At 36.9% G+C, this 130,978-nt stretch overlaps 3 protein-coding genes across 3 annotated transcripts; 1 reads left to right on the top strand and 2 right to left on the bottom strand.

The window, feature by feature from the left end:
• Positions 1-22,590: 22,590 nt before the first annotated feature.
• On the bottom strand, positions 22,591-42,125 carry LOC140156758 (vitamin D3 receptor B-like). Its single transcript, XM_072179719.1, has 11 exons — positions 41,973-42,125; positions 36,273-36,458; positions 34,866-35,024; positions 33,121-33,249; positions 31,806-32,110; positions 29,734-29,945; positions 28,965-29,161; positions 27,350-27,555; positions 26,487-26,714; positions 25,022-25,143; positions 22,591-23,832 (listed from the first exon to the last, which is right to left on the bottom strand). Exons 2-11 carry the CDS (start codon positions 36,419-36,421, stop codon positions 23,713-23,715), a joined length of 1,827 nt encoding a protein of 608 aa, XP_072035820.1. The 5' UTR covers positions 36,422-36,458; positions 41,973-42,125; the 3' UTR covers positions 22,591-23,712.
• Positions 42,126-45,278: 3,153 nt separating this feature from the next.
• On the top strand, positions 45,279-78,084 carry LOC140156757 (vitamin D3 receptor B-like). The gene is made up of 9 exons (XM_072179718.1): positions 45,279-45,464; positions 54,814-54,969; positions 56,166-56,321; positions 58,823-59,088; positions 61,405-61,640; positions 63,913-64,291; positions 67,163-67,393; positions 69,905-70,026; positions 71,371-78,084. Exons 2-9 carry the CDS (start codon positions 54,824-54,826, stop codon positions 71,488-71,490), a joined length of 1,656 nt encoding a protein of 551 aa, XP_072035819.1. The 5' UTR covers positions 45,279-45,464; positions 54,814-54,823; the 3' UTR covers positions 71,491-78,084.
• Positions 78,085-91,890: 13,806 nt separating this feature from the next.
• On the bottom strand, positions 91,891-129,466 carry LOC140157650 (putative cytosolic acyl coenzyme A thioester hydrolase-like). The gene is made up of 9 exons (XM_072180891.1): positions 129,289-129,466; positions 123,152-123,183; positions 105,873-105,954; positions 99,168-99,288; positions 97,925-98,099; positions 94,690-94,920; positions 93,019-93,228; positions 92,618-92,805; positions 91,891-91,992 (listed from the first exon to the last, which is right to left on the bottom strand). The coding sequence occupies exons 1-9, from the start codon at positions 129,378-129,380 to the stop codon at positions 91,891-91,893; spliced, it is 1,233 nt and encodes a 410-aa protein (XP_072036992.1). The 5' UTR covers positions 129,381-129,466.
• Between the last annotated feature and the right edge of the window lie 1,512 nt (positions 129,467-130,978).

Genomic DNA, 130,978 nt, shown 5'->3' with positions numbered 1-130,978 from the left:
AATAGTAATAGTAAATGAAATGGGACTAGGCAGCTCCATTTGACTTTCATAACCATCTGAGAAAGATTCAACCTGAATCTTACACAGAGGGAGTGTGAATTTAATAGAGCTGCTTAATGTGCTAATTCCATTTGAAGTTCAAACATTCTATGTGGAAGATATTTTCCAAATTTTCCACAGAGAAAATGTGGACTTTAAATGAAATAGAATAGCCCATTTAAACAATTATTGACAAATTATACCAATTTTCACTAAGAACATAAAAAGAGCGAAAAGATTCTTATACCCAAATGATATTAAAACGATATGGGCTTACAATCAATCAAGAATGTTTAAAAGTTGTAACCATTTTGAATGTTATACAGGGTGTAACAATAAAATTTGTACAATTTTGAAAATAGAATGACACAAGTATGCCGCCTATTTGTTGGTTTGATATTTATATATCTATCAAGATAATTTCTTTAGCCACCAGATAAGTTTTGTTTCAATAAAATCGTAGGTATACAAGTGAAGATATAGCCAATTATGTAACCTAGTCTTAAAACCGCTTGGGCCACTTTTGTCCAAGTGTTAGAAAAGTGACTGAATAGAGTTGAACCATGGCCCAGTTGGACGGTGCTCTATGGGTGCAAAACTGTTCTCAGTTTTACCAATGATATCTCAGGGATATGGTACGTGGCTCACACATCGCACAACGAACACATAATAACCTTAAAATGAGCAAGAAAATATTGGTTCTAAACGGATAAATGTACCGATACAGTCGATAGCACCTTGCTTGGATGTCTCCATAGTTTTAGATAGATATTCATTTTTGTGTATCTTTTATTAGGCTGTTACATTTGAAAACCACACTACCCCTGTGGAAGATGTTGGGGATATCTTCCACAGGGGTATGAATTTCGAATGGAATGAACATACTAGGCAGCTCCATTTTAATTTCATAATACTCTAAGAAAGATTCAACCTGAATCTTACACAGAGGGAGTGTGAGTTTAATAGAGCTACTTAATGTGCTAATTCCATTTGAAGTTCAAACTTTCTATGTGGAAGATGTTTTCCAAATTTTTCGCAGAGAGAGTGTGGACTTTAAATGGAATAGAATAGCCCATTTAAACAATTATTGACAAATGCCAATTTTCACTAAGAACATAAAAAGAGCGAAAAGAACTTCTTATACCCAAATGATATTAAAACGATATGGGCTTACAATCAATCAAGAATGTTTAAAAGTTGTAACCATTTTGAATGTTATACATGTACATGTTTAATTAAGATGTGAGCTATATATGTCATTGCCTGCAACAATTAATCAATGCCTATTGGTAGTGTGGTTCGACTCAGAAACGGAAATGTAAAATAATTGTTACTGCGAGCATACTCGTGTCTGTTTCTAATGTAGTTCTTCCTGACACCGAGAGCTTCTAGAATGACGACTCGCTTAAGGGCTATAGCCAGAGAGACAACTGTCTCGCTACAATTACAGTGTAATGGTTTCTAATATTACTTGTACGGTATAGAGTGTCATATATTATGATGAGTGTATGGCTTTAATAGTAATAGTAAATGAAATGGAACTAGGCAGCTCCATTTGACTTTCATAACCATCTGAGAAAGATTCAACCTGAATCTTACACAGAGGGAGTGTGAATTTAATAGAGCTGCTTAATGTGCTAATTCCATTTGAAGTTCAAACTTTCTACGTGGAAGATATTTTCCAAATTTTCCACAGAGAGAGCGTGGACATGGAATAGAATAGCCCATTTAAACAATTATTGACAAAAATTATACCAATTTTCACTAAGAACATAAAAAGAGCGAAAAAAAAAACTTCTTATACCCAAATGATATTAAAAAGATATGGGCTTACAATCAATCAAGAATGTTTAAAAGTTGTAACTGTTTTGAATGTTATACATGTTTAATTAAGATGTGAACTATATATGTCATAGCCTGCAACAATTAATCAATGCCTATTCAACAACTCTTCCTATACCTTTGTACAGGCGCCAACCGTTGTTAAACCGTGATGAACCCACACTTTTACTGTAGCGTATACGCGAACGCGAGCGAGACTACGCGTTACGCGAGAGCGCGTAAAATTCGTCATGCCTGGAACCTTTGTGCGTATGCCAGCTTACAAGTTGAATTCAGTATTTTTCAGGTAGCGGCTAAACATTGCCGTTTTATTCTGTAGTTTTATTGCTGATATCAAAAGAGAAATCATGAAAGTTTTTGTAAGGCTGAGTGGCAATGATTAACTGACATTCCTCGTAAAATAATCGTGAATTATACGGTACGGTACCGGTATTTAGCTTCTTTTCGTTGTTGAAAGGGATTCAATCATGTTTCACCGTTGTTCATCACCGTTTAACAACTCGCGTCCGGCGCGTCTGCGTGGTTTACTTTCGCTCGGGCAGCTAAAGCTGCCCTCGCGAAGTAAACCACGCAGACGACGCGGCCGCATCGTTGTTAAACGGTGATGAACAACGGTGAAACATGATTGAATCCCTAATTGGCAGGCATACATACTGTGGCTCGACTCAGAAACGGAAATGCTATATAATTGTTACTGCAAGCATACTCGTGTCCGTTTCTAATGTAGTTCTTCCTGACACCGAGAGCTTCTAGAATAACGACTCGCTCAAGGGATATAGCCATAGAGACAACTGTCTCGCTACAATTACGGTGTAATGGTTTCTAATTGCTCGTACGGTATAGAGTGTCATATATTATGATGAGTGTACCTGAATCTTACACAGAGGGAGGGTGAGTTTAATAGAGCTGCTTAATGTGCTAATTCCATTTGAAATTCAAGCTTACTATGTGGAAGATATTTCCCAAGTCTTGCACAGAGGGAGTGTGGACTTTAAATGAAATAGAATAACTCATTAAACAATTGACAAATTATACCAATTTTTACTAAGAACATAAAAAGAGCGAAAAGAACTTCTGATACACAAATGATATTATAACGATATGGTCTAACAATCGGATTACTGGTTGTCCAATTCAAATTTTCTGAGTACGTATTACTTTTAAGAGCCATTTTTTTTTCAAAAGCTTCTCCCACATTCACAATTGGTACAATACAATTGCATTTCAGTTCTGATCAACACTTATTGGTATTTAGGTCCAGTACATATCACCTCAAACTTCAATAAATTTGATAATATCAGAACAATGTTCAGAAGTTCAGAAATTTTTACTACCTGCAACAATTAATCAATGCCGGTTGGCAGGCATACGTACTGTGGCTCGACTCAGAAACGGAAATGTAAAATAATTGTTACTGCAAGCATACTCGTGTCCGTTTCTAATGTAGTTCTTCCTGACACCGAGAGCTTCTAGAATGACGACTCGCTTAAGGGCTATAGCCATAGAGACAACTGTCTCGCTACAATTACGGTGTAATGGTTTCTAATTGCTCGTATGGTATAGAGTGTCATACATTATGATGAGTGGATGGCTTAGGCTATTATAGTACGTGGTTCACATATCGCGTAAGTCCGTAACGGATACATAATAACTTTAAAATGAGCAAGAAAGTATTGGTTCTTGGAAACGAATAAATGTACTGATATAGTCGATAACACCTTGCTTGGATGTCTCCATAGATTTTTATAGATATTCATCTTTGTGTATCTTTTATTAGGCTGTTACATTTGAAAACGACACCACCCCTGTGGAAGATGTTGGGAATATCTTCCACATGAAGTATGAATGGCGAATGGAATGAACACACTAGGCAGCTCCATTTGAATTTCATAAGCCTCTAAGAAAGATTCAACCTGAATCTTACACAGAAGGAGGATGGGTTTTTAGAGTTGCTTTAATGTGCTAATTCCATTTGAAGTTCAATCTTTCTATGTGGAAGATATTTCCCAAATCTTCCACAGAGGAATTGTGTACTTTAAATAGAATAGAATAGCTTATTTAAACAATTGACAAACTATACCAATTTTCACTAAGAGCATAAAAAGAGCAAATGATATTAAAACGATATGGGCTTACAATCAATCACGAATGTTTAAAAGTTAGAACCGTTTTGAAGGTTATATATGTTTAATTAAGGTGTGAGCTATACCATTGCCTGCAACAATTAATAAATGCCGATTGGCAGGTATACACACTGTGGCTCGACTCAGAAACGGAAATGCTATATAATTGTTACTGCAGGCATACTCGTGTCCGTTTCTAATGTAGTTCTTCCTGACACCGAGAGCTTCTAGAATGACGACTCGCTCAAGGGATATAGCCAGAGAGACAACTGTCTCGCTACAACTACGGTGTAATGGTTTCTAATTGCTCGTATGGTATAGAGTCAAGAGTGTCATACATTATGATGAGTGGATTGCTTAGGCTATATAGTACGTGGTTCACATATCGCGTAAGTCCGTAACGGATACATAATAACTTTAAAATGAGCAAGAAAATATTGCTTCTTGGAAAGGAATAAATGTACTGATATAGTCAATAATACCTTGCGTGGATGTCTCCATAGCTTTAGATAGATATTCATCATTGTGTATCTTTTATTAGGCTGTTACATTTGAAAACCACACCACCCCTGTGAAAGATGTTGGGAATATCTTCCACATGAGTATGAATTTCGAATGGAATGAACATACTAGGCAGCTCCATTTGAATTTCATAATACTCTAAGAAAGATTCAACCTGAATCTTACACAGAGTGAGTAGCTGTGAGTGTGAGTTTAATAGAGCTGCTTAATATGCTAATTCCATTTGGCGTTTAATGCGCTAATTCCATTTGAAGTTCAAACTTTCTATGTGGAAGATATTGTTTAATTAAGATGTGAGCTATCATTGCCTGCAACTTCAATGCCAATTGGAAGGCGTACACATTGTGGCTCAACTCAGAAACGGAAATGCTATATAATTGTTACTGCAAGCATACTCGTGTCCGTTTCTGATGTTGTTCTTCCTGACACCGAGAGCGTCCAGAATGACGACTCGCTCAAGGGCTATAGATAGCCATGGAGACAACTGTCTCGCTACAATTACGGTGTAATGGTTTCTAATTGAATATATGAATACAAAAGCCACCTAAGTCCATACTTTGGCCAAATTGAGTTAAGCATGGGAAATTGTTGCTATACATAGGCCTGTCATATGCATGAAAGAACAACTCAAATTCATTCTCTGTGTCTATTGGGCATGTGAAAAATAGCATGTATGAAAGAATCACCCAATTCCATGATTTGAGTCTTGTAACACATTGATTGAAATCCAGTATGTATAAAAGTCCACTTGTAACACATTCATTGCAAGAGAATGACTTTTGAACAAAAAATGGGTTTAATAAAGGAAAGTGTGTGGTTTATATTACATGGCAGAATGCTTATCAACATTATACATACCTGTGTGCTTTATTTTGTATTATCTTACTAGTGGTAATCTCATTCTAACATTGTTGTCTTTGTATATGATTCAAACAAACACCTAAGTCCAAAATTTAAAATGAACCCCACGAAGTCCCTGAAATGCTAATCGTCATACCTAATACAGGTTAATCCACTCATTTGCACGTAAAACTTACCATATTGACCAGGTAAATCTAACTGAAGGAATTAAAATGATACACGGGTTTTTTCTCTCAAAATAACTTCGCATGGACTTAGGTGGCTTTTGTATTCATGTATTCAATTGCTCGTACGGTATAGAGTGTCATATATATATTATGATGAGGGGATAGCTCGCATATCGCGCAACGAACACGTAATAACCTTTAAGAGTAAAAATATCCATGGACTTCATCATCAAATACATACGTACGCTGGTCCTACCATCGGGTAAGGTGGTAGCTAAATAAATATAGTTAAAATGGGCGCAAGGGATGGTCTTTAATTTGGCCGAGTCATTTGGGCGTTTTGATATTGATTTGTTAGGGGGTTTCACTATCCCTTAAAAAAGGGAACAAGAAAATATTGGTTCTTGGAAATGAATAAATGCACTGATATAGTCGATAACATCTTGCTTGGGTGTCTCCACATCAACTTTAGATAGATATTCATCTTTGTGTATCTTTTATTAGGCTGCTACATTTGAAAACCACACTACCCCTGTCATTTTTATTTATTTTTTTTTATTTATAACATTCGGCCGAAGCCAGGCTAAACCCAATAGTGCTCAGAGGCTACTAAATTCAAGGGATGCCTCCAGATATGACGGGACAGGGATATGGGAAGAGGTCCGATTTTAGAAGCTGTTGGGATGTTGGGAATATCTTCCACAAGGGGTATACATTTCGGATGGAATGAACACATTAGGCAGCTCCATTTGAATTTCATACACCCTCTGAGAAAGGTTCAACTTGAATCTTACACGAACGGACGAGGGCGAGTTTTAAATATTGAAATTCTTAGTCCTCCTTAATGTTAATTCAATGCATTGAAATCGAATTGAATTGAAATGAATTTTGGGCGATTTTCATTTCAATGCATCGGAATTGAATTGGAATCGAAATGAGTGGGCTTGGGCATGAATTGAATTGGATTGGAATTGAAATAATCATGAGCAATGAAGAATTGAATTGGATTGGAATTGAAATCATGTTGAGTGATGAAGAATGAAGTGGAATTGAAATGAAATTCAGCTTTGATTTCAATTCAGCATTTCAATTCACAAGCAGATGTCTGTGATTCCAGATCATTCCACCTGTAAAAAGTGCCCTTCCCCTGTTCTGAATTCTGATACACTTCCAGGTCTAATCACACAAGAGACACATATTAAAAACTTTTGGCACTAATCACAAAGCCCCTATTTTTCTCAAACTTCTAATTTTTATGCTCAAAAGTCATTGTACATTTGAACAAATTGTGAGAAAACCATAAAAGAAAATGCTTATATCTTTGACAGCTTTTTTCACACTTTTTCAAAAGTACAAGGATTTTAGGTGAAAATCTTAGGAGGAGCAGGAGACAAGTAGGGACTATCTAATAGTATCAAAACCTTGATTTTTGACATCTTTGAGGTCAGTGTGGGGACAGGGTCCCATTATCGATCGTACCACACACCTTAAAAGGGCGTGATCCACAGCCTCATCCCCCACTTTACACCAAAAAAAAGTTGAGATTTTTATACCACTGGAAACCTCTGGCTACATAATGTTTATGTACCAAAAATTCTTGCAGATTAATTTCTTTAGCAAATAATCATCAAATTTGAATATAGTTCTTGTACAGGCTGTATCAAAATAATGGGTACCCATTTGTTTTGATGGTAATTGAAAAGCCTGTTTGTGCCAAATACAACATTGTGTTCTCTTGAAATGATAACCTCCCACAACATTTATCAACAAATTAGGTAGATATTATGTTGCATTCTGGCATCGCAGCCTTGTCCATAATAATAGGAAACTAGGAGTACCAATCATTTTGATACAACCTGTATACCAGAACGAAATTACAACAGTGGGCTATGGAGCAGTGTAATACACGTAAACATGCAAAACTCGCAAACGCAAAATCAAATTTTGGGAATGAGCTTTTTTCGTGGATAGCCACTGAAAAATGTCATAAAAAGAGGATGCTAAGATCACAAAATCCTCCTTTAAGTTTAGAAAATAATGTGCATGGTGGACAAGAAGTTAGACAAATATTAGGAAGTCAGTCACCTAAGAATTAAGAAGTTCCAAAGTTTCATAAAATAGGACCCAGAGGTCAAGGATCACTTGCATTGTTTGAATGTGAAAAGTGAGTTAACATAACAGTAAAGTATCTTCTGTTGAAATACTTTTGTGACAAGTAGTGTACTTGATTTTGACTTTGTTTTGAGCTATTATAAAATGATAAAATTGGTAGTAAAATTTAAAACATGCACTGCAAAAACAGTGTCTAGATATTAAACACCATTCTAGACACCATCTTGTCCTCAATTTGTAAACATGTCTAAATGCTAAACATGTTTAGTAATTTGATGCCTTGTGTTTAGATATTAAACACTTGATGTTTTGAAGTTTGACATTTGTGTTTAAATTTTACATGCGTTTACAAATCGAGGACAAAAATTGTTCAATCTCTAGACACAGTTGTTGCAGTGTGCCTTTGGTCAATTAACACACAAACTGCAACTGTATTGGAATTGGAATTGAATTGGAATTGAAATGAATGCTCAGAATTGAATTGAAATTGATTAGTAGTTAATTCCACTGCATTGGATTGGAATTGAAATGAAATGATTTTGAAATTGAAAAATTGAATTGGAATCGAATTGAATTAATTCTAGAGCAAGGTGGATTGAATTGGAATTGAATAGCAAGACTCCAGGTGTAGAAAGAATTGAATTGGAATAGAATTGAAATCAATTTTCTGGAGTGAAATAACAATAGTCCTCCTGTGGAAGATATTCCAAAATCTTTCACAGCGGGAGTGGGGACTTTAGATAGAATATAACATTCAACTCTTGACAAATTATACAAAGAATTCAAACGATATGGTCTAACAATCAATCAAGAATATTAATAACTTGAAACCGTTTTGAAGGTTATACATCTTTAAGGTGTGAGCTGTTATTGCCTGTAACAATTAATGAATGCCTATTGGCAGGCATACGCACCGTGGCTCGACTCAGAAACGGAAATGCTATTATAATTGTTACTGCAAGCATACTCGTATCCGTTTCTAATATGGTTTTTCCTGACATGAGATCTTCTTGATTGACGACTCGCTAAAAGCTATTCGCCGTGAAAGTAGTGATGTAACAGGATTAATTACCATAGCAATAGGTGAAAACAATTTTTGAATGTATTGCCCTACACTATAAGTAGGCTGCAGCCGCTGCACTCATCACCTGTCATGTATGTGTATGTGTGCAATCATAGATTGAATACAATCGGTCATTTCAAATATTGAGTTTTAGTTTTGGTTTTGGTCACGTGGTTACCTATTATCTTGCCTAAGCCCTTGACTGACATCATTATCGATATCTTTGTTTCTACCCTTTGTTACAAACTTTGTAGAAAACGTTTTTGGTTCTCATTTCAGTTTGTTACATAATCGAAAACCACAGACTATCAGGTCTGAAGATACCTTGCTGAAACTGAAAGTATACAAAAGAAGTTTTTAAATTTCGCAGTGCAATATTCACGTAATAAAGTAATAGTAACGTTTTGTTCCAGACTCAGAAGCTGCTTGAATGATGATTCGCTCAAGGCTATGTAGAATAACATGACAGGTTTTATTGACTTTTTATTCTTTAAGGGATGATATCAAAACTCGACCGCCGTTTGACCAGCGGTTGAAACGCGTTCCATTGTTTAGAACAATAGAAACCGGCTCCAACCGGACAGAACCGCCCGGAACCGCCGTGGCGGTCGACCGCCGGTCGACTCATCCCTAAGAACAAATAAATTGTGCTACAAAATGTCCATGGATATTTTGCCAGGAAGGTGCGCGAATGTAAGCTGTTTGCAAGGAAAATAATTTTGTGTACGATTTTTTTTAGTGGTGGTAAACGTTTTTACCAAAAGCATTATCAATAATATGGTAGCAGCCCTATATCATACACGTCAATTCACATGAAAGCCATTTTCAAAAACGTGCCTCTCAGACAGCTTTGGAATTCAACTCTACATTTACACAGTTGCCAATAGTAATTATGTTGCTCATAAAAAAAGAATAGCTTCTAGTCTGTGACTAAATGATCAAATTGAGCAAGTATGCATTCGGTTAATTTCATGTACGACCTACATTTTGTCTCTAAAACAAATATTAGCGTGTAATGGGCTCCTCACTTCTCATAAAAACAGCAAATGCCTAAGTACAATAAATTGTTTGATATCGATGTCGTCGAGAATTCATAACCAAGTAATCAAGTACATCGGAAACGTCAACCTTCCTTTTCATCATAATACAGAGTGTATCAAAATGATTGGTATCCATCATCAGTATCCAGTGAGCATGGCAAAGACTGCCACATCAAAATGCACATTAACATTCATCTTACTTGTAGATTTAAGTAATAAATGTCATAAGACTATAAATTAGTCATTTCAAGAGAATATTCAATTTGGACGAAGCCCGGGTACGAAGCAGGGGTTTTATTATACAACACAGCTGAAGGGTACTAATAATTTTAATACACATATTGAAGTTAAGATGTGCCCTGAGTAATTTAATTTGATTATTTGTATTTGCTTACAACTTAAAGCTATGTCATGAGAAATAATAGAAAGGGGGGACCAAAGGTTTGTGTGTTATGACATGTTTTAGCGTCCTTGTATTAGAACATAGGCAAACAGACTAAAAAATGACAAGTGAATTTTCAACAACAAAAATTTCATCGTGATATGTAAGGTATAACTCATATTATTTGGCTAATTTAAATTTGAAATCTTTAAATAGCGCCCTCAATTTTCACACAAATGTTCAGTTTACAGAATTTTAAAAAATTGAAAAGACATAAAAAGATGAATAACGTCACTATGACGTCACAATGTTACTCTTTTGCCCATAACTCCATAACCGTACATCGTACATGGGTCAAAGTACTTTTTCTGAATCCTTATTACCAGAGAATCACGATGATGGTGTGAGTTTTGAACAGGTCTGTGCAAAGTTCAACTACCTTTTTCTACTAAAATGAGGGTACTGTTAAAATGTCTCCCTAACCTAAATTAATTAGCACTATAAATACTACCCATCTGCCAAATATGACAACTTCAACATGATTTTCATGATCTATTGCACCAATTCCCCTAAACCACCAGGACAAACATTTCATATTAGGCTATTCCGGTTGAAATCCACACCCCAATAGACATGGCCTTAATCTTCCACACAGTGAGTGTGAATTTCAAATTGGGTTACCTGAATGGATAACTGGAATGGATTTCATTTGAAATCTAACCTTCAACTTCACCCTAAACCCTATAACAAGTCCTAATCCTAACCCTTAATATACCCCGGAACCTAGCCCTAGCATAACCATATTTCTAACACTAACCCAGTTGTAAACCCTAAACCTAAAAACCATAAAACCCTTTTGTACTAATAATGACCCTTCGGACTAATATGCTGCCCTCGAAATAGTTCCAACAAGCTTGTTGTCTTTCTTTTCTTTATCTCAATAAGTTTGTATGTAAGTCATAATAATACTGAGCTCAAGTCTGGGGCTCGGGTATTTGAATCTTTTGCAATCTGTACAATACACCTTTCGTGTTACTTTTCAAATTTGGGACTGCTTCTGTGACTTTTTATAATCAACTTTATGACTATCTCAGTGTCAAAGGCATTCTTTCCCCAAGTCAATCTGGTTTTCGTCAGATCATTCTTGTGCCACTACTTTACTTGATGTTCAAGATTATATTTTGAAAAATATGAACAATCGTCGTGCCATAGGTGCTATTTTTCTTGACTTGAAGAAAGCCTTTGACACTGTAAATTAAAGTCATATATGGTGTTAACGGGTACGAACTTGAATGGTTCAAATCGTATCTGAGTAATAGAAATCAGTGTGTAAATATTAACTCTGTTCTTTCTGACTTTAAACCTGTTAACATAGGTATACCTCAATGGTCTTGCTTAGGACCACTTCTCTTCATAATTTTTGTAAATACTTTACCACAAAGTGTATCATGTAAATCTGTCATGTATGCTGATGATACCACCCTTCTTTGTTCTTCAGAAACTGCATCCCAACTTCAAACTGATCTTGAAAATAATTTGAATAATATTGCTGATTGGTTTTTAAAAAAACCACTTAACTTTGAATATCAAAAAGACTAAATTTATGATATTTGGTACATGGCATGTTCTTTCTAAATTTGATGATATTAAGTTATTGTGATCAAACCATTGAAAAAGTTGATCAATTCAAATAACTTGGTGTTATATTTGATTCAAACTTAACATGGTCTAACCATATCAACTATGTTTCTAAAAATATTTCTAAAAGATGTGGTGCCATAAATCGTATTAAGTATTATCTTCCACAGTCAACTCTGACCATGCTGGCAAATGCTCTCGCATTACCCCATTTTGATTATATTGCAGCCCTGTATGGTCAAATTGTTCAAAAAGTTTTAGGTGGCTCTGAAAAGAGCCATTCACTGAAGACCGCCCCTTGTCAACAGAGAAAACTAAGCGGTGGCTCTGAAAAGAGCTGTTCACTGAAGATTGCCCAATGTCAACAGATAACAAGCAGACCTCGCCTATCTGCCGATGCAACTGTTTGCAAGAAAGTAGGTTGCCCTGTACCTCTTTGTGTGATTATTAAATAAATAGGCTGTCCCTTGCCTATGAGGTCAGTGTGATCATACAGACTGACATCAGATGATCATTTCGCAACGAGTGGATGCACGATGAGTTTATATCACTTCATTGCGGACGTTGTAGAGATTAGCGGCGTTGTGATCGGTTGTTTGGAAATAGAGACTTAACATCTTTAAGGGAGTACATTCCACCTGCAGTCTTATCAATGGGAGGAGATTCGCACACCTAGTATGTGGATTGATGCACATCAATGTGAATTTCTCTTGTGCACATAGATGGCACCGTGACATGAGTGCCCTACATACACACGCAATGTAACACAGTATGTGATGGATCTGAGTGCCGTGTAGACAGCTATTATTAATGCAGACTCTGGAGCACATATTGATGCTGATTGATAAGGATCTGGCTTCAGTGTGGTGTCACCCTATCCTAACACAAATGCAAGGTTTGTGATTCTATTTACCGTAGAAGTGACAGAATTAATCAGATTAACTACCATAGCAATAGAGGAATACAATTTGAATATATCACCCTGCACTACAACGTTCACACGGTACCTATGCATTGCACCGTACATGTCAAAGAAAGGCTGATCACTCGCACCTGTAAGATAAGTAACTTTAAAAAGAGCGGTATTGCATTCTATGTTTGCTGACATTACACAGGTGATTAGTGCAATCTGCTTGTAGTGCAGGGTGATCTACTCTAAAATTGTATTCATCTATTGCTATGGTAGTTAATCCGATTATTACGTCACTTCTATGGTGAATGCACACTATCAACTGAAAACCATGCAGTCACAGTGGATTTAAAGGGGATGTCATTTTGTCAGCAAAATAGATTTCAGTTTTGACCAAATAAATGAAAACCAAACCTGAAGATCTTGTTTTTCACACCAAAAGTTTTATTTCACAAATTTAATTCAAGGAGGTGAACAACATGAAAATTTGCCCATGTATATAAATACACCAGTATATTAATGCACAAGGTGTTTTTACCACAGTGATTCTAGGTATTCTCATTATATTACAACATAGACCACAGAATGATTTATGAGAAAGGCACAATCTATCATCTTCATATAATTAATATGTATATACATTGTACAGACCACAAAAGAATGAAGGTACCAGTGATGTTCATCCCTGTATATCTTAAATAAAGACAAATATGTTAAAATTAAAACCAGCAGCCAATAAGTAAGCAAGGCCAAAAAAAAGAAAGTGTTTGTTTGCCCAGACATGGGGTAGAAAGGAGTGGGTCGGTAGGTCGATTTCTTTTTTTTTTTCTTTCTTTTTTTTTTAGATCTGTACACGTGTTGCAGCAAGTGGGACAAGAGAAAATATATATGACGTTCATCTGCCTTACATTTTGTACTTGTGTCAACCTGACCATATAAAGTTTAAACTCTTTGGCAACAAAATCTTGATAAAAATTCAGTATAAATACATATGCTTGTTGCAAGGGTGATGGGCTGGAAGCCTGTAGTACAAAATTGAAGTTTAAGTCCACTTTGAAGTACAAAGCAAATTACGCAGTAAATTGCGCAGTAATGTCAAAAAGTGTGAGCTTTGAGACAAACCTTTTTTGTCCTAATCAATGGAAAGAACAGCGCTACATGTAGTTCTCTTATTCAAGAACACTTCCTGTACAAATCAATAGAGCAACCAATGGAACAAACTTTTGAATTTGCCTCTTCCATGGGATTTTGGATCATTGTGTCTCATTTCTTGACGATTTCAACAGACAAGGTATTATATCTGAGCTAAAAGATGCAGCTATTGGATGCTGGTTCTAATTATGACTTGTGTAGGATACACCGGGATGAAAATAACTGGTACCTTCATTCTTTTACGGTCTGTTTATCTACATATATCGCCACATACCATAAAATTTTATTTACAAACATAATACCTCTAAATGAGGGTTTTTTGACGAAAGAGACGAAAAGCAGACACCCTCCACAAAAACAAAAAAATTCAACTATATTACTGATACAGACAGCTGTACAAACATTGACAGTTTTTAACTTATATCTGTAATAAAATCACCCAACTATAATTTTTAGAAATGTTATAAGGCAACAATCCTATAAGGCAACAATTCTAATTATTGTTATGAGTGCTAAATGTGACATGAAGGGGAATGAGTCACATGTCAGCAATTTTCAATTAGAAGTTTTTTACATAATTTTCTGGCAGTTTACAAATGCTACATTTTAATGCAAACCCCATCAAAAACTCACATTTGGTTACCGAGTTATGAGCAATTTATCAATGGCTGAAAACAATATAAAACAAAAGAATTTGAACACTGTTTTTGCCAATATCTCAAAAACAATATTAGCGACATCCGACTCATTCCCCTTGATCATGTCACAAATAGTGATCTATCTGTTTATTAAAATCATATTACACATGAATAAGACAACAGTCAACTAAACCTGGATATGCCACCCACTTTATAGCTGACTTACTATATGTACGCTGAATAAATACATTTCACATCCACACAGAGGGCTTTTGCTTAATCAACATGGTTCTCGAACACAAACTTGGTGAAACCGCCGTTTGAACTGTCTCAAGGATTCCACTTCCTAAGTTTTCCCCCAAATTTATCCCCAAGAAATTTAGTTTGAACTTTCTATATTAGGGCTTTACCCCTCTGTCATGCTATCATTGCTCCGCTCATCCCTCGGAATGGATTAAGAGGGTCTTTGTCAAGGACTAGGCCAACTCACACTTCATGTTCATACATTGTAGGGCAATGCTATGTGAGGTAGAAATTTGAAACTTATGAGGTAGCTATGTGAAATTTATCCCCATGAAATTTAGGGGGATTCCACACGATGGGTCATTCCGATTGTAAATCAAGAGCTAACGTCATCGCACTGCAAAACTTGAGGATTCCCCGCTTCAATTGAGTCGATGTGGACACACACTTGGGATTGACTTAGGAATAGTAATTCTTGAGCATGCCGATCCCCAAGAATTCTATGGATGTCTGAATACAACTAATCTCTAATTCAAGAGAGTTCTTGTGTAAAATGATTTTAACAAACAAACGAATAGCTATGCAGCATCCTGACAAAATCATAACAATATGCACTGCTGAAGCCTTGCAGGATAATTGGCAAGACTTATCTGCCCATCATTTCCATTGGCAATTTGTGCTATAAGGCGACGAAAAAAAACCAACCTGTTTTATGGGCGGATGGACCTTTCAGTTGGGATTTTTTTTCTGGAGGATAAAATGACCCTAAAATCTCACCACAAACTTGACAAATCTGGCAAAATTTTGATGATTTTTTGCAAACATATTTTGAAAAATGTTCTCATTTTTTCTTCAAAATCAGTAAATTTATGCCAAAAATCTGCAGATTTTACATGATTTTAACAAAAAGTTAAAAAAATTCTCCCAAATGCAAAATCTGGGTCGTTCGGCCTGTAAAACAGGTTTTTTTCCATCGCCTAAAGCTGAATTTATAGCTTTTGCAGAGATGACTTAATTCAAAGCAATAAGGGACCGATCGTTATTTACGGCAGGGGGATGGGCGTTTTGGAAAAAATATCGACAAAAAATTTCGCGTTCCCCCTCGTATCCGCTCAATTTTCTCCATTTAAAACTTAACAATCCCCCCTCCTGGTTCAACTAAAAATTTCAGGTTCCCCCTCAAGACCCCCAAAATAATTTGTGTTCCCCCCTAAATTTTCCCATTCCCCCTGCCATAAATAACGATCGCTCCCTAATTATTGACAGCAATGGGTGTTCTACAAAATATATTTTGTGGCCTTTTGAATATTTTAATTGTCGCCTGCAATTGCGATCGTCGTGATAGTATAAATGCAAAAGCAACAATCGTTGCATCACAAAATTCGGCGATTGCCCATCGCTTTTCAAAAGCAGTGCATCGCAATTGCTCAGCGATCGAGTATAAATTCATCTTAAGAGGGCCACTGTTAAATAATTGCTGATCCCAGTTCTCTTATTCAAAAGAATTCATGCATAACATGATTTTAACAGACAAATATACTTAATTATTCAGCATATATGTGGTGTGACCAAGCAAAATCAGTCTGAAGTCAGGCATATTCAATTTTCAGTTTTCTACATGATTGTATAAGGCATTTGTAAAGCTACATTTTGCAGAAAACCCCATTGAAATTGAACATTTAGTTCTAAAAATATGAACAGTTGAAGTGTATCCAAAACAATGCTAGCAAGAGAAATGATTTCCTTTGTTTGGCTTTATCTGAAAATTAATATTTCCGACTTCTGACTAATTTTGCTTGATCACATCACATATGCCAAATCACACCTGAAAACAGAAAATGCACACCGCATGGTATGCAGTCTGTTGTATGATGAGACTCAGTATAGGGAAATCTATTCTTGTTTCTTCGTTGGTGGTGTGATTGTAACTTCCTGTTCAACAAGTACCTGTAGCGTAACTCATTTGTATTTGATCAGGTGACTTAATGAATTACAGCTACAAGATTCATCAAAAATGTGATGCTTGCAAGATGCATTGTAAGAAAACACAACAACTTCTTCATACATGTACTTCATGACACTTGAAAAGGATGCCGATCTGATCAAAACAAAGGTATGTATATTTTTGATGCATTCAGTTTCTAAGCCATCTTGTGTGCAGCATATGAATTGCTGTCAGATGTACAACCATTATGTATTTCAGCATACGTATGTCTGAGAATGGCAAGGTTGTTTTGCCAGGGATCATTGAAGGTTTCAAAAAATTGTATCCATGCTATTAGGCATGGGGGAGCAAAGTGAATTTCAGGGGGGAAAAATCAACAAATTTTGGACAAAATTGCTGCAAAAAGTGTAAATTTTTGTAATTTTGAGTTTCTACTGGGGGGCAACAGTTCTGACTGGGGGAATTTTCCCCAATGCCCCCCCCCCCAGCACTGCCACTGCTATTACAGGGCTGAACCAAACTATCCATTCCAATCCAATATTTTATTGCGCGAAAAAGTCATGAAAAACAGGACTAGTCAGAAACGGATTACCAATGTTATATGGAATCGACTGTGTATTATGGGTAGATGGTTCAACTATATTTAACCTCATAATTTTCTAACAAACTTTTGCATCGAAATGCACATAAAAATAGCTTTTCACATATCAGTAAGTATTATTGGTAAGCATTAACTAATTTTGCCAATCCAATATTTTATCGATGATGCATATATCAGGCCGATCTAATATTCCTTCCGATTATCTGTGCAGCATTACTTATTTATCACTTCAGCTGCATATTGCATTCATAAAGGAAGGTTAAAGGAAGGTTTTATTTCAAACTCTAATGGTGACCCGCAGGTCAAATTGCTAGAATTAAACATTAAATACACCTAAACAGACACAATGCAATTTGCAGGCAGCAGCTTAATCAGCGCCAATATTGCAACATTGAAACAAACAACTATACCGTCCAATCCAACCCAACCACATCCCCCAGTAGGCAATGAGGATAAGTGCCTTGCCTAAGGACACAACACGTTGGCACAAGCGGGGCTCGAACTCACAACCTATGTATTATGAGTCGGGCACCTTATCCACTCAGCCACACGTGCTCCCACATACTTGTGTACATCCGTCCGTAGTACTTATTATTATTGGTAAGCATTAACTAATTTTGCCAATCTGATATTTTACCAATGATGCATATTACCATTTATCACATCAGCTGCATATTGCATTCATACATGTGTACATCCTTCCGTAGTACTTATATTTATATTTATGTATAGATATAAAGATTATTGCTCTTTCATCTTCCCATTCAAATCTTGTCAAGAGCCGAAAGTTAAATTTTGACTGAGTTGTCACATTAAATTCAACTTCAAATTCATTTATACACGGAAAGGCTCAGAGCCGCCCTTGACCTTCCTGGGGCTGTGTTTACAACAAATAATTCATACATGTGACTAAACCAAAGATACAATTTCAAATTAAAAACATCTATATATAAGCAGCAGGAAATATATATATATATTTAAATCATAATCACCGAGTCTTTTGAAGGAAGCAGGACTGTGCAGGAGATGACCAATTATTCCACACTTATCGTTATTTGAACAAAAATGAATATTTACATTTCTTGGATTGTGCCCGAGGCCGTATTTATATTTCTTTTCCATAAATCCCCGAGTTTACAAATATTACATATATTTTTTGTGACTTTATAAATAAATTCAGGAAGAAGCCTTTGAAATGGGCAAGAATTATTAATGACAGGATTACAACTGAATATGTGACAAAAGATTCATTTTGCACTGCCTGTAACCGCCCCAAAAAAAAAAAAAAAAAAAACAAACAAACTGAATTAGACAAAAGTTATTGCGGTAGTAACACAGTGGAGGTAGAACATAAACATATCAAAAGAAATAAGTCCCCCTCTGAACATGTCAACATAACATTGTAAGGTTTCGTTTTGTACCAATAAAACTAACTTTGAAATAATTATATGACTGTTTACTAAGTGCTGTGTGAAAATGAGAGATTTCCATGACTTCATGGCTGAATGAGCCTAAATTGAGGGCAAAACTGCCCTTTTCAAAAGTCACAAAGTAGGCCTATGCTTGTCACAAAAGTTGATTCATGGCTTGTTACTAATGGAAAACCCCATGTGTTTGAGAGCAGTTTAAAATCCTCACCAAGTGAACATTTACTGTAATGTGTATCGATTCTTGATCATTCAGCCATGCAAATCCCCTTGGTGCAGAGTTCAGCACAGTGAGTTGTAAGATGGCCAGTTCCACTCCTTGTCCCAATACGCCTTGCAGTTAACAAGCATAGGCCTACTTTGTGACTTTTGGAAAGGGCAGTTTTTGTGTTCAATTTGGGTTCATTCAGCCATGAAGACATGGACATCTTTATTTTTCACAAAACACTTAGTAAACAATCATATAATTTATATATTTCTAAGTAAGTTTTATTGGTACAAAGTTTTACTTTTACGATGTTATGACGAAATTTTCAGAGGGGGACTTATTTCTTTTGATGTGTTTACTAAATGACTGTCAAAGTTTTTTTTTATAAGTAAGGAACAAACCAAAAGTTTAATGATGTCCTATAGTCAAAAGTCTGATTACATTTGAAAAGAAACTAGTTAAAAGGGCATTTTGTGATCCACAGCATTATCCCCCACTTTTCTCAACAAAAAAAGGAGATTTTTATAAAACTGGAAACCTCTGGCTACATAATGTTTATGTAAAAAGCAATTTCTTGCAGATTAATTCATTTAGCAAAAATATCGTGAAATTTGAATTACGTTTTGGTACACTTGAATGAAATTACAACACATTGTCTACAGAGCAGTGTAATACACTTAATCATGCATAATTCACAAATCCAAAATTGGAATCAACTGAAATTTTGGGAATAAGCTTTTTTTGTGGATGTGTACTGAAAAATGTCATAACAATCATGAAATACTCCTTTAAAATATCAAAGTTGATCTTGATCTTTTGAGGTTGGAATTTTTAATAAGTTACAGGGAGGGAGGAGGTCGGACTCATGACGAAAGCACTTTCATTTTAAGACATCATCAAACTTTTGGGTTGTTCCTTAAATAAAGCAGCTTAAGTATCTTCTTCTATCTGTATATATACTCCTGGTCAAAAAAAATACCCTCGTAACACTGCATGCATAGTGATCCCAGTACAAATGTGCATTAAAGATGATTTAAATTTGTCTCCTGAAGATGATGACGATGTTAATGATATTTGGTGGTTGCAATGTTAATAAGAACACCATCTTTTTCGGGTGCAAACTGCAGCACAATTTGCTTGCGCAATCTAGAGATAAACTGGATTACATAGCACCATGTAATTTCCATTTTCATGAAAAATTGGACATGTAGTAATTGCAAATTTTCTCCAAAGCTCGACTACCAACATGTATGAAATTTAAAATGTCCTCTTTCTTTGATGCAAGTCACACAAAAATATTATCAGTGCGAACTGAAGATAACCATGGTTACGTAACACCAATATTTTCTACTCATTTGGGCGGGGCAGAGGCAGTCACCAGAAGTACATATATACAAGAAAAAGTCTTGGTCCACAGAAACAAATACCATATTGTCTTGAATAGTCGCCCCTTCAAACAAATGCTACCACCAAGATGTTTCAAGAATGCTGATATTTCCAAGTTATCTTGTGTAGTAAGCTTAGCAAGGTGCACACATGGTGTCAGTAGTAAGTTGGCAAAAATCTTATCGTAAACACGAAAGTGAACTGGAAGTCATTGTTCCTAATTCATAGTTCATCATTTCAGCGTGAGTTTTAAGCTTATATATATATATACCTCATGATTTTAATGTGAATTACCGTTCTAACCAAGACCTTTAATAAACACCCCCTTTTGGAAAATGCAACGCCACTGAAGCCTTGAAGGTGACTATTCTAAGAAATACGGTAGTTGGTAATGTCCCTTAAACATGTGAATATTTAAAATTAAAATGTTCATAATTATTTTTTACTTTGATTGCAATTTTATATTACTTCAGTACTGGTTACATACATATTATATGTACATTATGTGCTTGGAAATATTTGTGCAAAAATACTTATTTATAAACATATCATATATTGTAGTTATAAATTCTAAACAATTTACATTAATTGTACAAAGAACAAAACATAATTTCACAAATTAATTACCATATTCAGTATAATAATAATAACATAATAATATAATAATAATAAATTTAGGGATTTATAGTGCACAATGCCAACCCACAGGCCTCTGCACACTTTACAGATTTTCGCTGATCACTACGGCCCAAGACACACCTTATAAACTATTGTACAACATTCAGGGATGCAGCTCAATTAAAGCGCTACGGCTCACATATAACCATCAAAACCAGGACCAGCTTCCCGAGTATTATACGGTGCTAGAAATAAGCACATGAAAATAATCAGTGGCCCGCTGATTCTGTGAGCCCCGAGGGCCCCATGAAATCTTTTAACCAAATTGGCAAGACAGACTCAACATCAATCCTTCCTTCTTATTTAGAAAATGGAATATTCCAGTTGAAATCCATACACCCCCTGTGGACGACACACAGGGAGTGTAGATTTCAAATGGAGCCACACACATTAGGTAATCTCCCACACAGGGAGTGTAGATTTCAAGTGGAGCCACACACATTCAGGTAATCCATTTAAAATTCAGTCGTATCTTCAGAGCGTGTGTTGGGATTTCAACTGGAATAGCCCATATCTTGTTCCATTTCTTGATACAAGAAATAAACCCTGTGATGTACAATTACACTGTGAAAATGTTACTGTATGGGTCACAATTTTGATAAATATATACAACAGTAAAAATAAAACATTCCTTACAAGTTCTATACCAGATTAAGACACACAGGCAGTGTGTCAAGTTAGCCCTAATTTAGCTTTGCCCATCATTTGAATCAAACTGTCCATCCAGATATAAAGAGCTTGTTTCCAAACCATGGTAGGTCCACAACCACATATTTCTCATTTACTTGTGTGATACAATCACAATTACAAGTTTGACATTAGCAACAATGAGTTGTACCATCAACAAGCCATTATTTACCACAAGAATGCTGCTTAACAATATGCAGACTATTGTTCTCATTTGGGAACCAAAGGCCTCACACAGTATTGTTACTGTGAATCCATCCACTTTTTGCTTTGTAATGGTGCATCCAATTGAAATTACTATACCTATAGCATCACAACCCATTGCAATATCCCACAGGTAAATCAGAATCATGTGTTTGTGGACTTAACATAGTTTGGAAACAAGCTCTTCATATGACTTTGAAAACATCCTGGTTGACGCAATCTGTGTATCTGCAGATAAGGTATGATTGTAGTAGAAATTTGAAAATGCTCCCTTCTGCATCTCATTTTGCAAAGTTTTCAGGTGAAAAACTCATCCCTTTTTATACTGATTTTGCAATCCAATAATACCCCTTTTTTTTGCTAAAACACAAACAAAATTTCGCTACCCTTTTTGACAGATATCGAATCCCCAAACCTGGTTTGGCATTTTTGTTTCCGAAGATAATTCAGAACAAATACCTATTTATCATTTCTTTACTTGCTTCACTGATAAAGAACACCCTTATTTTACAAATATGTTTTAAGAAACAAACCTTTTTTTGTGTAATATTTCTTATTGTGTGTGACAAACCCTGAAATATTATTACTCACGGCTAGAGCTTTCGCCATCGAGGCTGATGGCTTGATCACAAGTGACTGTTGTGATCTTTTTTTGTGTACTTCGCGAAATTGCATTTCTTCATCACAAATCATGCCCCATTTCGCGCAAGCAAGAAGATACACATAGTGCAGGGACCAGAGGAATGCATTAACCAGGTTTCAGCTACCTGTACTGCAGGTTCATCTGTGTTGCTTTGGCATTCAAGTAAGAATCTGATCTACCGTATTCTTTCCATTAAGCGCCCATGTCCCATAGGTATACCCACACTCAATTTTTCAACTTATAAATATGCAATCACCCATGCAAAAGTTTAGTTAAAGAGGAAGCCCGCCAGAGCAGAGAAGTTCTGGGGTGGACCAAACCTGCCTGGTTATCAAATTAATCAGTGACAAGGTTATCTCTGTATTTGACAGGTGCTAATTGATGCAATAACATTAAAAAATCAATTAGCACCTGTCAAATTCTGAGATAACCTTGTCACTGATTAATTTGATAACCAATCAGGTGTGGTTCACCCCAGAAGAACTGCTCTGGCGGGGCTTCCTCTTTAAGCTTACCTATAGTTAAACATAGTACATGCCAGGATGCTTTTTCCCTGAAAAAGGTGTCTATTACAATTATCTATATATTTTCATCTCCAAATAATCTAAAAAGACAACTGCTGACTATGTCAATTGCGTATCCTGGTGTGTATACCGGAGTTGCATGGGCCATTTTGAAGTCAACAATATAAGTGAGCACTGCTCTAAAATCGATGACTATTATTTGTAATTATGGAAACAATGTACAAAATTAACTGCCCATGTAAAATGACTTACTTAAGTGCACTGGGCACTTAATGGAATGAATACAGCACTTCAAAGCTGTTATAACTACTGTAAATATAAAAATATAATTTGGCATCTCTCAATGGCATTCATTTGCCTGTCTCATTTTCAAATTTTGAGTCCGTTTGAAGGGTGGACAGGTAGCCAATTAAAATAATACTTCCGTTGGGTCAATTTGAGGCAACCCTATCCAACTAGTCTCTATCCTATATACATGTAGGCAGTGTATTTAAGGCTATACATTTATCGAAGGCAAATTGTTGATCAGTTTAATCAGTTCTCAAAACGATCTGTATTGACATTTTGGTCCTTTCCTTCCTTGAATATTTTATTTCAGACAGTCAATTTATATTTCATATTATAAAATTATACTTCCACTCCCGAGGATACATGAGAAAGCAATGTGAAAAGTGCCCTCACATCTCAAATATTTCACCTAGGATTGGTTGCATGGATTGTCCTTCCAGTTTGAGTCGTCGCAGTTCACTCATGAAACTCTCAGTACAATCTCGAAGTTGAGTTAAGAGACCCACCACCTGTAATTTGAAAATTAAAAAAAAAATTGTTAGAAATTTATCTTGACCATCAACTTTCTTGTTCGGCAAGAGCCCAAAATTGAACAAAAAATTGCGTCTTTAAGCTTGAGCGTTACAAAGGTGTAACACACAAGAACGCAAACAACAACATTCATTGAATCAAAGTTTGTCAAGTGCATACCAAAAATAACCTGGAGGTGCACAATATTTGCCCTACATGAGCCATTTACACACAATCATAGAGGCCTTTTTAATAAAGACCTTTTCACCCAATCATGGGCCAAAATAGTGTAAAATACAAATTTTGTGCACGTTACACATGCACATTGTACTAATAAAGCCTTTTTTGGAAACTCAAAAGACTTTACATGTACAAAAACCGATGTATGTATTTATGTATCCCACCGACAATACCTGGTCAAAATGATGCAACCGGCAAACAATGAACACCTTGATGTATACATGTACACCACACACTAAATATTCACACACATACAAATAGAGACTAGCAAAAATGAAGAAAGCCACACACAATTGGAATTTTTGTCTTTGTGGTGTAATAATCGGATTAACTACCACAGTAATAGGTGAAAATCAATTTTGAATATACCACACTGCACTGGTATGTTCACATGGTACCTCTTCATTGAACCATAGTATGCTGATCACTCGCACCTGTAAGATTAGTATCTTTGAAAAGACCAGTATTGTACTCAATCGATGATTGCAGACATACACAGGTGATGAGTGCAACCTGCTTGTATTGCAGCGTGTGCACCTGTAAAGTGTGCTGAGGCTTGTGGATCAACGTCTATAGGCATTGTGCCTGTGCGTAGCGCACTATAAATTTTTTTTTTAATATATTCAAAAATTGTTTTCACTTATTGCTATGGTAGTTAATCCGAATATATTACATCACTTCGCCAGTACGTGTATGCCCCTGCTCTTTGGTTCTACCTCAAATGCCCTTTGATATTTCGTACCTTTGGAAAGAACTGTGGCTGATCAGAGTGATGAACATGACCACAGGCACACAGTAATTCAATAAGCCTCTCATGGTGAGGACTAATTGATAACTTGGCTTACCTTGGGAAAGAACTGTGGCTGATCAGAGTGATGAACATGACCACAGGCACACAGTAATTCAATAAGCCTCTCATGGTGAGGACTAATTGATAACTTGGCTTACCTTGGGAAAGAACTGTGGCTGATCAGAGTGATGGACATGACCGCAGGCACACAGTAATTCAATGAGTCTCTCATGGTGTGGACTAATTGATAACTTGGCTTCATCAGATAACACATGACGATCTGAAATTTACACAAATAAAGTTTTATTTTTTATTAATGACTTTCATGGGTAATCCTGTTTTAACAACATTTTGTTTGGAACTGTAATCTTATTTTTAAGATGCAAAAAATTTGTGCAAATATTGCTAAATCGAATAAATTCAATCAATCAATCAATCAATCAATCAATCCATCAATCAATTCATCAAATAAAAACCTATGAGGTTGGTTTATGATGATTATATTGCAGGGCTTGAAATAACAATGAACCCCTTGATTTTAAGTATACCGTATTCATTCCAACAAGCGCCCAGAGCGCTTTACAAAGTTATTTTGGGTGGGTGCTTATTTTTTACCTGGTTTACCTAATTTCTTCATAAGGGCCGTTTTTTAGAGACAAATTTACCTACGTTATAATAGGGTCCCGAAACGTTCTAGTAGCTTTTCTGATGCAGTATATGTATTACAAGTTTACAGAAGACTTCAAATCCTCAAGCTATTTTATTGTATCAACATCTATCAGTCACTTCAACATTAATGGTAACCTTTGGCAAATTAAAATTACCCTGGGTGGTACAAGTATGCCACACACTAATTATCTACACACATACAGGTAGACACTAGCAAAATGAAGAAAGCCTCACACACGTGGAGTTTTAATCAAGCTTAGGCAAACATCAGAGCAAGAGCAGAATTTTCAGACAAATAGCTGAGTTAGGCATAAATTCTGGTGTTAAATGCATAACTCACCATTTTTCACCTGTAAAAATTGCCTAACTCACCCTAAAATCTCCTTTATGATTGGTCAATATCATTGGCATTATTCGGGGCATTATTACAGCCAGTGCACATGCTAATAGAGACATAATTTAGGCAAACAGCTCAATTTGGCTGAAAACTGAGTTAGGCAATTATCGTAGCAGGGTGGCGATATGCACCCCACATGTACACCCCCACCCAACTTGGAATGAATACATGTACATGTAGGCAAACAAATGTATGTACAATATCCTCTTATTTAGTCAAATTCAACTTGACCATCCTCTCAACAAAAGGCAACAGTGACACACTACACCCCACATACATTGCATCAACTGAAAAAAAGCCAAGTTGGGTGTGGGTGGGGTGTGCATGTACGATGCAAGTCCATAGGGATTACTTTTGAGGACACCGTTAAGGTTCTTGGACATATAGTAAAACCAACCAAGGGCTGATCCAGATTGGGGCTGGGGCCCTGGTCCCCTCAAAAAAGAGGAATTTTTAGAAGATTAAAAAAAATCTACTCCGAAGGTGGATTACCCCCTCAGATCCCCCTTTCAAAAATCTAGATCTTGAAATCAACACACACAAACATATACACAAACCTGGAGTAAGAATGCAAATGGCACAAAGTAAACGATGCTCCTCTCGAGAAAATCTCAATTTGGCTATCTTCTCAGCAAAAGGCAACAGAGACTTCAAAAATTCTGTGAATCCTGCCATTTTCATATCAGACACTAGATATCTTTCACCACAAATTGCAGTGCAGAATGCTTTCTGCTCCACTTCGTAAAATGTTGCCGTTTTGAGGACCATGAACTCGGCAAATGTTTCTGTTGAGAAAATGTAAGAAAAAATATATATAAAAGTACTTTACATTTGTGGAGAACTATAAGAAGACAAAGAATCCATACAGAAGATCAGGAGGGTAAGAGTTCAAGGGCAATGTTGGGACCAGGGTTGCCAACAAATTTCAGCCCGAATTGTGGTCAAACAATCAGAAAGTCACCCAATTTTTCTCTTAACAATTAATTTCTATGGGACAGTAAACTACTGGATGTCGCAGGAGTCAATGTTGAAAAGTCGCCCAATTTGTTTAAACCATCGGTTCCTATGGGACAGGAAATTTTCAGAAGTTAATAATAATAATAATAATAATGAATATTATTTTCTAATGCGCACAAATCCCCAAATAAGCACTCATGGCGCAAAAGTTGCGGGGCAAATCTTTAAAGGTGCTTTGGTCGGTAAAATAGGTCACAAAAAATGGAGAAGGTATGATTTACGAAAGTGTCATCTGTAAATCTGAATAGGAAACAAAAGAGTTGATCAAGTTTTAGGTATGCTGATAAGCACTTTGATTGGAATTAAATGCTCAAACCAGCCCAGAACTAACCTTTGGCCCAGTACTGACTTCTGGGCCAGTACTAACCTTGGGCCCAGAATTAACCTTTGGCCCAATACTAACCTTTACATAAGGCAGCTTGATCCTCACAAGACAGGTCATTAAACCCAGGCAAAGCTTTTAGAAATGCAATCAATTCCTTGAGTCCTATCACAATGATTTCCATAAAATGCTTGAACATGTCTGGATCAAACGCAATCTCATCTTCAACTTCGTCAGTCTGCCTGCTATCCTGAGCCGAGATATCTTCAGCAAATAGTCCACTGGCCCTGAAAAGACACACAGAAACGACTGTCACCTACCCTGTCTAACAGTGGCGTAGAATTTGTTTTTTACATTGGGGGGGGATGAGGTTGGAAAAAATCTCTTGAAGTATAGTGAATCCAGCCTCTTTTGGCGACAAAATAAGTTAATGGTACAACTGTGCGCAGAGGGCACGACAAAAATTGCCATAATGTAGCTTAACTGATGAAATATGGTGCAAAAGTGGAATAAATATGTGTGACGCGTGCAAAAATTTGCACTTTGGGGGCTAAAATGGCCAAATATGAGGTTGATTTGGTCAGAAACCCACATACAGGCGCCAACATTGGGGGATGATTGTATGGACCATCCCCTGGCAAAATATTGGGTGGATTTAGTCGGAACCCTTGTATTGATTGAATTATGAATTTACAGCAGAATTTAAAATGTTACTTATTTTCAATTCAATTGTGATTTTGTTTCACAGAAAAATGAACTAACACATAAAACAAATAATATTAGCGTTTCAAAATCTCGCAAAATTTCAAATTAAGACAATACATAAGAGGTGCTCTGTTGACCAACCTGAGAGAGGATAGAGTGCTCTATGAATTTAGTGACCATTGCACCACATCTTTAAGTTTGATACCAGCTAGAAGTGGCAAACATTTCCACTATAACATTACTATGACATCAGGCATATAACAAGCTTGGCAATTCTGAGCAAGTAAAAGCCTTAATTACTTCTTCCCAAATGTGTCCTGGTTGGAAGAGATACAATATGAGTCCAAAAGCAAAATCAAATTAGAATCAAATTTCCAGCACCTATTTAGTACCAATTGATCTTGGCATCAGGAAGCATATATCATAGAATATATACAATATCTTTGAGAGCATGGTGGACTAATTATTCAACTCACGATCACAAAGTTGTGGGTTTGAGCTAAGTCAGGGCCAATGTGTTGTGTCTTTGGCCAAGACACTTTATCTCCCTTGTCCCACTTCACCCAGGTGTACATCAGAGGGGAGCTGTTAGAGTATTCCCACACAATCTGATAAATCCTAGTGGCAGCGGAATAAATGTAAATAAAGCACTTCAAACAAACTGAGAAGGCCCTATAAATGCCAACATTTATTATTCATTTTGTTATCACTAATGTAGGGCATCAACTGTTGAAACCAAAATTAAAATGTCAAATAATGGGGCCAGGAGGCATTTTTGAATATTTTATATAAATATTATTTACCTTATACAAACATTATGCTACCATTATAGAGAAAATACCAAAGGTCTATCATACTTTGTTCTAAAGTTATGTGATGTGTATTTTCTTATGTAGTCTTATGTTTTTACTCCATATTTTTTACTTTATCTCAATTTCAAAGTTGCCGCCTTTAGCCCCCATGCACCAGATCGTGTCACATATCCACTTACCATTCAGCTCCATTTGATGGTGACATACTTTGTGTAAAGTAACTTGGCACATAAGTTACGGGACCCAATGATGAGTGCTCACTCGTCAGGCTACCCATGGTTCCAAATAAGGCCGTAGCAATCTCACTCTCATGCATTCCTTTGACGTGGAATATTTGACTGCTGTTCTTTCTGATATCTGTAAGTGTCGCACTTGTCTGTCACAAACAAGAAAAGAAACATATCATCAATGTTTATACTTTATTCAGCATATAATTGGTGAAAATTATTTAGTTTTTTGTCAATAAAGTTCCAACTTATGCTTGTGTATATTTACATTAGGCGTGCACTAGTGACACTTACGCAAAGCGTAACTGGCGTAAGACAAATAAAATGATTGGTTGCTTGTCCTCCACAGAGTTTGGTCGATAGGTCGGGAAACTTTTTTTTTCTGATTGCACTCCCAAGTTCCTACCCCATGACCCTCTCTATCATCGATCTCATTTCCTACACTTGTCTTACTTTCTTGCATGAGAAATACAACTGGTTGGCTTTTTTTTTTAAATAAATTCTTTTGCGTATATTGGAACTTTTTTTATTTATTTTTTTTTATTTCAGTTTCTTTACATTTTTTTGCAAAAATATATATATAAAAAGTCTTGGGTCGGGCCTATTTTTATGGTCGTCGGGTTACGCCAATCAAACAATTCTTTTTTAGGCCTTAACGACACACAAACATGGTGGGGATGGTACACCGCTTTAGCAAATCAAGTGAAACAAACAAACCTACCCCATTTGGTAACTGCCTGATTTTCATTGCGTTGACAAATGCCTCATCTACTAATGTCATCAATTGCTTTTGTTCCTCAGTAAGGTCAGGCTTGCTGCTGCTGGTAGGTGATGAAGCGGCAGAATCATCATCTTCACTTGTTACTTCTGTTGGTGTAATTACAGGCTTCTTAATCTGCTTTCTTGTTTTACATCTTTCTTTGTCCCACACACCTGCCAAAAAGCATGATCATCTTTATTAGTCCATGTTATCACATCATCATTATGATAATTATCATCATCATTGTCGCTGCTCCCACCATCACCATCATCATTCTTATTAGTCATTGTTATTACCAATGGCATCAATCGCATCATCAGCATCATTATTATGATCATCGACATTGTCAACCACCACCATTATCATTCTTATTATAGTCATTTTTTACAACCAATGGCCTCATCATTATTATAATCATCATCATCATCATTGCCGTGCTTGCAACCACCACCATTATCATTCCCATTAGTCATTGTTATTACCAATGGCATCATCATCGTTGTCATCATCAATGTCGTTGTTGCACTGCCACCACCATGCATCCCCATCATCAAAATCATCATCTTCAATGACATTATCCTCATTATTTTCATCATTCATCATCATCTCATCATCGCCACTGTCGCCACACCCGCAACCACCACCATCATCATTCTCATTGTTATTACCAATGGCATCATCATCATTGTCATCATCGTTGTCTTTGCTACCGCTGCCACCACCATTATCATCAAAATCATCATCTTCAATAAAATGACATTATCCTCATTATTATTTTCATCATTCATCATCATCGTCATCTCATTATCGTCCAATTGTTGTCATCATCTGATCATCATCATCATCATCATCATCATCATCATCATCATCATCATCATCATCATCATCATCATCATCATCATCATCATCATCATCACCATCACCAAAATCATCATCATCACCAAAATCGGTATCCACATTGCACATGGGTAATTTATTCCATGAAAAACCATGATCCGCATTAAAACGCATTTCCTGGGATGTGTTTTAATGTGACCCTCTCTTGTTCGAGCACATGGCATTGTTTCATGTACCCATACATAAATACAGCATCATGCCATGAGTGCCATGTAGACACTTTCTATTATCAAGTTGCATCCCAGGAGATTGCATTGAGGGTACAGAACACAAAATAGCTTTCCATAAACTTAGGGGTACTACATAAATTTGTGTCTATTTTTGCATTTTTCTCAAAAACTAATAACACAGCGGTAACAAAAGTTACCTATATTATAGGGGCAAGGAATCCAATTACTACACTGGAATTTCAGTGACCCATGACAAGCGGTTTGTTATTTATGATAAGAAAAGAGGTACCGCTAGGATGTACCTCATTTCCAATCATATTTACTGAACCGCTTGCCTTGAGTCACTGAAATTTCAGTATAGTAATTGGATTCCTTGCCCCAATAATATACATAACTGTTGTTACCAGTGTGTTATTATATTTTGAGAAAAATGCAAAAATAGTCACAAATTTACCACAGCGGTGTAGTACCCCCTTAACTTGACCCCTTAAGAGTCACGTTTTAGGCCATAAATCAAGTTACCCCCAACTTTGAAATATATATTTGATATCATCTTAATCAGAACAGAATTCTGCATACCATATCTGAAAATGACTCCACATTTTTCATCTACTTTTTGAGAAAATTAGTGCTATATAAAAAGGCCAGATTTTCCTGTGTTTACTTCTAACTGCAAACCGCGTTTTGACCTTGTGTGTTCATGTGCACATAATCATGAACATCTCTCAAATTTTCCTGTTTTCTTTTCAAATTTGTAGAGATCACATTCACAAGTTCTAGCAAAACACAATTTTCAACACTAAAATTGTTAATATTGCACCAATTTTGCACAATGTTTATGCAAAGTTGCCGGAAACCGTTTCACAGGCGGATTTAGTGGTATGAACCTTAAAGCATTTTAATGCAAATCCTACTCTTGATTGGATTCACCTCATGTTGCTACAAACATGTAGCTTTGATACTCACGTCCTAACTCCATGCCGACTTCCAAACATTTCCTCATCCTGCAATAAGCACAGTGCCTTCTCGTGTACAAGTCCATTTCACATTGCCCCTTTATGCCGGTATCCGAGTGACATTTCAAGGAGTCTTGCTTCTTTGAGTTGCGTCTAAAAAACACTTTGCATCCTTCACAGGTTAAAGCTTTGAAATGCATACCATTGGCTTTTTCTCCGCAAACAACACAAATCATATTTGATTTATTGATAGGAAGCTTTGTGCTCTTGCCAAGGCTTTTGCCAGGACTTTTGCGTGAACCATTTGTTCTAAACCTACAAGCAAAGAAGAAAGATGATTGAATGTTATAAATGTCATATGTGACACGATCTGCTCCATGTGGGGGCCAAAGGAGGCATTTTTGAAAATTGAGTAACTATAATTATTACCTGATACAAACAATAGGTTATCAGAAACTGAAAGCACCAATGATCTAGCATACTTGATTCTGAAGTTCTGAAGCTTTGTGATGTGTATTTTCTTATGTATTTTATTGTTTTTTACACCATATTTTTGCCTTTATCTCAATTTCAAATTTGCCTCCTTTGGCCCCATGGACCAGATCATGTCACACATATGATTTGTCCACATTGCAAAGTTTGATAGTAAGGCCAAAAAAAACCATGTTTGTTTCCTGTACCAGGTCAAAAAGTCAAATGCTTAAATGCGTTTTTGTTTTTTTTTTGTTTTTAGATCCATGTCTTCAAATGACAAAAAATACCTTTTTTGCTGCAAATTGGAATGGGAATTTACAGTGGGTCTCTCTGACACACAAAAAAAATCATATTTCTGCATATTTAAGAATATCTATGATCCCCTTTCAACCTGCAGATTAAAAAATGTGTGATATTTTCTCCAGTAGTTTTTCACTTTGCTCGTTTGTTGTGTAATGTGTAAATGTTTACTCCAGTAGTGTTTTTTATTTTTTTTCTTCTGATTTTTCTGGTTATTTTTGTTTTTTTCTTTTAAAAGTGAAAAAAAAATTCTAATGCACAAAATAAGCCGTCAAAAACGTAATGCGCAGTTGCGCACGCTACAGGAAACAAACTTTAATGCCAACATTAACATCCAGAAAATAGGGAGGATTCAAACAAAGAATAGTGAGCTTTTCAAAATTACATGCAACTTCAAATGGCACATAACTTGTCAGAAATAGGGAGGTTGCCAAATTTGGGTGTCAAAATGGACAAAAATGTTTCCAAAAATAGGGAGCCTCCCTATAAAATAGGGAGGGTTGGCATCTCTGGTATTTAAATATATGCACTATTATGCAGTAAACACTTACCTGACGTCCGAGGTTTTAGGTGGCACAAGTTTTTCTTTCTTCGTTGACACCACCTGTTCATCATCATTGCCTTGAGTAGAATGTACTGCTATGTCTGGAACACGGTGTTCTTGGCCTAAATGAGTTTTCCTAGATGGGTAAATATCATACAAAAAAAGGCTTTCACTTGAGATGCCTTTGCAGAAAGACCTATCAATGCTTTTGCTACCTCCTGCTCAGTGTTTACTCAGAGGCCGTATGTCTCAATTTTGGCCCAGTGAAAATTATTTTTGTCTCACAAAAATTTGTAATGCTGTATTACAATTAGTCAATTTGGGGAATTACTGGGCCAAAATTGGGACAATTTGGGAAGAAAATGTTTCATTTGGCGCACCCAATTTCCAGAGAGAGTAAACACTGCTCCTGCTATAGACGAATCCAACGAGCCAAGTCATGGTCAGGATTTGGTCGGCCATTACTGGGTCCCCAGCACCAAACTGGTGTTGTGACTGCCCAATTGGGTGGATTAAACCGCTTAAAATTGATGATAGATTCTATTGTGCTGTAAACTGTCATCATTCTTTTGTCTATGTGTAACACAGGTGATAGAATGCAGTTTAAAACCCCCTCCAAGGTCGCATCATTTCACATTTTAGGTGAGAGGGAGCCGACGGGGACCCATCTATGGCTGCCATTGAGGTGTAGGAATGCGTGAAATTGGATTCATCTATTTTGCTATTTTGAACCATAACTTTAAACTGATTGACCAGATATCCAAAGATCTGGAAAGCCACAATCCCAGGTCACAATCCGTCACTGACCAGTAACACAGTCTAGTCACAGACTGTGTAAGCATGTGTTTACTGTGCTAGTGAAAATATCTATCCGGTGTACTTAAACAAATACAACATGTTTATTTTTGGAAAGTGCGCATTAAAAGGGCCCCACTTTCCTCAAAAAAGTTGAGATTTTTATACCACTGGAAACCTCTGGCTACATATAATGTTTATGTACAAAAAATTTCTTGCAGATTAATTTGTTTAGCAAAGATATCGTGATACCAGAACGAAATTACAACACATTGTCTATGGAGAAGTGTAATACACATAATCATGCATAACTCGCAAGCGCAAAATAGGAATCAACTGAGTAGACTGGTGGATTGGTAATGTCAGAGGGGGCCTGTCACAGTCCCCTCCACACTGAACAAGTGCTAGTTCTCCTAGTAAATTGGGTCAAAAAAAAAATCAAAATAAAAAAAAATCTGGGCATCAAATTTCATTGACTGCCAACATTTATCCTACAGTTTCTAGGCCCAGTCAGCAATTTACTGAACCAGGACCCCTTTAGGGTTCATATTGAAATACCCTACCACGTTTTCACACAGAAAGGAGGCAGGATTCCCCTCGCTAAGCGCGCGCCTCAGAAAAGCTCGGTCATAAAACGGATGGATTATATGCATCAGTGATACACCCTGCCCAGGATTTTAACAAAAGAAGGCTAGCACAGGAAAGCTGCAGGATGGCGCACACCTTCCTGTGTAAGGGAATTTCAATATGAGCCCTTAAAATTCTTTCCAATTCCAAATGGTATGGCCTTAGCAGTCACTGAATGGGCTGGCCTTTAATATTACATTATTTTGCATGGAAAATGTCAAGTTTGATTTTCATAAAGCAGTAAACAAAAGCGCCCCCTCAAAATGACTTAAGCGCCCTGGTGCTAATTAAGATGAATGTAAGTTAAATTTACAAATATTATATCCCCACCTTTTGAATTGTTCCTGTATCTTTTGATACTCGTATTCTTGTTGCTCCTTGTCCAACTTCAATTGTTTGCGCTCATCTTCCAGCCGTTGCTTCTCATTATCTAGTTGCAGGCGAAGACTTTCGACTTCATTCTTCTCCCTCTCTTCCATTTCTTGTTTCCTGAATAAATACATAAAATATAGAGTTAAGCAGTGGTGTACGTACCGACACGAGGGGGGCAAGTTCTTCACTCAAAATACTGGGATATAAGTTGCCAAAAGTTATGATTTGCATAGTCCTCTAACCTTGTTTGAGACCAAACTATACCTTAGACTACCGCCCTCATTCATCAACTTTTTGGGTAGATGACTGAGAAAGTTTAAATGTGCTAAAAAAGTGTCAGACTTTTCCGCAGAATCTGAGGAATGGAGACTGTGCAGTTGTGTCCAAATTGATCTTTTGACCGCATTTGTTTTTGAACACGTACATATATTTTCAGAATGGGATCCTGTCACAATGACATGGTAAGGCACTGGCGCTGATAGGCAGTCTCTCGATGGCACACAGCCTAAGTCCCGTGAGAATAATTTCATGAGTCCGACACAATACAGCCAGATTTTCAGTCGTTGCTTCAAGCATGACACAAAATACAAGCACAAAGCTAGCGTAGATGACAAAGAATTTTGTCTAAAATAAACCTCATTTGGGGTCATTTTAGCAGTTTCATGCATATTTCACTCATTAGTCAATTAATGTAGCGACTCAATGGGAAGATTAGATTTTGAAATGCTACCCTCTATTTTGACATTTTGTCTGGGGCGGTGTATAGAATGTGAGAAAAAAATAAAAGAATAGGATGTTGAAGGCGGAGGGGGTCTCTTGTACAGGTGCCTGGAATACCAAGCGAGTTCCAGGGGCTCCAAGAGTGACCCCATATGAGACCAGAAATGTGTAAAATATGATACCCTATCAAGACCACTTCTGTTTAAAAAAAGATACCCCATGCGAGACCTTGCATTCCATTTTAGGGCACACCCAGTCAGTTTCATTCATTCATTTCATTCATTTATTTTTTCACTCATCAAATAGCAAAAAACATAGGATACATACAAAATCATAATATAAGGGAGTTAAGGAATCACAGGAAAGGCCAAGAAGAGGCCTGAAAGTCCTTGATCCCTTGATTGGTTAATTCATCATTGGACATGGCAGTAGATTGTCATTTCAATGAAGCAACAGTAAGCTGTCAGTCCTAAACACCGTCAGTCCAAACCACCATCAGTATGAATTTTTAGGGTTAGGGTTACCTAAAACCTAAAAATTCGGACTGACGGTGGTTCGGACCAACTGGACTGACGGTGTTTCAGACTGACGGGGAGACCCCCAATTTTATAGGCACACATGTATACACATCACACAGAAGCTAACCTGTAAAATTCTTCTTTCAATCTCAGGAAGTCATCTTCTTGTTTCTTTCTTTCAAGTTCCAATTTTTTGCGTTCATCTTCCAGCATCTTACGCTCCAAAGCCAGTCTCTGACGGAGTGCGTCTACTTCGCTCTTCTTCTTTTCATTCATACTGAACTTGCAAATCTGTGCTAGCTGTATAATTGTTCTGAAAAAAACATAAACAACAATTACCATATATACACACAAAAAAAAGTTTACAGGCTGCAAAATAACACTAACAGAGTATGTGGTCGAATCCAACCAAAAAGTGTCCACGGGCCAAAAATAAAAGTCCGAAATAAAAATGTCTCCACAATTTTTTCCTTTTGCCCATTGATTGATGACATATTGGCCTTATAGGAACCAAAAGTGCCATTACTAATCTTGAAAAATAAATCCAGGACGTGTGATAGTAAATGTGATATCAAAACCCAATGTTACCTACGAATACCACTAGGATGCTTTCACTATCGCAATACTAATCAACCTAAAACAAATGGAATATTCCCATTAACGCTTTTTTTTTTTAATTTAGACCACAGGGTGTCAGGAAAATGCTAGCTCAACCAGAAAATATTTGTTTTTGTTTTTATAACGCGATCAATATGATCTTAGTAAATTTTTGCAAGTTTATTTTTGAAAATGAAGTTTAGGTCAGTTTCTGTATTTTATTTATCAAATGAGTATGAATCAATTTACACATTGTATAAGAACAAGTGGGATATATGTTTTCAGGAAAATTTGGAATTATACGCATACACCTAACGCTTTATAAAATGAAAAGGTGAAGAAACCCGGGTATTCGTAGGTAACATGAGCGATTTAACAATATCTATATTGAGATTAGAGGTTTAAATTTTGCTATTATGGTAATGAATTAATAAAATGGTAGTTTTTAGATCTCTTTTAGATGGTACGTCCAAATGAATAAATGCTATTACCTTAGATCAAAAAATTTTGATGCTTTTAGCAAGATTTTGAACACTTCATTTTGATATACAAGTAGTTAATCAGCAATTTTACATAATAAATAATTGTTGAATGAATCCGTATATGGGTAATAATAGTGTCCTGGGTACCGCTTAAAGTTTTTGACAATTAATTTCCATTGGTATGGACACTTCATTACACATGGCACGTATTATGCTGTATTCGTAAGTAACATTTCAGTATTTGTAGGTAAGAATTAGACTTTTGGTGGATATCATAATCAAAACTTCATTTCATAAAGCACTTTGAATGTATTATTTTCTTTATGTGCGTTTATTGATACTTGAGACACTATCATGTATTAATAATGTCGGTTCACAGCGGTTGAAAGAGGATTGAAGTATAGTAAGAAACAAAGGCACTAACGTGACTTTAATTTGCTTAATTGCACACAAATCGCTTAAAACCGTTATTGCAGACTTGTGAAGTCCATCTTGGAGTCAGTTACGTCTTGTGGCCTTTCGTTTGAGGGCAACTACAATTAGCTTTATACCAGGGTCCATCGCTGTGTTGTCTAGATCATGAGACAATGAGAACAGTCATTTTTTCCATGGTATTCGTAGGTAACCTTAGCGAAAACGTCAAAAGTTACCTTCGAATAAATCAATTTGGACACACATTACTCAGAAACCAGATGGTCGGTAAACATTTAAAATGAAGCACACATGACAGTTGACAAATCCAAGTATTTATCCTCTTCTAATCTTCTTGAATCTGATTTTTCTTTCAAATGAGCAGACCGTCGTCTATTTCAGTACATATTTTTCAACAAGTAAGCCGTATTCAGTTTTGCATGGTGGGCATGTATGTGAATTCGCAAATTTCATTGACATATGATTTGATGGCAAACATACAGGCCTTCGTTATGTGCCAATATGGGCATTGGCATGAATGGCGGTGTTTCACAATACTGTCATGATGTCAGATTGTATTCGTACGTAACATTCGGTTACCGAAATTTACCTACGAATACTTGCTTTTATTGTTGACATCTCAGAAATATTCAAACGCAGGCTATTGAAACTTGGTAGAAATAAAGAGTGTATTACCCTGCACCTATTGCTTAAGTATTGTTTACTATTCTCTCAGTTTGTGGAAATGACACAGCTTTTAACATGTATTCGGAGGTAATGCATATTTTTTACCAAACCTACCTTTGTGCCATTTAGAATTTCTGGCAGCTAAACACAATAATAAAGATGTCCGAATGCAATGCATTTCACTATTGGACATATCAAAGCTTGTATCAATTATGCATTTATTAGTGATTTCCATTTTTAAAGATATATCTAGTGCTATGAAAAATTGTATTCAGTAGGTAATGTAAAAAAATACCACACAAAAATTATCACAAAAAATTCATAATTATGTACAAATATGTGAAAAATTGAACAGGCAATCTTTGAATACACACCTTTCAGGAAATCAATTTAGATTCAATCCAATGACTTCTTTTCATAACTAATTTAGATGTTTTTAAAAATACTTTAAGAAATATTTTGAAAAAATGGGTAAAAATAGCATGTTTTGGGGTTTCTGTGTCTAAGTTTTTCACAGAAGGGGGTCTTATTATATATGGCGCGAAGCGTATGATCAAAGCGAATAAAAACAATACAAAAACGAATGCAAATCGATTAATACTTTTAAGTTATGGCCCTGAACATGCCGTGTACACTTTTCGTTGGATTCGACCATGTACTTAGGTTAGGCGAGAACCACCCACAAAATCCTATTGTTCAAAATCACATGACTTGTTACCAAGCTCCACCTCCAAAAAGTTACCATGTTAAACTTATTATTTATTGGTTAAAACAGAGAAAAAAATGCTCTAATTGTAATCAACAAGCATGGATCTTGTCCGATAACAATGCCATGCAAGGAGATGAAAGCCATCCAATGATGGTGGTCACACATTGTTATAAGGCTAAACCCTAATAAGGGGCTGTGCAATAATTATGAGTCGGGGAGGTAAAATTTCCAAATGGCGTACCAAAAATTACTTGCCCCTTTCGGCCTGCCAAAAAATTGCTTCCCCCCCCCCTCTCAACTTCCCAAAAAACTTTTCCCCCACCCCCCTTTGCTTGCACATGCCAAATTTTTATGTTCCCAATTTGCAAGTATGATGCGAACATAGCAGCAGGAAATTTTGCATATTTGACCGTTTCTGTATACCTCCCCCAGGATCATAATCATTGCACAGCAACTTACTTTTAAATTCATATACTAACCCCATATGTATTTTTATATCGGACTCAGGAACATGTTGAAAGGTAATTTATGAAAAATGGGTTTATAACTTTTGAAATATATAGTCAGACCCCAGAAAAGGTTTCCGACTTGAGCAAACACAAAAATGTTTTAAATATTATAAACAAGTTATAAACATGTTATGGTTTTATTCAAAACATTTTAATAACATTTAAATCAAATGTCAGGTTTATAAAAGGTCATGAAAACATTTTAATGAAAACACAACCTATAGCAATATTAAAAATGTTGTCAAAAAATTTTGGAAAATATTTTGTCAACTCTTAAAAAAATAAAGTGTAAGAATGTTTTGCACCAAAGAATGTTTTTGGAATGTTCTTAAAATGATTACAATTTATAGTCTTTTTAAATATAACCTGACAATAAAACGCTTTCTGTAATATGTAAAATGTTCTCTGTTGGCTGGGGTTTAGTTTGATTTAGATGATGATATAAAACTTAGAAGTGTACTGTACACTAAGTTAACAGTCCAAAATCCAAGTAATTTTCTCACACAAATACGGCCGGGGGCATAGCCAGGGGGAGCCGGGGAAAAATTGCACCCCCACAGAAATTTTTTAAGGGATAAAATGGGGACAGCAAAGAGTCTTTATATGTCTGAAAATGGGACAAAAAATTGACCAATGGGGCCAAAAATTTGCCTCCCCCCAATGGGACAACCAATTGATCCCGCAGCCTGCACACTAAAAGGCTGGCTACACCCACTGCACAAATAGAACAGTTAACAGATCTTGTATAAATGTAACCAAAATTGTTAAAATAAATTGCATAAAATAAGCTAAAATCAAGTAAAAATTAAATAATTTTTCACAATCACAATGCAGTGGCAATTATATGGGCACACACATCTCATCTGCACAAAAGTGTAAGGCCTATTATAATAGTATAGCTATGTTTTTAATCAATACATTCTATTCATTTGCATTCATGTTTATATGCCAGCACAGGTCAAGTGTATTGATCAATCCTGCATATTTGGTCACATTTATTTAATAAATATTGAATTTAATGTAGAATCAATTTTGGGTCCTGGCAACTAGTATGATTGATGAGCTGGGGTACACGAAAACTTCCGCTATCTAGAATGTGTCCCTCCCCCTCTCAGGCTGCCAAAAATCACTTACCCCCTTTCAGCTCAGCTCAGCTTGCCAAAAATCCCCTCCTTTCTTTGCACATGCTAGTTTTTGGGTTCCCAATTTGCAAACGTACAAACTTATAAACGCCTACATGTATGCGAACAGCTGCAAGGGTGCCCTGTAAATGTGTGCCAAAATTGCTCCCCCCCCCCTTTCGACCTGCTTCCCCTCCCCTTTGGCTTACAAAAAAATTATTTCCCCACTCCATTTTATAGGTAACCCAGGCAAACCTTAGTTAACACATTTGCTAGTCAGTCAAATTCGCCGACAATGTCAATGCATTTTTACATAGAAATTTAAAACAAGTGCCCGAAGAAAGAAACCTACATAAATATGTTTTCTATACTTCACTTGACCCAAATATATGATTTTTATGGTGATAAGTCACCCAAGACATGGAATTTTAGAGGATTTGGATAGCATTTCCATTAAAAAAGCTGCTATCATAATGAGACTAAGATCTAGAAACACCCCGAAATGCCGTTTTGGGGAATTTTGCTAGCTGAAACTTTTTGATGAAAGTCAATCTTTGACAAGATGTAACTTTGCTACGGAAAGTGCTATGAAAAAATGGTTTTCAGTTTTGGCTTTGTTTACTCAAGGGCTTTAATTTGATATATAAAATGATGCAGTTTGATGGCAAATTTAAATTCACCTAGCATACCTACATTTTACCCTCCTCCAGCCAGTGCCTGCCCTGCTCATACTTAGTCAAAATCATCTCCATTTTACCCCAACCCGCCCCCCCCCCCCATTCCCAGTCTGCGCCTGCCCCACTCCCTGCCCTGCTCAAGTATTAGTCAAAATCATTGCATGCCTTTTCTGCAGTACTATTTAAGGATGTCCACATCAATACAATGTGCTATAGTACTAGAATGATTTCCCATTTACTGTTGTGTGCATTCACATGTATGTATTTTCAGTTTTTAGTGGACATGCCTACTATAGTCAACCAGTAATATAAACAACCCTTCCAACTTTTTACAGTAGGCCTACTATGCTTTTTAATATGGACATTATATGGGCCGTGTGGACACCAGTCCTGCAGTGCTTGACATGTATACTGCTACAGTCTTTTTCATGGTGACTGTAGCCTGTGAAACCATGGGATTCGATCCAATGTGAATGTATAGCTATTAAAATCATGCTAATCATTTAGGTTAGATGCTAATGTCATGGCCATACCCCGGCCCCGTCAGTAGCTCCCACCCACTAAATAACCCGGGCGCCATGCCCATCCACGGCGCCGCCTTGTCATATGCATGGTGCCATTGATCGTGACTTACCTTTTTTCCGGGGTAACCAGACGTGGACAGCAATTGTATGCCTTCAATGTCAGGATCAGTTTAAGCTTCTACAAGTTCTACATGTTAGTGTAACAAAACACTTGTCGGACGTTAATACGAGTCGATCAATGATAGAGGCAATGTAATGGTGGCATGACGTCGCAGATATCGCCTTAAAGTGTACTGTGACGTCACAAGTCCAATAAAGTGGAAATCATAATCATGGAAGTCATAATGCATGGTGCATTGTGAACTTGTAGGAGCTTGTATGGGGTAAAAAAATTGTTTGCTTGAAAAAAAAAAATGCTTGTCCTCCACAAGTTTTTCAGAATTGGGTCGGCGGTTATACGTCAGGACGTCAGTCGGGATTTTTTTTTTCAATATATTTTTTAAAGGTCATAGCCAAAACATGTCTATCTACTGTGGATAGCATTCACTCTAACTATCTACTATGGATAGCATTCTCTGCTGTAGATAGCATTCATTTAATTACTATCTACTATAGATATCATTCACTTGATTACTATCTACTGTAGGATAGCATTCACTACAGATAACATTCACAATTAGTAGGCCTATATACTTTAGATAGCATTCTCTTAATTAGCCTAGTACTATCTAGGCCTATAGATAGCACTATTCATTTAATTACTATTTACTGTAGATATCATTCATTTAATTACTATCTACTGTAGATAGCATTCACTTATTAACTATCTACTGTAGATAGCATTCATTGCTATCTACTGTAGATAGCATTTATTTAATTTACTATCTACTATATAGCATTCATTTAATTACTATATCTACTGTAGATAGCATTCACTTAATAGACAGCAGTTATTTACTATCTACTGTAGATAGCATTCATTACTATCTACTGTCATGACTGTAGATAGCATTTATTTAAAGGGCATTTCGTGATCCACAGCCTCATCCCCCACTTTTCCAAAAAAAAAAGTTGAGATTTTTACACCACTGGATACCTCTGGCTACATAATGTTTATGTACCAAATATTTCTTGCAGATTAATTCGTTTAGCAAAAATATCGCCAAATTTGAATTTCGTTCTGGTGCACCAGAACGAAATTACAACACATTGTCTATGGAGCAGTGTAATACACATAATCATGCATAACTCGCAAACGTAAAATCGGAATCAACTGAAATTTAGGGAAATAAGCTTTTTTCGTGGATATCTACTAAAAAATGTCATAAAAAGAGGATGCTAGGATCACGAAATCCTCCTTTAATTACTATCTACTATAGATAGCATTTATTTAATTACTATTTACTGGAGATAGCATTCATTTAATTACTATCTACTGTAGATAGCATTCACTTAATAGACAGCAGTTATTTACTATATACTGTAGATAGCATTCATTACTATCTACTGTAGATAGCATTTATTTAATTACTTAGTACTATAGATAGCATTTATTTAATTACTATTTACTGTAGATAGCATTCATTTAATTACTATCTACTGTAGATAGCATTCACTTAATTACTATCTACAATAGATAGCATCTACTGTAGATAACATTCACTTATTTACTATCTACTGTAGATAGCATTCATTACTATCTACTGTAGATAGCATTTATTTAATTACTATCTAGGCCTACTATAGATAGCATTTATTTAATTACTATTTACTGTAGATAGCATTCATTCAGTTCATCAAGCCCCTATTTTGCCCGAAAATCAGTTCTTAGTTCCCCAAACCCCTACCATTATTTGAGAATTCACCCCCTCCCCCATAAATTCATTTGATGGACCATGACAATGATGACGTCATTGTACCGTGTACCCCGATTTCCGGTTCATGTACATGCGAAGAAGTGTAAATCTTTTATTCCACCCATATGAATAATTAATCAGGTGACGTATTTACAAATTCTATCATCATCATCATCATCATCTTCATGAAATCGCATTATACCCATTGACCGGCCCCTTTTTTTAAAGTAACCCGCTGACCGCTGACCCCCCCACCTCCTTTTTTTAGGTGCGGCTACCCAATGACCCGTTTTTCTAATCATCAAAATGAAAATAATATAGGGGGCTATCATTTTCTTCAGAAGGGGGGTTAGGCCTAGGCCTATACGGGGTTTTTTGGAAAGAAAATAGGCGGGGTCATGACAATTTTTGATGACCAAAATGTAGGGAGTCACAAGATGACCACAGATAGGCCAATTTCAATACAATTTTAGCCTATCAGTGGTGGGAGGTCATAAAATTGTTTTTGCCGAAATAGAGAGGTCGCAATTTTATTGACGCCAACTTTCTGTAAATTTTGGACTCCTCTCCCGAAGAAAATGGGCCCCTAATCATGCTAATACAGAAACTTTCATTGAATTCTCTTATTGAGCAAATTTGTATCGGAAATTTGGAACAAGAAATAGAATTCAGCTCCATATTTTTCAACTTGAATTTTCTACCCGATGATGACCCTTTAACTGAAATTTTATATAAAATGACCCCTTTTATACCCAATGACTCCCTTATGATCAACAAAATTAAAGGATATTTTAGACATTGTATCTATAGATAGCTGTCATAATAATGAATAGCCTACTTTGGAATAAAAGTAAGTTTAAATTATTTATTTTAGGCCAAGTAAAATAAAAAAACATGTTTCACGTCCGGGTTTTTGAAAAATAGGAGGAAGATGGGGCTTCTTATTTTTTATTATTATCGCAAAATCAGTGCATACCCATAATTAGAGCTGTTTTAGCATATACAATAATGCCTGGAAAAAGGAGGATGCCTCTTCTTATTTGTTGTTCTGAGAGATAGGCCCCCACTAACTATCAACAAACATTATAAATTTTTAATAAAGTGTTTCTTGTATTTTTTCTTATAGCAAGGCTATAGAAAGCATCTCTACATCCTAGACATATTTTTTGAAAAGTTATAACTGAATTTCAAAAAATAAAAATAAAATTGAAGAAACCTCAAAAAAGGAAGCGGGAGGAGGGGGCGTGAAACATGTTATTTTTTTATTTGGCCTCAGGCTATTTATTTTTTTGTCTTATAGACATGAGGGATGAGGGAGATCAAAAAAATTTAGACCCTAAAAAAGAAGGAATCAACGATTTTTTAGACCCTAAAAAGGGGGGGGGGGGTCAAGAAATTGTTTGTGTCCTAGGTACCAACTTTTCCAACCACCCCCCACCAAAGTATTTATGAACACTCCCTATCCCAGTTTACATCTCCTGATTAATTATTCATGACACATTTGAATGGGTGGAATACTATGATCCATGTTTACCTTTTACAAAGCATGGATTGGTGACCTGCAGAATGGTGTGACACGACCTGTATACTGTAGATACATGATCTACGAAGCCCTACGACGACGTGGATGTCAGCATCACAAAAGGCTGTATTTTAATGCCGCATGCCGATGACTGATGGTGTAGGACACATATATGTGCGGAAACCAAAGCTTTGCCAAAGAGTGCGTCTAATAATAATATACAGGTACGAGTAAAAATTGAGCCCGGCAGCACTGTGAATTCTGAACATGGAAATAGTCCCGGGGTCTGCCAAAATTGCTTGCCCCCCCAGCTTTCATGCTTGGCATTTGCTGTGCTGTGTCAAAATCTTTATTACCCCCCTCCTTTCGACGTGTCAAAAAGCCCCCCCCCCCCATGTGCCAAAAATATTTAAACGCGAATTTAGTACAAGTCATACCTAGAATATTTTCTCAATTTTATCCTTTCTAGGTATATGACTGCTTTAATAAAATTTGCGTCAATTCCCGATGTCATGATATGTGCGCCACGTTTTTAGGCTCCGCGATTGGCGATTACATAGACAAGAGTAACTGGTAAACAGCGAACCTGTGCAGTACGGGGCAGCTATTCAAATGCGTGGTGCATGGGTGACATGTATTTTCAATGTAAAATGCCTATTCACTGGGTCGGACATCCGGGAACATTGTCCCCTTTGCACAAGCCCGCGATAGCAACCAGCTCGAGAAAGGGGAACTGCACATGCGCTGCACATGTGCACACTGGTTTACAAGGCTATTTCCCCTTTGTGACGTCAGCCCGACCAAGAGAATACGGTGATACACCCAATATAAAAAAATCACCGTATAGATCCCTGTACTAACGCACATTTAATGTTTTCATTCACTCGGTCGGACATCCGGGAACATTGTCCCCTTCGTCCCAGCTCGAGAAAGGGGAACTGCACTGACTAGTATAGTCCGGGGTGCTCTGTACGATAACACTCCGATCGCCATGCAATATTATACCTGGTCTCATGTACCCATACCTAGTGTATGGGTACATGGTATGACCAGGCATTCAAACAGGCACGGAGAGAGCTGTCAAAGAGTGTATATTTCAAAACATGATAACTGCACCAGTTATAAAAATTCACACAAACCCATCATTTTCAAAATACACTGAAACCCTGCAATCCATTTTGAAAAATATGATCCCTAATGTTTACTTACTTTTGTTCAGCAAAAACCCATTTCCAGTAAGTCAAATTCTGTAATTGTACATGTCTCCATGTTTACATTTTGTGGACTAAAAAAAAAAATACCTGTTTCCAAATATTCCACCCAAAGTGTTAAGTGCCAGACACATGTGTTGGGGCAAATAATATTAGAAGTCATGAAGTATACTCTTTTGACCACACACAGCTGTACATAATAGATTAAGCTATTCTTTAATCCACGATAATGTGGTGGATGTTAAGCATGAGTGGCAACTCTTTCTCATGCCAAGGTTAAATTGATGACATGTCTTGACCTAATTGGCCAATTTACCAAACATATCATAACAAGATAGACTTTAACCAAGCCTGAATGTGCTCCTATCTGTAACCATGCTGTACACATGCCTGTAACAGCTTCTATAAGCAGAGATGAGGTTACATGCTATGTGTAAAGGGCTACATGCTGGAGATAGCACATTCTAATGGTGGGAATTTTGATCACAAGAATTTATGTGATGGAATAAACACATTTAAACACAGTTTTTGGCAACAAATTTCAACCAAATTGATATTTTAAGTGGACTATAATGCAGTAGGACTTTAAATAATCAAGTTTGGCCACAGAAGACATTGGTGAGTAAGTCATTTGTTGTGAAAAAAACCAGCTGTACATTGAAAGTATGCTTTCCTAGTTTGTATGTGGATTGTAAATATGTACCATGTTCTGCGTATAATGCAATATTGCAATCTACATTTAGTAGGCCAGTGGGACAACGGAACCGCTACGTGAACAAGCTACATGTAGAACTGCACATGCGCACACTGCACTGGTCATGCTGGTTTTTACCGGGGGGGGGGGGGCGGCCAAGATTGACTGAATTTTGACGTTGTCATTGGTTAAAACACGTAAACATGAAAATGTCCCAAATAATTCCAAAAGTGTATGTATGTATCAAGCACTATTTTATCAGTCTAAATCCATTGAGGTCTGACACTAGTGAACCTCATTGTAAGTACTGTTTTTTTTAAATTTTTGTATGAATAACGCAGGCCCGTCGGAACCGCTACGGCCGGTACGGCCATGACCGTACCACTTTTCAGCCTAAACAAATAATAATAATAACGAAAATTGAATGGAACAGTCCATATTTCACCTCATGAAAATATTCTTACCATTGTACTCATAAACATTCAATATAAATTTGTATAATATTGTATAACTATAAAGATGATAACTTTATAACTTCAGTGATTTTTGAATGGTTGATTTTACATTTTATTTTATTTTTTTTTTTTGAGGTGTGACTTACGAATTTAGTATCATGTGTACCGGTACTGCAATTGGTAAACATGTTTTATGGTTGATAATTTTATTTTGAATGTTCTACTAGTTTTGAAGTTTAGTACTATTAACTTACCGTCGAAATTGTACTTTTCATTTTCAAAAGTGCTTGGGCTTCGGGGCTTCACCCCTTTAACCCCCATGAGGGGCTCACCCCAGACCCCCAAAGTGGGCCTACCACTTTTAATTTGCTTCCGACGGGCCTGGAATAACGCATGATATGTTACATTATATACTGAAAATTTCCAATTTGAAAGCAATTAATGCAAAGTAGTGTAGGCCTACGTGTTAAGAATCTTGCCTGCCATGCAAGGGGTCCCAAGATCGATTCCCCAGGAATCCCAACCCCGGCGATGATAAAAAATTTTCTTCTTCTTTTTTCTTTTTTCATGTGAAAATTATGTAGGCCTACTGTATACATTGGAGTTGGGAAATATATTTTGTGCATTTTTTTTTTTCTGTTACGGGGCCAATAGAGCTAAAAACGCACCTTGGCCCGGGGGAAAATGATTGCGTCAAACGGTCCAGGCCTCATATTGTCTGTTTTGTTTACGCTATTGGCTAGCTGGTGCCACATTGAATAATGTCGGCCACCGTCCTCGGTTTTACAACTTGGCTATTTCCCCTTTGTGACGTCAGCCCGACCAAGAGAATATGTACAAAAGGCAAATAGGCCCTATTTATCCGTATCATGGACCATCCGGACTTTCAGCAGGGATTCATAATATTTTATTTTAGGGACCGTTCACAAACACTTGTGTTGGGGGGGCCTGATGCAAAAAAAATTCATCGCGAAAATTTTTCGGCCCCCCCCCTATTTGAGATATATCTCAAAAATGTCAGGGCCCCCCTTTTTGATGAAAACTATCTGTCAACCCCATAGAAAAGCATAAAACTCAATTTTCCCAGGAAAATTTTGTCATTTTTTTCAGGCCCATCCCCCCTTAGGAGGTGTTTGTGAATGGTCCCTGTGTAAAATTGAAATTGCAATGGTTAAAAACATCACAAAAATAGTGGCGGTGCCATGGGGGAAAATGCCCCCCAGTCAGAACTGTTTCCCCAGTAAAAACCCAAAATTGCGAAAAATTAACTTTTTGCGGTAATTTTGCCCCCCTGAAATTCACTTTTCCCCCCTCATGCCCCCCCCCCAAATTCTTGGTGCCGCCACTGCACAAAAATAGACAGACCCCGTAACTTTTGGCTTTTTGTTATTTCCCCAATACCACTAGCTTGAAGAAAGTGAACTTTGCAATATTATGTGATAAATGATAACCAAAAACTTCTTATTAAAAAAGCATGTAGGGCCTACCGTATTTAGTCAAATAGTCCCCCCCCTCAAATAAACGCCCCCACCACTTTTTACAACCAAAATGTTTAAAAAATGCTGATATTTCCATGCTATCTTGTGTAATAAGCTTACCAAGTTAGAAAATCTGGATCGGAAACCCGGAAGTGAGCACAGAATTCTATATACACAAGAACCGGTCATCCCTATACCGCTGCGTGGCTGCAAACGTAACCGTCCCGGCTGAAAAATGAATTAAAAAAGGTACGGCAAGACTTTTTCGCATCACGTACGTCGAAGTTCACTTTCCAATTATGCAATCTGTAGTTTATAGGATAACGAAAACGACTGGTAAGCAAGTCTACTAAAATACCTCAAAATCTGAAGGAAAAAAATGGCGGACCCGTCGCCGGACCCTTTCCAGAACTAATACAGCATATCTAGCCATTATCAACATGGGGTCATCGGTTTGAATATTTTCCATATAAAAAACTAACACCTCCGATATGGTTTTTCATGATATAACATTAATGGAAAGAAAAGTGCAAATGCTTTTCGTGTTTCGAATCGGACGAGTGACAAGCTCTAATGACGTCATGATGTAAACAACGTAATTGTCATTAATAATTAATTAGGTAAACCCAAATATGGAGGTATCCAAAAGTATGCTAATTCGAAGTTCGACTAATCAGAATACGACCCTGGTATCCAATTCTATGCAAATGAGTTGAAGGAGGTTACGTGAAGTTCGTGAACTATACTTATTCTCATCTAGCTTTACTAAAAGATCTTTGGAAGTGAGCCAGAAGTCAGTGTTTCTAGTTCATAGTTCATCATTTTAGCGTGTGTTTTTAGTTTACCTAATGATTTTAACAGGAATTATCATTCTAAAATTGACCTTGAATAAACGCCCCCCCTTGGGAAAATGTAACGCCCCCGGGGGCGTTTATTTGACGAAATACGGTATGTCTTTTCATCACAACAATTTTATGCACTATAGCTAGCTCGAGATACTCTAGCTAAAATACAGGTTTACATTTTACCATCTTACATTATTTTGCTGTATTTCAGCTAGAGCGACAAGAGCGCCATTAACCCCACAATACAAACACATTTTAAATGATAATCTTTTCATGACTTCAGTACACGACCCCATAAGCTATCATTTTTTTCACCATGTCCATTGAAGTGAGAATTGAATAGATGTGTGTTTGTCACAATAAAAATTAACACAATAGAAATTAGCTACTCATGAATGCGCTACCAATCTTTAGAAATAAGAAAACCCACTTTTAGACAGGATGAGCTCTTGTCTGTCTATATAGCCATAAATTTATTCACTGATGACTAGCGATACAGATTAGCACTTGTTCAGTGCCTAGTATATGGGACCATGACAACCCCTCTCTGACATTACAAAATCCACCAGTCCTATACCAACGCGGGACCATGACAACCCCTCTCTGACATTACAAAATCCACCAGTCATATACCAGTGCGCCTCGCTGGCCGCTTCGTGCGCACCCCCCCCCCCTCGAGGAACTAGATCTAGTTCTAATGCAGATGAGTTGCCCATTTGACTTCAAGTCTAGAGCCCATTGCATACGAAATCTATAGTCGGATTCGCTGAAGCATAATGTACTGAGTACCGGAAGTAATGGAAGTTTAGAATGGGGTTTAGAAGTAAACATACCCGATCACGACAGGCGATTGTATCAAAAATGTTGACATTTTACTTTCCCAGCAAAATTTTTGACTGTTCAAAATTGGCAATCTTTACTCAATACAGTTGACTCATCAAAATTACTTTCATTACTCCCTCACTGCTTTTTGGCTATGGGGAAGGAAAGAAGGATCGGAAGAAAGAAAGAAGAGAAAACATTTTTCTCGGGTGCGGTTTTGAACCACCGACCCCTTGGGGCCAGACACATGCACAAGCCAACCTTGCCACGGGGTGTAACTTGCCCGACCAAGGTTTCCGCTACCATATGACTGTTCGCATGATGATCGATGCAATCACATCACATGGGATACCTGCCTGTGCGCCACTAGGGAAGACAACCAAACACTGAGCAAACATCTGTAAGGGCTATGGGGCTCAAACTTGGTGAAAACAAGTCTCATGACCAGGGGAACATTTTGCAGGGGTCAGGTCAAAGGTCATGAAGAGGTCAAATATTAGGGATTCCAGAGTGAAGCGAAAGCAGGCACAGTTCACGTATGAGGCTATTTATTATTGCAATATTCTAATATTTTTTCATGTACACTGTAGGCCTAATTTTGCTCGAAATTAGGGTTAGAATTGGGGTTATGATTAGACTTATAGGGTTAGGGTTTGGGTTGGGATTAGTTTACACGAAATCGTTTAAATCAACCTAGATTTTTTTTACTTTTTAAATATTTTTTTAATAGCATCATACAGTGTATATAAAGATTTTTAAAAAAAGATTTTTATGAAAATTTACATAAAATGGCAGTTATGTGATTTTTCTTCCATAGATGACAACGTTAAAATTATTTTTGTTTTGATTCGTTTGTCAAAATGGAAACTCGGATGGCTTTCAAAATGTGTCCACTGATATGATGATTGATATAAAAGAGTTAGAAATTGACAATCAAAATCGCTAATATTGTCATTATATAGCAAGAGAGATTTTCTAATTCAGAACAAAAATTTGAACCTCATTTCTGACGAAAAAATGTGAATTTTAAGTTTTAAAATCCAAAATGAATATAAATTTCGTTCCTTTAGGTTGCATGAGATATGGTGCATAGAAATAGTTTGCTTTTCTAGCACTCTAGAAAATCATATTTTCAAATTAATACATGTCCAGTTTTGTCGGTTCCGTAGGCCTATAATTTTTAAAACTTTGTATATTATTAAATGATTGATTGATTCTCTATAATTGATAATCCATAATTAATTATTGATAATCGATAATCAACAATCAAATCCCCTCAACCCCCCCCACACACAAGGAAATCATCCTCAGCAATTGAACATAACAATCTGTCATCATCATTTGCGTGTTATGTTTTAAACATTGAATATTCTTTAATAGTTTATTATCGATAATTGAGTATCGAAAATCAATAATCAATTGTCGATAATCAACAATCCAATCCCCCTCACCATATGGCTACATGTATGTTCTTACTGGTTTACACCCCTGGCTAGGTATTGTAATCGAGTTGGTTTCTGCTTCTTCTTCCGACTTTTTGCTGTGACAATTGCTCTAGCTCAGGCATGCTTTGACTGATTGTAACCATTATTATTCTTTGAGAATCTTCCATCTCATACACATTTTTAAAAACCATTATTATTTTGGATATCTGGCACCTGCTGGAGTCTTTTAAGGGCTCATATTGAAATACCCTACCACGTTTTCACACAGAAAGAAGGCAGGATTCCCCTCTAAGCGCGCGCCTCAGGAAAGCTCGGTCATAAAACGGATGGATTATATGCATCAGTGATACACCCTGCCCAGCATTTTTTTAAATTTTAAAAAAAATTTTAAAACAAAAGAAGGCTACCACAGGAAAGCTGCAGGATGGCGCACACCTTCCTGTGTAAGGGAATTTCAATATGAGCCCTAAGACTTAAAGCGTCTTAAGCGTTTAAAAACGCTTTAAACTGAAATTGGTGACCAACCGATACAGTCCACGATCACCGTACATGTAGCGTGTAGATATCGTAACACTGTTTAGCGACCCACTTTAAAAAATCAACATATTTCACCAAAAGTCAACATTTATGAAAATCACATTTTTGGCCAAAGATCACATTCTCAAAGCATAATAATGATAAAATTGAATGGATCCTTTCACACGATACACAAAGATATTGGTCTTGTTGTGAGTTTATCGTGGTCAGATCAAAGGTCGATCAGCTAGGGTCAAATCTTAGAATTGCGTTATGGACATCTATAAAGAGGTGCGGGACTCAAACTCGGTGACAACAAACCTCATGACCAGTGGGACATTATGAAACATCTTGCAGGGGTCAGGTCAAAGGTCATCATGGGTCAAATCTTAGAATTGCATTATCTGGACATCTGTAAGAGGTACGGGGCTCAGACTCGGTGACAACAAAATTTGTGATCAGTGGCAACAAACCTCAGGACCAGGGGAACACTATGCATGGTTGGGTCCCGGGGGGGGGTGGGGGCACTCAAATATGACAGTGTACGCATGCGTGACCAAATTTTTTTCAAACACCCCCTAAACGAATTTTACCCTACCAGCAAATTTAGCCCCTTAATAAGGTAATTTAGTGTAGAATTTACCCCCCAATGAGTTTTTGGCTGGTGAAAATGCAACAAAAGGTACCCTAGACTGTCCAGTTTCAGAAAACTACCCTTATTCTTGAAAATCACTGTTTTTAGACCCTAAACGCGTCACACGCGTAACTTGCCTTGCCTAAAAAAAACACCCCCTTTTACTTGTTTTTTTGGTCACACATGCGTACAGACCATTTATGTGAGTGATCCCCCCAGGGGTCGGGTCAAAGGTCATGTAGAATTGCATTTTCTTTCTGGACATCTGTAAGGAGTACGGGAGTCAAACTCAGTGACAACAAACCTCATGATCAGGGGAACATTTTTTGAACATGCTGCAGGGGTCAGATACCTACACAACACCAACACGCCCCAGCTAGGTTTGTGGTCTATATGACTAGGGTTTTCAGTGTGACGACCTCGAACTGAAGACACACAGAGCACTCACTTTCCTCCAAAAAATCACAGATTCAAACAAGTGTTTTTTCAGGCATGTTTATTATATGTTATACCTTTTTGTAATCCTTACAATGTCTACCATTGATTTCTGTTATCACTTTATAGAAACATTGCTGTATAATAAACAAGCCCCAGCCTTATGAATGAAACCCAGTTTATGACCATCATTTGCCACTAATATGTCTTTTTCTTTTCATCGGAATCTTACATGTTTTCCAATCTGTTCACAATTTCATGTACCATTTGTAAATTGTATTACATTTTATGATTTATTACTGTATGCTTCTTGTTCACAATGCATGGCCTATAAATATAAATAAATATTATAACATGCTCATACAATGTATGTCAGGGCAAAGTTCCATTATCCCAATATCCTTCTACACTCGTAGAATGACCTTTACACACACTAGGATCTCCAATATGCTCATAATCAGGCCACAGTTCTTTAATCCCAATATGTTTGTACATTCATATAGTAACCTTTGTATGTGTTTGGTAAACTCATACCCAACTACTTTAAGTCAACCGTTATGTTATTATTTTTCAATGGAGGTCACTGGACTATGCATTGGACAATGCGACAAACCCTAGAGATTGGACTATTCAGTTGAACAACAGATTGTTATTCAGTTGAACTATACGTATAGATTTTAACACTTAGTAGTGAGTCTGGGCACATTTGCCATAAATACATTTTAAAGTGGGTAATATCACAGGTTCAACATTTTCACTGTCTTTCAGTTTAATGCTCAGCGTGCTAGCCGTATAGGCATTAACTTAAGGTCCAAGTTTTGTGATACTTTCTCAACATATTAAGAGCTATCTTAAGAACCACTGAACCAATAATAGGTTGTTGTTTTTTTGTGCTCATTGTAATGCATTTTTATGCTGATTCCACATGGTCATGAAAATTAACTTTTCTGATTTTTTTCAATAAAATTTGAAAACTCGTCTGCACCCACATGGAGTGAGTTAACATAAGTGCTCTTCTTCATTTATTTTACTCCTCAGAATATAGAAGATGGAAGAAAAAGAGAAAAGGGAAGTAGAGCAGCTCCGTCAGGAACTTGCTTCAGAGCGCAAGAGACTGGAAGATGAACGCAAAATATTGGATGTTGAAAGAAAGAAACAAGAGGAGGTCAAAAGACAGCAACAAGAAATGCAAAGGTTTGTTGTGTTCTATTTATTATATATTTATTGTTTGTTTGTTTGTTTGTTTATTTATTTGAACTGAACTGAGTCTTTGATAAAAAACAAGCAAAATACATTGAAATTACACATCGAAACATTAAAAATATAAAGACAAACTAATGGAAGATATAGTCGTAGCCAGCACTTTTTCAGAGGGGGGGCAAGACAAATTTTAAGGGGGGCACCTTTTGGCGACAAAATCAGTTAATGGTACAAATGCGCGTGAAAAATTTTGCCATATTGAAGCTAAACTGGTTGAATAAATTCGCGCAAAGCGCGCAAAAATTGGCACTTTTTATGTTAAAATGGCAAAATATAATGTAAATTTGGTCAGAAACACAAAAAGTCTTAAATGTCAGGGCGGTCAGCATCCCACAGGGGGGCAAGACTTTTCACAGGGGGGGCAGCTACCCCACTTGGCTACGCCACTGATAGTCGTAAGAGCAAATAAGGCCAGCATTTACCATCCCATATTGAATTCATTAAAAACATATTTAACCAACAGTGGATACTGCAATAAATATGCTGTAAACAATAATACCATGCCACAAGCTCATTGAATGCACTGTCGACAGTTTGTGATTGGTTCGTTGTGGTGTTTTGTTTACCGCTCCAACATCATTCTGAACTAATTTCCAATTCTAAAACATCATTCTGAACTAATTTCCAATTCTAAAGATTTCCATTTTCAAAAAGGTTTATTGGCACACTGTACTTTTTTTTTTTTTTTTTTTTTTTTGAAGTTTTTTATTCCCTGTTCTTGGAACTGGTGGAGGGAGAAAAAACATACAAAATGGGCCACCAGTTCCCAACGATCATGAATTAAATCATAATATTATAGTCACAATTTTTAAGAACAGGTACAAAGGACAATCACAAAAGAGACAAAGGCGATGGACAAAGAGAGCGTTCACTCTTACAAACAAAACACAAGCACCAGTCTTGTGTCAAACAAGTGCACACATTACTTGGTTACACCCATCTTGATCCTGCCATAATCAGTTTGAAAATAATTGAAGAAAAGGACAACAATTTAAGATACTTCAAGATCAATGGTCCATTTTTTGAAATGCACTGTACTTGATAAAGCGAGGAGTAGTATGAGAATGATCCTTCTTCTTTGCTCCAAATTACTTATAGTTGACTTGTTTGTTGGTCTTTACAAACAACAGAAAAACACTTGAAGAAAGAGAGAAGAAAGATGTCAGCGAACTTCGTCAAAAACTGGATGATGAGTGGAAGAAATTGGAGGAAGAGCGCAAACAACTGGAAATGGACAAAATAAGGCATGAAGATGAATACAGAGAAATCAAGGAAAACATGAATGAGTAAGGCAATCTATAAAAATGTGTGTGGAGCTACGTACCATATTTCCTCAAATAATCACCCACCCACCCCTCAAATAAACGCCCCTACCACTTTTTTTTAACCAAGATGTTTTAAAAATGCTGATATTTCCATGATATCTTGTGTAGTAAGCTTACCAAGTTGCTCACATGGTCGATAATAGCATCAATAATCGGCGAAAATCTGCATCGGAAACTCGGAAGTGAATCAAAAGTCAGTGTTTCTAGTTCATAGTTTGTTATTTTGACGTGAGTTTTAAGCTTACCTAATGATTTTAACGGGAATTATCGTTCTATAAATGACCTAGTAATAAACACCCCCGTTTGGAAAATGCAATGCCCCAGGGGTGTTTATTCGAAGAAATATGGTATGTGTTTGCCAGCAAACGATGACACACACTCACACTTCCCACTCTGCAATAGGACTGCCATGTCCTTGCCTGACGTCTGCAAATGACCGCAATTGCATGTTTAATGTATTTGCAAAATATGTCCTCAACCGTACGTGAGATATGATCACATCCGCAGTTGCTACATGTACAGTAGGTTAAAGCAATAATGTGTGATTTGCATAAAAAATAAATTCCTATTTACATGTACATGTAAATGTGTTTTCACTGATACATTTAGCTACTGATCACATTGTCCCCTTTTAATTTCGAGCCAAATAAATGAGGTAAAACGAATAAAATTACTATTTCATTCCAGCGTCTACAATGTGTGTATTAAAAACTGTATTCACCAATTGAGAGAGATCATATCACTTTATTATCAAAATACATATAAAACCATTGAACAATAAAGGAATACAATAAGCCCAGGACAGATCGTATTAAAAATCATGCAGGGCGGACAAATACAGTATAAAAACATATAAGCACTGGAAATAGCAATATTAAAAGACATTAAAAAATTAGCAATATTAAAAGACATAAAAAATATTAGTGATGGGTGATGTCTCATGCATGGGTGGATCAATGACATATAAACTGCATGTGCATATTGTCTTTAGTTATATGTCCTATTTTTACGTCACTTCCTAAAACAACGCAATGTAATACATGCATTGACGATAGTTATTTGTAAGGGCTCATATTGAAATACCCTACCACGTTTTCACACAGAAAGAAGGCAGGATTCCCCTCGCTAAGCTTGGCGCCTCAGGAAAGCTCGGTCATAAAACGGATGGATTATATGCATCAGTGATACACCCTGCCCAGGATTTTAAAAGAAGGCTAGCACAGGAAAGCTGCAGGATGGCGCACACCTTCCTGTGTAAGGGAATTTCAATATGAGCCCTAATGGAATGAAATAGCGATTTTTATTGCTTTACCTCATTTGTTCGGATAGAAATTAAAAGGGGACCTATGAGATAGCTAAATCTAACATTTTGTGGAAAGCAAGTAAGAATCTATTCTTTTATTGCTTTAAAAATCCCAGTGAGTCTGAGTGGAAAGGCGGTTACATGGATATGGCTTTCAGGCTTTTGATATAACTTTCGGTCATAATTTTCAAAAGACTGGTTTAGAGGTGTGGTGTTTTTTTTAAATACAGATTCTACATTGTTTTTTAAAAGCAACATTTACAGAATTGGACAAATTTACCAAAATTTTGAACAAAAATAAACGCTCTGAAACAAGTTGATGCGCATCTCAATCAGTCTCAAATTTGTCACTTAAACATAACATAATGAAACTCATAAAGCGCCTTTTACTGAGTACGCATTAAGCAAACCGCTTAAAAAGAAAAGACAAGAGAAAGAAAAGAGCTACACAGTTTGAAAGAGGTGGGTCAAAAGAAGGTTCTTGAAGGTGGTGATATTTTCTTTGATGGTGGTGGGGGAACTCATTCCAGAGGCATGCAGTGGTGTAATGCGCTCTGGGGGCCGCACCTCCGGGCTAAGGGGGCACACAGGCCCAGATATGCTTTTGACAGGATAATACTTTGTTAGCTTTTGTTATAGGAAAGAAGTGAAAACTTTTACCAAGCATGCATAGAATTACTACTCATTTGTGTTCCCCCTTCAATACAAATTTTTTTGTGCGCATTGCAACATAAATTGCCACTTGAAAGACCAAAATTGAACTTGATTATACCAAATTAGTACCAGTAGTATTTATGCACATTTTCGCGCACCCACACCCAATTGTTTTAGGAAGAGTAGGTACTTCAACTAGTGACGAATCTTCAAAAGTAAAGACATTGGAGAAGATGAAAATTTTATATTTTGTTATTAACATGAAGTGCATTGAAACATGAAATAAATTTGATCTGAAACAGTATTTGTAAGTTATTCGGTAGGTCTGGCTTTCAATACCAAAATTGATTAGCTCTGCACCATGCACACCCTTGGTCAGGGGCACCCGATCTACTTTTGCCCCCAGGCACCCTGACCCAATGTTACGCCACTGTCAAGAGGCATGGGTTAAATGCCTTGGCCATCAGGTATAAAGATAAGAAAGAAATTTCCTCTTTTGTTTCAGTCCTCTTTCTTCGCAGCCCAAGTCTGCATCCACTGCATCACACGTATTATGTGCGGTCTGTGGTGATGCAGCCAACGGTATGCACTACAGAGCTCTGACGTGTGAGGGATGCAAGATATTCTTTAGACGTAATTCACTGCGACAAGAAGCTTTACAGTGCTCAAATACAGAGAACAAGGGAGGATGTATTATGGACACTCATAAGAGAAGATTCTGTGCCTTCTGTCGTTTCAATAAGTGCCTGGAAGCTGGAATGCAGACAGGACGTAAGTACATCACATATACTATGATCAGCTCTTAATAGGCGGGAATTATTTGGTTTTTGTTACTGCGCGAGTCAATAAAGTTCCAACTTACGCACACGTAGATTCACAAAAGCACGCGTCATTCACGCAAAACGCAAAGTGCAGTTCGCGTAGGTGCTGCGCCTAGCTGTGTGTACGCCATTCTGTATCAATCCACGATGTTATGAGTCCCGCCTATTAAGAGCTGATCAGAGTATAGTGTTACGAGTCGTACTTGACTCAAGGCCAAAATCACCTTTTTCCCGAACTCACACGAATGCACAACACAAATACACTGTTTGTTTAAGCTAACAAAATCTAAGTCTTTAATTGAAAGCGGAGTATGATTGGTACATATAATAACAATATCGCATATACAATAAAATCACACAATGACAGTTTTACTATATCAGTACTTCACCAGCTGTCTTGTTGTTGGTGATCCTAGAGTTCTTGCAATGTTCTGGACGACTGATGTATTATATCCTTATTCACTTGTCCTGCGAAGTCCAGTGTATTCTTGCGTTTATAAATATCCTTGCGTATGAAATCCTCACACGAAAATGATGCTGCTTTCTTCATTATTGCTTATCTTCTTGCGCTGCTCTCTCCATAATATATCTCTTTGCGCTGCTTTCTCCAAAAATGGTGTTTCTTTCACCAATCACTCTTTTTTTTTTTTTTTTTTTTTATTAACACAGCTCCGCTGTTCTTTGACAGATCGTGGCCTTCACAAACCCAGCAAACTCCAGCAATTTGACAGAAGAACTTTTAATCCTTTGATGAGGAAGAGCACTTTTGTGTGCTCGCTGTCTTCTTCGTTGCTGTATTAAAATTAGCTCAATTATTGGCTATATAAACTGGTTAAAATGTACTTCTTTTTTGAAGCACGAAGACCATCACACACATGTGGAATATCTCAATCTCCCATGGCATTCTGTAAAGTCCCAACAAAAACCTCCAGCTTTTTATAGCAGTACTCATGCAAAAAACCCATCATCTATTAATAAACCATTACTTCAATCACATTTTCACAACATTGCTGCAATCTTGGGATTTCCCAAGATTAATTATACACATTCACATTACATCACTTCCTGGGGGTTTTCCTGATGGTGCAACAATGAACTGGGGCTTTCCAAGTTCCAAACATAGATCTGACTTTGTTTACAATAAGTTGGGGAATTCCAAAACGACTTTCCACATCATTATCTTGCACGTACAAGGGGTTTTCCCATCTCATGAAATACTTTCAGCTTGTAAACAAAGTTAAATAATTAAATTAAATCAAATTACTCAGGGCACATCACAATAGTCAGTGGGATTTTGGGTCAGAGAAGAAAGTTAACATATTGTTTATATTAAATGCCCTTGGGGTGTGAAATTTTTCAAATCCAAGAAGACGGTGTCCATATGCAAACAGTGTTATTGACAGGGTGTTAGCCAGCCACCCGTCAACCCATCATTGCTTTAGGGACAGACAAGATTAATACATAATTCAAATATTTTATTAGACAACTGCAATTATATACAAAATACAGAGAAGCATACATAAAGCTCGCCAGAGCAGGCGGCAAATTCAAAATCTAATAACAAAAAAAAAGTGAGAAGCCATGGAAAACACATATGAAAAGCAAAAACTTATAATTTTTCACAAGGTCATATCTTAAAATCCTGTCTATAAAAATGAACAAAAATTACACACAGGATTACTTCAATACTCTACTCTAAACACATGTCAGTAACCAAGCAGTTGTTCAACTGACACAACAGCAAAATGTACTGACATGGAACACCTTCCTGGACAACATTCATAGCCCAACAGATTTCTTTTGCTGGGTTCCAATTATTCGCCTGTGAATGTGGTCCCAGAAGCTGTTCCGTGTCAGTGCATTTTACTGTTGTGTCAGTTGGACAACTGCTTGGTTACTGACATGGTTTAGAATAGAGTATTGAAGTAATCCTGTGTGCAATTTTTGTTCATTTTTATGGAGAAGATTTTAAGATATGACCTTGTGAAAAATTATAGGTTTCTTTTTGAGGCCAGTTTACATTGTTTAAACTCACTGATAAATTGGGCTGTTCCAGTTGAAATTGATACAATCCATGGAATACATCATCATAATCTTCCACACAGGGAGTGTGAAGTTACCTGAATGGGTGACTCCATTTGAAATCTGCACCCCCTGTGTGGAATACTAAAGGTTGTGTGTTCAATAGGAGGTGAATGGATTTCAACTGGAATAGCTTAATTTCTTTGTGTAAAGTGTCATATACTAATTTTATTTCCCAAATCAGGTGTATGGGACAAGGAGCGCTGTAAAACCAGGAAGCCCATGAAGAAAATGTCCACACCTCCTCCAATCAAAGTAGAAGATGATGATAGTGATGACAACATGCCATCTACCTCCTCTGCTGCTAGCACCACTAGCTCTGTTAAGGACGAACTCTCTCCAGAGCAAGCCTCATTAAATCTTCTTGTGACAACTGCTTTCCAGAATGCTATGAAAATCTCACAGACATTACCACGACAGGTAATTTAGTATTTTGAATATATACTATATAGATAATCGATTGATATTTGAAGAATGAGGGAGTTTCGTAAAATTCTTATATTTCAAGAACAGTATGATCAATACGCGGATTTGGGGTTTTTCTACCTGAAGTCAATTTGTGCCGAAATTCCTCCCCACAATGCAATATATGTATTGCATAACAAAGAATATTGATTAACCTCTGAACTGTATCTATTGTTATGCAAAACGCTTATTGCATTTTGGGAAGGAATTTCGGCACAAATTGACTTCCGGTATAGAGAAACCCTAAATCCGCGTATTGTCAAAATTCAAAAAGTTTGCAATTGCTGATTTATTCTTCAACCACATTAAGTATTTAGTTATGTTTAGTTGTGGAGTTAAAATACCAACACAATTAAGTTTCTGACGATATACAGTTCTTTCAGGGACACCCTGTACATCTCGTATTTACTGCGTTAATTGAAAGCACTTGTCTCTGATATGTTGCTGAGGCGATCTGCTGTTGTCAAGTGAAACTTATCAATGCCTTTTGTGCCATATGCATTGTTGTCTCCGACTTTGCAACATCACGGTAGTACGTTCTCGTCAAAGGTTTGCAGCAAAATATTATAGTAATTACATCTGTATATCCCATTGGCCTATCATAGTACATCACCACCTGAGTACAGCTAATGCATGGAAGTACCATGGGTTTTGTTTCCCAATGCGACTGCCTTGCTTAGACAGTTGGAGGGCCATTCAAATTTGACGCGCTATTATTAAACTGTACGCTATGAATACGCACACAACGAAAATTTAAATTTGCTTGGTTTGGGTTGCAGTTTTAAAAGCTTCCAAATTTCTCTCTACAACTCCTATAATAGCTATATATTTTATATATAACTACAAGAAAGGCTTTCAACATTCCATATATGTTCACAAAAAATACCGTAACTTTGCAAGGAATATGATATGGGCACATAAACACAAATTTTTGTCATGAATTGAGATAAAAGAAAAACTGCATTATTTTAAAAATGGTGCGAGTTCATAAATCAGGAATTTGCATATGATTAGAAACATGGCTTATTATCCTCATATTAAAAAATCAAGATTTTTGGTTGGTTAAGACAAAAACCTGCCGGGATGAAAAGGGTATTTTACAAGACGGAAAAATACCAGTAAACAGTACAGGCCATGCGACAACAGCATTGAGAAGGTTCATGCGAGCAGTGTTAAACTGCGCGCGCGTATTTCACTGAACGCAGATGAATGGCGCGCTTGGGCTTAACAAAGTCTGTAGCGTGTACTCGTTCATGGTGTCAAGTCACGCGGTATTGTTATGAAGTTGTTTACTTAATTTTCGTCGATGGGCCTAATCTGGGTAACCAATTTAAACTATTATAACAATTTAGAATTTTAAGTTCAAAATTTGGGACAAAGACTAATCGATAGATAAAGGTTGAAATTACTTGTCTGGCTAAAAATTAGAATGATTAAAGCGTTAAGACAGAAAATATCCGGGTTAGAAGTCCTTAGCAACGAAAATAAATTTGAAGGTAAAGCAAAGCATAAAAAAAACAATTCTAACGACAAAAGTAGACAAAATGGAAATCAAGTAGAGAATTGTGAAGATATTTTCTAATAAAACTTATTTGTTAATTGCCCAAGATGATTGGCTGCACATAATACGATACATTTCAAATCGAAATTTTCCGCGGGAAAAGTAAAAAAGCATACCCAAGAGTGCGACGGTCATTTTTGCCAAGGTCGCGTCCGTTAATAATTTGACCTTTAACGGAAAACGCGCATGATGGCCCTCCGACTGTAGATGGGGTTTCCCGTCCCAGGTGACAAGAAACTATCAACTTCATATAATCAAATTCATATTTAAAAATATTAATTTTTGTATACGTTTGTGAAAATTATCATTCATCCAGGTAGCTAACAATATTAATATTTAATTAACTATAATCTAATCAATCAGATGTGCATGACCTGTGATACGATAACATCTGCTTCACAGCAGGGCTGTCAACTCTCACGCATTGGCCGTGAGTCTCACGCATTGGGTCACTTTCTCACGGTCTCACGCCAAGGTAGTATAATCTCATGCCTAGGTAGTAATTCTCACGCAAAAAGCTGGAAAATGAGTAAAATCTCACGCATCGTCAAAATAAACATTCAGGATTGGACATGAACATTTCCCACTCAACAATGGAGTCCAGTTGATTAGATTATCTTATGGTTCAAATATTAATTCAATTGTTTGAACACTTTCCTTCTGTAGACGTTATCAACCATTGAAGAGTTGCGGGAAAAAAAGCAAAATGAAGAGAAGTTATTAACTGATTTTAAAGGACAGAGTTGTGCTGTCAGCACAGACAGCAGCAGTCACTCAAATAAGGAGGGTATTTCCATGGTAACCACTACATGTAGTAACAAAGATGAACTAAAAGTAAAAGATGAGCATGTAACTGCTAAAGAGGACAGTCATGAAGACCAAAGTGGTAGCCAGTCTTCTGATGATGAAGGCAAGTTTGATGAGGCTATTCATAAACACATCATGGAATCAATCTTATTAGTACTGAAGCAGATGATCACATTCATCAAAGCACTGCCAGCATTTGATGAATTAGCATGCGAAGATCAAGCATCATTAATTAAAGGTAAGCTTATTTTGAGGGGTTTCTCTCTTTTCCTTTTTGTGAGTGAGTGGGTGCTTTTATATAAACATCAGCAAATGACCTATTTGAGACAGCAGTCCCTTTTTTTTTTACTTCTGTTACCAAAAGTAATCACGTAAGAAGGTGGTCGCAAAAGCAGACGAGACTTGTGGTTTGAGAACTGCCTTGTTTATTGTACAGATCCATATCTCACATTTTGCTATATTGTTTTAATGAAGTTACATATATGTACTTGCAGGGCCTCCTTGGAAATCAGTACTTTGTCATTGAAGGGGCTATGTATACCCTGCCTAAAGAATGTTTAAATAAATAAAATTAAGTTTGTATAATGGTCGAAATATCACTCTGTGAAAAAGTATTCTTCAATTCCACTTGCCATTTTAGCTGGTGGAATGGAACAATACACCTTTTACCTTGTGATTATATTTTCATATACATGTGTGTACACCCTTAGATAGCGATGTAAATGTCAGAAAAATGTCAGGAGTGCAGTAATTGTGTTCCATACACTCCTAGATTGTGAGAACCAATCAGAGCAAGCATTAGTAAATTACTAGCAGTGCATAAATGTTGTAAAATTGGACGGGCGCGCACTACACACAGTACTCGCAGTGCCTTCGGACATGTTCATATTTCTTGCGGGTTTATGCATTTATATTAGGTTGTATTTAACAACATTTTTAGTGACAATTTGTCACAGGATTTTTATCTCGTGTATGAAATAGGTTTATAAATGCGAATCACTCGTTGCTTGAGAAATTGTACAAAATAATGCACTTGTACTGAGATGTTGATGCATTATTTTGAACAATTTCACTCTCAAAAGTTATACGCATTTATTAACCTATAAATAATCCACATGATACTGTAAGCAGTGCTGGCAGATGCATTCATTTTTCATGCAGGTGGGTTCATTTATAAATAAATTTTAGTGTTTTATATAGCGCTTTTTCCCAGATCTCGGAGGGATCAAAGCGCTCTAATTTCGCTGCCATGGTGATTCATCACAATCAGATCGCATCAACTAGGCTGGTTGCAGCCGAACTGGCGCAAACCTATCCTCACTTACATGTAGATTGTAACATCCACCAATTATCTATGCAGCTCGCCAAATTCCATTGGGTGAAGAAAGTTTTTTTGATAACCAAACAACGAATCACCGATTTTTTTTAAAGCAGGAGGAAACCGGAGATCCCGGAGAAAACCTGTGAGAGCGAGCATGGAATCAGGATAAACCAAGTGCACGCGAGTCCTTGGGCCGCACCGGGGCTTGAACCCGGGACCTCAGTGGTGCAAGGCGAGGGAATAACAACTGCGCCAACTCGCCCTCCCCATTTATACTTCACATGACGTAAATGCCAGATTGTGTAATTATTAGATCGCCATCACATTATTTGCCTATTGCAAATGTATGCTTAATTTTAAAAATCTTCATTTCGATGAATTTAACAAAAATATCCTGAATGGCATTTTGAGCTTTGACTTGCAGAAAACGTATATGTGACCATCCCCAACGAACTCAGTGTAATTGCCAGTACAGATTTAGAGATATGGCCCAATCAAACAGAAATCAATAGAAAACAAAGGAATTTTCAGACCAAATTTGTATTTTTAGTAGTTTTCAAACAATTATGGCATGTTAGGGCTCATATTGAAATTCCCATACACAGGAAGGTGTGCGCCATCCAGCAGCTTTCATGTGCTAGCCTTCTTTTGTTAAAATCCTGGGCAAGGTGTATCACTGATGCATATAATCCATCCGTTTTTTGACTGAGCTTTCCTGAGGCGCGCTTAGCGAGGGGAATCCTGCCTTCTTTCTGTGTGAAAACGTGGTAGGGTATTTCAATATGAGCCCTTATATTCATCTGAGGTCAAATTAGTAAAACCTGTCAGATGGGCATGAAACTTGGTGGGTTCGGTCTACATTTAGAGCCAAATTTTTGGAAGGTCATTTCGGGGTCACCAGGGGTCATATGAGGTACAAGTTTACTGACCGCCCAGCCAGGGGGATCGGGTGGTTCGAGAACCGCCAATTTTGTTAAAGCTTGTTTTAAGGAGATTTTGACTACTTCAAAATCTAAGATTCTTTAATGTCATGTATATACATGATCCACCAGTGGAGCTTCTGCGACCCCTACGCAGAACTTCCGATAGTGGATTAACTGCGCGCACGGTGGACGCAGAGAATCCACTGTCGGATTTTCGGCGCAAGTGCGCTGAAACTCCCCTCCGTACTGTATATAGGCGCCGGTGGAGTATTTCTGTGCACGGTCGCAGGAAATCCACTGACGGATTTTCGGCGCACGTTTAATAAAAGGGTAGAAAATATGAAATGTTATTTAAAATAAGAAATTATATAACTAGAGTCAGAAGTTGGAGCGGTGGAGTAATGCTGCGACGGTCGCAGGGAATCCACAGTCGTACTTTCGGCGCACGTGCGCAGAAACTCCCCTCCGTATATAGCTCCGAAAATCCGTCAGTGGATTCCCTGCGACCGGCGCAGAAATACTCCACCGGCGCCTATATACGGAGGGGAGTTTTAACGCGGCGCCAAAATCCGTCAGTGGATTTCTGCGATGCGCGCAGAAATACTCCACCGCGCGCCTATATACGGAGGGGAGTTTCAGAGCACGTGCGCCGAAAATCCGACAGTGGATTCCCTGCGTCCACCGTGCGCAGTTAATCCACTATCGGAAGTTCTGCGTAGGGGTTGCAGAAGATCCACTGGTGGATAGCTTACATAACTCTAAATGTGCAACTTTACACTGGGTTCGTCATGGATGGTCATCCTCCCCTTTTCTCTATTTGAGTTTTATTAGTCACATTTTAATCATTTTCTTGTCTTTTCAATAGAAACTTTTGTCGACTATCTGACAATAATTGTTGCTGCATTTTACGATACTGAACAAGGAGTGTTCATTAGTTCAGTGGTACCTGGGGACATTTTCACAATGTCCGATGTCAAAATGGGAGGTTTTGCCGAAATGCTGAAGTCAATGGTCACATTCTCAGAGAAATTGGTCAAGATGAATCTCACACCAGATGAAATAGCTCTGCTGAGTGCTCTGTGTATTCTGACTCCAGGTAGGTCAAAGGTCAACCAAAGTGTTGGTTACCAAATAAGATAGGAGACATTAGAGAGGTTTTATTTGTTGTTTCACATCGAATGATGTGAATATTGTCGGGTTATATAAAAGCAGTGAAAACATTTTAAAACGTTTTGTATGAATACATAAAATCATCTTTTTTTTTTAAATGTTGTCAAAATGTTTTTGTAAAATATTTTTGCAAACATATTTTGCCAAATATTTTGTCAACACTTTAATTACATTATGTTAGTTAGAATATTTGCAGTGAATTATCAAAAAATATTTTGAAATGTTATGAAAAAGTTTTATACCCTTTATATATACCCTGTATATTATCCGACGTTTAAACATTCTCTGGCAACCTTGTCTAACCTTTTGCGAACAATGTATGTCAAAAATGTTTTGTGTTTGATGGATAGGTCTGACTGCATGAATGCTGCCATGTTTAACAACTATCATTGTGTGTAATGGCATACAGTAAATATAGCCTATATACAATTGTATAATGGTAAATTTACCAAGCTCCTGAGTTTATTCTTGTATACATTATATTTTCAATCAATTTCATTATTATCACATAACTTTTTTTAGTTCATAGTTAGTTTATAGTGCAACCCTTACTGTTGAATTCACCCAGGTGTGATACATTGACTTTAAAGCAATACTTTTTAGAAACAGATGTGGCAGTGAGAGTCTTACTGACCTACTACATAAAAAAAAAGCGCAGTGATTTATAGAGCGCTACGCACAGGCACAGCGCCTTGATGTTGATCCACAAGCCTCAGCACACTTTACAGGTTGTCGCTGACCACTACGGCCCTACATTGTTGTACATCATTCCATAAACCATTAAACAACAAATCAGGAACTTTTGCTGCTTCAAGAGCGCACACCCTAGACATACCACAAATAACTATCGCAACCAGGATCAGCTCCCCGAGTTTCGTACGGGTTACAACGAGACAAATTAGCAGTAAGTTCCTTGTCCAGGGGAATTTCAAGTAAACTCATGTATGTAGGGCATATTGGGTGGCCATGGGGAAAATCATGCCCTAATTGTAAGATGTCACTGAAGAGGTTCATCAGGTCTGTTGATTAAATAGCTATTTAAAGTTCTTTGTCAAGACCAAAGTTTTATGCTGACAGTTTCGCCAGAAACCTGGCTCTCACAAAGTGATTGGTGTTGTTATTGATCCATCTGTATGGAGACCAACATTGGAGACCGGCCAGGATTCCTTTTTTTCCTTTGGTATTGACAAAGAACTTCAAATAGTTAAGGTGCCAACTGCCAAGTATGGTATTATTGGCCAAAATGGAAGGGTTAGAAGAATGGACTAAAACAGTATACTTTATCATTTTCAAAACCCTAACAAACCATATGTTTTTGGAAAGCTAAGATATCCTCTTTTTATGACATTTTTCAATAGATATCCACGAAAAAAGCTTTGGTATACCAGAACGAAATTCAAATTTGATGATATTTTTGCTAAACAAATTAATCTGCAAGAAATTTTTGGTACAAAAACATTATGTAGCCAGAGGTTTCCAGTGGTATAAAAATCTCAACTTTTTTGGAGAAAAGTGGGGGGGGGATGAGGCTGTGGATCACAAAATGCCCTTTTAAGCTAATCAAAATGTAAAAAGATGTTTAATCCAGTTCATTCAAAATCTATCTCCTCCTACATCTTATGAGGTATATGAATTCTACCTAGATCTAAATATTTAGTATAAACCTTTTCCAACAGACATATGATGTTTGTTTTTTTAATTTCCATCCGGAAGTATGAAAATTCACATTTTTGGTAAAAACAGAAAATTTGATGATTTTTCTTAATATCTCCCTTCAGGGAGTACATGTAGATATCAAAAAAGGCATCATATGATTGTGTAATAGGCCAATCTACACATTCTGTGCAAATTTCATGGAATTTGAATGATTGGTTACTGAGTTTTTACATTTTTTTATAAAGTATCTACAAAAATAAAAACTTTCAAATGATTGTATGTTTAGAAATTAAGTATCTGCAAAAATAAAAACTTTCAAATGGGTACATATCCCATTTCACGAAATTCTTGCCCCTATAATAGGCTACCAACGCATACATGTAGATACAACACCTATATACAGGCATACACCAACAGGTATTGCAAATTTTGTAAATTTTAAAAAATCACTGGGTGAAAAACAATAGAAAACAAAAGAAATTCATTTCTTATGTATTATATTGTTTTTCTCACGGAAAATTGATGATAACTTTTGAATCAAACATGCTATTTGAATGGGGTAAAACCATTTTAAAGAGCATGAAATTTTCTTTTTTTATTAAGGGATAATCTCAAATTTGATGGGAAAAAACCACAATAATACCATATACTTGGTACCTTAATTATAAGACTATCCTTGTGCGTAAGGTAAAATTTACACAGCTCATGTTACTCTGATCATTTTCCTGGAAACCGGATTCTCAATGTGTGGCGTTAAGCGTATTTACTATTTGCCTTACAGATCGTCCTGTGTTGTCCGATGATGCTAAAAGAAAGATTACTGTACATCATGATCGACTTGTAGACGTTTTGTGTGATAGTGGACGCATCAATCATCCCAACCAACCACAATTTTTCCCACAGGTATACTAAACTCAACCCAGAAAGTATCGAAACGATTATAGATGGTCAGATATATCGGGAACTGAAATATATAGCAAAAAACCTATTTAATGTATATAAAGCGCATCTTTCTCCTGCGCATTTTGATACCTCTTTTGTTGCTCTACGATATCATTTGGTCGAGTTATGGGCGCTTGAGTGGTTTCAAGTCGTATTTTGAAAGTTGCACTTAGCTCATATTCAAGCCAAATGCGTTCGTCGTGTACAAACACACACACAAAATCAAGACAAAGGACACCGATGTGCTCTGTTTACTTAACCATGAACTTTGCTTTATTTTACTCCTTCGACTTCCAATTTCAATACTTGCTACCCTTTACTTATCTCTGTTATCTCATGGAATCTTTCTGCTGACATCTCAATACTTGGTGTGCCCACCATCACTTCTATCACTGCCTGGATTCGTCGTCTAAGGTCTTGAATAGGAACGAAGTGCAACTTTCAAAATCTGACTTGAAGCCACTTAAGCGCCCATAACTCAACCAAATGATATCGTAGAGCAACAAAAGAGGTATCAAAATGCGCAGGAGAAAGCTGTGCTTTATATTCATTGAATAAGTTTTTGCTATGTATTTCAGTTCCCGATATATATCTGACCATCTATAATCGTTTCGATACTTTCTGGGTTGAGTTTAAATTTCATCCAAGAATCTTAGCTGTAAGTTTCATGCAATTGCAGGATTTAAGCAATTTTCTGCAATTGGGTCACTAATGTGACCTGCTCCCACAAAACCAGACATAAGTCACTAATTTTGAAAATTGAGTTTTTGATGTCATCATTTAGTATAGGTCTTCAGCTTTCATTTGATACCAGAATTATGTTTCTGGGACATGTGGTCCTCATTCTACGGTATTTCAACAGGAAGGGGGGAAGGGACACAAAGAAAAGACAAATGCAAGAAAAATGGCTTTAAAGTTGTAACATGACAGTTAAGGACTTGGTTTGGCTCAGAAAATGCTAGATTTGGGTGATTTAGATGTAAAAGAATATTTTGTTTTCAATGGTAGATTAAAGTAAACATATTAAAGAATCAAAAATAATAAAAACTGAAAAACAAAATCTGCAAGGTTTTCCACCCCTTTCCTAACTTTGACTCGCTGTATCTCGAAATGGCTGAATGCGACTTATGGCGGGTTTCGTCAGAGCGGGTCACAAATGTACTTGTAAATAAACGAGCTGGATACATATTCTTGAATTGTTACGTAATATACCACCTTCCCATGATTCATTGAACTTCCCTGACTAGGTATTATGATCTGTAATAATTGCCTCCTGCTTTTTCCGTCTCAAAATTCCAATTTCAGTGTGTTTCCATTTTGACGGAGCTACGCACTCATTCAGAGAGTTTCATGGAGCGTATGATGCAGCTGAAACTGAAAGGTCAATTATTACAGCCAATACTGAAGGAAATGTTTGAAAAGTGAGGATATACCCAGGTATATACCATGGAAGTACTAACTTGAAGATGAAATACAGACTAAAATGTTATGTAATCTTTATCCGATTCCTCCTTTCTTCTTTGTATGTGCTGGTGATCATAAAAAGCATGTGAAAGAAGAAAAAAATACTCGCACAAGGTGATCATTGCCACTCCATCCATTGGAAAGGTGCATTATGAGGTCATTGCTACAGGTGGCTGCACAGGATTCGAAAAAGTGACAGACGAAGCTGACCTCTACACAACCCATATCAGAAGATACCTTAGTTTGTGGTAAATTAGCATAAATATGTATAAAAATGATGCCACTTTTGTATCAAATGACATTTTTCAATCATCATGAACCAGATCGAAATCAGGCAATGTTGTCAACGTTCCAACAATTTTTCTGTTGTCCTGTCAATATGTTGGTACAGGAAGTTTTTTGTCTGTTTTTAAAAAACAAATAGAAGTGGGCTGATTTGTCTTTGTGGGTTAAGTAAAGATGTGATGGAGGTGTCTGTGTTGACTTCTGTCTATGCAGAAAGGATGGGAGAAAGGGTTGATGACTTTATTAACCCTAACCTGCCAGAGGCTTTTTGGCGACGGGAAGAGAAAGAAGGAAGGAATAAAGAGAGAAAACAAAGAAAGAAGTTGTTTGGTCCGGGTGGGATTCAAACCTGAGATCCCTCGCATGCCAACCACTGGCTCTGCGACACTTTGCCACAGGTCTTGGGCTTTGCTGGCCAGCGAAACCATGCCTATATATCACCTGGGGCGATTGTGTCATCACACCACATGGGATGCACGCACAAACAGCGCATATACATGTATCAAGTAGTATTTTGTAGTACTCAGGTGTGTTAGGGTTAAATGAAATATGATTTTTTACTTGATGTAGCATTGGGTTAGACCTTATTGTTTTTGACAATAACAATGGTTTTATTACTTTTATATGATGATGGAACAACTGGACTCAACACTTTTGAAGTTATTCTAGTTGATGTGATTTTTGATATATCATGTCCTCTTTTCCAACCAATAATTAAAATAAAGACAACAGGTGCAGTAAGAGTAATATTCAAGACAAAAGGGTGTAATTAAGAGTAATATTCAGCCTTCAGTTGACAAAAAAAAACCCTGTTCCATGGGGCCTGACTGACCCAGATTATTTTATTTGTTCTATGCATGTAAAATCAACTAGGGGGCCAAAATTGCATTACAAAAAATGCAAGTGAAGAGAGTGAAATAAAACTAACTCATTGTTTTTTGGGGTTTTTTTACCAATATGTGTGAATTTTAGGGCCATTTGAAAATAAAACAAAACTCTATACCCTACTTGGTTCTGTCCACTCATAGAACAAGATTTTTTTTGTCACAATACTCACAATTGAATACATGAATCCAAAACCCACCCAAGTCCATGGGGAGTGATTTTGAGAAAAAAACCTATGTATCATTTTAATTCCTTCCGTGAGATTTACCTGGTCAATATGGTAAGTTGTACGTGCAAATGGGTGAGTTAAACTGTATTAGGTATGACAATTAGCATTTCAAGGACTTTGTGGGGTTCATTTTAAATTCTAGACTAGTAAGATAATACAAAATAAAGCACACAGTTATGTATAATGTTGATAAGCATTCTGCCATGTAATATAAACCACACACTTTTCTTGATTAAACCCATTTTTTCTTTCAAAAGTCACTCTCCAGCAATGAATGTGTTACAAGTGGACTTTTATACATACTGGATTTCAATCAATGTGTTACAAGACTCAAATCATGGACTTGGGTTGATTCTTTCATACATGCTATTTTCACATGCTCAATAGACACAGAGGATGAATTTGAGTTGTTCTTTCATACATATGACAGGCCTATGTATAGCAACACTTTCCCATGCTTAACTCAATTTGGCCAAAGTATGGACTTGGGTGGCTTTTGTATTCATATATTCAATTGAATGCCAAGTCTGAATTTCTTATAAGAAATATGCAATATGATGGTATATCCCTTTTTCCAAACAATGATTAAATATTGACATTTATATTCTCAGAAAGTCTAGTGTACAGGGGATACTCAACCAAATGTGAGCAAGAAGTAAAGCAAAACCTGTGCAAAATTATAATGCAAAGACAAGCTGCAGTAGCCAGCCTCACCTTAACACAGTCAAATTCAACTATAATTTTCCAAGAGACAAAATTATATTCACAAAATCAACTTGTCAAGCATATGCAAAGGGGTGTAGCAAGCAGGGGGGGCAGGGTGGACAAAGTCCATGGGCCCCGAGGGTTCAGGGCCCGAGCACAAAAGCGATAATTAAATAAGGGCTGATAATGGAGAGCAGGCCCCAAAATTTTGGGCCCCAAAATTGCCCTATGCATCTTTCTTTTAATCCCAATAACAGCATGTTTTTTTTTTTTTTCCAAAATAGGGCAAAATTGTAAAATTTCCAGTGCTATGTGCGCATTAATATAGTAAAATTCATGTCGATCTAAGGCTAAAATAGTCTGAAATTGAATTTTTTTGCGTGCTTTGTGCGCAAATGTCCTAGTAACATCAAAACAAAAAATATGTTAGTTCCCCTCTATATTATACGTGAACCAAAGCTTGGCCACTGACCTCAGCACATGCCTTCCTCTGCACGCGAGTTCGGAACCTCCAAATTTTGGCTTCGCCCAGGGCCCCCATAAGGTAACTCCCACCCTGGTTAAAAGGGCCCGTACTGCTCCTTGTCCATGGGCCCCTGATGCTCTTGCTACGCCCCTGTGTGCAACAGATAATTATATGTAATAAATTATGTTAGATGGTAAAATGAAGTGTCATCATACATTGCTGTTGCAAAATTGAACCTTGTTTTAAATTTCTTTGGAACAGTTTTAGTCTGCTCTTCTTTCTTGTATCATGAAAATATGTCTACTCTGAAATAATGGTCTTATTTAATATGTTATTGCTGGGTTATTAAGAATTGTTACTTGACTTCTGTGAGTAATCCTATATATTTTTCAGTCTCAGTAATTCCAAAAAAGTATGTCTATGGTGTATATCAAATGTTTATGAAATCAGCAATGTTTATGCATGTATTGTATTGTATTGTTGGCAGCACACTATCATATTGATCATGTTTAATATCTTCATTCATGTACTGTTTGTAATACTGTTTGAAAACATTGATAATTTTGTGACATAAATTGTAAAATATTGATATTGAATGCATGTGTGACATGATCTGATGCAAACAATTTAGAAAGGTAATTATTCTCATCATCTTGGCCAGTAACCACACATACTAAACTGGCCTCAAAAAGAAACTTATAATTTTTCACAAGGTCATATCTTAAAATCCTCTCCATAAAAAATGAACAAAAATTGCACACAGGATTAATTCAATAATCTACTCTAAACACATGTCAGTAACCAAGCAGTTGTCCAACTGACACAACAGCAAAATGCACTGACATAGAACACCTTCCTGGACCAAAATTCACAACCCAACAGATTTCTTTGGCTGGGTTCCAAATGCAATTATTCGCCTGTACATGAACAAAAATTACACACAGGATAACTTCAATACTCTACTCTAAACACATGTCAGTAACCAAGCAGTTGTCAACTGACACAACAGTAAAATGCACTGACACGGAACAGCTTCCGGGACCACATTCACAGGCGAATAATTGGAACCCAACAAAAGAAATCTGTTGGGCTGTGAATTTTGGTCCAGGAAGGTGTTCCATGTCAGTGCATTTTGCTGTTGTGTCAGTTGGACAACTGCTTGCTTTTTACTGACATGTGTTTAGAGTAGAGTATTGAAGTAATCCTGTGTACAATTTTTGTTCATTTTTATGGAGAGGATTTTAAGATATGACCTTGTGAAAAATTTTCTTTTTGAGGCCAGTTTATTATTGACATCCTTACACCCTAACATACTTGTTTGTTAAGGTATATGACAGGGTTGCTTGATTTTTTCCCTAAAAAATCACTGATTTTAGGGATCGGATAGCAATGTTTGCACAGTATTTTTGGTGGGATATATGTGCCCATCCACCACAAACTGGTCGTAAAGTCGGCATTTTCCATTTTGAGATACAATCAAAAACAGTATATGGATCTCTATGTAAAATATATAAGAAATTTGACCTTTGATGAACCATAACTTCACTTCCATATGTCCGATGAAGCTGGTTGAGGTGTCATTTTAAAACTGAAAGTGCATTCTTTCAAAATCTGCAATAAACAGAAAATGAGCTAGAGCCGACTTTACTACCACTTCGTGGTGGATGGTCACATATAAGAGCACATCAGACACATCAAAAATTGCATTCTGAATGCGAAAAATGTCCTTCTGATATTGAATAATAATAGATTTTTTTAAATTTGTGATATATAATACAAATTTTATGGCAAATTATTAAAAATTTCAAAAAATCAAAATTATTTGATATCAGTAGGACATTGCTCGTATTCAGAATGCAAATTGATACAATGTATATCTGTTGTGCTCTCATGTCCTACAAAATATATTTATGCAAACGTTATTAAATTTAAAAAATTTTATTACACATCTACACATCCTATTTTTGATGTTCTTTATGCACAACAGCCCATAGAACGGTATGTGTGCATGGTATACCACAATTGTGGATGAGGCTGTCACTTTGTCATTCAAAGCATCTAAACAACATATTTCAGGCCTAAAATTTCACCAAGATTATGAGAAAAATATAAGCTTTCTTCTGATGTGTGTGTGTGGGGGGAATGAATCTGTCGATCTGGTCACACATCTTTAAGATGGTGAAAATATAATAGTGTGGTAAAGAAAGTGTATCTTTCGTCTCAAGAGGCAACTAGTTTAAGCTAAAAATATGCTATGTCTCAAAGCCCGTGCGCACTTTCGTTTTTCTTAGCACGTCCATTTCTGCTGAACTTAAACGGCAAATTCATTTTTTATTTCCTTTTTTTTTATAGTTTTTTGCTGTAAAATCATGAAATTCTGAGAAATATTTTGAAGAAAATTTATTGGATTGATTATCTGACGTATTTATAGGTATTAATAAGTGATATTTGTACTTCCAATTGTGTAAATGAACAACAACTTTTGAAGACTCGCAAATGACAAAGTATTTCATTATTTCAGCATCATCTTTTTATTACATATTCAGTAGATATCCATGAAAAAAGCTCATTCCCAATATTTCAGTTTATTCCAATTTTGCGTTCATGAGGTATGCATGATTAGGTGTATTACACTGTTCCGTGGACAATGTGTTGTAATTTTTTTCTGGTGTACCAGAACGTAATTCAAATTTCACAATATTTTTTCTAAACAAACTAATCTGCAAGAAATTTTTTATACATAAACATTATGTAACCAGAGGTTTCAGTGGTATAAAAATCTCAACATTTTTTTTGAGAAAAGTGGGGGGATGATGCTGCAGATCATAAAATGCCCTTTTAATTCAAAAATATGTTTTTAAAAAATCTCACTTTGAGGCATAGCATCATTTTCTTAGCCTAAATGGATTGTATATATTCAATGGTATTGTATGTCTTTGTTTGCCTTATTGTAAATAACAAGAGTTGATATAATATATATTTTTGTAATGTATACATAATTACACTTTTGCAGCAAAATTTACACTTACAGGAACCATACATGTATTCCTGTCAAGAAGGACTTGTAATAAACAGTGCTGTACGGTGCAAAAACGGTTATTCCTTCATGTAATTTTAAGGTTAGGGTTAGTTTAGGGTTAGGATTAGGGTTATGATTAGGCTTAGGGTTAGGGTTAGGATTAGCTTACACGAAATAATTACATGAAGGATCGACCGCAAAAACTGATTGAGTAGCCAATGGCTCCTAACTTTATAAATTTAGGCGCCCATATTTTGCTCCCAAGTGAAAAAACTTTCGACCTATTATATCCTACATTGACAGGCATGCACGCTCATTCAATTACGTATACACAATTTGTGTATTGTACTGGCAAACAGCATTTCAAGTTGTAACTTGTTTACTGTGAGGCAAGAGTCCTGGCGATTAAAAGGTTCAAAAGTTGGTCGCCATTTGCGCCAGCCACCAGGGATTGAAGATTTAGTCACATCAGAAAAAATCTAGTCACCAATTTAGTCGCATCGTACAGCACTGGTATTAAGATTATGAAAACAGTGATGTATAATTTGTGTATATTTAATTATAATGAATGTATAAATTTGTCTCATACAGTTTTAAACTCACAACTCCCCGATAAGCGTGTGTACTGTAATAATTCAAACTTGGTGTCGAGGATGTGCTATGGGAATCTTCATGCACTCTTCTAGTTTATAAGAAGATTATATAAGAATATTGTAATTCAATGTTAAAATTGCTTCATATTGCAAGCAAAGATAATATATAATTTGACTGTCATTGTAACAATAAATATTGTTGTTAAGGACAGAGTAATGGGAGAGAACTTGGATCTTTTCGAATATCATTATTTCTGAAGTTTATGTCCAAAGTATATAAAACTATATATTTGTAAAGGAAATGAGGCGGGGAGGGGAATCCCATTAGTTTTGAAAAAATCACAAAAATACACTCTTTCACCACAATTTTTGTGTGAAATTTGTCTCTTTTTTTTTTAAATATTGACAAAAATGAAAAAAAAATATTGTCACTGTATAAAAGCAAAAAATTGCACACAATGTTGTATTGTTTGTTTTAAACAATTAAGTACATTGTAAAAATGAGAAACCCTTCCCTAGACAAAAAGTTTACCTTTTGCTTGCATATTTTTTGGAGTTATCTTGTCGCAAAAATCGTGCAATGTACTCAAAAATGAACTCTGAGAAATTGATGTTTTAGTAAAAAACTTGTCACAATATGCTCGGTAATTCTTTCAAACTTGCAAAAGCTGTATCTGGTTCATGGTTTTAATTTGCATTTTTGTGCACCAATGAAATACAAAATGTCAGCTTTCAGTGCGCCAAAATTTGAAATAATTAAAAGAATCTGAATGGCATTTCAACAGCAAATATTTGTTTTGTTTGCTGGCATTAACAACATACTGAATTTGACTTGACTGTGTTAGACATACATGCAGATTTGGGTAAGTTGTGATTACCTGCATGGTTTCATATTCTCGCATTCCTGATTCATATTTCCTGTCAATTTACTTCAGCTGTCTTGAGCCATGTGACATTGGGGGATGGGGTTGGAAAAAATTTCTTGAAGTAGTGAATCCAGCACCTTTTGGCAACAGAATAAGTTTATGGTACAAATGCTCACAACAAATTTTGAAGCTAAATAGGTGAAATATGGGGGGAAAGTGGAATAAATTCATGTGAAGCGCACAAAAATTTACAATGTTTATGCCGAATATGAGGTGAATTTGATCAGAAACCTGCATACATGTATCAACTTGGGATGATTGTGTGGACCATCCACATATTGGGTGGGATTTATCCGCCCATCCCACCGGGATCTACGCCAATATGTAACCAAATGTAGAGAGTAAAACACTGTTTTAATTTTTTTTTTGCACATTTAAGCCAATTGAAAGCACAGCTGCCATGCAGTTTATACATACCATTCATGGTGCAAATGAAAGGTGCAACTTTGTGTGTGAACTTGTATCAGGTGTCTACCATTGTTTCAGGGAAATTGTAGGTGTATTTATTTGATCAAGAAGTAGGATGTCCCAGAATTAGCTATACATGTATCAGGTATAGATAGCAGTGCTATAATTGGTTGTTGTCTTGAATTCTAAGTTTTACATAATTTTATATTTAGCTTTTTACGAATAAGATTGTTAAAATTGGACGTTTCTAATAGTTGTTGCAGAATTTTGCTTAAAAATGGTGAATTCAAATTTTGACTATCTATTTTGAAAATTTGTAAAATTACAGCATAAAGTTAGTCGGAAAAAGTAATGCTGCATTTTTGTTGTGTCCTGTTTTTAGGTTGTCCGAAAGAAAAGACCTTATGGCATCACGATTTGTGTGTCTGTGTGTCCATACACGGTATAGATCATTTTGGGACACCCTGTAGTATAGTGTATTCGTTGTTGTTGTTTAATTGTTGCTGGTTTGGGTATGGTTTGGTTTGTAGGAGCACCAAGATAAGTCAAAAAGAGCTTGTTATCAAAGCAAGGTAGTTCAGTCTAAATTTGGCAACAAAAAAATAGTTATAAAGGTCACAATTGAAGAGCTTATTTCCAAACCGTGTTAAGTCCACAACCCCATGTGTCTCATTTACTTGTGTGATGCAATCTCAATTACTCGGACAAGTTTGACATTAGCAACAATGAGTTGTACCATCATCAATCCATTATTTACCATAACAATGCTGCATAACAATATGCAGACTATTTGTTCTCATTTGGGAAACAAAGGCTTCACACAGTATTGTTAATTACTGTGCATCCATTCACTGTTTGCTTTGTAATGGTGCATCCAATCACAAGCCCCGATAAAATGCAGCTGGTATTTTTAATAAGATAATATGATATGCTTACAAAATATTGCATAAAATCATAATTTGAGGTACATTTTCCAAACTTCATGCTGCAATCATAGGGCAAAAGCTCCCATAAGTATGCTATGGAATAGGCTATATATACTGCTGTTAGCTGCTGCTATCTAAAATGTCCATCACAATCAACTTCCCAAAAGCATACCTAATTACGTATTATTCCCATGTTGTATTCAAGGGCTAAGGTCCCTGCTAGCTATAAGGGTCACTAGTCGTCAGGTGTGGTAGTCACCCAGGGGTATTTACTATATACATTAATTTGATTCACTTCAAGTTTGGTAGTGACGTTAATGCTTTTTTGCAAGTGTGCCGAAAAACTGCTCCTGTATGTAGGGGTGAGTGTACGCTCAACGCGATGAAATTTATGTGTGCCATTGACTACTGCAGCCAGCGAAATATGCACATGTGTCACTGCCGAACTTGGGTGAACCAAATAGTCCTAGGGTCGGAAGTTCAACAGTTTGCTGGCGACTTCAAACCCTTTTTATTATTTTTTGGACTATCCAATTCTCGTTTTGGACACTAGGACTAGCATGTAACGGACAGTCCCCGTATTGAACAAATCTGCCATCTCTAGTAGTATAAATATACCGTAAATCCCCGTCTACAAGCATATATAGTGTTTTTTATGAAAGCTAAATTAATTCGATGCAAGCGTTAATATACCAATAAATAGATTGGTCTTAAAATAATACTTGTTTGTATATGCTTAGATCCGTAATTTATTTGTTCGAATTCCATAATGGCGCCTGGATTAATGTAGCTTTCATCAGAGGCACTCTATATGCTTGTAGACGGGGTTTTACGGTTAAGTAAGCAAGACCTGTCCCTTACTGGTAATGTGCCTTATATGTTAACCCTGTATAAAGGTAATCACTGTGGTTCAATTGATAGAATGCTGATTCTTATGTCGTCTTGTTTTTATTAGTTTTCAACTTAAGATCTTGTATAAAATTTGTAATAGTAAACATTGTACGTGAAATAATTTTAATTGAACAATATACTTTCTCCACAAAGCAACTGTTTAAGCTTTGGAAGCCATCTGCCAGCAATTCACTTGGTATTTTCAAACACCTTATTAAAGATATGCCTAATGGCGCTTATGGGCTCCTTTGCCTTAATTAGGGTAAATTTCATGTACAAATACAGAGCTCACTCTTTTGAAAATCCCAGCAAGAATTAAGGGTCCCTGTCCTTATTTCCTGATGAGATTTTTACAGGAGGGTGCTTTTAGTTTGAGCCTAAAATTCCAGTTATGTCAAAGGAGCCCACATGCACCATAAGGTGAATCTTTACGGTATGAAGATTTTTTGTAGAGGTTTGAATCAATTCAAATATTGCTCTTTCAGCCTGAGAGCACTAAATTATGAAGAACCACTCTGATTGATAGACTGCTTGCTGGTACACAGCGTCATCATTCCCATATCTTCATGTCAAAAATTGCTGTGATAGTACGGCGAATCCTCTCGTTTTTCAAAAGCTACGCATGGCGATTTTGTTCGAGATAGGCCGAGCAACTCAGGCTAAGCATACCATTTACACGATATGAGATACCACAGAGCCTGCCGCACAGTTTCTATTCTACGATTTGCGCATGATCAGTACCACATATGATGTTGCTATTACAAGAACATTTGATTTGTTGTCAGGTAAAACCCAGGTTTTGTTTCCAATAAACTAACTCGAAATGCAATACACTAATTAGTGGGGATATGCTGTTTGCTGTGGATATATTTTACTGCATTTTATAAACTTAACAATTTTGAAATCGTGATATATTCAACTGTTTGAGAAATGAATTATATAAAGGAACCCGTGTAAGATCCAGGTACTGTATCTATAATACAATGTACATTATCGACACACTATACCACTTTCTTTATCTGCGTCAATAATAGAATATTGATTTCAATCAAATTGAATACATGTCTCCATTTTGAGTTTGTACTCCACCACTGAGCGATCTAGCGATCGATTTCTAGCCAATCAGATAGGACTCCTTTTCTTGCGTTCGGTGAAATACCAATCGCGGTGAAATACCAATCGCCCGTCGCTCACCAATGGAGTATTAAGTTTATATTTATAATACTGGGTGTTGACACTGTGTGGTACTGCTTCGCAGTCCAGATGTTCTTTATCTGACTAGCCAACAATAAACTACTCAACAATGCCCACTAACCGCTATCCTCCACTAATCGACACATCCTGAGTGAAATCAGGGAGGGTAGATCACAGTAGGCCAGTGGCCTTCACCAGCATTTACCAACAAGTCGGAAGATATAAAATTCATGTTCACTAAAGCATAAAATTGTTACCCCTGCTTGTTCTCACTTATAAGTACAGGAAATATTTGCCGTGTGGTGCCATATTCAAGCCATTTGTCAGCTTTGTGGAATATGGTACCAGACCATAATTGTCTTGTATTTTTGAAGTTAGATAAGCAGAAGAGAGCTAATAGTACTGTTCTTCAAAGAGATGTGAAATATGAAATTGTGTTTCTCAAGCCCGGTTCTCAAGACTCATGAGATCTACAAACTTGCAACACATCACTTCTGTACTGCTCAAACTTCATTGGCTTCCTGTTAAATATTGTATTATGTAAAAAATTCTTCTCCTGACTTACAAATGTTTCATTGACTTGCTCCAGACTACCTTGCTGATTTGATTCAGGAATACAAACCTTCTCGAAATCTATGTTCATCCTCAAAACACTATCTCATCTCTACATCAGCTGCTACTATATCATATGGACAGAGATCTTTCTATTTCGCTGCTCTTTAACTTTGGAATGATTTACCTTATAACATGAAATACTCTTAAGAGTCGTAAACAATTTAAATCTTCTTTGCAAACACATTTGTTTACTCTAGCATTTTGTGAAAATTGATTTATCTCATGTTTACATTGTTCATTTACATGACACACATAAAATGTATATATGTAGGGTGTTTGTTCATTATTTGTTATTCAAATTTAAGTGCTAAGGGACTTCGGTGTAGAGCGCTATACAAGGGGTCTCCCCGTCAGTCTGAAACACCCTCAGTCCGAGCCACCGCTAGTCCAAATTTTTAGAGTTAGGGAAAAGGTTAGGTTTAGGGTTAGAGTAAGGTTTAGGGTTAGGGTTATCGTTAGGTAAGCTTAAAATTCGGACTAGCGGTGGTTTGGACTGACAGAGTTTCGGACTGACGGGGGGTACCCCTATACAAGAGTGGTATTATTGTTATTGCAAGTGTAAATTCTCAACAGATGCAGCTGGTGCAAAAATGTTTATATTTATTTTAATTCTTCAAAATGTTGTTCAGATAAGGGCTGCAGACTGAAGTATGACATGAAAATTAAAGGTGAACAATTGGATGAATTTGTTCAGTTTATTGATTAAATTGTTTGTATCAAAGCCGGGAAAGCCCTTCAGAGATTAAAATGCAAACTGTGATTTTATTTCCTCTGATTACAAAAAATATGCATGTTTCGTCGGTCGCACACATAGTGGCGTAGAGTGATCTTTCCAAATGTTCTGTTTCACATAGTGATGTAAAGGTTTAGAGCAAGCAATATCGTATAATAGTTATTCCTTTTTAACTATTAAAGATATAGTTTAATAGTTTAATAGTTTGAACCTTTTAAAAATTTCAAATGGAATCGGGTCACTGAGAGATAACAGTGGAGGAGCATCAACTCCTTTATTAACACCATATTCTTCAAACACGTTTTTTTGTCCTTCACATACGCCACTGTGTATTGCAACCAACAATTTATATACTGCCATTGGAGACGGGTAGACATCTGCCGGTTCTAATTTTGTATATGGTATCTATGGCGACATAATATTGGTGTATGACAGATTTCTTGATAATGTGGTCAGGAAGTCATATACCGGTAGCCATTGATTACGTTTCAAAAGTTGCTGTTGGCTAAGGAGGCAGTCATTTTCTTCAGAATGGGGTCCCCAAATATGTGAGGGGTCATCATATGTTTTCACAAAAAAATATACAATTATTGTAATTTATAGGGGCTTGTGACTATAATGTCATCATAAATATTGGCCAAAATTGCAGTTACAATCAAAATGTTTGCATGCATTCCCTTACCATACAAAACTGCATACTATGCAGTCGAAGACAAATGACTACTTAATTATGCAGTTGTACCATAATATGTGACACAATCTGGTCCATGGGGGCCAAAGGCGGCAAATTTGAAACTGAGATCAAGGTAAAAATATCATGGAGTAAAAAACAATAGAATACATAAGAAAATAGACATCAAAAAACTTCATAACTTTAGAACCAAGTATGCTAGACCTTTGGTGTTTTCAGTAAATGATAAGACTATTGTATGTATAATGTAATAATTGCAGTAACTCAATTTTCAAAAATGCCTCCTTTGGCCCCCATGGACCAGATCGTGTCACATATTATGTCTTTGAACCAGGCGGCGAGTGGCATGATGGTCGGAGAGAGCCGGCAAAACCGCTCGGCCATATGGCATTTTCCATTCACTCGGTTAGTTTTGTGGGGCTCATTATTGTACCCCAACGGTTTTAGCTTGTATTAATATTATTTATTAACATAGGCCTACTAAGCTTGTTTGTGATATTTTAAGCATTTTAAAATTTCAAAATAATCCCATTCAATTACACGTTTGACAACGGAAATGTACTAAATTTAGAGAATTTGTGGCGCTCACCACCTGTCTTCGACTGCTTTCTATGCAATTCTTTCCAAAAAACCATAAAGAAAATCACGTTTAAATCATTTGTTATGGGTCTGGCGGTGCAGAAGGGTCATACATTTTTCAACCCAAAATAGAGGTGTCGTAAACTCTGGTCTCTGACATACTGTATAAGTGGTAATTTTCGCGAGGGTTTTATTTTCGCGATTAGAGCTCCAACCGCGAAAATAACACCTCGCGAATGTATGCAATAATGTATTACAAGTATAGGGAAGGACTGGGCAATCGTGAAAATAACATTCTCGAAAATGTGTCTCTCACTCCAAATCGCGAAAATAACTGTACGCAAAAATTACCACTTTATACAGTATTTGGGACCCCTTACCAAAGAAAGTTATTGCCCCTAACCTATACAATTATGGGAAAAGTTCTATCTAGTAATGATAATGTTTGGGTATATAATTATGTTTTGTGTACAAGATATAAGAATATATGAATGAATATAATAAAAAACAGAAATGCAAGTCATATAGGCCTATGTATTTATTATTTAAGTGTCATATGTTTATGTTGCAATTATAAAGGCATTTACGGCCTTGGACTCGTAATCTGAGAGCTTGCTCGACGTGCATGGGTTCAATTCCCCGTCCCACCACCGTGTTGCGCCCTTGGGCAAAGCGCTTTGCCTCGCTTGCCTCACCCCACCCAGGTGCAATGGGAAGCTGTTAGGGGTAGTCAGTCGTTGTACTGATGAACCCTGCGCCACTTGTAGGCTGCAAACGTGGTTCCGACATATTCTAATGACGGCGGAATAAATGTAAAGCTTTGAGGCTGTTTTGGGCATTAAAGCGCTATATAAATATCTACATTTATTTTTTTATTTATCCTTTCGAATACTACGTCACTCGTCCTCATTTAAATAAAATTCTGCCGTCCAGAAGTTAGTAGGGGCAGTTCACATGACAATTCAATAAAACAGGTGATAGGTATAATAGGGTCCACAACTTATAAGTTCCCCCCTAAATACTTTTTTAAATAAATCGAAAAATCGAAAAATATTTGACGAAATGCAAATGTGTAAAAAGGTATGGGTGGCCTTATTTGTTGTACACATATGGACCAAATTATAGCGTCATACGTCATTGCATTCAGTCACAGTGGTTGATGATGTAAAAAAAGATACTATTTTAAATAATGTTTAAAAGTTGCACCTGAGTCCATAGGAATCGGCTCTTAAACAATGCATTACATGTATGCCAGGTCTATTCATACGTTTGTCAAAGAAACCTGACTGCTATGGACTCTTACACAACTATCCAGAATTATGACTGAATGCAATAACGTGTGACGCTATAAATTGGTCCACATGTGTGAAACAAATAGGCAATATAAACCTGTTAACAATTTTACATATCATAAAATATTTTTCGACTTATTTTTAAAAATATTAGTGGGGAACTTAAGTTGTGGACCCTATATGAATGGTTGTGGAATCGAACAAGAGACCTGTCCCTCTGCCACTTAGGCCCTGTATCCATAGGCTGTTCCCTTGTGGCGTGTGCCCTTGTTCCGTATTCACTTGTTCCCATGTGACCTGCCACACAGACAACGAACCTTTGTTTTGCTTAGTGGCCGTAGTTCATGGCCGTAGGTCACATGGGAACAAGTGAACACGGAACAAGGGCACACGCCACAAGGGAACAGCCTATATATGGATACAGGGCCTTAGAACCAACATGTCTGCCATTTCAATTGTTATACCGTTCCGCTTGAGTTTATTCAATAGGGTCTATTATACAGTAGTTAATAATTAAATACTATTACACAAGAGTTATTCAAATACAAACTTTACAGGTTTATTCTCGATATATATATAGACAATATTTCTGATAAAAATTAACAACTATAATAGTCTACTTTTTTTCGAGTCAGTAATTCAGATATTGTTTTTATTGTATCTCTAAATGTAATGAGAAGTAATATAAAACTGCATTTTCAGAAAGGAAATGATGCATGGAATCCAACTAGCATAACAGATTCCTACAAAAATTGACAGTTTTTGAGAAAATCTCAAAATTTGATTTTACTTTACTGACTCGAGGAAGGTATACAGACTATAGCTTTATAATATTGTATGCTTAAGATATAGAGGCCCTGTGGTATGGCATACATGTATGAAACATTACTTAGCCATAAGAGTTGATAAAATGAGGCAGTCTCTCAGGGTTTTTTTCTGTTTTGTTCCCAAATTTTATTGGAAACACTTTGTGCTATACGACGTTTCTATAAAGAGAAAAACATGAATACATGATTTCTCGATCATCATCCTTTTATGACAAGTGAGGATAATGACTGGATGATTTTGTTTACGTTCAACTGACAAATATCAATGTACTTGCATGCTGTTTATTTTTCCATCACAATGCACTGCCCCTCAGTGTTGTGCATTGCTCTGTAGAAAATAAAATGGTGCATATTGATATTTTTCATTTGAACTACAAACTAAAATGTCTCAGTTCTCCGGTTTGCGCCGTTCTCAACGCAAAGCGTCGGCTGCAATGTATTGCCCTGGAATAGACATACGCTGTACCTCTGCATCGCACCATAGAGTATCAAACAATAGGTATAAAGACCTGGATCTTAATTCTATAGAAATTTCACATTATGCCGAGTCCATGTACATTTATTTCACTTGCAGCGCACGATTAGTGCCTTGAATAAAGCAGTATTGTATTCAATCTATCACTACACTGTACACAGGCATGCCAGGTCATGAGTGCAGCCTACTTATAGTGCAGGGCAATACATTGTACATTCAAAACTTGTTTTCATCTATCGCTATGGTAATTACTCCTGTTACATCACTACTTCTACGTTGAATGCCACTGCGTGAATATTAAAACAAAAATAGTAAATAATGTGAAAAGTTCAGCCTGGGTTTTAAAGTGAAAACAAATGCATGTAATAATTCCAAGGATGCACCATGCACACAAACAGTCAGGGATCCTAGCCATTTCGGGCAAAATGAAAATTCAGTTTTCCAGACGGAAAACTCACAGAATTTGAGAAAAAACGCCACTATATTAGGGAAAACTCCAGGAATTTGAGTGGCTCAAGAGGTCAATTATTTTTGTAATTTTGGCATACATGTCTTGCATACAACATATCATCAAAGCACTTAATTGTGCTTCAAAATTCTGCTATAAATTTGAGTTCATATTTCATACTTCTCCATCTTTAGTCATTTGAGATGGTCCACACCCTGATAAAACCTTGATTGGAAATATATTTCTCACCCAATTTTGGACAATTATTTTCAGAGAATATCAGGGAAAATCACAGAATTTTGTTTTTGATAAAATGCAGTGAACCCTGACAGTTCAAAAGATGGAATTATACACACAATACAAATAAATATATTGGTGATTTTATATTATATTATGATAAATATCACACACACAAATCTGCTAATTTAGTTGTGAAATCCAACATAGCATTTACTCTCAACTTGAGACAAGACAGACTATAAGGTTGTCATGGTAGCATGCAATGGAAAATGGCCTATTGACGCCCTATTGAGGGCCTGCTTGGAAAGTGGTGCGTATCAGTTCATTCATATTTTTACTCGTGCAGAATGTAATAGTCTTTTTTGATCCTGAGGCTAAAATAGCAAAAATAATCTATACTAATTGGCTAATCAAATGACAAGAATCTTTGAGTTATTCAACAACCTTTAATTGTGCACTCTTTTGAAAATGTTACAAAAACATTTTGTTTCCTGGGAAGTTGTCAATACTGGCCTGAATACATCCAGTATAGGGTCCACAACTTAACTTGATAGGGTCCCCCCTAATACTTTTAAAATAATTCGAAAAATATTTTACAAATTGTAAAAAGTTAGGTGTAGCCTTATTTATTTTACACATGTGGACCAATTTATAGCGTCACGCATCATATTGGGTCCAGTCACAATGGTTAATTGTGTAAAAAAAGAGACTGTTTAAAAAGTTGCACCTGAGTCCACAGCAGCCAGGTTACACATGAATAGGCCTGACCTACTATATTGTTTGAGAGTTGACTCCTATGGACTCATCAGATGCCACTTTTAGCAATGTTTAAAACTGTCTCTTTTTTACATAATGAACCATTGTGACTGAACGCAATGACGTGTGACGCTATAATTTGGTCCATATGTGTAAAATAAAAAGGCTACACATACCTTTTTACACTTTTACATTTAGTAAAATATTTAAAAAGTATTATGGGGGAAACTTATAATTTGTGGACCCTATCTAAAAACAATAGCACATACAATATCTAGGTAGTGGCATTTAGTGATTAAAATAACTGGAAATTCACAATTATTTTTGTGATTCAAATATACACATATTTAATAAATTACTTGGTATTATTACAATTATACAAAGAAAGCAACAAAGGCTACAAACAGAGGATTAACTTTGATTACAAAAGCCAGTATAATATACCTGTGTTCCAATACATGCTGGTCATCATGACTAGTGTAAAATGAGTGTTGTATACAAGGTCTATCAGTTGAATACAATCATGTACATGCAGGTAATTAATGCTCGGTACCAACAAATAACTGATTAATTATGACAACATCTTTACTCAGATATGCCACTTTATCGTAAAAAGCCTACAAAAAGATCCAAAACAGGTTTTACAATAAATAAAAGTGTGGAAATTTGGATTTATACTTTTAAAAAGAATGAACTCAGGGAAAAGTGGAATCTCTTGATATAGGATCAAATGGCTTCCAATTATCCCTGAGTTGTAGTGCAGTTGGAGAAAGAAAACCATTCCCTCCTGTTACATGTAGACTATTTCCAATTTTAGGCCGAGACCAAAGTTAATCTCCTGCTCTGAACATGAAACATAACAAACATAACAAAAACATTTTTCTTCAGTTCAATATTTTTACAAACCGTAACATAAATTTGTGACCAGTTCTTGAACCATAACAAACATAAAACAAACTTATCAAATTGTTTGTCAGTTCAATATTTTTACGAATTGTAAAATAATCAATTCTTATGAACACAAAACACACTTTCCAATTTCAAACAATTGGCTTAAATATTTGAAATGTTCAGAGTATTGCTTGTTTATGCAAATAATTACCTGGCGTGAAGTCTGTGTATGCTTTTGGTTTTGTAAGCCAGCTGCTCGGCCAGCTGCATTAGCCATACCCCAAATACGCTTACAGTACATTAAATTATAAAAAATGAACAATATTAAATTGCTTCAAATTATACCAACAACTATACAGAAACCTATAGATGGACCGAATTATAATAAAAGAAATGAAAGAACATCATTTATTTTAACAGCAATATATTAATTACAAATATAAAGAGTTTTTCATTATCTACATGTACAACTATTTCAACAATGGCAGCAGGAATCTAATTTATTCAAATTCTGCAAAATTAAAATACCCACAAATTCGTGTGGTTTAACAGTACACATATATACATTTGTGACTGGGCTATTTGATCAACATACCCATGTGGCAAGGCTCATTCTTAAATTGGCCTAACTTTTTGATCATTATTTGAAGCTTGTCCATTGGCCCAAATTTGTCTTGTCTACAAACATTTCTCCTTGCTTGAATATTTAATATGATTTTTGCTACATGCAACGGCAATCGATTCTTGATTACAGTTTATTCAGTACAAAATAGACGGGCTTCATAATCATCATGAATTAATACTGAATAGTCTAAGTACAATACTACCCAACAGGCATAGTGTGTATGAAATGTGAGTTAGGCGTACAAATCCAGGGCCGGATTTACATTATTCAGAGCTCTGGGCCCGGCTAAACTTTAGGGCACCCTGGCTATAAAGATCAATGTGTTACACCCCATCCCATACCTGTACTTACATCTCATTCCAGACCAGTGCTCACTAAATTTTCCCACTTTCCTGTTTTATATGGCGCTTTATACCAAGGCCTAAATTGCCTTGCAAAATCATGAACACAACATTTATGAGGTAAATCCGGCCCTGTACATATCAAAAGTAGCGCACCAAAGCCTAGTTCACTTAACAATAATGGGTGCCTGTATGTGAAATTTCACTAACTACTCAAGTCACCTATTCGATACTTCACAATGTTGCACAGCGCAGTAATAATAAATTGTTTCCTAAAAAAGAACAAAGTTTTAGTCCCCAAAACAAGCCAACAAATAGTAAAGGAAAGACCTCTATAAACAATTTAAAATAAACAAAGAAAAGTGCACATAAATTTTTCACCAAACTGTCCGTACTTTAATAGCTTTACAATTTTAGAATGGATAGAGCGTCCATCTAGAGATCGGAAGGTCATGGGTTCGAATCCCATGCCGGCACATTCCCTTGCTTTTTTTTCAAGTTTACATTAAAATTTGAATGAATGGAAAATTCAATGCATATTGACTGTCTCCATTCACTACAATTTAAAACTATTAAGTATGGACAATTCGGTGAAAATTTATGTCCAATTTTCTTTAATAAATTCAAATTGTTTTAAAAGTGTCAACCATTGTTGACTTGTTTTGGAACTCCAATGGTTTTTGCGAGATCTCTTGGTCCAAATTGTTTTGCATTTTTTGGGAATCGGACTGTTCCGATTTTTGCGACTTATAAAATAAAAAATCTGAATAAATCCAATTAAAATGGGAACATTGGCAGGCCTGCATACGGGCACTGCATTAGAACTCATCAGGTTTTCAGCAACCAACAACAAAACAAAACAAAAAGAAGAAAAATCTGAATTAAAAATAAATCTTCTTATTTTGATACAAGTTAAATATAATGGAAATAAGACTTTTGACAAGCATTGCAGGTTCACAACACACTATTGCACCAAGCCCTATAACCTGAACACATTCACACAACTTTGTCATTACAGTTCACACATGTTTGCAGTAACTGTCTTATTATTTTTTATCTGTTGACATGCAATCACCTTATGCCATTATGTCCAATGCCTGGTAAGAGTATAAAAATACTTAGTTATCCACTAGGTTTTATAATGGGAATACATCAATATGACTATTAGTAAATATTTTCAAATATACCTTACAGCGATATCTGATTCATATAATTATATTGTGCGTTTGTATGCCATTTCATCAAGATCACACAGCTGCTCCATCTATTTCAGAATATGGACGTTTGGTATAAGTTGTTGATTTATCACACACTTTTAAATCTAGTCAACACTACTGCCTTCTGAGAAAATACGTTTGCGTTTTGCGTTGCAGTAGCGCATCTTGCCTTCAAAAAAGCGGCTGGCCTCACCATCAGTTTGCACCTGAGTTGTAAGAAGGATGAAAACATGAAAATTTACATGCATAATGTGATAAATGCCATTTGTGTTGGGTAGGGATGCAAACGTTACACGGTCATACCATGTCACAAACAAAAGGCTTGTGTAACATAAGGAAAATACAGTAGATGAAAATGTGAACTGGTAATAAAAAAAATTGCTCTGTCAAATTAACCAAGCTGAGACTCACAAACACTTTGGTAGCCCCCAATAACTCTTTATTTATCTCTACTGTAGTCCACAAACATTCCAACTTTCATGCTACACAATTTTAATTCTCCGATGCATCATCGCTCGCTACACGTGGCTGAGCATCTAACTGTGGATGATGCCATCGACACTGTATATCTCAATCTCTATACTGTTTCCTTTTATTCGAGAAGCACTGATTAATCATGCAGTCAGACGGGGTTGAATGCTACCCATATTTACATTACAATTTCGTTTAAAACTATTTGTGTAACGCAAGATTCATGCCTACTGTTGTGTCTAATTGCTTCATTTCAACCTTGGTTTCAACAGTTAGGTAAACAACAGAACACATACTACATAGCAGATATTACAAAGCGATGTAAAACAAGCAAGAACAGCAGTACCCTAATAGACCTACCTGCAAACATGGAATTGGTAGAACTTTTCTTTCTGGTTGGCTGAGTGATACAAATGTAAAGAAAGCGTGGACAGCTCGTTCCTTTTTGGTGATTCCTTCCCTGAGTGCTTCTGTGTCAACAAATACTTCTATTTCCATGGAATGTGCACTTGTGAAGGTGGGTCGACCCGTGAAGTACATCACACTACCTGTTGAAATTCAAAATCAAAGAATGTTTTACAGATTTGCAAGATATGCAGGTGACCGAAGTATAACACATGTTGTTGTAAAAATCCCAAAAAAACGCTAGAAATAAATGAATGTCTGGAAAATCGAACTTCTAAAAAGATTAAATTCAAACAAAAGAAGGAAAATTGTCATCTTTGATTTGGATACCTAGATGAATCTCTAACCTATCCTACCTCTTTTGATGGGTTTATGGAAGTTGACAGTGTCCATGGAAGCTGTAACTACATTAGTTTTGCAGTACTTGGCAGCAGTGATGCCTGCCACCTCATCCATAAATTTCATGGTGACACCGCCGTATACATAGTTGACTGCGTTGCAATCAGATACACCTGCCAGATGGATTAGAGATGATTGGGCATATGCTACTGTGTGTTCCATTAGACCTGCAGGAAGGCAACAAGTTGAACACATTTTAATTTTTTTTTCCATTTTAAAGACTTTAGGTGTACTACACCCCTGGCCAATTTTGTGCCTATTTTTGCATTTTTCTCAAAAATTATAGCACATTGGTGACAAGTAAAATATGTATATTATAGGGGCAATGACTACAACTACTGTACTGAAAATTCAGCAACTCAAAGCAATAAGTTATTGATTTATTGATCAAATATTGGTTTTCCCTCATTTTTGACTGTAACTCCACAACTGTTGTCTGTGCTGAAATAAAATTTCCAGTGCAGTAGTTGCAGTCCTTGCCCCTATAATATACATATCTTACCTGTCCCCAATGCAGTATAATTTTGAGAAAAATGCAAAAATAGGCCCAAAATTGGGCAGGAGTATAGTACCCCCTTAAGTACATACAGTGAGGGTGAGATGGCTGAGTGGTCAAAGCAACTGCACTATCGGCTGATGATCTACAAGAGTTTGAGCCATGAGCTTGCCTTAGGTGAGAATTCCCTTCCTTTCCAAAAATGTTTCTATATCATGGTCAGAAATCCTGCAATTATGTTCAATTACTTCATCAGTGTTTATTATCCTGACTGTGAAGCAATACAAAATATAATTGTAGAATTTCTTCTCACCCTTGATACCTGTATCCCACCCTCTAATGGACCGCAGTGGAAATAAGCTCAACAAGCAGCTTTCTAGGGTTATCCAGTGTTGTTAACCCGAACATATACAAAATAAAAACAAACACAAAAATGTCAAAGAGCATACATGAACGGCAGAGGTATGAATGATGGTGGAGGCTTAAGTTTTTTTCCATCACAAGTAATAAACAATTCTCATTGGCCCTAAACACACTTAGTATTGGGGAAAATGCTAATTAATTTGAGTGTATCTTACTAAAACCAATGTTAATATTGTGGGACAATTTGTATAAAATCCCCATGCAGAACCCAAATGACACAAATGTTATGCTTTTGATTTCCAGTGACTGCACTACTGCTCCATAGATAATTAATTTACTATAGTATAGTGAAACCTGTGAAAATATGGAGGCCATGTGAATGTCTTTATATTGACAACAAATATCATTGCTGAATAGGAGTACCACAGTATCAACTAGACTTGGTTTCAGAGAAGAATGACAGTCCCTTGCTCAGATTGACGTGAGCGCCTAAGCAGAGTTTTGTTTGCGCCGACCAAACGTTTTGATATGTAATCGGCCAATCAGATTAATGCGTCTGTTGATATGTTTGTCAGGCCATTGAATCAGTCAATCAGAACCTCACTTTCGTGTTTACGCTGTACACGCTCTCAAAATGCAAACAACTGCCATTCTTCTCTAGCAGAAACTGTAGTCACAAATGACCAAATTACAATGTGATTTCACCATGCTGCTTGAAATACTGATCTTCTGAACAACAACAAATGCAAAAAAAACCGCTTGAACCTACCATTTTCTTGTGATTCTCTCATCCTCTCTAGCATAGACAGGTCCAGGCTAGGTGCTCCCCCTAGTCCCTTCCTCTCCCTGTCTGCTTTCTGAGCACGATACCTAGACCAGCCAGCCTCCTCCGTCTCTTTATTGATGTAAGTCATCTTGGGTACGGTTTGGATTTTGTGCGGTGGGTCCACAGCCATTGGAAGATACCACAGGGTGGCTCGGTTGGTAAGACGCTTTGTGCCTGCGTAAATTGTAAACCGGTTGTGTAAGGAGTTATATGTGTGTATACTGGGATAGAAGGGGTAACTGTATCTCAGCTGATTACTGAGTTATAGTGCACTGCACCAGTAATGGTATCTGCTGTACTAGATTAATATGTCACAATTATGTAGGCTCTTTGTTGGACTCCAAGGATTAAAGGATGTCTCCGGCAATCAAACATTATGCGAGTTATGTAAGCTATCCACCAGTGGAGCTTCTGCGACCCCTACGCAGAACTTCCGATAGTGGATTATCTGCGCACGGTGGACGCAAGGAATCCACAGTCGGATTTTCTGCGCACGTGCACTGAAAATCCCCTCCGTAGGCCTATATAGTTCTGGTGGAGTAATTCGGCGCACGGTCGCAGGGAATCCACTGACGGATTTTCGGCGCAGGTGCGCTGAAAATCCCCTCCGTATATGTAGCTCCAGTGGAGTATTTCTGCGCGCGGTCGCAGGGAATCCACTGACGGATTTTCGGCGCACGATTTAATCATCTCATGAATTGTTATGATTTAACATTATTAAATGGTAGAAAGTAAAAATATTATTTTAGGGCCTATTATGTTTAGAGCCAGTTCTGCGCATCAAGTTTCATGTTTAAAAAACATAACTTAGAAAGTAAGAAATATTAGGCTATATATATTTTTAGAGTCAGAACGGTGCAGTATTTCTGCATGCGGTGTAGGGAATCCACAGACGGATTTTCGGTATGCGTTATAATCATCTCATGAATTGTTATTATTTATTATTATTAAATGGTATAGAGTAAGAATATATTAAATCATAACAATTCAAGAAAAAACGTGCGCCGAAAAATCCGTCAGTAGATTCCCTGCGACCGTGCGCAGAATTACTCAACCGTATTAAAAATAAACTCTACAAATTTATACATTTCATACTTTCTAAGTTATTTTTTTTAAACACGAGACATTTGATGCCCAGAACCGTAACTTCTGACTCTAAAAATATAGGCCTAAATAATATTTCTTACTTTCTACCCTTTATCTTATCACTAATTAAACATTCTAGGGTAGACAAATATTAAATCATAACAATTCAAGAAAAATGTGCGCCGAAAATCCGTCAGTGGATTCCCTGCGCCCGCGCAGAAATACTCCACCGGGCGCCTATATACGGAGGGGAGTTTCTGCGCACGTGCGCCGAAAATCCGTCAGTGGATTGACCTTTTCGGTAAATCCCATAACCCTTTGCGAGTACACCTGAGAACTCGTCATTTTACGTCACGCCGACTTGCAATGCGCAGTAACGATGTAACGAAAATCCGTCACTAACGGAAATTCTGCGTAGGGGTCGCAGAAGCTCCACTGGTGGATCATGTACATACATGATTATGCATTATATCATAAAAAATTAATTATCAAGCACGAATCACATGGTTTTATTTGAAACAAACTCATATTGACCATAAAAACAAATTAATACAGCCGTCTCTCAAGTCTCAACACGCGATATTCAAAATTTCCGGGTGCCGAAATTGTCCAGTGCAATGACGTCCTAGTAATACAATGAAGGCTGACAACAATTGAGCACATGTTACCATGACGTCATTGCACTAGACAATTTCGGCACAGGAATTTTGAATATTGCGTGTTGAGAGACGGCTGTTTTTATTAGTTTTAATGGTCAATATGAGTTTGTTTTAAATAAAACCATGTGATTCGTGCTTGATAATTATTTTTCTAATATATAAGTCATAATGTTTGATTGCCGGAGACATCCTTTAAAGACAAGAAACTCTCTCTAGAGGTTGGGGGTGTGAATGACTTTAATCCCACACAGCACAAAGTATTGTACTCACTCATAGTTGAGATAATTGATCTCATCTTTTGGGTGGGTTCAACACTCCCTGATTTGACAAAACCCACAAGCTTCATGTGGGAGCTTAGTGCCAGATGTGTTCAAAATGGTATCATTGCTTAATTTTCATGATTTGGATTTATCACAAAAACAGCATTTTCTTGTGATGTTTTTCCATGACAAAACATGAACATTCTGAAAAAGCAGGAAAAAGCCGTAAATGTGGCAAAAATTTTCCAAACCGAGCTAAAAATAAATAAAAATGTGGAAATTTGGACAACAAAAAAGCAGGAATTCCTGCTTGGACAAGAAAATTATCATGCCTATAGTGAAGGTCTACAACATCTCTGAGGTGAAATTCACAAATACCAGGTAGGCCTATATTGCAAGAGTTCAGATGCTAAAAGTATATAGCCATTTTTCTTGGTTTCATATGTAGGTAAACATAACTTGTCATATATAAAAAACATAATAAGAAAATGTGTGCTGTCTTTGATCAGACATTTTTCAAATATAACATATGGATTTTTTTTAAGTATGGTGCCAATTTAAAGCTAGCATTATAGGGCAAATGTTGGTGGCCTTAAAGGCAACAAATTTGAAAATGGCATATATATCGCGTTTAGCATGTAAACTTTTTATTGCTTGATGTTTATCAACTTTAGATTGGGTCACTCGATACATTTTAGACATTGTTTTGTATTGAATCTTTAAAAGTAATGATGATAAGTACATAAAAGTATCCATTTTTAGAAATTAAATGATATACAAGGAATCGAACTAGCACGGCAGATTTATGTAAAAATTAGCACTTTTTGAGAAAAGCACCAAATTTGTTTCAACTAGAAACTATTTTATCAAAATTTTAAATTAGTACCTTATACTGATTTTATACCTTAAAATATCCCAAATGTTGGTAAAAATTGGAAAAAAGTAAATTTTGATCGTTTTTGGACCCATATTTTTAAAACGAAGGAAAAAATTTGAGAAAATTGTTTCTATTTTTGTGTCTTTAGAACATAAATATGCAGTTTTCATTGATTTTATATCACAATTTATTTCGTCCACCATAGCAACACTTACCTTAAATTTGCAAATCGATTAGAACTGCATATTTATGTTCTAAAAAAACAACCTAGAAACCATTTTGCGAAATTTCCCTACCTTTCATGATATTTTCTGCCCAGACTTTGACCTGTACTTCGAGTGAGTGATGAGCGGTATGAGTGATTTCAGCATGGAGTTGTGCCACCTCACCTATAAACATTGGTTGTAGAAAATCTGTCCTCTCTACCCTCACCAATGCTGTGTAACATGGTACATGGGCCTCCTCACCTTCCTATGGGGGAAAATACAATGTCTTAATCAGGCATGCATAGGAATGAACTTCTTGGACAAAAAAATGAAAGTGTTTGAAAAAAGTAGTGACTTAAACCTGGTAAAATCTCGTTTCAAGTTGAGAGTAACGCCATGTTGGATTTCGTTGTGGCAGATTTGCTTAGTGCGCTTATGCGGTTGCGTTGCCAGCATACGGACAAACCACCCTTCTATGTGTGTGTTTACGCCCCGCAGAATTAGGTTAGCATGTGCGATTCAAATCTGCCACTGCAAAATCCAAATGACGTTACCATGGTTACTCTCAACTTGAAACGAGACAGACTATATGAACTGGTGATGGTCAGCTATCCTCGCAAATCATAAATCCAGAGATACTTTCTATAAAATGCCACAAAATGTGCCATGAAGATGTACATGTACTTTTTTTCCCCAAAAGAGCTTAAAAAAATGTAGGTCTTTTGGGAAAAAAATGCGTATCTTCAATACAAAAGGTCAAAATTATCAATGATTGTCAGCTTTTCCTCCCAGCTACATACACTTTAAGTACATATCAGTAGTTTTATAAGTTTTACTTGAGGACTGTTAAATATGAAAAATAAAACTAATATTTAATAATATATTTTAACAATTTGCCATAAAATGTGTTTTATATTGGCAATTTCAAAAAATCAAAATTATTTGATATCAGAAGGACATTCCTTGTATTCAGAATGCAATTAGATATGTCTGCTGTGCTCTCATGTTGCGCAAAAAATACTGTGCAAATGTTGCTATTTGTGAGGTGGCGTAAAATATAAGCTGTATGGGCTATAGGGTGAGCTAGTCGGCAATATTCTGCGAAAAAATGCTGGACTCTGTCTATGTTCTCTATGTTGGATGCTTTATCTGACCTTCAACTTGTAGAAAGTGTAAGTTTTGAAGAACTGAGTCGCTCTGGAGTCAAGAAAATGATGTTTTCTCGGCCACCCTGATTGTACAGAAAGTCAATGGGGACTATTTACTGGTGTGCACCCATAGGATTTTATTAGTACTTTTCTGCAATTTACATGTTTTTGAAAGTTCAACTTACAGACTCTCTTTGGCTATTGCAGTGTCTGGTAGAGATGATGACACCAGCCTGCTCTATCATCTTCAAAATCACACCACCATGTACGTTGCCATGGAAATTAGCATCATCTGGAGACATCATCCTGGATAAGAATGGATTCATTATTTTAGGTGACTTAAGGGTTGCATCACATACACAAGTGGTCATATTAAAGCAAGATCAGACCTACCAAATGTGTAGTACCCAAAATCTTAACTGAAAATAACAAGCAATAACACACACAGCTTGTGTGTAGGTTACAAACACAAAAGAAATGGTCAAACTCTTTTGTATGTGCCTATTGTGATTGTGAAAGTGTGACCTTGTGTGCAGATACACTTAGATGCACATGGTAATTTCAGCTTTTCTATCCAAGTTTATTTATAATAATTAAAGAAATCAATGTTTTTGCAAACAACTCACCAATTATAGGTGCGGGTGTTGCTTCTAAAATAAATATATGCATTTTATATATCTTTTAATTTATTTTGTTTTCCTGATGATTTATAAAATTAAGTGGAAGCAAGGGAATTTATTTATGAGTTATATAAAACAAATATTGAATGTTTTTATTTGTTCAATGCAAAGAATATTTCCATTCAGTGAAATATGAACTGTTCCATTTAACTCGGCAAAGCCTCGTTGAATGGAACAGACCATATTTCACCTCATGAAAATATTCTTGAACTCATAAACATTCAATATTTGTATAACAATACATGTTAAAAATCAAAGGGCATTAATTACATGCTTGCCTATCCAGGGTTGCCTATTGACCCATTGTTAAATATTTTTGAACAAGCATCTTGAAAAATGGAAAAATGGTGATAAAAAATGATTGACAAGAGATATTTCCTTCATTTTTTTTTCAATATTTACTGCATGGCAATCACATAAAATTCTCTGATTTTTAATAACAAAACTGGTCTCAAATTGTACAATATGCACAAAAAATCACCTAATAAGGACAGACAGAGCGTGTTTTGTCGCGTAGCGTGTACGCCTTCAGATGCGCTGCTGATGCGTTGCCTAGGTACGGTACATATTTTTTTAAATCCGCAGAGTATTATCGCTTGTTGCTGCGGCATGGAGTATCAGCCAACGACAAGCCATGATTGTATCCTTGTGTATACAATGCGCATGCGCCAAGCCGCTCGGCGACCGCTCAACGACAAGTCACATGAAGTATGAAACAATGTTTATTACAAACAAAAAAACAAAAAAAATGAAGGAGAGGGTTAATGTATGAGGCACTGTTTGCTTAAATTTTTTTATCCTGTTTTGGAAATTGCTAAATCCTAAGCCTTTAGTTCTAACTGGCGATAAAAGTCAAATTTGAGAAATTTTGTAATTTGAGGGGAAATGGACCAAAAATATGCAATCTTGCACGATTTCTTACCATTTCAGTCACAACATTCAAAGACTTGGCACAAGTCTAAGCATTCAAAATATGTAGTATAGCCTATGAGTTTACTCATAAATTTAATATTTTATGTTAAATTTGATAATTGGTGTATAAAACATAATGAAAAGTGTGTTTTCCAAAAATTAGAATGCACAATCTGAAATTATAGCAGATTCAACCCATCGTGGGACATTTTCCCCACAAATCCAGGCTGCCTGTCAATCATCTGCCAGTCATGCATAGCGTGATATGCATGATCGCCCGGTAGCCTGAATTTGTTTGAAAAACGTCCCACGATGGGTTGAATCTGCTCGATGGCGGGCGCCAGGAATTTTTTTTTCGGGGCATTGGGGGGGTAAAGTGAATTTCGGGGGCAAAATTGCATAAAAAGTGGAAATTTACGTGATTTGGGGGTTTTGCCTCAAAAGTGGGGAAAAAAAATATTTGGGGAAAATACCCCCTTGTCCCCCGTAAGCGCCGCCACTGAATCTGCTATAGTCTTAGTTCAAGTATTTGGGCTTACAGCATATGAAAAACATCCTGAAAACGCATGTTTTTGGCTCTTATATATGGTCATTTTCACGGTAAAGGGTGTAACTTTGGATTTTTAACATTTTAATCCGTAGTGTTCTAATAAAGCCACAGAATTCCATGATTTTTGGCCACATAAGTCATCTAGTTAGCAGCTACCTTGGGTAACATAATCAGCTTTGGGAGTTACTGCGTTCAGTTTTAGCAGGCTTAAATGTACTTAATATTGCCATTTTGAAAAACTATAAAACAGTAACATTTTTGTAAAACCCTGTGTTTTCTTCAGTTAGTTCATGGATAATTTTTCTTATCCTGAAAGTACAGTCATATGTTCAGTAAACACTGCCACATTAGATTTAATTGTGAACAGCCCTGTATTTTTGAGAACCAGACTTCGATATTTGTCGTTTCGGAGGCTTCATTTTCCGTTAACAATTGTTAACAAACTTTGTGGGTGTAGCTTTGGTTCATAATTCTTGGTTATTTTTTCATTTCTTCTTGATTCATAACAGTTGTTATCTTAACTTGAAATGTGTAACAAAAATTAGTCGATTTGCAAGCTTTTAAAATTTTTATAAAATCTTGACTTCAAAGAGCCGTTTTTCCGTTAACTTTTTTGAAGCCTCCGAAACAAACTGTTCAGCAAGCTTGTGCAAATATAAATAAAAGAGCTCATCCAATCTATTTATCAAAATGTAGCAAAGTAGATCCTCAAGTCACATGTTTTTAAATCATGGAGATATATATCACCGTTTGAAAATGGGACCCAATACAAACTTTCCGTTAACAATTGAAGCCTCCGAAACAAATGAAGCCTCCGAAACAACAATAAGATTAATTATCATCTATGCATATCTAAATTGGTGTGTTTCATACTAATATCTGCATTGTAATTATTACTTGATATGTGCAGAATGTCATAAATTAAAAAAAAATTTGACATTTATGGTTAATGTTTGAAAAATATACTGATACCCAAAAAAGCCTGTTTCGGAGGCTTCACATGCAAAAACACCATACTTAACAAATGGGTGAAAAAATTAACATGTGATAAATCTACAATATCTGCCGCATAGAATCATTGATTCAATACACACAAGAAAATAACAGCTTAGATGATCCCAACACTGTTGTTTTCAAAAAAACTACTTCTGCAATGTTTAACAATTGTTAACATGAAGCAAAAAAAAAAAAAAAAATGACTTGCTGTGATAATTTAATTTTTGTCACAACTGAAATACAATACTTAGAAGCAAAGCATGAAAATTGGTAATTGTGATATTTTTTACCTATTTTTTATGTCAACTTGTAGTAGTTAGCCAAATATTTTACTTTTATGATCACCTGTGTTGTTAACTGAAGCCTCCGAAACACAAATCGCTTGAATTGCCAATTCTAAAAATAACTCCAATTTCTGTGAAACTTGGCTGGGAGGTTCCTTTCATCAAGTAGTATTTGTACATGAAGTTAAACATTCAAATTATTTTAGGAACCCAATTAAAACTTAAAAAATATGTTTCAGGTTTGGAAATTTCCATTGTAAATGACACTTGATGTTAAAAATTTTCAAAACTGCAATTACAAACATAGCAAAACATGGTATAAAATTTAACTTATATCTGTTGACTTACTTTGGAATGGGATTTCACATGTATTCTAGCTTTCATGTCATAATTTTCTGAGGTTATGTAAAATACATTTTTTCTTAGATTTTAACCAAAATGTTATGGAAATGTCAAATTTTTTATTAGAAATCAAAAGGTTTAAGCCTTGAAACATTATTTTACTGGAATTTAAGTTGCTTCTATGCATGATTTCAGTAAACAGAAACATATTTAAGTGGTTTGAAATTTTGACCCTAAAAATCAAAAGTTACACCCTTTACTGTGAAAATGACCATATGTGACCTGCCCTGACGAAACCTGCCACAAGTCGCATTCAGCCATTTCGAGATACGGCCAGTTAAAGTTGGGAAAGGGGTGAAAAACCTTGCAGATTTTGTTTTTCAGTTTTTATTATTTTTTGATTCCTTAATATGTTTACTTTAACCTAGCATTGAAAACAAAGTATTCTTTTATGCCTAAAGCACCCATGTCTAGCATTTTCTGAGCCAAGACCAGGGCTTTTTCATGTCATTTAACAACTTTAAAGCCACTTTTCTTGCATTTGCCATTTCTTTATGTGTCGCTCCCCCCTCCTTCCCGTTGAAAGACCGTAGAATAAATGTCCCAGAAACATAATTTTGGTATCAAAAGAAAGCTGAAGACCTACATGTATACTAAATGATGACATCAAAAACTCTATTTTCAAAATTAGTGACTTATGTCTGCTTTTGTGGGAGCGGGTCACATATTTCCAAACATTGACCAAAAATATTAAAATTTGTTTTTTATTACCAGTTAGAACTAAGCAAAGGATTAGGATTTAGCTATGTTTCATTTGGCAAAACAGGACAATATTTTTTTTAATCCCCAAAATTAGTGCTGTATTTTTCTGGAATAGGGAGCAGGCTATGCAAACTGTTTCTTATTTGAATTATTTTTACATGAAAAACAATTTGAGACCAGTTTCGTTAATATCAGAGCATTTTCTGGCCCCTATGAAGCCTAAAATTTACCACATCCCGATGATCTACTTTCACTGCGCACAGAAACTTAACCTCATTATACATTTTTGTAAGTATATACTGATATGAATCAAATATGAAACCCTCACTGGTTTCATCATTGGTGTGACGGTCTTGATTTTAGATAACTGAATAAATTAGGCAACATGTAAGCAGCTAGAGTTATGAATTTCACTTAACAAAATGACAAAACCATTTTCAAAACTGTACTAAACAGGCATTAGAGGAAATTTGAAATAAGTAATTTGTTTTTTATTACCAGTTAGAACTAAGCAAAGGATTAGGATTTAGCTATGTTTCATTTGGCAAAACAGGACAATATTTTTTTTAATCCCAAAAATTAGTGCTGTATTTTTCTGGAATAGGGAGCAGGCTATGCAAACTGTTTCTTATTTGAATTATTTTTACATGAAAAACAATTTGAGACCAGTTTCGTTAATATCAGAGCATTTTCTGGACCCTATGAAGCCTAAAATTTACCACATCCCGATGATCTACTTTCACTGCGCACAGAAACTTAACCTCATTATACATTTTTGTAAGTATATACTGATATGAATCAAATATGAAACCCTCACTGGTTTCATCATTGGTGTGACGGTCTTGATTTTAGATATTGTTGCGTTCTTCGGAACGGCAATGTTGACTTGAAAATAATAATACAGCGAGACAGATATTTTACTTGTATCATTGGTAATATATAGATGTCTTCATGTTCGAGACCAGATCAAGAATAATCGTTGTTAGTAATTTTCAGTCCTTATATAGTAATATGCAAATAACCTGCTCATCTCTTACGATGAACATGAGCGTCTCAATAATCACTACAATAATCAGTGCCTACTCATTAATAACATGATGAACCACTCCAATAGCTCATAATACTTCAGAGTAAGAAGAATGGATCAGGAGAGATTAGAGAAAGGAAAGTGAATGGCACACTTCAAGGCAATAGCGAAGAAAGGCTCATGAGAGACTAGAATAGCACATAAGAGAGAGGAGTAGAGAAGAATGGCCCATGAAAGACTATAATAGAGAAGAATGCATATTAAGAGGTAAGAGGAGAGAAGAATGGCTCATGAGAGACTAGAATAGAGAAGAAAGGCTCATGAGAGACTAGAATAGCACATAAGAGAGAGGAGTAGAGAAGAATAGGTCAGGGGAGATTAGAGAAGGTAATCATAGTAATAGTAAAGAAGAAAGGCTCATGACAGACTGGAATAATAGCACATAAGAGAGAGGAGTAAAGAAGAATGGAAGTGTACTCAGGCGATTATGGTAATTGGTACATATACCAGAGAGACAGAGAGAGGGTGGAAATAGAGAGAAATGCATGAGAGAATTAGAGTGAGCAATAGATCATTAAGTCATGCATTAAGGGATGGGGTATGAACGTTTGGACAGTATTTATTTTGGGACATAGAGCACATCAGACATATCAAATTGCATTCTGAATATGAAGAATGTCATTCTGATATCAAATAATTTTGATTTTTTGAAATTCGCAATTTAATACACATTTTATGGCAAATCATTAAAAATTGATATTTTTGATATTTAACAGTACTTGAAGTAAACTTTATAAATCTGATGATTTATACTTAAAAAAGTGTATAGGTGGGATGAAAAGCCGACGATCAATTGAAAATTTTGACCTTTAGTATTGAAGATATGGATTTTTTTTCCCAAAACACCCAACAAAATTAGGTCTTTTGGGAAAAAAATCCATATCTTCAATATGAAAGGTCAAAATTTTCAATTGACCGTCGGCTTTTCCTCCCTGCTACATACACTTTAAGAATATATCATTAGATTTATATAATTTACTCGAGGACTGTTATATATCAAAAATTTGAAAAATATCAAATTTTTATAATTTGTCATAAAATTTGTATTATATTGTGATTTTAAAAAATGAAAATTATTTGATATCAGAAAGACATGCTTCAGTATTCAGAATGCAATTCGATAGGTCTGAGGTGCTCTCATGTCCCAAAAAAATACTGTCGAAACGCATAATAAACGCTCATTTTGGATCCCTTAAAACAATATGGTAGGGGTCATATAGCACGATCACAACAATATCTTAGAAATAACATCTTCATACTGAGACAGACTTACTCACCTACACACCTCCACAAATCTAGGATCGGGGTCCTTCAGCTGCATCTGAGCTGCTGCCATCTTGGTTCCAGATGTTGCCAAGCCTTATGGATGGTCAAGAAATGAAAGGCATAAATATGTACCCAATCCAACAGCTATATAGGTATGGGTACTGTGTGCACCAAGGAAATTATTTCAGCCCAAATCAAGAAGCAGAAGTTGGAATTTGGGCTGAAGTTAATTATCTCTGCCACCAAATGATATTAGGATTAGGGTTTGCATTAAATAATGTTTGGGTTTAGGGTTAGGATAAGTATTAGAGTTAGGATTAGGGTTAGGATAGGGGTACGGTTAGGGTTAGGATAGGGGTATGGTTAGGATTAGGGGTAACAGAAGGGTTAGGATTTAGGGTTAGAAAAAGGATTCGGGTTTAGGGTTAGGATTAGGGGTAGAAGGGTTAGCATTAATAGAAGAGTTAGGGTTGGGAAAAGGATTAGGGTTTAGGGTTAGGAAAAGAGTTACAGTGAGGGTTTAGCATTTGTAGAAGAAAGTGAATTCTAATTTTTAATTCTCTTGGTTGTTTATCTTGCAACCTATTCTACTTAAGCCATGCTTAGTATTAGTGAACTTTGCAAGTGGGTCATTATACATGTACTCAATTCACTACATAATACTTTGCATTCTAACACCTACATTTAAATACTCATTCCAAAGCGTTTTGCCAAGCAACCTAAATAACTACAAACAACTTGCAAAACAAATAACTGAATAAATTAGGCAACATGTAAGCAGCTAGAGTTATGAATTTCACTTAACAAAATGACAAAACCATTTTCAAAACTGTACTAAACAGGCATTAGAGGAAATTTGAAATAAGTAATAAAGTGGTCAACTCGACTCAGGTTTTTTAAAGGGGTATTTTGTGTTTTCAGCATCTTCATGGTTTGACAGATATCCACGAAAAAAGCTTATTTTCAATATTACATATTGAATTTGCAAGTAAAATGCATAAGCGCATGTATTAGAGGCAGAGCACCATAATTTGACAGCGCAAAAATACAAATTCATTACTCAGTGGTCACTCGATAGTTGGCCCAACAATAACTTATTCTATGTTTTATTCAAAATCTAGAATTTTGACAAAACTACAGTACCTTAAGTCTTGATTTTTGCACTTGCAGGGGATGTTAGTTCAATAAAGTACATTACAATCGAGTAAACAACAGAATTTTGAAAAATATTGAGTGCATCCTCCTCAGCAAATGTTACAATATGGCTTTAATGTGTGACTACATTTAAAATCTAAACCTCATGTGTGGAAGATTAAGGTCATGTCTTCAATAGGGAGTAGAATTTTTTGGGCCTGCCAAATTGTTGGTCTAAAGTATATAAAAGTAATACATATAATGGCAAAGACTTGACAAATCCATCTGTGAGGACAAACTTGTAAATAAACTCTTCAAAAAAAGTTTGGAAACTTTCCAAAATGGCTATATATCATAAATATTTGAAATCAATTTCCATATTGTTTCATATCAGTACAAACATTGTTCTTTCCTGTCAAAAATGACACCAAATTTGTGACCATAACTTATTCCATGGTTGAGTAACACTCCAAGACAAGGAGGTCTCAAACAGCATGTGCCAAATCTGCCATTGTCTGCGCTATTTACATCAATAAACATGAGTAAGGAATATCAAACTGTTTCATTAAATACGGTTTTGAAGTGCTGCCAGCCTGATGTACCAGTCTTCTGCAATCGTTGTTTTTTCTTGGGCGGCTACTTCTGGGTCTGTATTTGACATATCCGATCTGACAAAACTTGGGTTTTAGTTTGGAGATCATACTGCGGGAAACTCTTAAAGTTGTTGCAACTTGATTCTGAGGTATGCCAGCCTCAAGCTGACCAATAGCTCGAGCCTTATCCAGATCTGATAATCGAACCATGGTTGATTTAAACTTTTTGCAAATGACCACATTGAAGAAGTGACCAGCAAGAGAGATTGACTTGCGTTGATCCATTGGAATCCACTTGTAGAACTGTTAATCCCATCCTAGCACTTTTCATTCAAAATGATATACTGCAAACAACATTTTATCCATTCTTTTATTCATGCATTAACCCACTCATTCATTCAAAGCAATGAGATGAGCGCATGCAGATAATTGTCAGTTTGGCACATTTTCTTTGAGACCTCTCTGTCTTTCAAAGAAAGTTATCAGCCGTGGAATAAGTTATCGTCACAAAACAAATGAGGTGTCATTGTTGACAGGAAAGAACAATGTTTTCACTGATCATATAAAACAATATGGAGATATGTTTCAAAATTTTCTGATATACCACCGTTTTTGAAAGTTTCCAAACCTTTTTTGAGGAGTTTATATATTTTGTAAACATCAGATCCATTGACAAAAAACTGTCCCGGGTGCACTCCGTCAGTAAGACGCAATGCTAGTCCGAATATGAGTGCACTGCTTCAGTCTGAAGTCGGCGTTGAGGCTGCAATCTTATCCATTGCCGACTGACTCACTCATCGCTTGGAATATATACCGTATTGACACGGTATTGTGTTGTTGGGCTATTGCAGCATATTGGACTAGCAGTGTGTGTGTCTTACTTGTGGTGTGTGCCCATGAAACTTACTATATTTTTGGTCCTGGTGAAGCTATTTTAAAAACAAAAAACAACAATAAATTTAGTAAAATCGCAGACATTTAAGGGCTCAGATAGTGATGAATAGTGCACAGTATATTTTGTGGGACCCGAGAGCACATCAGACACACCAAATTGCATTCTGAATACGAGGAATGTCCTTAGGCAAATTATTAAAAAGTGACATTTAAGGGTGCAGGTGGTCGTAACCCTGGAATTATGGAAACTTTCGGTCGTCATAACTGCTAAATTGTTGGTTTAAAGGGGCATTTCGTGATCCACAGCCTCATCCCCCACTTTTCCCAAAAAAGTTGAGATTTTTACACCACTGGATACCTCTGGCTACATAATGTACCAAATATTTCTTGCAGATTAATTCGTTTAGCAAAAATATCGCCAAATTTGAATTTCGTTCTGGTGCACCAGAATGAAATTACAGCACATTGTCTATGGAGCAATGTAATACACATAATCATGCATAACTCGCAAACGCAAAATCGGAATCAACTGAAATTTTGGAAATAAGCTTTTTTCGTGGATATCTACTGAAAATGTCATAAAAAGAGGATGATAGGATCACGAAATCCTCCTTTAAAGTATATAAAAGTATACTTAGAATGGCAAAGACTTGATATATCTGTGAGGTCAAATTTTGGTCAAAATGCTCATTTTTGGCCCAAAATCCCACAAAACGTAAACATAAAAAATTCTTGGGCCAAAATTTTTTGTATTAATTTTTAAAAACTAGATAAAAATATCTAGGAGCCTTTTTTAAATTTGTTTGAATTGCTGAATACACTTTCAGTACCGGTACGTATAGCATTGGATTTAGAAACTCTTACCATAAAAAAAAAAAAAAAAATTGTAATAAATGCCCTGGGGGCGTTGCATTTTTCCAAAAGTGGGGGGGGGCATTTATTGAAGATGAATTGGGTTAAATTTCCCGAGGGTGCTCCCGTAGAAAGGAGGGATTTACGACTATACTAATATAGTATTATGGAGATGCCTGTGGAAAATATCATTTTCATGGTAAATACATTAAAATCTTCCTAGTTACACAGACAATAAATAACAAGCCAGGATAACCCATTAAGCCAGCAGAAAAGGCAAGCTTATTTCCAGTGGGGTCCCAAGAAAAGATGAGAGAACAAACGGGAAACAAAAAAAAAATGCCTACACAGTGAAATCAGACATCTCTTGACTGAGAGCGCTGCTGCCAGATGTTGTTTGACACTTTATTTAAATGCAGACTTGGAATGCAATCCCTTGCATGGAATGCAATGTTGCACACTATTCGGTAATTGTACCCCTTTTTTCATATTTTGGTGGCACCAATGTCTTTTAATTTAAAAAGATTAAAATTTAATTTTGGTCTTTTGAAAGAAGTTGAGACTAACTTTTGAGATACGAGCCCCTGAACAGCTTCAATCAACACTCGCGCCTCCTTACCGGTTCCGGCCATGACATTGTTCCAAGCAAGGTCTTAGCCAGCCATGCGTCCACCCGTCTTTAAGACGGCCTAATCTAATTTTAGACGGGTGGATTTAATGGATTTTACAAATGTGATAGCTCTAAAACAGATGATTTTAAGGTTATATGAACTTGAGACTAATTCAGAGTGACATGTAAAGGCCAAATCAGGACATATTTGACCCTAGTGACCCTTCCATGGGCATACATGTAGACAAGTTGTTTTATAATTGACACTACAAACCATAATCGACCTAACAAGGAAAAATCGACGTAACTTAAATCCCCCACAACAATGAGGAATTATCTCTGCAATCTTTTATGTTTTTAGGCATTATTAGGCAGTGTTAGGACGACCCACTTCAATTTAGGGCGGTATACAAAGCTGTTTTACCCAATCTTACGTCGCGAGTTAGGATGGCACCCAATTTTTTTTTGGGTGCAAAACCGCTGCGTTTTGCAAAACATCAGCTTGGTAGCATGTCAGCACTAGAAAGCCACGGGTATCAGCCAAACACAACTCCTACAATCGATCGATAGGAACCACTTCCGAGCCAGCTCAAGTGCGTGCTATAAAATCGATTTTGTTGTTGATCATGATCGCCGAAGCTCCACTACACTGTTTGTTCCAAATCAGGCATAGTATTTCTGCCGTGGAGTCGGTTATCCCAGCATTAAAAATAATATATGAACCGTGAATATAAGTTTCTTCTGTTTGCTTAATTTTTCCATGCGTGTATTAAAACTAGTAATAATTAACTTACTTAAAAAAATTGTAGGTTAAACCATGTGGTTAAAAAATGGACCATTTGTTTTTTAGAAATGACCGAACGAAGATGACAAAAAATGTAGCATGAGAAAAATATATTAAAACAAAAACAAAAATGCAGATTCAGGAGTGATCCTGGGGAAGTGACCAGTCAAATATGTAGGCCTATAATTATATAGGTCTGCAATTATTTAAACAATATTATAAATGTACGTTTAAAATTCATCAAATTCGAAATCACGATTTTTTTTTTATGATATGATGAATTTCAAATAAATAAACTAGTCAATTATTAGCTTGCGCTGTTTGCAATAAATCTTGATATCGAACTCACCATGCTCAATATTGTTGACCGCATTAATAATCCTAGGTTGATTTGTCGTTCGTATGCTCATTTCGATATTTTCCCGAGCTTTTATTTCTTTTACGTTTGGCCTTTTGTGTCCTAGAAGACCCACATAATAACGTAGGATATAACTCGAAGGTAGTTCCACAAAAGCATGCATCTGAATAGGTGATCAGAACATCAAAGTTCAGAATTCAGTCATAGATTCTGGAGCATCACCCAGGGCGGCGGTTCACATATTTATATCGATGATAATAGTTTTTATATAATCCTTCCATGATCAAATAATTTCTATTGTTGTCATATTTTATTTCCAATTTTAATACAGATTCCAGCAAACATTTTAACATAGTCATCAACTCAATCAATCCTCTCCAATCATGAATTATTATGATCATCTTTCAAGCGTGCCTGGATGTATGCAGTTTAAAAGATCCCGTCAGCTCCCCGTCGTCCGCGGTGGTCTTGCGAGTTGTCCTCCAACTCCAAGTTCCAACGCAAACATCGTCCAAGTTCCAGGAAAATAAATATTCTTCAATCTGATCTTTGGTCCGATGGATAGTCCGCATAAAATATTTGTTCTAAAAACGTAAACACCATGATTTCCAGATTGAAGCCCTGCCCATGTCACGTCTGATGTCTCTTGTTCGGGCGCGGCCGTGAGAAAGGAGTGTCAACATACCCACTTGACCTGATGATGCCTACGATGTCCTCATCCCAATGGCGTAGTTCAATAAACTATATTTTACAATCATAGTGCAAAATTTGACCTCAAGTTGCAAGGTATTAGTTTTTGTACCCAAGTTTTCAGAGGTCATTCAATGAATATCTATACAATAATACTGGTAGTCTGTGCCTCTGTCTGTCTGTCTGTGACTCTGTCTGTGACTCTGTCTGTCCGCCTATTTTCTCGGAGACTAGGGGTCGCACGTTCCTCAAACTTGGTGGGTGGGTGCAGCTGGACCCCACACAGAACAAGTTTGTATTGGTTAGTGTGTCAAGGTCACCCGAGGTCATCCAGGGGTCAAATTAGTAAAAACTGTTTTTCCTCAGAGACTGGGGGTCGCACGTTCCTCAAACTTGACGGGTGGGTGCGTCTTGACCCGGGACAGAACAAGTTTGTATAATTGGTTAGTGGGTCAAGGTCACCAGAGGTCATCTAGGGGTCAAATTAGTAAAACTGTCATATGGGCATGCAACTTGGTGGGTAGGTGCATCTTGACCTAAGACGGAACAAGTTTGTATTGGTTAGTGGGTCAAGGTCACCCAGGGGTCATCTGAGGTCAAATTAGTAAAAACTGTTTTCCGCCTATTTTCTCAGAGACTAGGGGTAGCACGTTCCTCAAACAATGGTGGGTGGGTGCATCTGGACCTCAGACAAAACAAGTTTGTTTCGGTAAGTGGGCCAAAATCACCCGAGGTCATCCAGGGGTCATATAAGGTCAAATTAGTAAACACTGTCGTATGGGCATGAAACTTGGTGGGTAGTCTGGGTACAGTCAACTTTTAGAGTCAAATTTTTGGACGGTCATTTTGGGGTCATCCGGGGTCACCCAGGGGTCATCTGAGGTCAAATAACTAAAAAAATATCGTATGGGCATGAAACTTGGTGGGTACAGTCAACTTTTAGAGTCAAATTTTGGAAGGTCATTTCGAGGTCACAAGGGGTCATCTGAGGTCAAATTAGTAAAACTGTCCTGTGGGCATAAAACTTGGTGGGTACAGTCACCATCAGCCAGGTAATCGCGACAGCTGAGAACCGCCAAATACGGGTAACCGCCTAGTACAAATTTATTGGGGTTAAAGAACTGTGCCCTGATTAGATGAGCATGTTGTGGATCCTAGCGCCAGCTAGATGTTTATACTATCGATTTTTGGGTGTGTTCGGGGCGTGTATCATGATCATCCAATCACAGGTCCAATTTCTCAAGAGACGTATACCAAACTAAAAATAGATCTTTGGAAGTACGGACAATAACAATGGGAAAAAAATCTTTGGCAATTGGCCAAACACCTGTGCATTTGAAGTTTGGAAGGGGTCGTTTCGTGCAGTGTAGATTTGTTCAGCTTTTAAATTCAAAGTCAATCAAGTCTTCAAGTTAATTAAAGTTTGTAAATTTAATTCACTATGGTCTTTGATTCCGATGTTCGTATTTGAAATAAATTTGGAGTGCTTGGGGGTGGGGTGGGATGTAGGTCACTATGGTCTTTGAGTTTTTGATACTCGAATTTGAAATAAAATTTGAGTGTAGGGGGGGTGGGGTGGGGTGGGGTGTAGATCATTATGGTCTTTGAGTCCGATGTTCGAATTTGAAATAAAATTTGAGTATAGGGGTGTGGTGGGGGTGGGGTGTAGGTCACTATGATCTTTGGAGTTGATACTCGAATTTGAAATAAAATTTGAGTGTAGGGGGTGTGGTGGGGGTGGGGTGAAGGTCACTATGGTCTTTAGAGTTGATACTCGAATTTGAAATAAAATTTGAGTGTAGGGGATGTGGTGGGGGTGGGGTGTAGGTCACTATGGTCTTTGGAGTTGATACTCGAATTTGAAATAAAATTTGAGTGTAGGGGGTGTGGTGGGGTGGGGTATAATTAAAATGTCAATTCCTGTTTGGAAATAACTTTTAATCATTGTTGTTTGTGTATATGCGTACAAGCCCCACCCCCCCCCCAAAAAAATCTCAAATACTATAATTTGAGATTAAGATTAATCCTTAAAGTGGAGAGTATGTAATAAAATTTTGATCAATATGATGAGTCCAAACAGTGATGAATCCATAGCTTAAATCGGAGCTGTCCATGCTGGGATTTCCCGTGTTTTAAAAGGAGCACCGGTATAAGATTGAGCTATGGTGCTTTTACCTGGGCTTATACCTTGTAAGTAGGAGTGTGGGGGGAGTGTTTGTCATAAATTGAAAGTGTAGAATTCGCGTACTTTTTATCTATGCCCGTGCAACGGGGCATAGATATTGTATTTGTTGTGTTTAGTCTTCGGCTTCTCCTTCTCCTCCTCCTCCTTCAAGACCAGTCCTTTGCACTCCTCTAGCTTAAGAACTAAAGTAGCCTCGGGGGCCATACTTGGTACAATGATGGCCCATGACCCCTAGAACCCCCCCTCCGTAAAACCGCCCCAGTTTACGAAATGTTCCACTTTTTGCCGTAATTGTGTGTAAAATTAGTTAATCCCCCCCGATATTCACTTTGACCCAATGCCGCCCCCCCCCGAAAACAATTCCTGGTGCCGGCACAGACTATATCCTACACCAGACTCGTGTACACACCCCAACCCATCCACATCGACTCAGTTTCACGTGCATGAGCGCTAAAGTTAAAAATCTAGATTTTGCGCTCAATGGTTTATGGTTTTATGGTTTAGGGCATTTTAAGTTAGCGTTAGGGATGAGCTTAGGGTTACACCAAATGGTTTGATTGGGTCTAACAATTGTGGTAAAAAGAAGGGGAGGGGAGTGACAAAGGTGATGACGACGACGACAATAAATAAAACAGCCTCGATAATTGTCGTCACAATTTTCAGTGTTTCCTTGCACAAATTTCCTTTATTTGTTCTCTCTATATCCACCCATCCTATAACACACACATTCAAGAACATACTCGCTGATGAAAGAAATGGAAAATGTTATAGCGCACATAAATCCGAATTTGTGTTTCATGAAATCTTCCATACTCGAATGTCACGGGAACTCGGGGGAGAATACTCGAATTACGGTGTTTTGACAGGGGTGTGCCGCTGGAACTCTGAAACCCCTATCCATATTTATTTTTTACCTAAATGGTTGTTTTGACAAATTTTTCTAAAATCTGGACACATTTTTTTTCTCAAATCGGGATCCATGTTTGATTTTAATAACTCAGGGGCTGAGATTGTACCTGTTGGTCCGAGGTACCACCTTGGACCCTGAGCTACCGCCTCGCATCCCAAGCTACCACCCACACCCTGATCTACCATGCCGCTCCCCGAGCTATCACCCTGCACCCCGAGCTACCATCTTGGATACAGAGCTACCATATTGGACCCCGAGCTACCATCTCGGACCCCGAGCTGCCATCTCGGATTTCGAGCTACCACCTCGCACCCCCGAGCAACCACCTCGCACCCCAAGCTACCATCTCGGACTTCGAGCTGCCACCCCGCACCCCGAGCTATCACCCCGCATCCCGAGCTACCATCTTGGACCCCGAGCTACCATATTGGACCCCGAGCTTCCATCTCGGACTTCGAGCTGCCATCTCCCACCCTGCTATCACCCCTCACCCCGAGCTACCATCCCGCACCCCGAGCTATCACCCCGCACCCCGAGCTACCATCTTGGACCCAGAGCTGCCATCTCGGATTTCGAGCTATCACCTCGCACCCCCGAGCAACCACCTCGCACCCCTGAGCAACCACCTCGCATCCCGAGCTTCCATCTCGGACTTCGAGCTGCCACCCCGCACCCCGAGCTATCACCCTGCACCCCGCGCTACCATCTTGGACCCCGAGCTACCATATTGGACCCCGAGCTACCATCTTGGACCCAGAGCTGCCATCTCTGATTTCGAGCTATCATCTCGCACCCCCGAGCAACCACCTCGCACCCCAAGCTACCATCTCGGACTTCGAGCTGCCACCCCGCACCCCGAGCTATCACCCTGCACCCCGAGCTACCATCTTGGACCCCGAGCTACCATATTGGACCCTGAGCTTCCATCTCGGACTTCGAGCTGCCACCCCGCACCCCGAGCTATCACCCTGCACCCCGAGCTACCATCTTGGACCCCGAGCTACCATATTGGACCCCGAGCTACCATCTTGGACCCAGAGCTGCCATCTCGGATTTCGAGCTATCACCTCGCACCCCCGAGCAACCACCTCGCACCCCAAGCTTCCATCTCGGACTTCGAGCTACCACCCCGCACCCCGAGCTATCACCCTGCACCCCGAGCTACCATCTTGGACCCCGAGCTACCATATTGGACCCCGAGCTTCCATCTCGGACTTCGAGCTGCCATCTCGCACCCTGAGCTATCACCCCTCACCCCTGAGCTACCGTCCCGCACCCCGAGCTATCACCCTGCACCCCGAGCTACCATCTCGGACCCCGAGCTATGATCTTGGACCCAGAGCTGCCATCTCGGATTTCGAGCTACCACCTTGCACCCCCGAGCAACCACCTCCCCGAGCAACCACCTCGCACCCTGAGCTACCATCTCGGACTTCGGGCTGGCACCCTGAGCTATCACCCCGCACCCAAGCTACCATCATGGACCCCTGAGCTACCATCTTGGACCCTGAGCTTCCATCTCGGACTTCGAGCTGCCATCTCGCATCCTGAGCTATCACCCCTCACCCCGAGCTACCATCTCGGACACTCAGCTACCACCCCACACCCCGAGCTACCACCACCTCGCACCCCAAGCTACCATCCCGCACCCTGACCTACCACCTCGCACCCTGAGCTACCACCTCGCACCCTGAGCAATCAACTCAGTCGCACCTTTTGAGCTACCATCTCGGACGTCGAGCTGTCCGCACCCCCAGATAGTTTTTTTTCCTTCATGTTACTTTGGGGGCTCCATATATTTTTGACCACATTTTCTCAAATTGGGACCCATATTTAGGGATTTTTTTTGGAAGAGTAAAAACTCCCTCGGTCTAAAACCAACTATCTTGTTTCCAATCCCATGGCAACGGGTGATGTTCATGAGCCCCTTCCCCCCTCCATCTAAACCAGAGAAGATGAGCATCTCCTCTGGTCTAAACCAAAGTCTATATTGCTTCCAATGCAAAGATAAAAACAAAAGTCTTGCTTCCAACCCATGGCAACGGTTGAATGATGTTATTTTTGGAACGTTGACAACATACCATATGCATCGAGTTGTAACCATGGTGACCACGTAGATTTAACTGAGCGGTGTGTCCTTTGTGGTCCCTTTGTGGTCGACTTCTGGCACGTTCAAAACAACCAACCAATCACAAATGATGTGGGAAGGACACCTGATGATCATTTTATGAATGGGGCAACATATGTTTATTATAATTAGATGTCTTGATCCATGCATGAGTAAATCTTGAACATGATGGGAAATAGAAGCTTGGGTCTTTTGAACTTGGAAGATACGTACCTGGAATAAATCAGAAAGGAATAAAAATCGGCAAAAATACAGCGATGGATTATCATCAAGGAAATACGAAATCGTGGACAATTTAGAATCTTGCTGATCAAAAATGACAGAAGGAAATAATATATTGTAATGATCGAATTATTATTACTATTATTATTTGTCAATTAATAATTTTGTTTTGAGATAAAAAAAGTGAAACATTCATCAGTTTTTTTAGTTTTTTCCATTTTTGTTGGCAACATTGTTTTTGGCAAGTAGAAAAAACCCTCAGTTTTTATTAATTGCAATTATTATACAGCAACTATTTATAAAGCCAAGTGTAAATTGTTTGTAAACACGTTAAACGGACGGTACATGCACATAATTACACATGCTCATCATCGGGTCAAGTGGGTACGTTGACGCTACTCAAGACTTTCTCACGGTACTTCCATGATTTCATTTGGAGATGAACAGGAAGCAGCATGATGTTTTAAAATAATATTTTAATGTGGACTACTGGACTATCCATATCCTAGACGTTTATATCAGATTGAAGAAAATTATATTTCTTTGAACTTCATGCTTGGGTTGGACGACGAACTCGCCAGACCACTGACAACGCGACCGGTCTTTCCTGACATTGGTACCGGCCTTGCGGTAGGCCTAAGTTACTTTGTTAGGCCAACCTTCGAAGTTCGAGGCACGAGAATGATGGATATAGTTACATGGAGCGGCGGCAGAAAGTTAATTGATGACGGTATTTGCTGGAAATTGTATCAAAATGGAGAAATAACCCGGGAGAATTAAATGCCGTGCCGACAATTTATAGCATTTGATCATGGAATATATCTACCAATAAATGTTGGCTTTTTTGTTTTTGTTTGAACCGCACCGGATCCGGATGAAGTAGTTAACAACAATGTTTAACCAGTACTGTAGTGTAGGTATCCAATTGATCCGGCATCCTCAGGCCATCATCTATCTGTAAATTGTGATGTGCTGATCCTGATCCAATATACTTGCATTGCGTAGAATACTTTACGAGAAAAACATTATTTTGGGACATTTGCTTGTAAGTTCTAGGCCACAAAAGGTCTGAAGTAAAACGAAATGAAATTGAAAACCTGATGTCATGAGCATACATATCGCAGGCGAAAAATCCCGCGATGCGATAGTGCATCTCAACGGCCCGGTCAATGGACAACAAAACTTCCCCGATTTTTCCTGCGTTTACTCAAGAATTTTTTGAGGTAGGAACTTATATTATAATATATTATAATTATGTCTTGAGATGTTTCTTACAAACACTCTTTCTCGGACTCTCTCTCTCTCTCCCCTCGCTCAAATCTTTGTAAACAAACATAAACAAATTAAAACATAATAAATGATACGGAGAGTTTGCGGTACATTTTACTTTGTCGATTCTTCCTGCAGATCTGTTTGCTTGATTTAAAAGATAATTAAGCTGTTTCGTTTCATGAACCGTCAATATAATCGGGTTTCATTGATTTTTTTAAATTGAAAATACTAAGAGTAGCGGGAAGAGTAGGCATGAACGTCGACAAAATCCCCCGGTCCCCGCACTCCGTGCATCCGCGGGTATTCATGCTTGTCGGTGAACTTTAAAAACACCCCCTTTTGCAACTCATTTCGCGAAGTTTTTAGGGGAAAAAGACCCCTTTTTTTAGCGATTTCGCGAATTATTTGCCCTTCAACAATACTATTTTACAACTTGTTTAGATCGCAGCATTGATTATCCAGCTGAAAATGGTAAATGGGTGAATATCACGACATAACAAAAATATTGGGAGTAGGCTTTCTTAATCATAATTATTGTTTAGGCCTACATCAAATCATGTGCGCGATGTGCATGATATTGAACCACGTTCCAGAGATAACCATACGCGGTATGACTGTTGTGGGATTTTTTTTTTCGGCTGAACTAACTTTCATATAAATTGGAACTTGATTAAAAAAACTTTTTTAACTTATTTTTCTCCACGCTGACGGTTCCTTTCTGTGATGTAATAAAACTAACGGTCAACTATTCGATCGATCACCATAAAAATAAAACATGATAAGTGCTATACATTTCCACTTCTTAACAAAGGCTGCTTTGTCATCGTGGTAGCCCTAACAGAGTTTGTATTATACGCTAATTGAGATTGACATTTCAATGGTAAGTGCCCGGATATAAAGTGGTTCACGTTGGCTTTATTGGTTTACTCGATACTTGATGGGCATGGAGACATTGGTATTGATTTTGCTTTGGGTGGCAGTTTTGGGCGGTCTATCGACCTTTCATGTCCCTAAAATCTCCTAAATTCTCCCTAAATTCTTTTTGTCAACTTAGGCTAATTCCTCATTCATTGATGTTGATAATCTTAGGACGATTTTTCCTTGTTAGGTCGTTTTTGGTTTGTAGTGTGAGGGTCAAATTTTGGTGTCTGCTTGGACGGGTGGTTTCTGATTTCTGGCTAAGACTCTGGCTTCCAAGAGCCTTTCTATCGCCCATGCATATTCGATTCGTAAGATTTTAACAATAACAGATATGTATAAATGTTGAGCTCCTATTCTATCGTTCAAGAGTGACTCAAATTCAGTTCCCTCGGTTGGTGGTGTGCTGCCTATGACCATGGAGCAAGTGACAACTCTCTTTAGCAATAGACAAATTACAGGTCAGACCACCAACTTCACAGTGTACGCAGTGAAGTCGATACTGCAACAACTTCGGAAAGTGCACAAACAATCCAGTCTTTTTTCAGTGAAAGATTAAAGACGGGCTTGTTTGCGCACTTGGCAAAATTTTCAGACGTACATGTACACATTGAAATTAAGGGCATCTATAGCTATTTCGTCATTAATAGGGATGGGTCCCATTGGAGGTCAGTGAGATAGATTTAGATGCTCAGTCATGCATTTGTCTGCTGCCCTCATTCAACTATCTGTGTTTATTTTTCAAGTTACTTTTTTTTATTTCGTACAAGCATTGTAAATTATATTCATAATGTCATAATGATAATTCATACACTCCTAGATAGTGAGAACCAATCAAGGCACATGTTCATGACGTTAGTTACTAGCCGTGCATAAATATTGTATAATTGCACGGACGCGCACTCCGCGTAGTACGCACAGTGCTTTCAGACACGTACATTTTTCTTGCGGGTGGATGCATTTATATTTGCTTGCATTTTCCAACATTTTCAGTGACAATTTTGTTATAAAAATGGCGAAAATCACAGGATTTTTTTCTTGTGTATGAAATAGGTTAATAAATGCGTACAGGTACCACTTGTTGCTCGAGAAATTGTACAAAATAATGTACTTGTACTGAGATGTTGATGCGTCTAATGCACTCCCCCCTTCGGGGCTCGTGCATTAGATGCATCAACATCTCAGTACACATGCATTATTTTGTACAATTCCACTCTTAATAAGTGATACGCATTAACTATGAGGATACTGAGTTATAGTTACTGTATCCAATAACGTCATAATAATAAATGAAGATACTGAGTTATATTGGAACTAGATTTATACTATAAGGTTTAAGCCTAGGGACAGGCACATCTGAGCTATTTATTTTACTTGATAATAAAGCCCTATGTAAATCTGTGCCATTTTATGCCAGTGAAAACACCATTTTTGGAGAAAATGATGAATAAAACCAAAATTAATCTGTTTCAGATGCTCTAGTTTGCATTGACAACAGATTCAATGCTTTAGGAAGCAGAATGCAACATTGACTTCACTTTTGAATATTTTTTTCTGTGAGATATGCCTTGGTGAAAATCACCGTTTTGGTCAAAAAAGGGTCAAAAAGGGCATTTTGGGGAAAAAATTCTATTTTGACCCAAAATTCATCTTCTGACAAAAGGGAAACATGGTTTGACAAAAACTTTCATCCTTTTCACATAACAATTCCAGTTCACTTATTTGCTGGGAGAAAGCACTTTGGCAAAATTTGACGTTTTTACCACCTTAAAATTTGAATTTTCATACAAAATTTCACAGATGTGTTGAAAATGATAACATACATAATATTCAACAAAATTAGATTAAATTACAGTGAAAACAAAAAATTGACAGGGGGCACAAAATGATCAAGTCCCCCATGCACTCCTATGGCAAGTCTTATCAGAGAAAATGGCCCAATATTCCGACAGTAATTTCGTCATAACTTCACTTAGCAATACAGTAGAAGATTGGTTTTGGTGTCAAATTGTTTCTGAGAAGTTCTCTCTTCCAATAAATAACAATTCATGTTAATAGAATTAATTTGAAATTTTTATGCCTGTCCTGCCGTACTATTACTTACGCTGACTTTCGTATTCGGCGAGGAGGAAGATTTCGACCTCCTCGTTTGTTTACAAACAGAGAGGTAGACAAAGGGGCAGGCCGCGACAAATTTTATTTTTTAGCTTGCCCGATCGGGCAGGCAATATCCAAAAATTGGTTGCCCGAAATTGCCCGAAATTAACCCAAACTTCCCGGCAACAATTGGCGACAAAATCACTTACCGTACTCATCATGCAGTGCAGTGCATAGTACCGTAAGTGTGCCGAATTTGACAGTTTCATTCTTACAGAAATCCAATACTTTTCTCAGTTAAGTTGATAAATAAATGAGTATTCATGAAATGCATAAAAAATTAACATTTCATTCAATTATTTCACTGTTTGTTTCTTACATGTGGAAAATAATGTGTATTTTATGTGAAATCTTGTCAGTAAAGTCACAGCGATTTACGTATAATTTCGCCAACCACTAGTACATCTCAATCTCAATCATATGCAAATACATGGCCAGCTGACGTTATTGACGTCATGATATTTGCACGAAACAGGTTCTATAATTGGCCAAACTTCCAATACGTCACGTAACGGCATGATGTGCATATATATACATGTATATGTCTGCAAGTCTGGTGTGGGATACGAGTGCCTTGCGAAATTTGAGTTCCATTTCAAGAAGTTTTCTACTTTGTTTTGACGTTTCTTTACTTCTGTGAACACGCCAAGTTGGACAGAAATACTCCATTTTAAATCATCAAGCTTTAATTGGTTTAAATTTAGACTTGCCCGATCGGGCACAGCTCTTCAGAGTTTTAATTGCCCGACAAAAAATGTGATTGCCCCGGGCTATCGGACAGGCGATTTGTCGCAGCCTGCAAAGGGGCCTGTCAACACTGTTCCGCTTGTCCAAATACTCAAGTATCAAAAGGATGGTCCACAATAGAGACTAAATCAGTGATTCACGCAACATGAATAGGGGATTAAAAAACTGTGAAGTAGGACCATGTGTAGGTAACCCAGGCAAACCTTAGTTAACACATTTGCTAGTCAGCCAAATTCGCCGACAATGTCAATGCATTTTTACATAGAAATTTAAAACAAGTGCCCGAAGAAAGAAACCTACATAAATATGTTTTCTATACTTCACTTGACCCAAATATGTGATTTTTTATGGTGATAAGTCACCCGCACATGGAATTTTAGAGGGATTTGGATAGCAGTTCCATTAAAAAAAAGCTGCTATCATAATGAGACTTAAGATCTAGAAACACCCCCGAAATGCCGTTTTGGGGAATTTTGCTAGCTGAAACTTTTTGATGAAAGTCAATCTTTGACAAGATGCAACTTTGCTACGGAAAGTGCTATGAAAAAATGGTTTTCAGTTTTGGCTTTGTTTACTCAAGGGCTTTAATTTGATATATGAAATGATGCAGTTTGATGGCAAATTTTAATTCACCTAGAACTAGTATACCTAGGCCTACCATCATGACCATGTGCTTCTATTGTCCAATTTGCCATCAAGATTTCGAATGAAAACAGTTCAGACCCAGAACACGATAATATCAGAAATTAATAATTTGTTCTGGGTCTGATTATATATAATTATTCGGACTATTTAAGCCCCGGCTTTTAAAACTAAATAACTTTTTTTAAGCTTACTTGAGCTCGACAATAATCGTGAGCTTTTCAGGGGAAACAGGACACCTCGCCCACACGCAACTTCGCCTACACGGCATCTCGCCTACGTGCCATCTCGCCCCCTATGCAATGCAATGCAATGCATTGCAATGGCGGTTGTGGATGTATCATGGCGATCGATGTGACCGGAAGGGTCGTGTGTTCCTGTGTTGGTAGCAGACTGTACGATCAAGGATTCGTTCCAATGAATGCACGGGAATATTCAACAAATTGGGGTGTGTGTGTGGGGGTATGTGTGTGTTTTATAAATTGAGGCCCCTACCGTCCGCGTCCCGGTGTAGATTATGTTCGGTTTTTAACACACCGTGCTGATGTGATTATAACAATATTTTAATATGTGTATGCATTTTTTCAACATGCATTTTTAATAATTTGATAACTTCTCGTTAAAGTGTGTTATACGTGCATTTTTATGATGATAATTATAAAGAAAAATATGACAGTCTTAATTTTCTTAATAACATTGATTGTTAAAACTTTCAGCCTACTTTTAATAACTTGATAACGTGATAAAGTGTTTTAAATAAATTTTGGCCATTTTCAGCGAGCAGGGCCTGTGCTGTGCGTTTCGCCCCTTTTTACACCGCGGGTATTAGCTGCCGACGATTGCTTGACAAGTCCCCTGCGTGACCGCCAGCCAAACCACGGAATGGCCCGGAATACATTGGGTGCTACGGTGACAGTGCCATTGATTTACCCATGTCATACCCGGCGATTTCGCGGAAGTCTTTACTTGCCAGCGTGTTGGAGGACGGGTAGTGTGCGCAACAAAAAAATTGTAATTGCGGGCCGTGTTAAAACATGTTTTGTGCTTGTCCGTACCATGCACACGAAGACGAGGGAAAGCCATTGAATTATGATACAAAATCATAAGGGTAATGAAAGTTGATTCCAAGTTTCCCATCATCGGCATCACTTTTTTACATTATATCAGCTTATATTTTCACGAACAATAATTAATTTATTATGTCCGAAATTTAGGCATTATAAATGTATTTTTATGTTAAATCCTTAGGCCTATGTATTTTATTTTTACAGTTATGTTTTCATGAACAAAAGAATCAATTAGGCCCTATTATATGTGTTATTTTATTTTACAAATTATGTTTACTTACTTCATATAAGTTCATACTTTAGTGTTAAATTAATTATGGCCAGTATGGCCTAATAATTTATATAATATGGCCAAAAAAAGCACTTGCGAGTTTTGTGTATTTTTATTTAATTAACCGAATCATTCATTTTACCGGCTCAAACTCACTTAAAATAAAGTTTGAGATGTTCAAAACTTTTAAAACTTGCAGTCCTATAAAAGATATTTGCAGTCCTATAAAAGATATTAAATCAGAGAAGATCTTCTTTGACATAGCCTAATGAAACAATTAAGGGAAAAAAAATATTTGCCAAATTTTTCAAAGACAAATGCGCACAACTAGCAAAACAAACGCCAGCAGCATGCAGCTTTGAGATATTTTGTGGGGTGCTGTGCAGTGACTTATGCCCCATTTTGCACCGCGTGTTAACGGCGGATATTAGCTACCACTTACACGAAAACGCCGGGTGTGCTTATGTTCAATCAATGGTACCATGATCCAAGCACGTAAAAATGCCAGAATACACCGATGTACCTTCCTTCCTTGACAAGGCCGGGCCCCGGGCGCGGCCGCATGCCATACACACTGATGTACGATCGATTGTTTGACAAGTCCCGGGTCAAGTATCCTCTCAGTTGGATTAAGACCCCGAGAATTATACGGGCCATGTTTTGTGCTTGCGACGTAGGCCTATCGGAGGCACGCGAAGAAGAAAAGGTTGCAAATGTTTGCAAAACTGGTTAATACTAAATACGATTTCGCTAAAATTTTAATTTGGGGTTATTCTTTGTCAAAAAATATTATTAGTATTAACATGCTCCCTTATAGGCGTACACATCCAAAGACCCGTCATTTTCTTATTGTTTTCACGCAAAAGGCCAGCTCCCAAGACCATTTTGTGGAAAAGTCCTAAGTTTTAGAATATGGCCCAGAAAGAACTTTTTTTGGGGGGTCTTCCTTGAAAGGCCTCATTTGTCAGCAACTGCCCTCTTTTTTTTTTCCTACTCCTATTTATTGCACAATTTGCCCCTGAAATACCTTATGAGCGCGAAAATGAAAAATGTTACTTTTGCGCGCATAAAACTGAATCCGGAATCTGTGTTTAGTTTTCTTTCTCCTATAATTCTATAATGACTTTGGTTTGTTTATTTGTTCTCTCTACGTCCACTCCCGTATACACACCCCACCTAACACTCCATACACACCCCTTCCTGAACACATCTCGAAGAATCAAGCGCGGAAATTGAAAATGTTACTTTTGCGCGCATAAATCCGAATTTGAATTTTTTGTTTTTGTTTAACGGTGGTGTTTGTTAGAAATCAGTAAAGAAATATATGATGTGCATGTATAATATACAAGAAGGTATACACATGATAAATGAAAGAAAGAGAATAATTATAATAATAGAAACAAGGAAGGAATTATTTTAGACAAGTGTTAATTGTGTGTATGCCCAGCCTGATCATGCAAACGACATCCGAGTAATCCGAGCTTCCAAATCTGGGTGTTTGATAAGCCTAGATAGGGAAGACCTATTCATAGACGGTGCGCACATGAACAGGCAAAATACGGGGCAAAATAATGATTTATATGAAGTTTAAAATGAAATTATGCATGGTATTTGATAGACCTAGAAGACGCGGTGCGTGTTAACAGGATCTAGGAAAAAGTTTCAAATTAAATCACAGCTCGTATATCAATAAACACATTTATTGCACAAAATGTTTCCATTTATTTGAAATTTTTTCACAGGGTAGCTCCGATGTCTTACAAACATAATGAATTTGATTCCAATGTATACTCAGTGGACATGTTAAAACATTACAATGCCAAAAAATCAGCATGATCAGGGTTGAAACGTTTTATGTAAAACGATCGAAGGCCTACATTATATGGTTTTATCTCTTGGCGGCTCTTGACAGTTCAGTTTAGGCACACTAAATTAATACTAGGAGAAACTTAAGAAATAAGGGGAAGGATTCGACTTTGAGCTTGTCACCAAGAAATTGACTCCGGGAATGCCCGAATAGACTTTGAGCATTGGTCATCAAAAGGCCCTTCCATCATGAGACGACCATCTATATACACGTTGCGTAGAGAAACGTAACACTTGCATCTGTAAATGCGTAGGTCTTTAAAACTTTTAGTTTTAGCTATAGTCTTTCACATGTCATTTCAGTACACCCATTATAATCATTTTTTCTCTTTCCCGTCCAATTATGCTTGTTTTGTACTCCGGTGGATAATCACATGGTTCAAACTATAAACGAATACCGTTAGATTGTTAAACCCAGTTTCCTCCTTCAGGCATAAGGCCAAAGTCTTTCTTTCCTTATGTCCTTAATTTTTCTTTATTCAATCCTGTTCTTTCTTTCTTGAGGCCTATGCCTAATTATTTTTTCCCCTTTGATACGTTATTGTATTGTCAATGGTCATGTCATATACATAAATAATTCAAACTTTCTGACTTTGGTTTGAGCTGAGACTAAAATACCTAAAGCCTTACTTGCATTTGAATCAAATAAATATATTATATAGGATACATGCTAAATACTTGAAGCCAAAGCAATTAAGTATAACGAGTCAGATCATGCTGACGGTGTTTATGCTACATCATTTGCGCAGGTGCTCCTTTGTTAAAAGGGAAATGCCTGATGAGGAACGGTCAAAGAATAGTTCTCGCCAGTCAAGAAAGATAAACTGTGAAAGTCCACTAACCGCCCACCCGAAAAGGAACTTTCACCAGTTCGTCTTCATGGTCTTTCTTACGCCATGTGAGATACTAGTAGTGATCATATATTCTGAGCTAAGCATAAACTATAAAGAAAAAAAGTCCTACTCGTCCGACTGTCAAAAAGATTAGACGGTTAAATAATAGCATTGCATGAGTACGACACTTATAGAATACTAGCTTAAACATAATTTATAAATCATCATTATCAGTTTGTTTTATAAAGTTTCAACACCCGTATAAATTATACGACATGCATGAATAAAGTGCACATGACATAGGCATACGTGTCTTCCAAATCTAGGTTTATCAAACTCCCAGATTTGGAAGTTATATGAAGTGGTCCTTTTTTATTATTATTCATTTTGCATTTATATTAAACAGGACAAAACACAAATAACTTGAGAAAAAAAGATAGAAAGAATAAAAAACAACATACACAACACAAATATATACAAAAGCATCTCCAACATTATAATATATGACTAGTACAATATTAATGCATATTTTTAAATTCGTTTTATACTTCGTTTGTCCGTGGACACACGAGAAAGACAATAATATGTTATATTTATGTAATTATTAATTTTCTTTGTTGTTACATTATTTTCTTACACAAAACATTCCCATTTCATACGAATTGGTCCTTCAATAATGTGTGATTTGCATAAAAAATAGCTTCCTATTTAAATGATAGTTTTCACTGATAGGCCTAGCTCTTATATATTAGCTCGTACTGATCGCATTATCCCCTTTTAATTTCGAGCCAAACAAATGAGGCAAATTTAAAACGAAGAAAATTGCTATTTCATTCCAGCGCCTACAATCTGTGTATTAGCTCGCCGATCATATTATTATCGGGCGGGAGCTAAAGGAAAATTATAAAAGACCAACTTGGACCCAAACCATACCGATCAGATAGGGCCTACCGCGAGTCAGACTCAGATGCCAACAACAACCCACTGACCAGGAACCACGGAAATCAATCCAAAAGTGGCAATATAATAATAAGAAATTAAGAACACATGCAGTAAAACATAAAATCAGACCAAATAAAAGAGGCGAATAAAAGTAAAACAAAATTGTGACTAAAACATTTAAAAAAAAGTAGAACCACATAACAAAACAATAACATAACACATAACAAAAAGTAGAAAAAAAACCATAAAAATAAAACAAAAAGGCGTAAATCCGAAAGAAAGCAAGACCAAAGAAAAGCATACGCAAAAAAAAAAAAAAAAATTAAAGAAAAACATAAAAATGGAAAAACAAAAAGAGGACAAAAAAAAAGCCCAACCCCCAAACATGTCAGAAAACAATACCAAATAAACAAAATCAAAAGGAAACAGTACAAAATACAGACATACATAATATTAATTGATACAGACAATATAAAACAAACAAAAACGCATAATATACAAAAAACAATAGGTTCGTACCAAATTAGTATGTAGTAGGCTACAAAACATTACAAAATAAAGAAAAGGATAACCAAACCAAAACGAGCCAAAATATAACTAGAAACGTAACAAAAACAAGCAAAAAGCCATAGACCTATCCCAAACAAAGAAATTATTCACCAAACAAAGAAAAGCATAAACAATACACCAATTAAAGGAAAAAACTAAATTGAAAATATAATATAACCAAAAACCCACTCACACAAAGCTCTAATAAATCCAAACGAAGAAAAACAAATAAACATTAAACAACATAACAAATTATAGCAAGAACCAAGAACAACAACAAAGCCAAACACTAAAAAAACATTACGAAATATAAAAGAAGAATATTAGTTACCCAATAAAGAAAACATGCAAAAGTCCAAAAGACTATTAAAAAAACGGTACCGTAGGAAACGTAGGCCTATTAAATTTTGATGCACTATACTTTTCTTATTTCGGAAACGCAATACTGATACTATAGCTAAATTAGGTGAGGGGGAAATACAACTATAGTCTATACTTCTCAACTTCAAATCACCACAGCACCATGATCAAAAACAATCATCACCTATCGACACCGGGCTATTCTCAAGACTAGGACGTGGTCACTATATTCTCGTCCATTCAATGGTAGGGCGATTTAATGAATACATCATTGATAGTACGATCTGAATACACACACATCCTGTGCGCATCGATCGTATACATCCACAATGCCATTGCGTTGCATTGCCACAATAGCTAATTAGGGGGCGAGATGGCACGTAGGCGAAATGGCGTGTAGGCGAAGTGCATTGTGGGCGAAGTGTCCTGTATTCCTTTTCAGGTTCACAAGACGCTGATGACGTTTGATGCTAGCCACAGAAGATAAAACAACCACCTCAGAAGCTCGTAGTCGGAGTATTCTCGAAATCCACATTCGATAAAGCAAAATAATATGTCAACCCAAAATAGGTGGCAAAGGAACAAAGTCAACAAGTTCCAACTGCAAGGTGACGAATTCGTTACCGAATTTGACACTTCCGAATGTTTATTGACCAAAATATGACACTAGAGGGCGACAAAGCCCTGGATAGTTAACTAGTAAAGCTGAATTTATACTCGATCGCCGAGCGATGCGATTAATCGCTTTTGAAAAAGCGATTTGCAATCGCCGAATTTTGCGATGCATCGCCCGTCGCTTTTGCATTTATACTTATCACGGCGATAGCGATTGCATACGACAATTAAAATATTCTAAATGCCACAAAATACATTTTTAAAACATGAGTTGCTGTCAATAATTATTGCTTTGAATTAATTTATCACCAAAAGTTAAAAATCGAGAAAGGTAAATTAATTAGCAAAATAATAGATCCAGTTGGTTGTATATGATTGGTTGACGCATTCACGTGTCAAGCGATATCGCTGGGAAGTTGAGATTTCTTCAACTTGCAAAAGCGACATCGTTTTTGCCTCCGCGATTTGAATCGATTGATCGGCTTGACGCTCTGGAAATGTAAGTAAACATTGAGCATGCGTGAAAATCGCTTTTCTGCAAAAGCGATCGAGTATAAATTCAGCTTAACAAACGCACGGCGCATGCGCGAACCGGGAAATTCAGTTTTGGTTTTGAAACGTAAACAAAGCCGAATATCAATACAACTCCATGCAGCAAATCACTTCTTTTTATAAAACTAAGCAAAATTACAACAATTACTTCAGGGAATATAAACACCAAAGTCATATCTAGCACATATGTCAAAAAGAAGTTGAAAATTCATCAGATAAGCGAGAAAGGGTCGAATTTTCGGTCAAAAAAATTTCGAAAAAATCATATTTTTTGGCCTAAAACTTGGCCATAACAAAATTCCTGTACACCACCAATTTCATGATTTTTGTCCTCAAAAATTAACTGAGTAATCCTCATAGTGTTTTCAAGTCAATTCCCCGGGAGACGGAGAAACGGACATATAGAAAAAAAGATATTTAATTTAATTTAATTTAATCCACAAATTGACACCTGAGTCGGGGCGTTGCAAACGTGTCATATACGGTGAGTATGTGTGTACATGTGTAGGGACCGAGCCTACAGCAAGCTTGAACTTCCCGGTTCGCGCATGCGCCCTGCGTTTGTTACTAGTTAACTGGATAGCCCTGGAAAAATTAACCCAGACCCAGGCAGACCCTGAAGCATACTTTCCTGCCGCTTGAAACCAGCATTAACCCTAATTTAATTAAGCAGGACAGACCCCATGGGACAGAAATTTAACTCCACATCCACACTGACTGTTTGCTTGTAAATGCTAATCAATCAATCAATCAATCGATCAATAATCAAACAATCAATCAATTAGGCCCTAATTGATAATTATTAAACCAATCAATCAATCAATCGATCGCAATTGATTAATTAATTGTTCAATTAATTAATTATTAATTAGTTAATTAATTATAACAAGTATTATTTTCAGGTGACTAACTTTGGAATTAAAAGTGCTCAAACCCATTACAGGTGAGCGTAGAAACAAATTCAAA

The sequence above is a fragment of the Amphiura filiformis genome, chromosome 7 (assembly GCF_039555335.1).
Source record: "Amphiura filiformis chromosome 7, Afil_fr2py, whole genome shotgun sequence".
Classification (NCBI taxonomy): domain Eukaryota; kingdom Metazoa; phylum Echinodermata; class Ophiuroidea; order Amphilepidida; family Amphiuridae; genus Amphiura; species Amphiura filiformis.
The sequence above is the reverse complement of the archived record's forward strand: the minus strand, read 5'-3'. Positions and strand labels throughout refer to the sequence as shown.

Excerpts from the sequence above, each read along its gene's own strand:
- LOC140156758 (XM_072179719.1), bottom strand. The coding sequence starts at position 36,421 with ATGAATGAAAAGAAGAAGAGCGAAGTAGACGCACTCCGTCAGAGACTG. Across the intron at positions 29,162-29,733 it reads TCAGGCAGTTACCAAATGGG|ACAAGTGCGACACTTACAGA; the intron begins GTAGGTTTGTTT and ends TGTTTGTGACAG. Across the intron at positions 25,144-26,486 it reads CATTTGCATTCTTACTCCAG|ATCGTCATGTGTTATCTGAT; the intron begins GTTTGTGTATAT and ends TGTAAATTTCAG.
- LOC140156757 (XM_072179718.1), top strand. The coding sequence starts at position 54,824 with ATGGAAGAAAAAGAGAAAAGGGAAGTAGAGCAGCTCCGTCAGGAACTT. Across the intron at positions 61,641-63,912 it reads CACAGACATTACCACGACAG|ACGTTATCAACCATTGAAGA; the intron begins GTAATTTAGTAT and ends TTCCTTCTGTAG. Across the intron at positions 70,027-71,370 it reads AACCACAATTTTTCCCACAG|TGTGTTTCCATTTTGACGGA; the intron begins GTATACTAAACT and ends TTCCAATTTCAG.
- LOC140157650 (XM_072180891.1), bottom strand. The coding sequence starts at position 129,380 with ATGTGGATTTCGAGAATACTCCGACTACGAGCTTCTGAGGTGGTTGTT. Across the intron at positions 105,955-123,151 it reads ACGATTATTGTCGAGCTCAA|GCTTGGCAACATCTGGAACC; the intron begins GTAAGCTTAAAA and ends ACCATCCATAAG. Across the intron at positions 91,993-92,617 it reads TACCAATTCCATGTTTGCAG|GTGCAAACTGATGGTGAGGC; the intron begins GTAGGTCTATTA and ends CTTACAACTCAG.